At 32.5% G+C, this 134,734-nt stretch overlaps 2 protein-coding genes and 2 long non-coding RNA genes across 4 annotated transcripts; 1 reads left to right on the forward strand and 3 right to left on the reverse strand.

The window, feature by feature from the left end:
* Positions 1-17,391: 17,391 nt before the first annotated feature.
* Positions 17,392-88,233, reverse strand: LOC143054410 (DENN domain-containing protein 3-like). Its single transcript, XM_076227423.1, has 26 exons — positions 88,109-88,233; positions 83,502-83,630; positions 77,216-77,588; positions 75,963-76,087; positions 73,986-74,128; positions 73,151-73,259; positions 72,624-72,821; positions 67,397-67,537; positions 66,812-67,005; positions 58,959-59,069; positions 49,009-49,105; positions 41,629-41,762; positions 41,090-41,240; positions 40,261-40,397; positions 39,638-39,810; positions 39,038-39,142; positions 37,808-37,982; positions 32,357-32,487; positions 31,709-31,871; positions 27,504-27,700; positions 26,360-26,478; positions 25,524-25,672; positions 24,561-24,694; positions 24,029-24,165; positions 22,671-22,796; positions 17,392-21,694 (listed from the first exon to the last, which is right to left on the reverse strand). Exons 2-26 carry the CDS (start codon positions 83,619-83,621, stop codon positions 21,476-21,478), a joined length of 3,861 nt encoding a protein of 1,286 aa, XP_076083538.1. The 5' UTR covers positions 83,622-83,630; positions 88,109-88,233; the 3' UTR covers positions 17,392-21,475.
* On the reverse strand, positions 81,298-83,335 carry LOC143054411 (uncharacterized). The gene is made up of 2 exons (XR_012971661.1): positions 82,362-83,335; positions 81,298-81,719 (listed from the first exon to the last, which is right to left on the reverse strand). It is a non-coding gene; the product is annotated as an uncharacterized LOC143054411 (long non-coding RNA).
* A 7,165-nt stretch (positions 88,234-95,398) lies between the features above and the next one.
* On the forward strand, positions 95,399-98,667 carry LOC143054412 (uncharacterized). The gene is made up of 3 exons (XR_012971662.1): positions 95,399-95,426; positions 96,023-96,199; positions 98,315-98,667. It is a non-coding gene; the product is annotated as an uncharacterized LOC143054412 (long non-coding RNA).
* A 4,186-nt stretch (positions 98,668-102,853) lies between these two features.
* Positions 102,854-106,321, reverse strand: LOC143054791 (uncharacterized). The gene is made up of 4 exons (XM_076227846.1): positions 106,307-106,321; positions 105,582-105,646; positions 104,099-104,293; positions 102,854-103,155 (listed from the first exon to the last, which is right to left on the reverse strand). Exons 2-4 carry the CDS (start codon positions 105,634-105,636, stop codon positions 102,881-102,883), a joined length of 525 nt encoding a protein of 174 aa, XP_076083961.1. The 5' UTR covers positions 105,637-105,646; positions 106,307-106,321; the 3' UTR covers positions 102,854-102,880.
* Positions 106,322-134,734: the final 28,413 nt, after the last annotated feature.

Below are 134,734 nucleotides of genomic sequence, written 5' to 3' on the forward strand. Positions count from 1 at the left end.
ACAATGTAAAAAGAACAGAATATAAACATACAAGACCCTCATCAATTTGATACCGTTATAATCACTTCTAGTATACATAACAGGAGCACCCAGATGTCGGCACCAGTTTTAAATCTCGACCCATGCAAGACTTGTTTTGAAGTATGTCATATAGAACTATTCTATCATTAAACTGAGCCTGATAGTTCTACTGTGAAAGAATTATTGACAGTTTTACTGAAGAACAGATTCAACCAGTTATATCGTGGAACAGCTTAAGGCTAAAGTTGTTTAAAGTAAGAGCAGTTCAAGAACAGTTATACGATAGAATATTCTAACAATGTTAAAGAGATTTCATAACCTATCTCAGCTGTAATATGGGTATCCCTTCGATAATCGGCACAGTAATAAGACGATAGTTTGATCAAAAGTCATGACACTCGTATGTAATATTTTAATCTGTTGAAGAACAGTAACACGTTTGTCAGTTTGTTGCTCCAAATTTAGGACATATTGACTGTCAAATGTAATGCAATGCATTGTATTTGAATAAGGTAATTTATTTACTTTAAACATTACGCTGTTGTTGTATATAGATGAAAAATATCTATGGAGGCCATCAATAGTTGATGGAACTTACTAAATAAGATCTGCGTCACAGATGGTCAACGACATGTTTGAATTGTCGAACCATAGTTCCGTTCTCTTTTCCTTATTATTAACTGCACAGGTGGAGACCTATCAATCAATATATACAAAATACAAGCAACATGACGGATGCCAGTAGTACATCAAAATCTGCCCACACTTCCAAAACACCTGATATCTTACCAATCAAGGGGCTTGTATTAATAAGACTTTCTTTTTGTTATGTGTTTTATTTTTGGTCATTTTTCGTCGTCTGTCGTTTATTGTCATCACGTTGTATATTTTCTTTGACTTAACAGTTTTCGTTGTCCTTTTGTTAACTTCCACATTGTTCTTCCTCTCCTCTTGATGTTACGACCGATAACAGTTATTATATATAACCTAACGCTTGATTTTAAAACAAATACAATTAATTTTATTAGACTCGATGGTACGGGGCACCGAATTGGACTCTTGTGCGTTTGTACTCGAAATTCAATTTTGTGTTTATTTTTGTGTAGACAAAATTTACTTTTATGACACAAAAGTCAATTTTGTGTTAAATTTTAAATTCTGTCTAACAAAACTGAATTGAGTCTACACAAATATAATTTTAATTACAAAATCACAGGATGCTAATTCAATCAACATGTTAATTGCGTACAAATTCAATTTTGTGTTTTAATTTCCATATCAAGTAACAAAAGTCAATTTTGTATGCAAATAAGTTTATATTTTGATACCTATTTGACAATTTCTAATTTTGTCTACAAGAATGAATTTTGTGTACAAAAATGAATTTTGTGTACAAAAATGAATTTTGTGTACAAAAATGAATTTTGTGTACAAAAATGAATTTTGTGTACAAAAATGAATTTTGTGTACTAAAATGAATTTTGTGTACTAAAATGAATTTTGTCATTACAAAGTTGAAGTTCTCATAAAACAAGTCTGTGTCACATAGTTTTGTAACATTTTGTGTAGACCATTTGAATGCTTCAAAACATGTCATAAAACAATTAAGAAACTTATATCTTAACTGTTTATCTATTAATATGTTGTGTAGAGTTATTAAATAAACTCATCATAGAAACCAGGACTAAATTTTATATATACGCCAAACGCGCGTTTCGTCTACAAAAAACTCATCAGTGACACTTGAATCCAAAAAAGTAAAAACAAAGCCAAAACAAATACGAAGTTGGAGAGCATTGAGATAAAAAAAAATCCTATAAGTATTGCCAATTACAGCTAAGGTAATCTATGCCTTATGTAGAAAAGCCTTAGTACTTCAAAATATTTAGCGATACAATAAATTTCGAATATGAATATCTTTCTGTTACGATTTGACTAATACCACTATCTCTATATTTATAAAATATTTGCCACTGAATGATAAGTAGCCAATAATTGACCAATCACTCCAGTTTATGATTTAAAAGAAACTATCACTTTCACTTAGGAAATTAGTAGAGCTGATGCTCCCCGAAATTGTATTCCATGACCTCAGTTACTTTTAGAGTTTAAAAATCATTACGATTTCTTTTTTAAAGCTTCATCGTGGCTTTTGGTAGCTTAAATGGTGAATCTTTTGCCTATTGAAGAAACACGATACAGATGTTCCTTTTTTCTTGCGCATGTTGCTTGTATCGTGATATTAACAGAGAAATTGTTTAACTAATATCACACGTCTTACATAAATCATTTCTCTGTGAAGAAAGTTGGAATTAACAATTGAACGCTTTAAGTAAATTCATCTATGTGTAATACCACCATTGATTTTCCCCTATTAGTCTTTGTTAAATTGGCACTTTTAAAAAAAATGTACAGCATTTACCTATATTTTCAAGAAATACTTTGCATGTATAAAGTTTAATCCTTTCCAGTGCTACAGTGAAAATTTCACACTACATTTCATTGCATATAAGAAAGTAACCATCATCGGAAGTAAACAACCCAATTTTTACACTGTTATTTACTGGTTACCTGCTTTGGTAACTATGAAACCTTAACTTTCCAAAATATTTTATAAGACCATCAAATCAAAAAGGAATGACGCTTTCAGACACCCAACATACATGTTTATGACTCATGAAATGCAGGGTTAATTTTCTACAACTGTCAAATTCAAGGGAATATTTTTTTAGACCTACTTTCGTATACAATCGGGTGTGACGTACCATGATTTGGTGGTATTTCACCTCTAAATCAGAATATAGATAGTTTTAAAACTAAATTCATTTAAAACAGGGACGAAAGATACCAGAGGTATAAACAAACTCATACATTGAAAATAAACTGACAACGCCATGGCTTAAAATAAAAAGACAAACAAACAAATAATAGTACAGAAGACAAAACATAGAAAACTATAAATAGAAAACACGAATCACACCAAAAAACTGGGGGTGATCTCAGGTGCTCCGGACGAGTAAGCAGATCCTGCTCCACATGTGGCATCTGTCGTGTTGCTTATGTTATTACAAATACGGTAAAAGTCGTCGTATGCGGTAGGTCACAATCTACCCAAAAGGGAAGGATATTGTAGTTGCAACATAAGAAACATATCCGATATCATATGTGCAACTGTTATTCCAAAACGGTCAACCAACTAGTGATGGCGTCCGTAAAATTAACGATTGAGTGATTTCAACTTCACCATTTGGAACACTTGGTTTAACAACTTCCTTGTGATCAGCCATCCTCTATCAAAAAAATCATAATTGGAAGTACAAGCCCGGGAATATCGTATCAATTGGGAGATATATACTCCGTTGGCAGGCGCTGCTCGAATGTTGCTACATAGAAATGGAAAGTTCACAATTGGGAAGCTGAAATCATCTCTTTGGTCGTATTTTTTTTTCAACCGACCCTCATTGTCAATTTCTAGATGTAAATCAAGATATGAGGCAGACTTCACTTTTTCTGTAGTATCCTTAATCTCTAGTTTGATGGGATAGACTCGTTCTACATAGTCACCAAATTTTGTATAATGTAGTGAGAGAACATCATCTATATAGCGGAAGTTACAAGAAGTTGCTAGCTTCTTATCTTTATTCCTCAGAAGTTCCTGTATGAAGCCAGCTTTATAATAACAAAGAAGCAAGTTTGCAAGAAGAGGGGCACAATTGATTTCCATTGGAATTTTGAAAGTTTGTTGAATAACACGTCCTCCAATCGTAACAAATATGTTGTCAATCAAGAAAGCAAGCGTCTTGTTAATGACAGTTTCAGAAAAAATTGTTGAATCAGAGTGATTCTTTACAAAATAGAATTTATCCCTCCTCAAGACAAGGAACTTGTATCTACGTTCGCCATTCCTTTTAAATGAAACAAAGTAATACAATCTTTTTCTATTGGTCTTTTAGTTTGAATAGGGAATACTTGTGTGAAGTGTAGAAAAGTCAAATGTTTTGATAATATTGCTATTAAATTCTGTTTCGATTTCCCTTTATTACAGTATTAAATATACACATGGAAAAAAGTATTGCAACACCAAATTGAAATTGAAATTAAAAAAACACTTTTTATTTTTTTGTGATATAATTTGGTAAAATAGAACTACTTAAACATTATTTAAGTATCACCTGAGTTTAATCAATAAATATCGACTCGGTAAGTTTTTATCTGCACATGCAGCTACTGTACCCGTAAACAGCAAAACAGGTGTTTTCATCCTCATTGTTTTCAACACTTTAAATAACCAAAATTTTAAAGTTATGTGATTGACACCTTGTAATGGGTCATCGACAACTCTTAACTGCAGCAAGATGACAGATTATCAGCATGAGTGAAGCAGGAGGTCGCTGTAATAACTGCACGTATTGTTGGTCATCACCATTCCACTAGAAGTCGTTTTGAGAATTAAAAATGGCACTAAACGATGTTAAAGACCTTCCGAAATAAAGAAGACCCTCTATACCATTTGCTAGGGAAAATCAAGCATAAAAAAGGTTGGTCAGAAGGAAACCCCTTGCATACAATACAATCCAAAAAAGAGAGTGTTTGGCATACAGGGACCTTTTAACAAGAACTGTTCGAGATTGACTCATCGCTACTGGTTATCGTGCGATAAGACCATTTCGGAAACCTTTGTTCACGAACAGACACACAGTTTTCCGTATCCAATGTAGTGCAGAGCTCGCTAAAATTGAAAATTAGCATCATGGAGGAAGATTCATTGTTCCAATGGAATTCGGGTCATCTTCCGTGGACGGATCGTAGCCCAGATTTGAACCATATCGAGCATATATGGAACACTATTGGGCGGGAAGTGCGCGAAAGGACACCCCAGTTCAAACACATCATGAAATAAACAATGCCCTTCATCAGAAATGGTTGCTGCTACCTTAGCAACAAATTAGTCGATTTTTGGCAGGAATCAGAAGACGTTAAGATGCGGTTATCCGTTTGAATGGAGGATGCGCACAAAGTACTAATTCTTTGGCGTGTAACGATCAACCATGATGTGAACAGTCATCTGAAGATTAATTTTGAAATGTCTGACATTGTAAAGTTCGACTACAGTCAAAGTTGTAAAATGCATTTTTTTGTACAAAAAACGCTTCATTTTGTTATTAAAATTGTGGTTATATAAATCATTTTTTTTTAAACATTTTTTGTTCGTTTCAATGCCAATGTTATCATAAACTATATTTCAATAATATTATACAAATATCTTATTATATATCATCAAAAAAAAGAGGCTGATTTTTCAATTTTTGAAAAATCAAGGTGTTGCAATACTTTTTTCCATGTGTATATATTATTAGTATCTAACTATCTCTTTGTTTTCCAACAAACAATAGAAGATATGATCGATCTAGACAAGTACTTTGTAGTTTGTTAACCAGAAATTTATGTGTCTCCTTTTGTTTCGACTTCCTTAAACGACAGTTTGAAGTAATTCAAGTGATAATGACGTACTCAGCAAACAAATGGTTATCCTTGATCTAAAATGACAGTATGTTCAGTTGTATATCTTTGCTGTACAATGCAGAATATGTTGTTGGGATGTACAAGTACCCGGCCACGTCTACTTGGTCTGTTTTTTCATCCGATGAGTTAAGCCTTTTTCAACTGATTTGGATAGTTCATTATTATGTTGTACTGTTATACCACTGTCCCAGGTTAGGGGAGGTTTGGGATCCCGCTAACATGTTTAACCCCTCCACATAATGTATGTATGTGCCTGTCCCGAGTCAGGAGTCTGTAATTCAGTGGATGTCGTTTGTTTATGTGTTACATATGTGATTTTCGTTAATTGTTTTAACATACATAAGGCCGTAAGTTTTCTCGTTTGAATTGTTTTACATTGTCTTTTCGGGGCCTTTTATAGCTGATAATGCGGTATGGAATTTGCTAATTATTGAAGGCCTAACGGTGACCTGTAGTTGTTAATTTCTGTGTTATTTTGGTCTCTTGTGGAGAGTTGTCTTATTGGCAATCATACCACATCTTCTTTTTCATGGAAGTCTGCATTCTGTTTAATATACCATTGATTGAGATTAACAAAATGTGCATCATAACTTGGCAATTTTATTTTTGTATCATAAAGGCAACAGTACTATACCAGTGTTGAAAAGTCATAAATCGTTTGAGAGAAAACAAATCTGGGTAACAAACATACCCAGAGGAAATACATCACTTATAACATGTATAAGAGGAAAACAAAGGAACAATAGAACACTTAATTGAAACCAACATAAACGCCAACAAACAAAGAAACGAACTATTTGAAATAACTACAATATTCCTCACTTGGTTCAGGATATTTGAAAAAAATTGGTGAGTTGAACATGGTTTAATGACATGCCATTCCTCCCGCTTAACCATTAAATCATCGTTGGGACTACTACTAAGCGTAAGCAACATTTGAACATGAAAAAAGTTAAATTATAAAAAATAAAATATATTGTATCACAAAAAACTTGAAATATATGTGGGAAGAGAAAAACGCAAAATAAAACAAAATGTAAGATGCTTCTATATATACCTTTATATCCTAACACGCTCAACATGTCAGTTCTAACAATGTTCTTGGAAAACTTGTCTCAATCCAGATACCTGTGTGCATATGAATGTTGTTCGTTGGTGTAGTTCGTATTTGTTTTTCGATAATGTAGTATAAACCGATTGTTGGTTTTAATTTCAGGACATTTCAGATAGCATTTAGTAAAATCGAGACCGCTGTAATCATCTACGACATCAATATCTCAATGAGGCTTGTTATTTCCTCGAAAAAAATGTTTATCTTTTTTTACAATTGTTTTCAATAATTCTCAAGTCATATTGATACATTTTTGGAACGAATGTATTAGTACAAATGTAGGTACCAGTAAACTAAGAAGGTAAAATAAAACGAATATGATCTACTGGGCACCCTACCAAAATGATTTCAGTTTACAGAATATCACAATTTTTGCAATGCTGTATCATAAATCATTGGAAAGAAAATAACAAACCTTATCGACAGATTGATGTCGTAGTTGTCTACAGTGGCCACGATTAATAAAACAATCCTGCATCTAAGACTTAACTTTTATTTATCCGGAAATTTAAGTGTATGATAAATAGCTTGACAAAACACAAAATAAAAAAAAGAGAAATTTTATATATGTTCTAAAAAATCGTTTTCATTTAAATTTTGAATAAAGTGCTTAGGAAGTTATGAATAATTCTTATTTTACCCATTCCATTCCCTTATTGTGCAGTTAATAATGTGACTCGATCTCATGATAAGTAAATGAATAGATAAAGATTTTTTTTCAGGAAAAATATTGTAAATTTCCTTCAGGAAGTGTTTCTGTTTTCATTTTAACTCATTTTGATACAGAGATGTAAAATCACCTCATCAATTAAATGTTGAAGTTCGCCCCCCCCCCTTCCCCACCACCACATACAACCCCCCCCCCAACCCCCCCCCCCCCCAACCCCCAGCCTAACCCCGAATACTTGAGATAAGTGTTTTTTTATTGTCTTCTAATGCGTTATCATGCATTTTCTTAAATTTTTTTTCATTGTTATGTATCTTGAGGTTTACATTGGGCTATTTGCTGTTTCATAATCTAAGAGGTTTAGGTGGTAAGTTATGTTCATGGTTCATATTTTGGTTCTGTTAGATCAACATTTCCCAATCCTTTTCAATTATCATCAAGAATTCATTGCGCTGTACATTGTTGCTTTTATTAAAAAGAATGCAAATACATATGGTGGTGAAAGTCGTCTTTTTAATTCACAGTCAACATATTTGGATATCTTATTTAGTCCTTTTCAATAATCATAAGTATAGCAGAGAAGTCTTGTATTTTTTATTCGTCTTCCGTTTTATTCCATTGTCATGACGCATGATCTATTCATTGTTTTTGACTTATCACAGAGGTGTCTATCGAACACGCTAAGTTGCATTTATTGAATTGTAAATTAATGTCGATAACTCTTCCAGTCCGTTTTGATGGAGATGAAGTATCCATGCAGGCGCAATTTATTGCTATATCAAATATTATTGATGACTATTGTTCTTTATGAAAGGGTCTCTAGTATAAGTCTTTTATTGTGTTGCTGATGCCTTTTGAATATTCATGAAACAGATCATGGCATATTGTTTTCGTTTGTACTTTTTCACAGTAGCCGATTGCATGTGGTACGCTCCGTTCTTTGTCAAGTCAAATGTTTTTGATGATTTTGTATTTGCCTTTCTAATATACATAAAGTATACTTTTGACTATTCAAAGCTGATGAAATTACAATCCTACTTATCATTCGATGAGAGCCATGTTGACTTTAACGTGTACTTGGATTAATGATAAACGTCAGAGTCAAAATCAAAGATTTTATTGATATAAATCTAAAATTTGAATTTTCATCATTTTAAATTTTGTCATTTGTCATTCCCCCTTTTCCCCTTCTATCTAATTGACTAAGGAGGTACAGTTTTAGATACCTTGTAAGACAATTTAAATAATCTTTATAATACAAAATAATTTAAGTTAGTAAACGTCTGAACTTGTACTGTTCATTAATACTGTTATGCAATATTTACTGACATAATAATCATTACTTTGAAATATGAGATGGAATATTTCAATGTCTGAAATATTATTAAAAGACGATAAAATATTTGAAGTATTCAGGTAAAAATGTATTCCTGAAATCATCGAGTTTGTACATTTCATGCTAAAGTGTAATTCATCTTCAAATTTAATTAATATAAGAGGCATAACCTGTTGTCTAAATCATTCTTTCTATGTCTGCTTTTTTCAATCATAAGGATTCTTATCCTAATTCTTACAAAGTTTGAATTATCAGATCTGTCTATATATAATTCTAAAATGTTTAACATGTCAAATTTCTTCTTCAAATCCTTAAAGGTTCTTAATTTTTACCTTTTTTCATCCATAACTTTTTTTGAAATAGAATTGTACCAACATTTTATGAGATCAGTTTTTTTTAGGTTTTTATATATATATAGAATAAGTTAAACATTTTTATTGACTGAATATTGATTTCCCCAGACATGTTTAAATCCTAGTAGTTGATTTTATAAAAATACGGTTATCAAAGTTATTATTTGTAATTGAACCACCCACGAAGCAATCATATATTGATTACGTTATTGTTGATTTTGAATCGTTCATATGTTATGTCGATTAGATAGTTTAACTATAATCATAATCATTACAGTACAAACCATAATAACAGGCTCTATAGAGACCAATACTAATTACAGTACAAACTACAAAAGCAAGAAGTAGTACTTGCACATCATGATTTCCTTGAAAGAGGTGTGCTAATCAGCAGGAAGCTATTAAACCAAGAGTTCAAAGTAATGACGTACCTGTTTCACAGATAATAACGGATATGTCTTTTATTTTGTTACTACAACCCCGTCTCTTTTTTCCTTATGTGACATATCGAAATAGGCTTATAACGTAATTTATACAAATATCAGCACCACGACGATACCTCATATAGAGCAGGATGTGCTTTCCCATCATGTCTACTTGAGATCACCTCCAGTTTTGGCGATGTTCGTGTTGCTCTCTATTTACTTAGAATAGAAACAGATATTTAGTGACCGGTCACGTATTACTTTATTTTGTGTATGCCGTTACAAATTATATGAATATTAATAACGGAACAGATAATCAAGGAGCAATATCTCTGAAGACAGGATAGACCACAAGACTAGTAATAATTGCTTGGCGGAATTGATGGTCAGACCAATAAGATATTCAATGTTGTGGTTAGACGAATGGACAAGCTGACAACAAATGAGGAAGCAGACACAGTTCAATTTAAAAGTGCATTTGAACAGCAGGGTATCTTCCAACAACTGGCATCTGTTGTAAATGAATTGGTGAACAATCGAAATAAAGAAGTTAAAATTCCTGCAATGGACACATCTTCTAAGCAAAAATTTGACTATGCCAGTACAACGCAAGTTTACCAAAAGTACACAACAAAATCAATGCCTTGGGTCTTTCCCCAATTGTAGTTCGCATCAACCATCAACCGCGCCAACTTTGTTGAAGGTGTCTTCACCTTAAGCCAAAAGTGCTATGTCAGGGCCCTTGGCCCTGCATGAGACAGCTCAAATTATTCAACAACAATCTCCATTAAAGAACATACTATAAACCTCTAGTACTAATCAAGGATACCAGCAAAAGGCTTATGTGTCGTCTTACGCACACTTACTATGAGTCAATAATATTTGGTTCAGATCAGCACACCATTACAGAAACAATTGGCTGCAAGTGGATTCTGTCAAGTTTCTCCAATGCTGAATGCAATGCCTACTTACGGTATCATCCCCGTCGAGTCAATGGGAAATCCCACATTTATCACTCCGATTATGACAACCTCGTCATCTCCTGGAACTCTAACAGACTTCCAATAACAGCAGACTGACTCCATTGAGAGAGAATATACCCGATGGCAAGAAAATCTTTGTGCAAGGGACCGGAGCCGAAGCCCACAGCTCCAAAAATTGCAAAAACTCAATTTAAAAGGATCCATGACTTGGAGGCGTTCATTTACCAATTTGAACGAACTGCCGGTAGATGACAATGGGAAAACAGGAAAAATGTGTGTAGGCCCCAGATTGCCAGGCCGATGTTGGCTTTGAGTACGCCTGCAAGGTAAACACAGATGATGATTGAAAGGCCTTAAAAAATCATTCATTTGGAGCAGCGCTTCAGCAAGAAAGACGATTCAAACCAGATTGTAACCGAATCATTCCGTCGAGGATGTAGAGACAAAGATCCATCAAGGCATGTAATAGAGAGGAACCAAGAAACTTCAATAAGGCGATAAAACAATTGAAAACCTCAATAGCAAACCAAATGGCGATATATGGATCAAAAAGTGCCAATTATGACCATCGACAAGTCTACTTTGCTGATGGCGCAGTATTACCGACCGATAAAGGAAATATGAGCAGTCCTTTGGATAATAAGGTGCATAATCTCACACAAATTGTCACAAAACTAGCTGATGTTATGCTTTCAACAAATCAGCATAACCGTGGATTGACCGATCAATATAACCTCGGTTCTTCTGATCAAATATTCATGGAAGATCACCAGTTCAATGGAAGATCACCTGATCAATATACACGTGGAAGATCTCCTGAGCAATACAATCGCGGTAGATCGCCAGATAGATATACACCCAAGCTTAATGCCTATCGATCAGCAACACCCCACTAAGCTAGAGATCATATAGTCCCTAAAGACAACGGTTAGCATCTCCACGGACAAACTCCAGAAATACCGGTGATTTCAGACAACGGTCACCTTCACCAGGATACGGAGCAAATCAAAATGCAACCCCAACAATGGAGTCACTGTCTTTAAACAACAAAAGGTCGGGCCAGTAGGCCAACGTACGATTCCAAAGTTTATTGGCTATGAAACATCTCCTCATCACAAAATACTGTTTTTCCGCCATTTTGAAATGAAAGAGACAACGACTATTTATTATAGAAGATATGATCCACGATGCAGGTGTTCCTTATACTTCAAAATTATTCAGTGGGAGTTTATCCGAAGGAATGGATTTACCAGGCAGTGACATAGATATAATGTACGTATTTAGTGAGATCCAAGTTATACAGAATGTAAACAATGTAAAACACCCAGTCCATCGTGATATCTAGACGTTAACACTTTTCACGATTTTTGTATTGGAGTAATGACAGGTTCGGTATTTTTACACGGTCCATGTCTATCAAACCAAAACCAAACGATAGATATGGCATTCCGCATACGGAGTAAATATTTACCTCACAACGCAATTCAATGGGCATCCCGTCAACGACACCAATATCCGCCTAATTCAATAATTGACAAGATTATAAATTATGGATGCTTGATAGTACCTATTGGACCCAAGAATATGTCAGATAGTAACTTATTATGAAGATTATCGTTTTCTGTGGCAGAAAAAAGACTTGTGCATTCGTTTAACTTCACTCAATTATTATGTTACGGTTTACTTAAATTAACCTTAAAGTGTATTGTTAACACAAATAATGATGTCAAAGAGTTGCTGTGTTCCTACTTCCTGAAAACGGCTTTATTGTGGGTAGACTCAGATGAGTTGGATATTAACACATTTCAATTATCTCAATTGTATTATTGTTTTTCTCTTTGTCTTCATAAGATAATATCATGGGTGAAAATTTCATATTGTCCGAATTACTTTATACACGAACACAATATGTTCCTAGGAAAGATCAATCAGAGTAACAATAAGATTCTTTTAGTTGTACTTGAGAGTATCACGTTAGGAGAAATTGATGGGTTGATAACTGGTTTATTTAAACCTGACAATGAAAATCACCGTTTATTAAGTACACATAGTGAATCATCGTCCATTATGTTAGACTTCCTATTTTACAGAATTATTGAGGAATTGTATAAGGAGCGTTTAAAGGACCTTTCAAGTTGGTATAAAAGACTTGCATTTGCTAAATCTTTACTAACGTCAGAATCGTGTACATTTATGATTGATGTATGCAAACATCATTATGCCGAAATCAGTCAATATGTAGCACAACTACTACCACCGACGAACACATTAGGTAACACGTACAAAATACAGAAATGTTATCATAAACATTTACAAAACGGTATCAAGACAGATGCTGTATCGGGTTGGTTGTTATACGCGTCGTTTCATTATGTCACGGGACAATACAATGTAACGCTCAAACTCCTGGATTATGTTATGTCGAGATGTTCACCTGATATGATATTTAGATGTAGTGAACCCAGTTGTGGGCAAAGAATTATATACAAAAAAAATATACATTCTTCAATGACTTTAAATGACAGGATGAAAATGGCTATACTAAGAAATGTCAGGTACTGTACGAATTCATCATTAATACCAGAAGAACTACAGTTGGAGGTTGAAACACAAGAAATAGACATACCGCCTGTTGTAATGTCACACTGTCTAAGATTTCTATGCTATCATCATCTTGGTGATACGTTAAATAGAGAAAAGTCTTTACGAGATTTATATTTAACAGTTAAACATAAATGTTTTATTGATTTAAAAGACTTATCTAATTCAATAACAATTTTTGGATTATGCTATGAGATATCAGGTGCTCAAACCACAGCCTATCAGCGCTACAAAGAAGCTTTGCAATGTGATAATGGAGTATTTAGTACAGCACAAATAAGGAAGTCTAAATTAGATGGCAGCTATTGTTGAATTTGATTGTTTTAAAGTCATAACTGGGTTAACTATTTCTAGAATCTTTCTTATAAATTGTAACATGTTGATGATACTAACAACAAACAGACGGCATATCATTGTGTAGATCGATTAGACAATTATATTTATTTTATGACAGTGAATGCATTATTGATTTATTGGCATACTTAGTGTATCATATGATATATATTTCGACAAGGACTCAGGTTGTCAGGGTAACGTGAAATATCTTGACATTTAATAAACACATGTCTATGCAATTTTGAAGGCCTGTTGAATTTGATTGTCTCCTAATAAAGATATTCTGTTACAGTACTTATTTGTGTAATTATCTATTTAACTACAATTGTAACATGTTTGAAATACACGGTTGATTATCTATATAACTAAACTTAACAATGCATCATATGAAAGAAGTTTCAACGGTGTACAGTGTTATTTCTATAATCATGCTGATGGAGACCTACTCAATACAAAGATTTGTTCACCCCCAATCAGATAACTTTTAACAAATGTAATTCCTCTCATCATTCTTTAAATTTTATAAATGAAGTACCAAAAAAAAAAAAAGAAGAAAGATAAATCTTTCAAACTGTGAAAATTTCATTATGACATAATTATTACATAATTAATTGTTAAGTAATTATTTGCCTAAATGTGATGTCCACACTTGAATGAATTAAGCTTCTTTGTTATTCATAGCATTCCAAAATATTTTATAGATTTTTATACAACATAGTTTGACCTCAAAACGTGTGTGTAAGATTTTTCCTATTGTATTTCATTCTCTCATAAATCTCCAGTGAAGTTTGCAACATCAACTCATAAGAGATCATTAAATTTAACTGAGTAAAATATTAGTTCTATAAATGTTTTTGGAAATCTGAGACTCGGATTTGGAGGTGAAGCTGTGTGGTACAAGAATAAATTAATTCAAGGGTAGACATACTTTATAGTAAATATTTAAAAAATAAATTCACAGCTAATTATCTCCAGACAATATCACATTTCTTTATACATAATTCAAAAGCAGTGTAAAGGAAGTAATCACAATGTTGTTTGGATTACCTCCCTTACACTGCTTTTTAATTATCTTAATTTTCCATTTACTAGTAAACCCTTGTTTTACCCCCTTTTTACCTATATTCTTAAACCGTTTGAGCAATACTCCCTCAAAGCCAAACTTAACCATCTCTTTGTGGGATGGAAACTTGTGGTATAATTGCAGAGAGATCCATACACAATTTCACAAATTATAGTCTGGAAACTCGAAAAACACTTATATGGGCTCCTTTTTGGCCCCTAATAACTAAACTGTTTGGATAATAAAACCCCAAAATCAATCCCAACCTTCATTTTGTGGTTATAAACTTTGTGTTCAAATTGGATCAGTTAACTTCTGGTGATGTTTATTATTAATGTTAGGTGAAGTTTTCACTGAATAATAGCTGGACAGGAAAAAAGGGATTCTTTTTAGATAATTTCTGCACTTACATTTTTTAGAAAAAGTCTTCTTTAACAATGACTCATAGGGGATTTCCAAATGTGGTATCACCAATTAAAACTTCTTACCATTTTCTAACAAGCTAAATTTGTTGTAAGTCTGTACATTAAACCATAACAACAATGATTGAGTTTAACTTTTATTTTATTAACATTTATATAATATACTACAAATATGAACTGAATCATTTCAATGTATTAAGTAACATTGTGTTCCTAATGGAATTTACCTTAAAATGGATCATAAGTTTGTTGTTAAATACATATAAAAAAGATGTGGTATGATTGCCAATGAAAGAACTGTCCACAAGAGATCAAAATGACACAGAAATTCACAAATATAATAGTCACCGTACTGCTTTCAATCATAAGCAAAGCCCATACCGCATATTCAGCTATAAAAGGCCCTGAAATGACAATTTTAATTCAATCGAGAAAACTAACGGCCTTATTTATATAAAATGTTCATGTAAGCCTTATAAATGCCTAATTGATCTTCTCTAAAAAAAAATAACATCAAACAAAAGTACATCATTACAATAATCTAAGTATGCTTGAAATTAATTTCCAAATAGAGACTTTTTACAATGAAATAAAGAAGAATAAGAAATGAACAGATATTTGATCTCCTCTTTTGAGACTGATATCCATATCAGATGATGAATATTTCCAAGCTGTTAGTTTAATACCAATAGAAATGTGAAAAAAAATTAAGTATTAAATTTTTTAAATTAGGACTTTTTCAAATACAAATCATAGGAACACATTTTTTAAAACAGTTTGTTTTTCCATATATCATGCATACATAACATCCCTTTATAGAATAACTGTAAAGAATGTTTCAATAGATAAGTGAGAATTTTTTTTTTAATTTAGACATTTTTAAATACAAACCAATGAAAACATTTTTTTTTTAAAATAAAATCACAAAAATACAGAACTCTGAGGAAAATTCAATGGGAAAATCCCTAATCACATGGCAAAATCAAATGACAATACACATCAAACGAATGGACAACAACTGTCATACTCCTGACTTGGTACAGGCATTTTCAAATGTAGAACAAATTTCAAATTTAAAACAGTTTGTTTGGTGTAAAAATTTAAATACTTTTCCATATGCATAACATCCCTATATAAAATAACTATAAAAAACGTTTATATTTATAAAACCCCTTTTCTTTAAGTAAAAAAGTAAAAATAAGTCTTTACCTTAAAATATACAAGTAAAAACTCATATAAGAAATGTATTATTCAGATAATTTGTTAAAAGGTACCAGTACCTACATGATATGTTACAAATAGAAATATTAATAATGCAAAATATTCTTAAAATTAAAACAAATATTAGGCCAGGATTTTTTAATTTGTTGGTTTACGGATCCGCCGACCCGATTTTGCCGATTCCTAGAATAAAAATAAAATTGACTTTTCATGCTTTTTTATTCCCGCCGACCCAAACAAATACATTATCCCTGAAAAATAATTAAATGATTCTTTTTTTATGAAATGAAATGCATGAATCACTAACAAAATTGATAACACTCTCTGTTGTGAAAAAATAAAACTTCCAGTTTACGTTTCTAAAAATAGACAAATCAATTATAACTGTACTTGAAATGTAGTTTACGCAAATAATTTTGCGGAACGAAATCTATGGTTAAAACCCATTACACAATAAGTTCGTTTCCCTTCTTTGTCATCAGTCTGTAAGATGCATAATCTCATAGAAATAGACTTGTCCAAATGTGGACAGGTGGAAAGCACCTTGGAAGTAAAAGTTTTGAATATCAACAAGTCATTTAGAATTTTCTTGTTTCATGGATAATAAAAAAAAAATATCGTCCATTTGGATAAAAAACGGGAATGCATGACACTAGATTATAAACCCGATATTCTCGTTTTTTCCGTGGACGAGTCTATTACGTTTTTGACACGTGTGTTGAAACTTATTTTCGTACGACGTTTTTTACATTTTTTTCTTTATCAGTTTTCGTTTTTGAAGATCATTACTCACCAAGTTTTCTGGAATTGATTAAGAGATACACGAATTTGTTTTTCTTGTTCGTGAAAAGACGATTTAATTTCGTCTTTGTCTGTGAACACCCCCTTTTTTACGGCAAATCATTAGACAATGTCATGCGATATTTATGACAGCTGAGCAAGAATATTTCATCCAACTAAAATTTGAAATGATGACAAAATAGCATAAAAAACATTTTAAGCTTTTCAATGATCAAAATTCGTGTTAGTCAAACTGATATTTATTCAACCATTTTTTTCCGATAACGTGTCTGGTTCAAATTTCATGAATTTTTATATTTTAGTCAAAGGGTCAATGTAAAGGTTTTGTCAAAAGTTTATGAAAATTAAACGAGCCAAATTACTTTTAGTCAAGGTGTTAGGTACCACCCTAAAATGAAGCCATATAACAAATAATGAATTGTTGTTAAAGAGAAAAATGAGAGATAAGAAAGACTAATGGACAGAGCAGGGGTATAAACATAAAATTTATCTAGTAAACAACAATACCCAATGTATATGGAATTCATATTTTTGACACATTATTTAATACCAATTTAAAACAAATATGTAATGTTGGCTTTCCATAAATAACAGATTATTACAAATCAATGTGAAATCCAAGGAAATATACATGTAACAAGTGTAAAGTCTTATCAAAACAACAATATTAAATTTATATTAAATTAGTAACAAATTTGAATAAAATTGCATAGGTTAGTAATAAATTTGCATAGATTAAAAACAAGTTTACATAAATTAGCAATAAATTTGCATTAACATGATTAATAATAAGTAACAGATTCAAAAAAAAAAATTATATCCATTTACATCATTAAAAATCATTAACAAACTATATTTTCTAAATATAACATAATTACATAGATTTACAACAAAACAAATTACATATTCTTAAGTCAAACAAAAATCTAAAATTTACTCTTATGATATGATGCAACATTTTCATGTGTAAACAAAATAGAGAGAAGAAATAATCAACAACTAAATTCTTACATAATATCATAGGAAATGTGTTAATATAAGCTAACAGCTTGGTTCTGGATCCTATAAATTATTCACTTGTATTAATGCTTATTTGTGTACATTATTACTTAACCTGGATTTAACTATTAAAATATGATTAAATTAACATATAAATGTGTCTATTTTTTTCTGTATTTTATTACCTAAGGCAGTGGCGGATCCAGAACTTTTTATAAGGGGGCCATTGACTGACCTAAGCTCCATTTTTGCTCCATTGATTCCCTATATACAGTCAGGGGCATTACTTAAACAAGTAACTTTTAAAATTACCTATATAAGTAATGTTGAAAACGAGGCTATTTTAAAAATTACTTATATAAGTAACTTTTCTAAATATTATTTTTATAGGTGACTAATTATACAAATTTTACTAGTTTTAACAATTGTTTACAGACCTCTGGTTATTTTTCCCATGAAATATAAAATTTAATACTTCTGAAACACTAATTGCTTTTCTGACGCACTTATCTTTGATATCGAGGCTTCTTGGGACTATTAAAATATCGTTTTCCTACAAAATCTTGAAGGTAGACATATATAAATAGATAGAAACATATGAATTAATTAAGACTTGAAGTTATTTATAATTTGAAACCCAAAACAATTACATATGTTCCTAAAATAAGTGTTATTACTAATTCTTTCAAAGATGTACAATATAACTTATTCATTGACAAGTAACTTTTTTGTCATTATTTTTAAAGTAACTCCTTATGTCTATTCTCCTCTCAAATCTTACAAATTCTTAAATTTGTGATATAAAATGATGTAAAAATTCATGAAAACTACATTTAGTCCCTGCTTTTATTGAAATTTAAAATAACTCTATTGAGTAATTTTATATTTTTTAAAAACAAAAATTACCTATATAAGTAACTAAAAAAAGTTACTTGTTTAAGTAACGCCCCTGACTGATATAAGCAAAATTTGTTTTCCCTTAAAAGGAGGGAGCCCATGGTCCTTATGTTTTAGGGTTAAGGTTCATTTATGGTTATGATTAGGTTGGAGGATGTTCTATGTTAGAGTTAATGCTTGTGTTAGGGCAAGGTACATTATATGAGTTACTGTAAGATTCAGGGATAAGGAAAGTTTAGAATTGGTTTATAAGGGTTTGGACAAAGTATTATATTACATATAAAAGAAATTATATTAACCATATGAACTGATAATTTTATTGTCCGGTCAAATATTTGCAATTCTAAATGGAATGTTAAAAATAGAATTTGCTATATACTTTAAATGATTGCTATTAGTATCTTCTTTGTTGAATAATGAACACACATGTGAGTTAAATATTTCTAATTTCAGGAAATAATGGAAAACACCATTTTATCAAAATATAAAATGCGAGTTTTATCTTTTTATTCATCAATTGTGTTGCAATTTTTGCAATAATAAACCATCAAATAATTTCTGAATTTAAAGGTTATTTGGCAATATGTGTTTTTTTTAGTGATTTACTAAGATTTCTGAGACACAATTTTTTTTTTCTAAGATAAACATGGATGACGAAACCATGTTACTTTGACCTCTGTAAAAGCTTCAATGTACAGAAACCAGACAATAGTTTATGTTATTGAGGCTGGAACCATCTAGTAGGTTACAAATTTTAAAAATTGAAATATTTAATTTTTAAAACACAATCATCAAAATTTGAAGTTAAGGGTTTATACTGAAATTTTCATATTTTATTTGCAAATATCAAGGGAATACTTAGGCCTGGAATATGACTGACATAAATTTGCAGTGTTTTATATTTATTTTCATATTTTTTACTCTGGTACGTTCCCTTTAAAAACTAGACTTAACAAAAAACATTAATATATGCTACCAACAATGTAAGCAAATGTTCAATTAAAAATAACAAAATGAAAAAAGATGTAAAATAATCTTTTAAATGTAAAATCTGATAATCTAGATTATTACTATCATCTTGGTGGGGAGTATTATCTTGTTGAAGCTAAAGATTTAACAGTATATCTAATATATATATATATAAAATGACTGAATAATAGCCAACGAAAAATCTTATGGGGTAATGGATCATATAATTATGATACAGTACACTACAAAATATAATTTATAACCAGTCTTAAAGAGAACAACATCACCCCAAAAATAACAATAAAATGAACAAATGTTAAATATTTCAGATAACAGATATATTTCATCAATATGATCACGATGTCTATATATATATATGTTCCTGAACAGAACTTACCTTAGTCTATAGTGTGAAAGGTTGAAAAAATATTTTTGAATTCACACTGAAAACATGCCGTATCATTTCTCCATGTAAACATTATATTTGACAATTAAACAGTCCCAATAACTTTTTCCTACTGCATTGTTACTTATATAATGAAAACTTTACTGACCTCAACAGACTTTTTACTGGCCTGATCCATAAGCCTAGGGCAAGTGTTGACTCAAGAAGACTGTCAAAATAGACTCACATTTGTTTGAGTATGTTCATGTATATTGAAATGTATAGCACCTTAAAAGAACACATTTCACATAATATATCATTCTATTGTATATAAATATTGAATGCAAAATCAACATTTCATTGGTTGAGGCTATCCCATGTGACATTGACCAAAACATAATAATTCACTTCCACTATCATATTCTCCTGAATACAGACACATTGGATGATACAAATGGTAAATGTACATATTTTCCAGTTGTGTCATCATCATATTCAAAATTATTTTATACATAAAACTAAAAACTCGTCATAAAAAAAAATCATAAACTTTGACTTATGCTGTTTATCAACTTTTATTTTATGTTGAGTTATAAAAGTAACCGATAAGAAAAATTACATGTTAATTTATTGCTTTGTTAAAAAAGTAAAGGCAGTGGAGTTTAAAATTTTTCCATTGGTTCAGGTTGATATGAAGAATTTTTTCACCATCCAAAAATCATATTTCCCTTGGGTGAACATATTTCACCGCCTATATGCCTATATTGTTGAGTGCTTTCAAATATTCCTTAGTCACATGGTATAAGATACCCAATAAGCAGCTGAAATAAAATATAAGCTCAGCAATAAACTGGTATAATATAGATTTTGATTATAGCTTTTTCATTATGACCTTATGTTAATTAATAGAATCCTGGTACTACCATCGTTGTTGTCCTATCTAATCATAGATTTGAAAACAAAGACAGAAAAACATAATTTCACTCTCAATTTGCACCTGAGTTACAATATTTCTACAATTTGATTGTTGTATTAAAATTCTAATATGCACCCTATTAAAAGCTTACATGTTGAAAATCTAACATTAATATAGCAGTTGACCTCATTCGAGTGCATGTATGAAATGTACATTGTAAGGAACATTTCAATACAAAATAAAAAATGAATTTTGGTTTGATAGGGTTCTTCTATTAACTTCATTTCCATCGAGTAACAGATTTTGCATAAAGATTTTTTCAAACAGAAATACATGTTGGTTCACAGATGTATTGATATTCTTTGGGTTAAGTTTGATTTCTAACAGACACAGCTCATTTCTTGACTAGATAATATTATGTTATAAATGAAGGAAGAAATATGTATTTATTCATCGAGTATAAATTTTCCTGAAGCTGTCTTCGTGTCTGTAGAACTCCACATTGCTATGCGCCCATCCCGACTTCCTGCGCCACTAATAATGTATCTGTTTTGTGCACAACACAAAGCCCTGACTGCATCATCGTGAGCCTGAAGACGTTTGACCACTTTTCTGGTTTCTGTGTTGATAATATGTATGATGCCATCTTTGCTCCCAACCCAAACCTATGAGGAAAAATACATTTGTTACTGATACTCATATTTTTCAATGTTTTGTATAGTTTTAACACATTGTCTTCATCTGCATATAAGTACATGAAATATTACTGTAAATTCAGAAAAAATTGTGAGACTTTTTATAAATGCTAACTATACACCTGTGTGGGTATCCCAACAGTAAGAACTATGTATGCAGATTTTTCTGATAACACAATAAATAATCTTGGATTTTTGTCCATTTGTCAAAAATCACAATAAAAAAAAGCAGGCAATAATTTGTGAATTTACAATGACTTGTTTTGGTAATTATTCCTTTCATTTTAAAATCTACATTGACTCTGAATGCATTTATTATTTTGTTATTAAATATACTGTTCAAAATTAAAGTATATGTTTTTATACCTGCTGTTTATTTTGTTCATGAAGAATATACACTGCTTTCAATTTGACTTATGAACTTTACTGATGATAACAAGAGATGACCCTGTATGTTCTTACCCAATGTTTTTAGTGTTTTCTTCTGAACCCCTATTTACCATAATTAAGTCAGGACTGACAAAATGAAAATGCACATAAATTTAACACTCAAAAAAAAAAAATTAACACTGCTTTATGAATGTTCCTTATTTTTTTGGCACCAAAGGTCTGTTTTAAATATCAGTTTTCAATAACTTAATTGTTTTATGTTCATGATGTTTGAAGATGAAATTTAAATTTAAAGGTTTCTCTTTCCCACAGGCATAAGCCAAACACAACATTTAGAAAATATTGGGATTTAAATGTTTTTCATCTTTTTAGTTGATTTTGAAATTCTTCTGCTTTGATTCTAGTACTAGTATTAACGAGTGTTATGAAGACAGAACAGTTTTCTTAACATACTTTGAAGTAAACACCTTGTGCTGTTGATGTGTTACATAAGATCTGTATGAAGTTATGAAATAAAGGATCTTTTCCCTAAAGTACATTTAGCCTTCTAACAAACCTTTTGTTCCTGTTGTACAATAGAACTAATTCCTTCACATTTGGGTATATCTATTATTTCTTTTAGTGTCCCCTGTGTACTGTCCCATATCAATATAATACCAGACCGTCTATAGCCAGCCCATATCTAAAATCACAGAAGGATTTTCAATTGAGTTGGTACTAAAACATTAATGAACAAGAATTTGTCCATAGTACACTGATGCCCTATCCGCACTATCATTTTCTATGTTCAGTTGACCCTGAAAGGAAATGGGGTAAAATCTCTAATTTGGCATTTAAATTAGAATCATATCATAGGGAACATGTGTACTAAGTTTCAAGTTGATTGGACTTCAACTTCATCAATAACTACCACGACCGAAAACTTTAACGTGAACAGACGCACAGACCAGAAAACATAATGCCCATAAATGGGGCATCAAAATTATATTGAAGTACAGCAAGGTACAAAATAATGTAAATATTACCTTTCCCAATCTAATCATTTGCTTCTTCATACATATATATAAGTTCAGTTTGAACAGTGTTTCCCTGTATACAATATATACCATACTAAATTTGTTATAACATTGTACAAAGAGACATTTGACAAAGAATTCTGAAGGTCATCTCCAGTTTAGGTCCAGTAATAAAAATCAAAAACATCAAGAATTACGAGTTAACAAAACTAAGAATGGAAATGGGGAAAATGTCAGAAACCAACCAAAGGCCACCAATTGGTTTTCAATGCAAAGAGAAAATCCTACACAAGGAGATGGGCCTCAGCTGACCCCAAAATTAAAAATGTACTAGTTCATGGACTTCATACTAAACTCCAAAACATATAAATGAACTAAAATTTAAAAAAAAAATTGTTTTTACAGAAGATTAATTCACATTTTGGAACTAAAAATCTGATTTTAACTTTGACACCAAGGATCAAATATATATCAGACTAATACACATTCGGGAACTTGACAGTCCTTAGCATAAAAGAAAAAGAGAAAATTATTAACATACAATACTGGCCTGTGATTTTATATGTCCACTAATTTACATTTTGTAAATGTTAATAACTGATTCATTGGACAAACAAAAGAACAAGAATTGATGATAAGAATTTTGTTAAGAATTTGGTGGATGGCATTACTGAAAAAAACATTTGATTACGGTAGCAAAAAGTAAAATCAAAAAAATATCTAACACAGAGGCAAATTTCAAAATGGAAAGTCCCTATTCAAATGATTTATCTGAGTGCAAAAGTTTTGAAAAATTTCAAATTGTGAACAAACACCAAGGGGATGTTATAACCAACTTGCATTTGACCTCAGGTCATATAATCTCACCTAATAAATCTTGGCTATAAGTTAAAATTACCTCTCCACTTTCACTTATATGGAAACTATCAATTTCTGGAGATACTTCACTAGAATTGACAGCTTTACTCTGAATAAGTGGATATTTCTGTAACAAATTCCCACTCAAGTCAATCCTGTACACAGCAACCTTGGTTCCTAAAATCATAATATTAATCACTATTTATCTTTCAAACAGAATATATCTACAGGAATCTGTGTAGTTTTTCACAGCAAAGGACTTGGCAACCTTATTTCCTAATCATGATGACAGGATATTGCTTAGATATCAACAATTTTAATACATCTTTTGAACAGAAATTTTGAGAACATGATGTTCGATTTTTTTGCACCTTAATACAAGTTATAGTATTTTAAATTACAAGCTAAAAAGGAGAATCAGCTAATATCAAGTGTCATCTTGTTGTTTTTTTTATACCTAGATATCACATTTTCATTTGCTTTTCTAAAACTGCAATAACGAATACACACAGTAATCTTGTAATTTACAGTATACTCCATTCATTTCAATTCATTAATGATAAACCACATACCACACCATAAGAAACCATTATAGAATTTGAGCCTTCTCAGATCTTTGATTTTCTCCCTACATTTATCTACGACTGTAATTGTCTGAACGTCCCACTTCAGGATGTCACCATCGGCACTGGCTGTGTAAACATATCTAAAAACGTATAAATGTCAGAATAATACCCAACCATAAATCTTATGAGGCAATAAATCAGTGTCAGATAGAAATCGACCTGAATGTGTACATGTCCATGGCCATATATCAGACTTTTATTGATTTTCAAACATTTAAGGTGGCACCCAACACTTTCACTAAAATTGATTTGGCTCGTTTAATTTTCATAAAATTTTGACAAAGTGTTTACTTTTACCCTTTAACAAAAATATAAAAAATTTCAAAAATTTTGAACCAACCGTTTTGTCAGAAAAATTACACTGGTTATATAGCAGTTTGACAAACACCAATTTTGATCATTGAGAAGCTTAATATTCCCTTTACAACACAACATAATTAAAACGTTAAGCTGACTTTACAGAGTTATCTCCCTGTAGTGTTAGGTACCACCTTAAATACAAAATAAAAGACTAATTTAGGTCAGTTTTGTAGAGTTCTTATAACAATTCAATTTTCAAATAGTAACAGACTTTGCATAAAGATATTTTCTATTCAACATTTATTTACAGATTTTATTTTTATTGATATTCTCTGTACTTTTGTGAGACAAGCAAAATCATCAGATTTTTCAAATCATGCAAGTAGTAATATATGTAACCTCCAAAGGTAAATAACTTAAAATTAAAACACAACAAAAGCATAGTTATGTTCTTTCACCAAACTTAAAATAACATAAGAATCCCCAAAATAATAATCTGAGTTACTTCCCTTTTCATTTCATCATCAACAATAAAAAAGCAAACAACTTAATCAGTACAGATTTTCAGATATACTTATAAATAAATGATAGAAAGTTACTTCCCCTTACCTGCCATCATTAACAACAACAATACTGACGACCGAGTCAGCATGGTCAGTCAGTGGAGCTCTGTTACATCTGAGAGTTTGTACATCAATGATGTATATATAATAAGACCCTGCCCAAATCTGTCTCCCACCAACATCAGCAAGACACATCTACAATAGAATAATAAGTTTTACTTAGAGCTGTTCAAAAATTAGTTGCATGGGGGTGAGAGTGATGGTTGACACTTTTTTAAGACTTAGACAACCTAAATAAAATAAACAATAAATCCTTTAATTTAAAGTTTACTTAATTTCTTAGGAAAATGCAACAAGGGCCTTTTATAGCTTTTTATGCTCTACAGGTTTTGTTCATTTTTTGAACGTTGTACATTGACCTATAAATGTTTATTGTTTATCTATTTCTATTGAAAGTAATGAAAAAGCTAGAGAATTATGAACATGGCTTATTCCAGGTCAAACGCTGGATATTCTATACTCCCTCCCAGGAGTCAACCAGTAATTGGTAGATTTCCAGAATTTCTTTGTTTGAGAGGGAGATTCCCACTTAAAATGGGTGGGTTAGCAGGTATGCCTTAATTGTTGATTTCTATGTTGTTTGGTCTCTGGTGGACAATTCACCTTATTGTTAATCCCTGCTGATCCCTGAATTATTCTCACTCGAAATTTTTACATCATACAACAATCACTTTTTCATTCTGGCATCAGATATTTTGTATTATGACATAAAACAATTACAGGAACCTGTGTGTTGTCCAGGAATCGCAGACAATAGTGATAAGGTGTATTGTCTTATTAGCAATCATATCACTCCTTATGATATTTGACATAGGTATTTACCACAGCAGTTTTAGTCTGTATAAAGTGTGATTCTAAGTTCCATGCCATTGCATCAAATATTTTGATTTTTCCATCTCCCATACCACACCAGAGTCTTGGTAAAACATGCTGTTGGGGATCTGAAGAATAATGTAAGACATCAGTTAAAAACTCATCAAAGATACCAGGCTTAAAATTTTGTACACAAGACATGCATTTTGTCTACATGAGACTCATCAGTATGATCACTGAAGTTAGAATTTAGGTTTGCTTAAAATGCTGTAGTTTCAGAGATATCAGCCATTAACTGCATTTTACCCCCATATTCTTTTTTAAGCCATGCCTGCTATCTAAGTTGATAGACAGGGTCCTCGGATACATTTTTGAAATAAGTTACCCTAAATATGATTTAGGCCAATGATTTTTGTAAAAGTAAACAGGATGGAGGACGGATGCCAAGTGATGAGACAAACTCACGAGGCAATTTGGGACAAGTGAGCTAATAATTGGTATCTCAGGAAATAAATGAATCATTGTAAATGACATTCAGTCTTTTCAGATTTGAGCCACATACAAACAATTACAGACCTTTATGATGGGCTTGTAGCAGTTGCTTTTAGTCATTGGAGTGAAATGTTGTTTTCACACCCTTTCTCCAGAGCAAGGTTATATCCTATTGACTAATAAGTACCGATTATCAGGGTCTGCATAATGATATAGTAAAATATCAGCTGGGAGTCACAATATGTAGCTGTTTGTCGAGTGAGCCCAGAGAACGAGATCAAAAAGCCTTCTTACATATTAGCAGCTGATATTTCATAATATCTATTTGCAGATAACCTGATAATAGATTTGTCTAGCTGTATTTGCGTCTTTTGGAAGTGTTTTCTTTGCCTCATCTGCAAAACCAGAAGTTAAGGCTAAACTTATAAACGTTATTTCAAACATTATCACCCTTGTGATATGTCTGGGTCATTATAGTTATCAATGTATTTGACGTCACAAAGCTGTGATATGCAATTTTATAAAGAGCTGAGCAAAGTGATAAAGACAGTGTGATGACCAATAATACTTTTTTACTTACCTCCAGGAGTGTACAATAATGATTGGACAGTTTGTCTGAGACTTTCTTCAGAACAAGGGTCAATCCTATCGTGTAACTTACCACCAGGAGTGTACAATAATGATTGGACAGTTTGTCTGAGGCTTTCTCCAGAACAAGGGTCAATCCTATTGACCAATGTCTCAAGTGTTTCTCGTGGAAGTTCATGTCTTTTCTCCTTCATGTAACGTGTGTAAAAACAGAGTTCTGTCACAGCCTGCATAGGGTTGTCATGATGAGTTGTATCTTGGTCCTGAGAACTGAAACAAAAATAATTTTTTTAACACTCATATTTGTTTTTCTTTCTTTTGAATTTCTAAACATTTTTTTAAAAAGTGCAACACTCCTATTAGTTCCCATTATGACTGTGTAACCAACCTACTTACAGTACGCCCAGAGAGTTTGTAATCGCGAACTCTAATCACCGATTTCCGAGTGTAGCGGTGTGACACCGCGAATCACGGATTATACTCCCAATTTCCTCCAAAGATTCTCTCCCAACACCGCGTGGCTGTTAATTGGTTTATTGCCCATCGGATGTACTGAAAATTAATGACGCGTGACAACATAATCGGATTAGCCAGATTTATTACCTTTGTACATTTAATCGATCTTGATTGCACCTGTGTGCTTTAAAATACGTTATTTAAATGTCCTTTCTTTGTCAGATAAAAGTGTGACATTTTCATTTAAAATAAGATAATTATTCTTGTATGTATATGCCCATGTCATTGTCATATGAAATAAAACGTACAAACGTATAAAAATACGAATAAAACACTTATTTTGTATTTTCATTATAGTCCGATCAGGTCATATTTTTTTGTTTTTTCAACAAAGGCGATTTTACCACAATTAGAACCTTTTATGACATAACTCAGTGAGCAATTTCCAGTTCATTAATTGTTCAATATTATATAATTAATATCAACTGGCTTAAAATGAAATGCTGTTTGTTACGATAATTTGTTCAATCTAAACCCAAGAGTTAATTTATCGGATCAACAAGTGAACTCAGTTACTTTCAATTTATTTTGAAATGTAAAATATTATGTTTCACTACCTTGGTAGATTACCGACTTGAAATATTTGAATTTAAAAAAGAAACTGTAAAGTGACAAATCGTTTTGTATGCAATGTGGCAGCCCTATATTCATAAATACTAAGAGACATTCCCCGCCAAGACACAACACAATAATCACAACCTTATTTAATTATATGAAGAAAAAAATCATGTGTTGTGTATCTGTTATGACCTGTTATTGATCTTTTATTATTTAAAATACAAGAGGCTGTCACAACGACAGCAAACCGGATTTATTAACATTTATTTGTGTCCTGGTAATATCACAAGAACCATAACAGATGAACAGTGAAAGTGAAAATCGTCAATATCAAATTTGACCTCCATTTTGTCATCAGTATCAACATATTAAAATTTGAAAGAGCTTAGGTCTAATGGTTCATGAGTAAATGCAACAACATGAATGGAAACACCATTTTTTTATCTTTCAAGAACCATAACTCCTGAAAGGTAAAAGTCAAAATCGACATTATTGAACTTGACCTCCATTTTGTCATCAGTAACAACATATTAAAATTTGAAAAGCTTTGGTTGAACAGTTCACGAGTAAATGCACGAACACGACTGGAAACGCCATTTTTCAATCTTTCAAGAGCCATAACTCCTGAACGGTAAAAGTCAAAATCGTCATTCTTGAACTTGACCTCCATTTTGTCATCAGTAACAACATATTAAAATTTAGGAAGCTTTGGTTGAACAGTTCATGCGTAAATGCACGGACACGACTGGAAACGCCATTTTTCAATCTTTCAAGAACCATAACTCCTGAATGGTAAAAGTCAAAATCGTCATTCTTAAACTTGACCTTCATTTTGTCATCAGTAACAACATATTATAATTTGGGAAGCTTTGGTTGAACAGTTCATGAGTAAATGCACGGACACGACTGGAAACGATATTTTTCAATCTTTCAAGAACCATAACTCCTGAACGGTAAAAGTCAAAATCGTCATTCTTTAACTTGACCTTCATTTTATTGTCAGTAACAACATATAAAAATTTTAAAAGCTTGGGATGAACGGTTCATGAGTAAATGCACGGACAACATTTGATTGCCGCCCGCCCGACCGACCGCCCGCCGTACATCCCCAAAACAATAATCGACATTTTTGTCACAAAAATCTGGTTAAAAATTGAATTGGCGCAATCCTTATTTTACTGCTCGTTAAAAGTCCTCGGCGAAATAAAAAAAAGAAGTATTTCAACAATTGATACTATAGAATATTAAAATGAAATTATATCGTGTTCTACAAGAAAGAAATAATTATGTAAAAAAAAAAATGTGGATCGGATTTTTATGATCAACAAATTTTCACAGAGGGTCTCTACCAATGCCCATCAGTAACTGAACGATATGCATCCTGTTTTCATCTACCATTAATGTATAGTGTTGACTATTGACGTATAAATAATGTTCAGGTTTATGTCCTTTGTTGACTGAGAAACGTAAAAATAAATGGCTGGTGTTTGTTTATTCAGAAAAGGATTATATTTGAGATTCCGGTTAATCAATTGTAAAAGGACCTTCTAGAGCCTCAATCTTAACGCACACAAATGTCAATCATTACAAAGCAAGTTTAAACCTTGAATGAATTTTCCCACGGTTATCCAGAAAGGTCACATGAGTTTACTGTTACGTGATACTATTTCCCGCCAAATAAAAATCTCATGGGCAAAATTGATGTCACTATTTTTAGCATTCAATATTGTGAGCGAAGTCAAGTTCAAGTTCAACCATGCACTGTTGATCACTGAGATGCGTATCGTCTTCCCACGGCAATTAATTGCTTTAAAAATATTCAAAGTAGCCGAACTGTATTATTGATCCTAAAGTAATGCTAACAAATCGTGAAGAGAAAATGCCGTAGACTTATTAAGCATAACGAATGGTGAAAAGTATTTTCTTTTTTACTTGCATAAACAAGTTTTAAGACACATATTTTTTTTAAAACTCATTGGTCACATTTTATATTCAGCATTAGTTTCTGTTTATTTTCATGCAAGTATGTCTCTTTTCGTAAGTTATATAAATAACCGATAAAAAACCGGGGTCATAATCAAGTATATTTTTTTTTTTATATAAAACTTTAATGCAATTGAAAGAATTAACAACAACCTTTTGCTTTTTAAAACTTTTGTTTCAAGCAATTATGTAATCATAAAATGGAAATGGCGTGTAGACTTATTAGCATAACAGAAAGTGAATAATATTTTCTTTTTTACTTGTATAAAAAACTTTGAGACGTGTAATTTTTCTTTAAACTGCCCTCATTTATTTAGCGAAAGTCTCCGTTTATTGTTACACAATTATACCTCTTTTAGTAAATTAAATATTTATTTACTGATAAAAAAACGAAAGTTAAAATAAATTATAGTTGTTTTTTAAAACTTGATTTAAATGTTCATTGTAATTGAAAGAATAAACAACAACGTTTTGCTTTTTATTTTAATCTTTCATTTGTTTCAAGCAATCAGATATTACCTGATAATCAATAGACAGGAAATACAATTGTTTAATTACATTAGAAATCTCGCATACCTCGACTGTCGCTTGCCGGTATAGATCAGAAGGATTAGGGCAATTAATTACCTGGTGTGACACCGCGTCACACCAGACTGGTAGAGATGTCGCCAATACAATAAACAAAAGGTAGCGAATTTACGCGGAAGTCGGAGAGAATACTCCCAAATTTCTCCGAGGATTTAGGGAGTGATGTCGGAGTTTCCTGGTGTCACACCAGGAAAAAACTTGGTGTTTGGAGTTTGGGATGGCTTTCCCGAAAATCGTACTGTATACGCCATGATTGATTGATTGTTGTTGTCTTAATGCCAATTTTAAAGGTCAATTTTGGTCTATTTTGTGGCAACCAGTTTTTATTGGAGGAGAAAGCAGGGGTGCCCCAAGAAAACCACAGACCTTCTATAGGAAAACTGACAATTCTAGTCTAAGTCAATTAAGATTGGGGTCTAGTGCAACTACACATGCTGGGTTCAAACTCATAACCTCCCTGTTGACTGGCAACTACACATGCTGGGTTCAAACTCACAACCTCCCTGTTGACTGGCAACTACACATGCTGGGTTCAAACTCACAACCTCCCTGTTGACTGGCTAGTGATTACAGTAGTAGAAATTAGGCCATGATTATTAGCATATATCAACTTCAATCTTATATAGAACATACCTTTTCAGAAAAGCATCAACAAGTTGCACATTATTGGCAGCTTTGTTGGCAGCCATGATGTCCTTGGTTCCCATAGAAACAACCTTGCCAGCCCATAATTCTTGTAACAGTATAAACCAATGATCCCTCTCATCCTTCAACCAGGCGGTGAACTTTGCATCATCTTGAAAACAAATTTTCACTTAAGTTGAAACATAAAGCATTGGTTGGGATCCTGGTAACGTGTTTAACTCGCCACATACTATATGCCTGTCCTAAGTAAGGAGCCAGTAATTCAGTGGTTGTTGTTTGTTGATGTGTTACATATTTATTTTCTCGTTCATTCTTTTGTACATGAATTAGGCCATTTGTTTTTTCATTTGAATTGTTTTACATTTGTCATTTCGGGGCCTTTTATAGCTGACTATGTGGTATGGGCTGTGTTCATTGTTGAAGGCTGTACAGTAACCTTTAGTTGTTAATGTCTGTGTCATTTGGTCTCTTGTGGAGAGTTGTCTCATTGCATTGGCTATAATTCCACATCGTCTTTTTTACATTAAATGTAACAATCGATTTTTTTTTACTTGAATCTTTCATTCTTGTTCTGATTTTATTTTGTTTAACATTCTTTATTTTCATCTTTTGAATAGTGTAAAACAAACAACAAACCTTTTTTGTGAATTCTCAGTACATCAATTGTTTTAAAGAAAGACTTAAGTTGTTTCTGCTCAATCAGGACAATATCTCTAATCTTTGTTACTTCTGTGCACTCCATTGAACCATCCTTCATAAACAATAACCTGAAAATAATAACAATGTAATTGGTGCCATTAATGTGGAGTGCAGGGTTTAGAAATGGCAATAAAATCTATAATGGAAATTCAGGAATATGCCAAACAGACAACAACCCGACCAAAGAGCAGATAACAACCAAAGGTCACCATTCAATGGGTCTTCAATCCAGGATGAAAATCACACACCCCAGGTGGGCCTCAGCTGTCCCCTCAATAAAAATGTGTACTAGTTCAGTGAAAATGACCGTTATACTTTACTCCAAAACATATAAATGAACTAAATGAACTAAAAGTGTTTAACATCTATCCCCTTTTTTTATTGATTTTGTATTTACATTGAGTCATAGATCAAATTTGTTTCTTCAGGGTATGTTCATTTGTGTTAATTTGTCTTTTGATTGAGTGAAGACATTTCAATTGATATTTTATAGTGTGTCTTTCTATGTTGTGATGTTTCACTATTGTTTCAGATAAGGGTGAAGTAAAACTCAGTTTAAAAGAGTTTTGGGCAAATATATATTAAGGCTATTGAAAATACAGGTGAATGGATGAATATGGTTCTAAAATGGGCTTTAATGTCTGCACTCAAAATATCCCCTAGTAGTTTTAAATATTTGCACCCATAAATACACAAAATGAATATTTCTTCAGTATATAATTATAGCACAAAATGAATATTTCTTCAGTATATAATTATAGATTATCTTAGATCATATCAAAGAGATTGATTTTCCGGCTTGAACCGGTATGGCGAAAGTGAGAAAAGCAATTGAGTTGAGATGACCAATGATAATCTAGATCTGTTCATTGTAATTTTGCCTATGATGACTGATGTTTACATGGAAAACAGCATGTACACCCTTTTTTTATAGCGTTAATTTTGTTAACTCTACTGTGCTCAGAAAGGATTTTTTTTTTAAGAAAGATAAGAAAAATTAAAAACCAATTGTTCAGAGAACAATTGAAGGTCTTTCCACCAGTTAATATATATTTTGATATTAAAATATTAATCAAAGCGCTGTAAGCACTGAAGGCAGTTAACCAAAAACCAGGCAAACGTAATTATGTGCAGTGGCGGATCCAGAAATTTTCATAAGTGGGGGCCCACTGCCTGCCTAACAGGGGACCTGCTCCAGTCATGCTTCAGTGATTCCCTATATAATCAACCAAATTTTTTCTCAAAAATGGAAAGGGGGGGCCACTGAAAAACCCTCTAAATCCGCCTCTGATGTGGCATTAAACATTCATATATTGTACATTTATGTTTATCTAATGAATTAATTATTACGGCAAATAATTTATATGTTATCAAGGTTTCAATAGCAATGAATATATAAATGTATATTTTTTATGGTGAGTCTGCAGTGGTACAAGTTCGCAATGATTGTAGTTGTTCTAGTTGGTAGTTAACGTTGGTTTTAGTTGACTGTTAGTAGTACGTGTTGACTTAGTATGAACATGTAATAGTATGAATGGACTGGTTTCCCTGTAAAGAAAACTGAGTATGTGTTCTATAGTACAATAGTTATGCGACACAAATCAGACAAATGTTCACTACTACAAGCATCAAAGGTGAGGTCTGACTGCATACCTGTCAACTGACCCGTATTCTGCGGGTGTGACCCGAGATTTTCACAATTCTGAGGGATCACCCGGAACACCCGCCGGGTCATTGAAATAACCCGGGAATTCCGAAAATGACCCGATTTCACCCGTATTTCTTAGCCTTGAGATTGGTTTCATAAGTAATATTCCTTTGAAATACCGGCAAATTCGTAATTCTTCCATGAACAGGAAGTTCATCTAGCTATGTAAACTGTCAAATTAAGTGACCCATTAAGTGCATGGCTTCACTTGACAGCTTTGGTGTCAAACACACTGTTAATTAACACCAATTACCTTAGCTTTAGGTCGTAAATAAATTGCACCATCGGTTACAAACTGAACTAGAGTTACTTCCCCTTATTTGTCACCATTCAAAATTATTCCTTATATTAACGTTTTATGGGTGAAAAAGATTAAATCATTCAAAATATAAAATTCAAATACATATTGAAAAATAACTATTCATTATTTTTATACCTTTATACAATTTTTAAAAAAAAGTTGAAAATTATTTTTTACATTTATACTTCCTTTAACTGTATTACTATATTTTATCATACTCTAATTTCCTTGTTGTTTAAAAGATATCATGGTTAAAGGCTACGTAGTGAATAGTATTGTATTATTATATTTTCTCAAAAAGTAAAGCACATAAGACTGAGTTACACAAATTTATAAAAATCTTTAAAAGTGCAATGAAATAATATTTAATAAGATTTAAAATGACTTAACAAAGTGAACATGCATTGATGTTTTGGTATCTTTGATATACATTATAAGAAAATGTACCATAAATACTGAAATTCAGCTCGAAAAAGTTCGTACGCGTTATGACCTGAGATTTGATTCTTCAATGCAGGTCATGACCTGCATTTTCATCGTCACAGGTTGACAGGTATGTGACTGACCTGCCCATAGTAAATGTAAATGATTTGTTATATTGTCCCATACATGAATATATATGGTTTAGGGGTGGGGATCTCGAGGGTTTTCAAGTTCTCAAACAGGAAGGGGTAGGGTGACCCTAGGGACTTCCCCTATATTTCATTTGATTTGTTATATTGTTGCATACATGAATATATATGGTTTAGGGGTGGGGATCTTGAGGGTTTTCAAGTTCTCAAACAGGAAGGGGTAGGATGACCCCAGGGACTTCCCCTATATTTCATTTGATTTGATATATTGTCCCATACATGAATATATATAGTTTAGGGGTGGGGATCTCATCGGTTTCCAAGTTCTCAAACAGGAGGGGGTAGGGGGACTCCCCCTATATTTCATTTAATTAGTTATATTGACCCATACATGAATATATATTGTTTAGGGGTGGGGATCTCGACCGTTTCGTAAGTTCCCAAACAGGAGGGGGTGGGTCACCCCATGGACTCCCCTTATATTTCATTTGATTAGTTATATATATAGTCCCATACATGAATGAATATGGTTGAGAGGTCATCCGATTCAAAGTTATCAAACAGGAGGGGGTAGAGTGGCCCAAAGGACGACACCTATATATCATATGATTTGCCTACATTCAGGTAGTTATTTGTGAAAATAAAGTAAGAATCTTCCAGCTACTTTAACTGATCCTTCAAAATTGAGAAAAAAAAATACCCCTTCAAAATTGCAGTAATATGTTTACACTTTAAAAGCATCTTACATGCATTATTAACATTTATCACTGATAAAGAAAATTTAAACTGTGACCAGGAACATATTTATTGTTAGATATACTGTTCCCAGCTGTCATATTGTATTGGATTTTGACATTAAAATTTGTCAAAAGTAATTTTGAGTTTCTGTTTAAAATATTTTCTGCTTTTTCTTTCTTTTACATATATCTTTTGGTTTTCAATTCTAGTGTTTATATTCATTTACCATGCATAGATGTATTTTGTCACCTGCCTGGATTCGCCAAAAACCCGGAATTACCCTTATCCGCTTCCGGAATCGGATCCAAAATTGTAATTGTCTTTTCACGGCAGCCATTGTCATTGTGTTCCAATGTTGTTTTTGTCAGTCAGATACGATTTTACTCGTATTAACACATTTTTTGTCGGCGATTTTCTGTATATAGCTAGCGATTGAACAAAATTGACATCGCTGTCATGAATAATAATGATTAAAATAAGTTTTGAGATCGTTGATTTGGAGACTTTGGCGAAAAGGTTTGCAAAGCTATTTTTTATTTTCTTTCAAGTGGAACTGAGACTACTATAACTGTGATATAGTTGTCTCAAAGTGGAAGACCCGTCGGACGTGGCTAGTAACCAATTCAAAAGTTGGAGGTCGCGGACCTCGGACCACCGCTAATTTGAACCCCTGCCTCCAAATTGAAAAGATACGAATTTCGTCTTCTAATTTGAAATTGCCGCCAACAGCATGAACAGTTGAACTTATTATATAATAGACTACTGACGTAGTTGTACTACGTATTGACGACAAACAATATTCCTACGACTTTTGCCATTTGGGAAATTTTAACTACTTGTCTTAAAAGATTTTCGGCGATTAAATATTTCGTACAATTGTTTTTTGACATCTTAGCCAAAAGCACAGGCGATAATAAACTACATAAGAATTCCTAATGAGCACTACTTCCTATGTGCAACTTCAAAACTTTTGGGAAAATCGACGACCATTTAAAGTTTTTATGGTAATATTTTTTATATTCTAGAATAAAAAGTATTAAAAAAGTGTTCAATTAGTTATATATAACATAGTAGCCAGCTAGATAATAACAATGACAAGTATTTCAGCTTTTTTGGGTAGACCACAAATCTAGGGTGCTCGCATAATGCAGATTAACTGCATAAAAATCAGTCTAAAATGTCAGTTAATATGGCTTTATGATGCATAGACATGAATTTAAAGCAAAGGTCAAAATCTAGAACGTCAAATTAACCTATGACCTTGACCTCAATTTCAAGGTCACAAAATGAGGATCTCAAATCAAAAGACCCTAGGTCTCTAATATGTATGGTTAATAAGTTACATTTTTGTATATCACTTTACACATAATTTTAGATATGATAGGGGCAAACACTCCCATTCATTGTCTACGCACCTTTTCAACTAAAATTATTAAGTTACGACATGTCGCAACTAATAATTTAGTCAAAATAATTTGTCGATATCTTATACAGTTTCTGGAATGAGTGGAAATAAGCCTAATTCAAAATTAGAATATGACCTTGACCTTTAACCTTGACCTAATTTTCATTTTTTTGGACCAAGGACCTATAATCAAAAGATCCAAGGTCTCTATCACTTATGGTTTACAAGATAGAAATGCATATCACTTATATCAAATGCATAAGGGGAAATAACTCTCATATGGAGCATTCATATCGCTTCGGTCAAAATATGACAAATCATGAGAAGGATATAACGAGCAATTTTATAAAATAAATTTGTCATAATCTTTTACGGTTGTGAAGGAGTCGTGGACACAAGGAAAACAGTGTTTGGGGAGATAACTCCTACAAAGAAAAGTATTCGGTTACGCAGGGTAAATTTCAAAAGTGCATAAACTGTTCGATATCATATACCAAATATCTAAGCGACATATTGAGAAACAAATGTTTATCGCAAGAACAAAATTTGGCGGAAGAAAAAAAAAAAAAAAATAATCAGAAGAAAAACAATAGGTCTTTCCACAGAAAAGTGGAAAGACCTAATAATTCAAAAAATATTGATAACATGGAATAATTTTTATTACCTTTTATTGGTAAGTACAATTCTACCAGACCCCACATCAGTCTTACAGAGTAAAGACAACTTCAGTACATATTCTTCATGATCTAAGATTGATTCCTCCACCCTCAGACAGTGCTCCAGATTCTCTTGATAACAATGATTAAATGTCTCAAATGTTCCAATGTCCACTTTATCATCTAAAATTATATAATAAATGACAACATGAATGTTTGGGCTATCTTCATTTTTCTAGCAGCTACACACATTGTAGGTTACTTGTTTAAATCCTGAAACCAAATTTCAGAAATTCGTATACCAGTACTGTAGTTCCTGAGAAAGATGAGACGAAAAATATTCTTGGGACAGATAGATGGACTGGCCAACAGATGGCAAACCAACAAACAGAGGTAAAATAGTATACCCCACAATTTTAAAGAATGTACATGAAATAGTGATAAGATGTGTTAGGAGTGCCAATAAGACAACTCTCTATCACAATCACAATTTGTAAATGTAAACAATTAACGCTTTCACCACTTGATGCTCAGACAGAAGCTATGCTGAGACGATGGCTTCTCTGCAGGTTACTATTACTGAAGTGGGAGATCTTCATAATAAATGTCAATAAAAACTTGTTTGTAGTTATTTGTGTCTTTATTTCATTCACTAACACCATGTTCACAGTTTTGTTCATGTTTTGATAATTTTTTCTTTATAAAATATTCAAATTTGCAAATTTTCTGCATTATCTAGGTGAAATTCTCAAAATTCTGCTCTCTGACCCCAAATTGTAATTTTTTTACCCAAAACGGCAAAATTTGGAAAAATTTAATGAGGCTGTACAAATTCCTTACACTGAACGATGTCCATTCCAAGTGTTTTGTACATGAACGACGTTTTATGTCAAGTAAGTATACTAGTTTGGCTTCAATTCTTCCATATTCTTTCAAAAAAATGTATTCAACAAAGAAAGATAACTCATGTTTGCACTGTTTTTAGCGGGGAAATATAAAACAGGTATTCAAATCCCGGCAAAACGGGGCTCATTGTCAGCTGTCTGAAGCATGAATCCCGGTAAACCGGGATTTATCGGCGAAAGGGTTAATGGTCAAAGTAGTCTTCAACACAGAGCCTTGGCTCACAACAAACAGTAAGCTATAAAGGGCCCCAAAAAAGGAATAGTGTAAAACCATTCAAAAGTGAAAACCACTTGAAATCTGTATGACAGGAATAATGGTTTGTTTATACTTACATCCATTATGTTGGTTAAGTTCTAAAGCTTGGAAGAGTCTCATCACAGTCTCCATATCTTGTGTCATCTCCAACATAGTCACAAATCGTCTAAATTCTTCAAAATCTAAAAAAATACAATTCTGTCTCATTGATATATATATATATATATCATACAAACAAATAATAGAAATTATATTTTGTCTCATAATTACATAAGTTATAGAAGGCTCCTTTAAAATCAAAACAATTTACAATAAACTAACAATATGATAGCAAAAAATTGTTAAAAGTCTAAACATTATTATGAATCAGAAAATCATTTAAAATCTAATCATATACACAAACTATGAAAATTCTTCAAAAATAAATATGAAAAATCAGATCAGGAAAAAATCTTCAAAATACTTTCATAATGTTAAACCTATGACTGATCTATCAAAATTAAATATAGTTTACTGTAATCATATTGAAGTGAAGAAATTTCAACTTTATCTTGAAATTTTTTTGTAGCTTTTTTATTTTATTTTTCCTACCTAAGCAATTCGTATATATATATATTCACAAACATTTTTTCATAACACTTTCTATCATATTTCTCTAAATGCTACAAACTACTAACTGAGGTCATGATCAGGAAGTTTGACTGGTTCCTCAAACTTATGATGTACTTTTGGTGACTGGTTCCCATCACTCTCCAGATGTAACAGTTCAGAGAGATGCTGTATCCCTGGTCTCATTAAAATCTCATACTTTTCATCCTCAGGTATCTTCTGGTAGGCTTGCTTTACCATTCTGAAATTAATTTAATTTTAGATGAAACAAGTCTTCTGATTGGCTGACGTGTTTTGTTTATCAGCTCATAGACATAATTTTGTCATGTGTTCATGACATCATCTTTTTCATGATTTATTTTGGTTTAAAATGAAATTTAGTCATATTTTCCTGTCTATTTGAAATTATGTCCATAGTTCACAGATGCTCGACTCGTACAATCTTTTTTATTTCAGTGGACAGTGGACCATAATATTGGGGTCAAAACTTTATATATGGCAGTAAAACTAAAAATATCATATCATAGGACAAAATGTGCACGAGGTTTCAGGTTAATTGGATCTCAACTTCATCAAAAAGTACCTTGACCAAAATCTTTAGCCTGAAGCGGGACAGATGGACAAACCATTGGATCTACAGGTCAAAAACATAATTTTTTATAACCACCAAATTTGACTGAATACAACTTACAATTCTGGTACTAATGATATATCTATTTCTGCCAGTCTGGTCAAATCACCTAGAGCCTCTACAGCCTTATGATCAGCTAAGTAAAACGCTCCTCGTAAATACAGGTAAGAGGCACGATCTTGAAGGTCATTACTTTTCTGAAACAATTATTTTGAAGGTCATTACTTTTCAGAAACAATTATTTTGAAGGTCATTACTTTTCAGAAACAATTATTTTCAAACACTGTAAATTAAGAAATGTATGCATTCATTACTTCCATTTTTTTTAAAATGAACAAACAGTATCTCAATGATTGCAATTTCTGAAAATGATACATATAAATAAGGCTATCAAAACTAGAGGCTCTAAAGAGTGTGTGTTGTTCACTTAGGTCTGTGTACTTCTAAGTTAATGGATACTTTCCTAAGTTAAAGACTACAATAGAGAAAGGAAATGGGGAATGTGTCAAAGCAACAACAACCCGACCATAGATCAGATAACAGCCGAAGACCACCAATGGGTCTTCAATGTAGTGAGAAACTCCCACACCCAGAGGTGTCCTTCAGCTGGCCCCTTAAAAAATATGTATACTAGTACAGTGATAATGGACGTCATACTAAACTCCAAAATTATACACAAGAAACTAAAATTAAAAATCATACAAGACTAACAAAGGCCAGAGGCTCCAAAACTACAATAGAATACTCCCTGACAAAAATCTCTTTTTTATGTTGATTTGAATGGCTGATATTTTTATCTGTATACAGTTTCTCTCTATCTTCTTTATTCTTTGCCCAAAACACAAAAAAAAGGTAAAAAAATGTGTATATCTGATCTTTAGTTATTTACCTGCCAACAATCAGATAGCTGATCTATTGTATTGATTATGTATGTTCTTAAGCTGCGTTGTATCCGTGGTAACTTGAAGATCTTTGTTTCTTTCCTTGTTAGTAAACCTGGTAAGAACGTGACTGATACCTGTTTCTTTAGCTGAGCTCTCCTATAATGAATAATAAGGTGTATTCAATAATTAGTCATACTATAGGAATATGTAACACTGTGCATTGAATTATTGTTAATGGTATACCAGTTTTTGTGTATTTCGTGGGTAAAGGTAAATTTCTCACGAATTTAAAAGTATAAATTTTCAATAGGCATGTATACAGAAAACAAATATTTGAAATAAAACAGACTGTATGATGCAAGCATTCTGTTGTCTTCTGGTGTTTATTTTTTTATGGGTTGTTGGTTTATTGATGATCATCCCCACATGTCCTTTAATCATAAGAAACTGATATTATTGTATTTATGCTATGATCAGTACCACCATTTATAAGATCATTTATACAGACTTTTTTAACCTGCTGACTATCAGATGATTGTTTTACCTGTTAGCCAGTTTATCTGTTCCCCCGGCTTTTTTAACTTGTGGTCTAGTTAACACTTCCAGCTGTGACCAGTAGTCCTGTTTCTGCGACATTCTATCTTTCAGGAAAATCTTAAACATGTCTGTATTCAAAGCCTAAAAAGACAATAGAAATGTATAAATGGAAAAAAACAATTTATAAATTTCATGCGTCTGAAGTCATGTTCTTGACTTATCTTCATCTTCAATGTTTTATGGAACTTTACTTTGGCATAAATAATATAACTACTCTTCAAGTTAATAAAGTTCTATTTTTCAAACACATGTACATCTTTGGTAACAATATATTGAGAGAACAAATAAAACAAATATACAATTCAATTACAAAATGCAATCTGCATAACCCAAAGACTGGTTAAAGAGAGATAACTCTCTTTAAAGTATGCTAACTTAACCAAACGTCTTGACCATACCAAACCAACATATAAAAAAAGTTCAAACCTAGAAATATGAAGCAAGAAATGTTTAAAAGCTTAAAAGTTTAGGAGTTGTTTTTTTTTAAATTGGGTCTTAAAATATTCAAATCAAAATATGGTAAAATTTCTTTTTTTTTTTAATAATTTTTAATTTCTTATTCTTTGAACAGGGAATTTTTGAATATTAGTTTATAAATCATGTCAGTACCCATTACTTTTTTTCTTAGATATTGAGGGAAATTCTGTATCTAATAACACCTTATATAATATGTTTAAGAATGCTGGATTTTGATTGGTTGCATTGGAAGCCAGTGTATTTTTCACATATTCTAATCTTTTTTCCTCATTTCAAACAATTTTGCAAGTTTTTCAGCACTGCTGGTGAAATTGCCTCAAATTCCCCTTTATGCCGTGGTATTTGCCATTTTGGATATTTTTGTTTACTCTCGCAAGCCTCTTTCTGCCATTAAATTATTTGAATATGACATAACATAAAGACAGCTCTAATGGGTATAAGTACATGTATAATTCCTGCAGTATTATGACAATCTCTATTTTTCCTCAAAGTTATGCATTCCCTTCACCACATGAACTAGCCAGTAGAGAGAGTTTCAATAAAAATCTATTCAGTGTAATTAAACAGATATCATATTATGGAGTGGTAGTCAACAAAAAGTCAAGAGGTTTTCACCTAGTGGCTCAGGAAATTTTTTTTTTATTCCCATCTATAGCATGATATAACTGTTCACATAAGACAGAAAATATTATACCTTATATCATACTTAAAGGGGTATTTTTTGCAAATATCCAAAAGTAAGCATATCATATTTGTTTATTCGACTGAATGCTTTTTTTATCCATCTCAACGAAAATGTCGAGAGGTTTTTTCGAAAGTTGTGTTATTTCAGACATGGTATTTCCCATCTGCTGTGGTTTTTGCTAGCAAATACCCTAGTACATTGAAATCCCTAATGCCAAATACACTGAAAGAGAAAAGAAAATCTCAATATCTAGAAAATCCTTGAAAAAGTTTTTTTTTTTTCTCATTCAATCAAAATACAGCATTTTTTTACATACTGTAAGCATTTAAAGGTGGAATTAACCAGGAAATTTCCTGAAGGAAGTAGGAAATATTAACTAAATATTTTCAACAAATGTTTTATCAAACTAGCATAGCATTCAAGAGTATGTCAAGTTATATAAAAGAACCAATTATCAAATTGCATGTTAATACTGGCCCTTTAACCTGCCAGAGGTATTTATCTCTTTAATGAATAAAACATACCAGGAAATTTCCTAAACAAATAGGAAATATTAACTGAATATTTTGAAAAAGTAGGGTTTCTATCTAGTATAACATTCATGAAAAGTTTGTCAAGTTCTATATAAAAGCTGATTATCAAATTTAATTTTTATACTATTCCTTAAACCAGACAGAGGGCTTTATCTCCTGTGCTGATTAATATAGAGGGTTATTACAAGGAACTTAGATAAAGGACTTGCCAAATACCCCCTCCTGACAGAGGTAATGGTAATTATTGACTTTTGCATGCTGATATTTTAAACTCTAATGATCTATTTCAATTTTTGGAGGACTGAACAACAACAATAAGGAATGGATATTAAGTATTGACAAACTTTAAAATGTTTAAGGAGACATTGCTCTCTTTGTCTTACTGACCTGTGTATTGTAGGGGCATATTATCTTAAACTGATTGTTATTATAATTGGGGTTTATAAAATTCATTACTGAAAATAAGTGTGAATCGATTATTATTATTGTAGATCGATATTTATTATAAAACAAATCAAAGAAAAGAAATATTCACTATTTTACTATGATAACTATTTACACCACTGGGGCAATGCCACTGTTGGTTTTTAAAGAACCAAAAATTTCCAAGAGATCTTATCTTAATTAATGGTCTCTATTATAAATTATTATAAGGCAGGCATTACCTGTGAATGGGGACGAAGTCTGTATTTTTTTTTTTTTAATTCAAACATGTTGATAAAAGAAACAGAAACAGAAATACCGTAATGTTTCCGATATTGGTTCTGTTGTAAGGGATTTAGTTGTGAAGTCATTTAAGTTAATTTATGACGTCATATTCAATGTAAACAAAGAAATGCTGTTATCCAGGTAACGTCTTTTTCATATCAAACAATTATTAAAAATGATTGGGTGTTAAATTCCTTCCTATATATATATATTCGTTGATATGTTGATAAATATACATTTTATTCAAAGTCTCAGACAAACAAGACCGGAAACTGAAGAAGACATGAAATGGAAGTAGATCTGAAAAAAAAAGTTAACGATTTTGAGTTCATTAGTAGAATGAAAAATTCGGGAAATTTTCCCGATTTTAAAATATTTTTTTTTATTGATTTGATTTTTCTACCGTAGTTGGGGACTCCGTCCCCATATAAAAATTTTAAAAATTTTGAACCAACTGTTTTGTTAGAAAAAATACACTGGTTATATAGCAATTTGACAGCCACCAATTTTGATCATTGAGAAGCTTAATATTCCTTTTACAACACAATGTAATTAAAACGTTTAGCTGACTTTACAGAATTATCTCCCTGTAGTGTTAGGTACCACCTTAACTTAATATTTCATTTATTGTTTTTCTAAGAAATTGAGGAAAATTTTAATTAAATAAATGAAATATACCTGGAAATTTCTTAAAGGATGTAGGAAATATTTTTACCAAAAACATCTTTAACAATTTATTTTTAATATTTCATTTACTGTTTTTCTAAATTGGACCTCGTTATTTTAGTATAATAGATAGTGCATGTCAATACTAATTATTTAAGTGTAGTTAAGACATGATACTTTACTGAAACTATGGTACTTTTCTGATTCCTTAATTATTTCTTCCTTAAGAGAAAAAATCATCAATACTTAGAGACAATTTTGTTTGGAAATCACCCTGTAAGTAGAACCTTAGTAGAATGCCTTCAAATAAAATAAAGTATAAATTTCTAATAATACTTTTCTCACTTCAAATTACCAGTATTCTAAAAAATATCATGATATGAAAAATAAAACATAACAAATATTAATCAAAATTGCAACAGAGAGAAATTGTTTGTGATTTGACAGCCAGTTTTTTTATGCGTGTTTGTGTTCTACAGCTTCCCTTACTAAAGGCACAACCTCACACTTGAAACTTTGTCAGATCCAGTAGATATAATAATAATATTAATATAATAAAACAAAATGCCAACCCAACTATGAAGTTTGATAGTAAAAGGAACAAGGCATCATATACCCTCATATTTTAATTTCCTATATCTTTTTTAATTATCCAAAACTTTTAACAAAAGATCTACACAGTCCTTAAACTTTTATTTGATACAAAAAATAAACATATATTTTACTGATTGAAAAAGCTACAGCTATACATCATGTACATAGGAACTACTTCGTTAACAATATACTACTTTTCTTGTACTATTTGCTTTCTGACCAGGCCCACATTGGTGGTTCAATACTAATAAATGAAATATACAAGTGTTTATTTATTCAAGGAAAAATCAACATGAACATTTGGAAGGATAAAAGACTAGATGATAAAACAGAACCATTAACCAGACAATAATAGATAAAATACCACCTGGCCAATAATATAGTAAAGTCCAGAAACCTTAACAAGAATAGAGGATAAGGAATTCCTACAAAATCGACAATTATGTCTCACAGTAAAATAAAATCATTACATTTTTATAAATATTTGTGTCAGATGATTGGAACAGAAGATGTAGTGAAAGCTAGACGGCTGAAATTTTTAAGTGAAGACTTCAGTTGTGTCAACAAACTCATATTACAAATAAGCAGTGGAAGTAAGGCAGAGGGACTCAATCTTAATGGTAGTGATCTTGATGTTATGTACATAATGCAATTTTATGCAGTATACGAATCAGAACACAATTGTGTCAGGAATGGGAGGATAGTGTTCGTCATGGATACTGATGACACACCTCCTTGTTTTACACATCTACGCTTTCGTGACAATTATGCTACTACACCATATCTAATTAAACTGGTTCTAATTAAACCAAATCTACAACCTTACAGAGGAGAGAACCTACTGTCAAGTGAACTATTTAAATTAAATAACATGAATTTAGTAGGTTCTGTTCCGGGAGTACACACTAAAATTCATGGTCCCTGCATCTCACTCTTTGATGACAAATTTGATGTGGCATTATGCCTTAAAGCTGATCAGTGGGTCTCTCAAGCACAACCATGGATCTCTAGATCACGTTCATTATGGCCGACACCTGAACTTATTTCTAAAATAACTTCATGTGGCGTTTTATTTGTTCCTGTAGGCTACAAGGGATCTATAAATGAGAATCTTCAGTGGCGAATATCATTTTCCATAGCAGAAAAAGTGCTCATATATTCTTTTAGTCATACCCAGTTACTATGCTATGCTTTATTAAAAATACTATTGAAAGAAATAATCGATCTAAATGAAGATATAAAAGGTTTATTGTGTTCATACTTTCTGAAGACCCTTATGTTTTGGATTTCAGAAGAAACTGAAACCTCAGTATGGAGACCAGACAATATAATACCCTGTTTTATGGCCTGTTTACAACGGTTACTATACTGTTTAGAATATTCAACATTGTTACATTATTTTATTCCTGAAAATAACTTGTTCTATCAAAGGTTCAACAAAAATAACAGGAACATATTAATCAACCTCTTAAAAAATTCCTATCAAGTAGGAGTTCAGATTTTCTCATCATCCCAGACTTTGCATAATTACAAAAGATTTCCATGTAAAATGACAAGATCAGTTGGTGAAATTAATTCAATAATGAGATTGATAAATGAGAAAGCTGACATTGCTGTGCATATGCCTTTTTCAAGCATTCTAAGCATTTTCAATACTTTGCTACATTCTTGTAAAACAGAATTATCTAGATATATCTTTGGAAAGTCAATCACAACTACATTTCAATCAATACCTATTGCACAATCACATATAAATAACCCAAACAATAAAATGCAATACAAAAACTACAAATATGAGCTCAGCCAGTTGTTGGTTGGTGTAAATTCAGATGCAATATCAGGGTGGCTAAAATTGGCATTTTTCTTCTATGGTCATAAAAAATATTTAGTATCAATAGATATGATAAATTACAGTTTGTCAAAATGTGCAGGTGAGTCATTTTATTCAAAAATTACACTGAAACAGACACAGAAACTGAAGTATTTTTCATTGTCGAAGACATTGCCATCTCAATTTTTAAAATTTAGGGACATGTTTTTAAGTTCAATAGACATCCCAAAGGAATTTCAGTTCTGTAATACCAATAGGGGACTATTTTGCTGCAGTATTTTACATAATTCCATGTCATTTGCACATTTTGTCCATTTTCTATGTTGTTACCATCTACAGGACTATAGATCATGTCTAGATTGTGTAAATAAGTTATCAGAAACAAAAGAAATAGATCATTTTTTATTGCATTATAATCATTTAATTTCACTGGGAATAGCTTTTCAGATGTTAGGCGAGAAAGAAAGAGCAAGACATTATTTTTATCTTGCTGCACAGAGAGATATGTATAATTTATCAATTGCTGCATGCAAACTGTCTGAACTCTGATAAGGTTGTCTGACTTGTTGAGTATTTTGTTAACACTGGTTGCCACATAGAAGAATAGCCATTGGATACAAATTTATAATAAATGTATTGATAATTTGTAAATTTTCACTTCAATATGCTGGTAAATCCCCTGTAGTCATATTTAATAAAAGTGGAGGAATAATGAGTGTGATTATCTGGCCTTTGAAATTCTAAAAATAGTTAACCTATAAATCATCTTTCAAAATTATGTTAATTATATTAAAAACTAAACATTACTTTATTTTTAAAAAATATAGTGAAGAAAGGTCACACATAATGTCACTATAATTTTATATGGTATATTTCTCATATTTCTATATTTTTTAATTGACGCGGCCAAAAAGTGGCCTGATCAAACCTCCTTCATTCATATTATTGTTGTTGTATTATATCTTGTCATTTTGTTATAATTAAACAGGTATGTACATTTCATTTTACAGAATATAATTAAATAAATTATTTTTGTATAGTTTTAGAACTAATAAATATTTTACTTCATTTTTACTGAAAGATTTTAACTGGGACAATATCCCTAATGCGCCTTGAAATGAGGAACTCAAAAGTCATGTGTAAACAAAAATTCTCTGTGTAGTGATATTTGACACTTTTCTATGATAAACAAGTGAATGAGCCTAACCATTTGAGTTAATTTAGAAAGTAAGAGAACACAGAATAAATGTGTAAAATCTATGGAGCTATTAAATGTGTTCAAAGTATTAAATTTTCAAAGAACTTATTGTGTTAAAAATGGGTTTTTTTACCATTAGGAGCCACATCACAAAAGGATACTCGAAGTTTTCTAATTTACTGAAAAAGTAATCTCACTTCGTACCCCGAAAATTTAACCACATATGTCAAAATGTCTCAGCTTCGAAACGAGCCATCACACATATCTAAGTTAACGATATGGACTGAGCAACAGAAGAAAACGTTACCATTACCGCCTATGGAGAAACTATTATGCATCTATACCCAACTATTAAAAATGTGGTTTGATTGCCAATTAGATATCTATTGAACAAAGTTCAAGTTTAGTCTAAACATAACTTATTTGCTGAATTAAACCAAAATGGAGTACACACAAGTAAATCATACTTATAAAGTCTTCTCCATACTTTAATCTAGCATTTTAATCCATTTTTCAACAATTGCAACAATAAATTCATCCAAGAATTGAGAAATTTACAGTATCATATGCACCCAAAATTTGTTAAAAATGTGGATTCTTTTTACACCTATACCAACTAACAGTAAGTTACTTACTCTTTCATAAAACTTTTTATCTAGGCCCTGTATGCTGTCAAGGAATGCTTGCTTGTTAAATCTCTGATGTTCTAATCGGATTTCTGACATAACACCTCTACAAAAGAGAAAAAAAAAGTATGGTCATAAATAATACAAGAGACTCTCAAGAGCCTGAATCTCTCACCTGATAAACAATGCCTTCGGTCATGTTTTTTGACGAAATAGAAAATAAAACACAAACTTTATTTTATACACCCTACTGATCATTCAAATGAAGTTTGGTTGAATTTGGTTGAGTAGTTTTAGAGGAGAAGATTTTTTAAAGTTAGCAAATATGATGAACAAATTGTGAAAAATTGTCATTAAAGGACAATAACCCCTTAAGGGGTCAATTGACAATTTTGGTCATATTAACTTATTTGTAGACCTTACTTTGCTGATCATTTTTGCTGTTTACAGTTTATCTTTATCTATAATAATATTCAAGATAATGACCAAAAACTGCAAAATTTCCTTAAAATTACCAATTAAGTGGCAGCAACCCATGGCCAACAATGGGTTGTTTGATTCATCTGAAAATTTCAGGGCTGATAGATCTTGACCTTATGAACATTTTTCACCATGTCAGATTTGCTTTAAATGCTTTAGTTTTTGAGATATAAGCCCAAAACTGCATTTGACCCCTATGTTCTATTTTAAGTAATGGCGGCCATGTTTTTGGCGGATCAAAAATCGAAGCACAATCTTTGTGCAGGATAATCTAAGGAGCAATCATGCTAAGTTTCATCCAGATCCATTCAGTAGTTTCATAGGAGAAGATGTTTGAAAAATTGTTAACGATGACAGACGACGACAACGGACGCCAAGTGATGAGAAAAGCTCACATTTCCTTTTAGGAAAGGTGAGCTAAAAACTGCAAAATTTCCTTAAAATTACCAATTCAGGGGCAGCAACCTAGCAACATGTCGTCCGATCCATCTGAATATTTCAGGGCAGATAGATTTTGACCTGATAAACAATTCAACCACAGTCAGATTTGATCTTAATGCTTTGGTTTTTGACATTTGGATGGCCAGGTCACCGGACACATTTTTTAAACTAGATACCAAAAAGATAATTGTGGCCAAGTTTGGATTAATTTGGCCTAGTAGTTTCAGAGGAGAAGATTTTTGTAAAAGATTACTAAGATTTACGAAAAATGGTTAAAAATTGACTATAAAGGGCAATAACTCCTAAAGGGGTCAACTGACCATTTCGGTCATGTGACTTATTTGTAAATCTAACTTTGGTGAACATTATTGCTGTTTACAGTTTATCTCTATCTATAATAATATTCAAGATAATAACCAAAACAGCAAAATTTCCTTAAAATTACCAATTCAGGGGCAGCAACCCAACAATGGGTTGTCCAATTAATCTGAAAATTTCAGGGCAGATAGATCTTGACCTGATAAACAATTTAAACCCCAGTCAGATTTGCTCTAAATGCTTTGGTTTTTGAGTTATAAGCCAAAAACTGCATTTTACCCCTATGTTCTATTTTTAGCCATGGCCGCCATTTTGGTTGGTTGGCTAGGTCACCGGACACAATTTTCAAACTAAATACCCCAATGATGGTTGTGGCCAAGTTTAGTTCAATTTGGCCCAGTAGTTTCAGAGGAGAAGATTTTTGTAAAAGATAACTAAGATTTATGAAAAATGGTTAAAAATTGACTATAAAGGGCAATAACTCATAAAGGGGTCAACTGACCATTTCAGTCATGTTGACTTATTTTTAGATCTTACTTTGCTGAACATTTTTGCTGTTTACAGTTTATCTCTACCTATAATAAAATTCATGATAATAACCAAAAACAGCAAAATTTCCTTAAAATTTCCAATTCAGGGGCAGCAACCCAACAACAGGTTGTCCGATTCATCTGAAAATTTCAGGGCAGATAGATCTTGACCTGATAATCAATTTTACCGTCAAATTTGCTCTAAATGCTTCGGTTTTTGAGTTATAATCCAAAAACTGCATTTGACCCCTATGTTCTATTTTTAGCAATGGAGACCATGTTTGTTCATAGATCAAAACTTTGGATACAATTTAGAAACTAGATACCCTAAGGAACATTCAGTTAAAGTTTGGAAGTATTTGGCCTAGTAGTTTCAGAGGAGAAGATTCTTGAAAAATTTTACGACAGACGACGACGGACGCCAAGTGATGGCATAAGCTCACTTGGCCCTTCGGGCCATGTGAGCTAAAAACTGCTTCCTTTCAATATTCATAAATTGTTACTTATGTAAATCAAAGAGCTGATAGCTCTGAGGTGGAAGAAGGTGAATAAAAGGTAACTTGAATTACCATAAAAGCAGCCCCACTAACCCAGCCTGCTTTGTTCCATTATCGTTATGACGTATTTTTTTTTCTTCAAACAAGAATGTGTCATAAGTACATGGATTTCCCATCCATACAATCATTTTCTATGTTCAGTGGACTGTGAAAATTAGGTAAAATCTTTAATTTGGCAGTGAAATTAGAAAAATCATATCATAAGGAACACATGTGTACTAAGTTTCAAGTTAATTGGATTTCAACTTCATCAAAAACTACCTCGACCATAAACTTTAACCTGAAGCAGGACTGACAGAAAAACCAGAAAACATAATGCCCATAAATGGGGCATAAAAATAGTAAGACTTGTTACATTCCCGCCAACTTTTGAAAGTTCCCATGGGGGTGTTTAGTGCGCGACAACAATTTTAAAGGTGACAATTTTTAGCGAAGTATTTTCCACAATCTGGATTGTCTAGAAAAAGTGTCATATTTGTATGATGAACTTACATGCCTTTTTCTTAAGTCTGTTTGCATGATTCTAGTTATTGAATCGGTAGAAAAGATGAACATGTAGCTAGCAGACCAGGGTTTATTTTCTTGTGTAAGAATATTAGATGCTTGTTGAAATTTCCAATTTTGAATTATGCACAAAGATGGACCTATAACAGGTTTGACACAACACTCCAAATGAGGCGTAACCCTCATTGGAAGAACATTACAACCCACTGTAAAAAATGAGCACCTTTATATTCATATTATTTGATGAAACTTTTCCCCAAGATCTATGCATTTATCAAGTATTAAATGGTAAAAACATGTCAAAAGAATTTTGTGATGTTTCTAAACTTATATTTTCTTTATAAATTTGACACCTCATTTAGAAAAGTTGCTCCAAATATAATGAATTTTCCCACTTTTGAGTTAAAAATCTTAAAAATTTTCTTTCTTTTTTTTTAATAGAAAAATGACCCCTTATTTTAGGGACAGTCCCACATTTAAGGGACACCACTCATAATGAGGGGGGGGGGGGGGGTCCCAACCTGTTTGTTTGTCTTTTTGAAATAAGAATAGTACATTGTCCTTTAAATGATTTAATTGAATACAAAAATAAAATATGTTACAACAACTGAACAAGTATTATGTCAATAAATAAGTGAAAACAAGAGTGCACACGCTGAAATGTCTCGCCTTCTATACTAATCATTGATATTATGTTGATAGTCCTAAGTATAAAGCTTAGTTTTATTACAACTGTCTCATAAACTTAACATTAACCAAGATAACTAAACAAAGACCAATGAACCTTGAAAATGAGGTCAAGGTCAGATGAACCATGCCAGGCAGACATGTACAGCTAACAATGCTTCTATACAACATATATAGTTGACCCATTACTTATAGTTTAAGAAAAATAGACCAAAACACAAAAACTTAACACTTTGCAATGAACCGTGAAAATGAGGTCACCGTCAAATAAAACCTGCGCGACTGACATAAAGATCATAAAATATTTCCATACACCAAATATAGTTGACCTATATGGCATACAGTATTAGATAAAAAGACCAAAACTCAAAAACTTAACTTTGACCACTGCACCATGAAAATGAGGTCAAGGTCACATGACATCTGCCCGCTAGACATGTACACCTTACCATCATTCCATACAACAAATAATGTAGACCTATTGCATATAGTATGAGAAAAACAGACCAAAACACAAAAATTTAACTATAACCACTGAACCATGAAAATGAGGTCAAGGTCAGATGACACCTGCCAGTTGGACATGTACACCTTACAGTCCTTCCATACACCGAATATACTAGCCCTATTGCTTATAGTGTCTGAGATATGGACTTGACCACCAAAACTTAACCTTGATCACTGATCCATGAAATGAGGTCGAGGTCAAGTGAAAACTGTCTGACAGACATGAGGACCTTGCAAGGTACGCACATACCAAATATAGTTATCCTATTACTTATAATAAGAGAGGATTCAACATTACAAAAATTCTGAACTTTTTTTTCAAGTGGTCACTGAACCATGAAAATGAGGTCAAGGACATTGGACATGTGACTGACAGAAAGTTTGTAACATGAGGCATCTATATACAAAGTATGAAGCATCCAGGTCTTCCACCTTCTGAAATATAAAGCTTTTAAGAAGTGAGCTAACACCGCCGCCGCCGCCGTAGCCGCCGCCGTAGCCGCCGCCGGATCACTATCCCTATGTCGAACTTTCTGCAACAAAAGTTGCAGGCTCGACAAAAATCCTATTTATTATCCTTATGTTAGTACTGCATCATTGAATTTTGTCAATCAGCCATGCTTTTATCCTAAAAGCTGTGTAAGAACGATTGCAGATAATAAATTCACATTTTACAACTAGATGAAAACAACACAAGTTCAAAATCTAGCATGTTAGAATAATCTTCAGAGAAAATGTTTTTGATTGGCTTATTAATTGATCATGAGAAACACAGAATTTGATTGGCTGAACACGATTGTCTTAACTTGGGAACAAAATAAGGAACAGATGATTTTCACGAAATCATGTTTTAGAGTTTTTTAACATGTTTAACGATACCCTTAATATTAATAATTTAAAAAAAATGCAAGGACGTATTATAAAATGTCCTTGATAAGAGTAAAGACAATAAACACAGGACGAACGTACTATACGGGCGACAGAACTCAGGACAAACAGACCAAGAGCGAACTTCTTCTTCTTGGTATAAGCCTCCTTTAATTAGGAGCACCTCCAAATATATATGGAGTTTTCCCTTAACTTAAAATTTTTTAAAATGATAAAACAAAATTTCCAACATATGTACAGCACATATAAATAAACAATAAACAATAGAAATGTCATGCAAGGCATATTTACATGGACCTTTTTATAACAAACCATACAAGTATATTCACTTAAGTATGTGACTTAGTTTTATTTATATTTAAAATTATGTTTCATTTGAATTTGCTTTTTAATATGCATAAAATGTACATTAAAAGGAGGTTTCATTTAATAAGATCTATGTATTAAAATAATAATAGTTTAAGATGTAAGAATTTAATAAAATCTAAAAAGGCAGATTTTCTCAGTGGAATGTTATATGTACTTCATGATCAATTGTATATTAAAATTTTTAAAAAGTTATTAAAACTTGTTTTGTCACCATCAATAGATTTTAAAAGGTTATATAAATGATAAGCACCATATAATAGATGTATAAGGCTGTTGAGGATAGGAGTGATCTTTAAATATTTAAGATTCTTACAATTATTATTAAATTAAATGACAGACTCTGTGTTGGTACTATATATATTTTACTTATGATAATCATTGTTCTCATTTGGTTGTCAGTTCTTCCACTTTATGATATATGTATCTTTATATAACTATATATATATATATATGCACATTATGTGTTTCTATTTGTTGTCTAAAATTTTCAGTCTCTCTATGTGCATTTGAAATAGCATGTTTCTAGTTTTGTTTTCAATGTTTTCCATGAATTTTTCACAGCTATCAAACACCTCCTTGTATTTTGAACAGTCTATTAGCAATTGTACTATTGCAGTTTTGCTCATGAAGGTGCAGTTCCATTTTGCTGGAGTGATTTTATCGGTGATCTCTTTTCTTATATCAAGGAAATATTTTTCTCTCATAGTACTGAGTATGGGACATGTTGTCAGGAAATGAGTTATGTCTTCATTGGCAGTTTTACATAATTGGCAAGTTGGATCTACTGTATATGGAGTGAATTTATGTTGATCTGCCTGAAGTATGTATGTTCCAGTTATCATTCTAGTCTTGATTATTGCTTTTCTAAGTTCAAAACGAGGCAAATGCTTTATTTTCCAGACTTGGTGATGTTTATTGATCTCGAAGTTTTCCGTATTCATGAATTTTAAGCTAGATTTTCTTTCAGATTCTATTAAGGTCTTGTCCTTCCAAAATTTGTCTACTTTCAGTTTGATAGTTCTTTTCCATTGTTCTTTCTTTGGAACATTGCTTTTAAGTTGTATAATGGTTGGAAGTTCATACAGATCTAAGATATCCATAACTCTAGAAAAGAAGCTATTTTTGTTATCAAAATTTGTTGTTATTTGTCTTTCTATAAGCTGATGTATTTTTTCATTTTCACATGTTAGTAGCGCAAGTAGGAGAGACAATACTCTTTTATGAATTTCTGCTTCTATTGGTAGTGCTCCTAACAGTAGTAACACTGCAGAATTGGCAGTTCTTTCTGGAAGAGATTGTAACTGGCGAAGATTTTTTCTATGAAATCTTTCCAACTGTTCAATATCAGATCTGGTTAGAGGTAACACTTCCAATCCATAAATTAACCTTGGAATGACATAAGTTTTGTAGATTTGAAATGAGGTTGGGGGGGTCTAGACCATTTGTACCATGACACCCTGATCCCATAAGAGCATATTTAGTTCTTCTTGCTAATTTTATTCTCTCTTGTACATTTATATGACTTTCGTTGTTTTCAGCTCTTGTTAATCCAAGGTGTACCCCTGATTTAGCAATTGTTACATCATTTCCATCAAGTGTCCATTTGTAATCACTTTTTGTTTTTGAACAATCTATGATTTGGGTTTTTGTTGGATGTATGCTGTAGTGGTGTTCATTTGCATATCTTCCAAGCACATTTAGCATTAGTTGTAGTTCATGCTTGTCATTCGATATAAAGGCTATATCGTCGGCGCAAGTTGGTGATCCTACATATATATTTCCTAATTGGTATCCTATTGAATTTTGTTCTAATTCTACTAGGAGATCTTGGACAAAGATTTTGTATAGATGGGTTGATAATATTCCTCCCTGTCTTACACCTTGTTTAATTTGGAAGGGTTTACTTATACCATCAAGCCATTTAACTTTTGTAGTTAGATCAGAATATAATTCTGTTAATATTTTCCAATATATTGGATGGATTTCTTGATTGAGCATTTTATCCATCAGTATAGTGTGTTGGACTACATCAAATGCTGATTTTACATCCAGAATATTTATATAAAAATTGTCATTCCCCTTTTTCTTCTCATATCTAGCTTCTGAAATAATTAAGCTTGCCATGATTGGCGATAGACCTTTGATGAATCCAAATTGGAGGTCTGTTTTTGGCTCTATCATCAGTTTGTTTAGAAATGAGTATTCAAAGGTTTTCCCAGTTATTGGTGTTACTGTTATGCCTCTATAGTTACTGGTCTCTGTTGGGTCTTTTTCTTTCTTAAGTACTGGTGTGAGTATACCAGATTTGAAAAATAATGGTACCTTTCTGTGTATCAGAATGTTGTTAAATATTGTCTTCATCGCTGGTGCTATTGTGCTCTTGGCATATTTAAGATGCTCAGCTGTAAGTCCAAATTCATCCGGACTTTTTTTGGTGTTGAGACAATCTATTGCTTTCTCTATGTCTGTGTCTGTAAAGAGTTCAGGATTGTGTTCGTACTCTTCTAAGGCCTCTTGTACATAGTTTTGTCGAATTTTGCATAGATTTAGGTATGAATTGTCATATATTTCTTCTTTTGGGACACTGAGGTCTTCATAATATTGTGCAAATCTTTTCCTTTGATCTTCATGACAAAATATATACTCTCCATCTATTTTCAGACAATTGGTTGTAGTTCGGCTGTTGCTTCTGCCTCTATTTATCAGTCTGTAAAAAAGCTGAGTATTAGGGTTATCCATTATTTGTTGGTAAAATGTTTGTCTATCTATTGCATGTTCTGCTCTTTGCTTACTTCTTAATTTCTTTTTCTCATTTCTTAATTCAATTGCTAGGTGGTGTTCTTTTGGTTTCCCTATGTCTTGCTATTTCTTATATATTTCCCTACATGATTTCAGAATTATAAGTACTTCTGGCGAGGCTTTCCATTTTGGTCCCTTGGTTTGTAATAGCTTAGTTGGAACTGATCTTTTTCCTGCCTTATTTAGTGTTTCCATTAATACTTTTAATTGAATATTGACGTCTTTTTCCTGTTCAATTAAATTGATATCCTGCTGTATAGCGTTGTTATAGCTTTCTTTGTCTATTTGCCCCCAAAGCATTTTGAATTTTGCTTTATTGTTTTTCTTACTAGAATATCTGGTATTTGTCATCTGGCAGGTTATTTCCATCTTTACAATTGTATGTGCGGATGTATTTGCACTTGATTTGTCCTCAATTTTATACTCTGCAACTAAGTTTTTGTCTTGTACAAGTATATAATCTATTTGTGAGGATGAATTTCCAGCATGATGAAAAAAGGTATGGGTATTTTCTATTTCAACACCAGTAGTTAAGTTTACATCTCCAGTAAATTGTCTTAGTATTTTATCATGCTTGTTTGCTCTGGAAGTTTGTAATGTACCGTTCAGGTCTCCTGCTAGCACTATTTTGTGTGTATTTTCATACTTTTGTATTATGTCAGAAATAATGTCCAGACACTCCATATATTCATGTTGTGAATTCGTCGTATGAGTTGGCATATAAGCATTGATAAGGCATATATCATTGGTTGCTGTAATATTAACTGCAACAACCCTTTCATTTCCATCTTTTAGTTTTTTAATTTTGCTGGACCATTTTGCTGGACCATTTTGATGGCCAGAGTATTGATACCCCTCCGAACATGTTAACAGGGCAAGTTGTCCCCATACCAAATTCATGCATGCGTACTACAAATATCTACAGTAAAAACATCTGGTTACAAGTAAACAAATAACATTCATGTAGATGAGATGAAATCTAATAATTTACATAAATATAAGGGTACATATTTACGATAGTGATTGTTTTTCAAACCTAGTTTACAAATTAAATGATTCTGATGCTTAGTCATGTGTAAAAATCGGTGTCAGGAATCAGAAGTTGTTATGAAATTGTAATACACAGAAACGAATGCGGTATATGGATGCTCAATGATTTTAAAGTCAGCACTATAGGCCTTCAGAAGACTTTAAGTCTTCTTCCACCAAAAAATATGTAATCAACACTACCTCCCCCTCTTTCCCCACCATTGTCTAGGCCATCATTAAAAAGATATTGGTTATTGTTGCCTGTCCATGCCTTGCAGGGGTCAATAGGTAGGTTATGTTTTTTTAACCAACAACACACATATATATGCATGTAGATCAATTAACTAATTAAAGTGTTTACTTCTTGTAAATATATGGACAAATTTTTTTGCTGTGCATGTACTGATTTTGTGTCATCGATCGATAGCCTGTAGTTCTTGCCCGTCTATTATATGGTATTTCCAACAATAGTTACCTATATAAATTAACCATGAGTTCCAAACATCCAGCAGTGATACTTGAGTTCAGCTGTTGTACTAACAATAGTTACCTATATAAATTAACCATGAGTTCCAAACATCCAGCAGTGATACTTGAGTTCAGCTGTTGTACTAACAATAGTTACCTATATAAATTAACCATGAGTTCCAAACATCCAGTAGTGATACTTGAGTTCAGCTGTTGTACTAACAATAGTTACCTATATAAATTAACCATGAGTTCCAAACATCCAGCAGTGATACTTGAGTTCAGCTGTTGTACTAACAATAGTTACCTATATAAATTAACCATGAGTTCCAAACATCCAGCAGTGATACTTGAGTTCAGCTGTTGTACTAACAATAGTTACCTATATAAATTAACCATGAGTTCCAAACATCCAGCAGTGATACTTGAGTTCAGCTGTTGTACTTTCAGTTTCTCCATCTTTCTTCTTTTTCTGATGTCAAAGCACACTGGCCTGTTTAGAAGTAAAATAAAGTTCTTAAAATGAAAATACTTCTGATGTCAGCATACAATGACACAGGCTGTTATTCAAGTTACATTTGACATTGTCTGATTAGTGACAGTATTTATCTCTGATTTTTATATGCCTTGTTCTGTGTGTTCCATTCATTTATTGTAATGATTGAGACATGGTTTCTGCTAATGGGTGGCCATTATTGCATTTTGTAAAAAATAAAATTTTGGCAAAAATAAAATTCATTATTGGAAAAGAAATTATTTCATTCGACATCATTAATCTTGCCTTTTCTTTTCAGGCTTCTCAGAATTTTTCTCTTATCAGTCAACACATGACTTTTAAACCTTGAACTTTCTCACATTTTAATTTTTCTTTAACCATGAAGAAATTGAAAATGTATCAAAATTTAAATCCAAGGAGACATATAGGTATGAATATGATTGTGGGCTGTATGTATGTTCATATATATAGCTTAAAATGCAGATTTTTTTTTTAAACTGCCATTTTCTACTCATTTGGCAAATCTGGAGATGTTTAATACAACAAAACATGAATTAAATCAGTCAAAGTTGACAAAACTATTGAATTTACAAAAATATAGGTTTCAGACTTTATAAATTATTATCAATTATGGACTTTTGACGAGGTCAATACACTAAATATGGACATGCTCAGATTATATTGAACGAAGACAAAGTCAGAGTGTCAATATAATCTTACAGGTCAAAATTTTTATATAACGTATTGACTGAGTGAAAGTCCTTAATTTATATATTACATAAATATGTAATTAATGTATTAGGAAAATGGTGTTCAATGTTCTCTCTGTGTATTTTCAAATTGTATTTTGAGAAAGAGTTTTAACATGTTAATGACATAGCTTGTTGTTTTAGCTTTTTAGCTCACCTGGCCCAAAGGACCAAGTGAGCTTTTCTCATCACTTTGCGTCCGGCATCGTCTGGCGTCGTCGTCTGACGTCATTAACTTTTACAAAAATCTTCTCCTCTGAAACTACTGGGCTAAATTAAAGCAAACTTGGCCACAATCATCATTGGGGTATCTAGTTAAAAATTGTGTCTGGTGACCTGGTCAACCAACCAAGATGGCCTCCATGGCTAAAAATAGAACATAGGGGTAAAATGCAGTTTTTGGCTTATAACTCAAAAATTAAAGCATTTAGAGCAAATCTGACATGGGGTTAAATTGTTTATCAGGTCAAAATCTATCTGCCCTGAAAATTTCAGATGAATCGAACAACCAGTTATTGGGTTTCTGCCCCTGAATTGGTAACTTTAAGGAAATTTTGCTGTTTTTGGTTATTATCTTGAATAATATTATAGATAGAGATAAACAGTAAACAGCAATAATGTTCAGCAAAGTAAGAATTACAAATAAGTCAATGCGACAGATATGGTCAGTTAACCCCTTTAGGAGTTATTGCCCTTTATAGTCAATTTTTAACATTTTTCATAAATTTTTGTAGATTTTAAGAAAATATTTTCCACTGTAATTACTGGGCCAAGTTTATTATAGATAGAGATAATTGTAGCAACAAGAATGTTCAGTAAAGTAAGATCTACAAACACATCACCCTCATCAAAACACAATTTTGTTATGAATTTATGTGTCCATTGTTTAATATGCATAAGACCAAGGTGAGCGACACAGGCTCTTGAGAGCCTCTAGTTTGTATTTTTAGCGTCTGCATTTAACATAAAATTCTTGAAATCTCCTGATAAACTTGCAAATTTTCTTTTTGTCTGCTAGGGGGGCTTCCTCCTTGGTTTTTATGTGTGACGTCATAAATCAAAATTTAACAAGATTTTTTTATATTGACCGTCAATATACATGTAGGACTCTAAAGTGCGATGGTCACGCTGAAGTGTGATGGTCTACGCTAAAGTACAATGGTGTCTCACGTTACATTGTGACGGTTGTCTGTTCGCTTAAGTACGATGGTATATCAAGCTAAAATGCGATGGACCAAAGGGCTAAGATTCGTGAGATTAAAACATAAAGTTTAAAAAATAGTCTATTTGCAAAAGCTAGTATGCTAATATAGTTTACCGGTATGCTTAATTGACTGGTTCTAAATTTAGAAGACCCACCACATAATAATTGCTAAAAAGGTAATTTATGTGTCGCAAAATATCATATTTTATGTAAAATGATTTTTTAACAATACGGAGCGATTCGATATTTGGATAATTGGTGTAGATTGCCATTCACCCTAATTTTCCAGCCTCCCTTACAGTTGTCATTGAAAAATCAAAAATACAAAATTCGTTCATTGTCGGATTATGCAACATCTATTTGTATAAGTTTTAATTTTAGATGCGAGAGAAGGCAATGTTCGCCGAGCTTTTTTATAGCGAGTACAAATACATGTTTTATTTTCCTACAATGTACAGTATGAACTAATGTTTTAGCAGACAATTTATCATTCACGCATGAAAATATGTATCTCTATTTTATCGACGTTACTTTTCACTAAAGTCGACAGCATTTAAATGGGGATCGCAAAGTAAACTGCCACATAAACAATGATTGGAGTGTATCCGTTTGCTTCAAATAGAAACAGGATAAGTTTACGTATACTATTTTGTATTCATATAGTAAAATGGTTGACAGTAGTCCTTCTTCCAGCACTAAAAAAAAATAAAACATTGTGCTTAAGCTGACAAAAAACGGTTAAGTTTAAATCAATTACTAGTAAGTCATAGTTGTTAATCAAATATTTCTAATCTATCTTCTGGCATGTTCATTTTTGGTGTGCATAAATGACTGTTAATGTCATTATCAAACTACGTTTCTAACGTCTATATTTTCGTGGACCATCTGACTTTAGCGTATGAAAGCATGGCACTTTAGCGTAGACCATCACACCTTAGTGTGACCATCGTATTTTAGCGTACCCATCACACTTTAGCGTCCTACATATAAATAGAAACATAGCATCAGTATACTTAAAAATAGAAACACAGCTTCGAATAAGTAAAATAACCTTTGAAACATGTGATCGTAATATCCAATGAAAACAGTAGAATCGTACACCATTTGTAATATAGTAATATAATTTATGGCACATGGTCTTTAATTTGACCAAAAATTGGGACCATTCTCTGATACTTATTACACCTTGACCTTTGGACCAATTGTAAGCTTGATTTTCCTTCTTTTAGTTGCCCTTACTTGACTGAGTACCAGAATACCCTACCAGAGAGTAGGTAACCTGTCAAAGAATCATACACTCTATTCATTACTGTAGTCAAAATGCGGTAAAAATAGTCTATTGAATCTGTTGCCTCAGCGTAGACGACTGTTATTAAGGTTAAGGTAAGGAATCTGCTGCCTCAGCTTAGACGACTGTTATTAAGGTTAAGGTAAGGAATCTGTTGCCTCAGCTTAGACGACTGTTATTAAGGTTAAGGTAAGGAATTTGTTGCCTCAACATAGACGACTGTTATTAAGGTTAAGGTAAGGAATCTGTTGCCTCAGCGTAGACGACTGTTATTAAGGTTAAGGTAAGGAATCTGTTGCCTCAGCGTAGACGACTGTTATTAAGGTTAAGGTAAGGAATCTGTTGCCTCAGCGTAGACGACTGTTATTAACGTTGAGGTAATGAATATGTTGCTTAGCCTGGACGACTGTTATTAAGGTTAAGGTAAGGAATCTGTTGCTTTGTAGTTTTTGTTTACTGACTATAACTGGTGATTCTCCCTAATTATCTTTGTAAAAACAAGAGGCTCTCAAGAGCCTGAATCGCTCACCTTGAGTTTTTAGCATTTATCTTTGGTTTAAGAGTTTAAGTGTCTAATTTCATCATAGTTTGGTTTTTTGGTTAGATTCAGCATATCAAAGAACCTTAAGAATTAAATTTTTGATGAAATCAAACAAACTGTATTTTAATTTTTGAGATCGTATTTTGCTGAAAATTTTTGTTGTTTACAGTTTATCTTTATCATTAATAATATTCAAGATGATAAACCTAAAACTGCAAAATTTCCTTAAAATTATCAACTTAGTGGCAGCACCCCAACAATGGGTTGTTAGATTCATCTGACAATTTCAGGGCTGATAGAACTTGAACTAATGAACACTTATATCCCATGTCAGATTTGCTCTAAATGCTTTGGTTTTTGAGATATAAGCCAAAAACTGCATTTTACCCCTATGTTATATTTTTAGCCATGGCAGCCATGCTTTTATAAGAAGCAGAAAATAAAAAACAAACTTTATTCTAGATACCCTAAGGATCATTCAGCTTAAATCTGGTTGGAATTGGTTCAAAAGTTTTAGTGGAGAAGATTTTTTAAAGTTAGAAAACATGATTAACATATTGTGTAAAGTTGTCCTTAAAGGGCAATAACTCTTTAAGGGGTCAATTGACAATTTTGGTCATATGAATTCATATGTAGATCTTACTTTGCTGAACATATATGCTGTTTACAGCTTATCTTTATCATAAATATTCAAGATAATAAACAAAAACTGCCAAATTTCCGTAAAACTACCAATTTAGTGGCAGCAACCTAACTAGAGGCTCTCAAGAGCCTGTGTCGCTCACCTGTTAATGTGTTTACTGATGTCGGCCATCTTCGTTGGTAGGCGGGGTCATTAGACACTTTTTTTTTAAATAGATACCCTAGTACAATGTATTATGATTGTAGCCAAGATTGGTTAAATTTGGCAAAGTAGTTTTGGAGAAGAAAATTTTTAGAAAAGTTACAAAAAATGACGAAAAGTTGTTAAAAATTTACTATAAAGGGCAATAACTCCTTAAGGGGTCAACTGACAATTTTGGTCATGCTGACTTATTTGTAGATCTTTGCTGAACATTATTGCTGTTTACAGTTTATCTCTATCTATAATAGTATTCAAGATAATAACCAAAAACTGCAAAATATCCTTAAAATCACAAATTTTAGGGCAGCAACCCAACAACCGGTTGTCCGATTCAACTCAAAATTTGTGAGGGGATATATCTTATTCTGATGGACATTTAAATGTTGAAAGATTTGCCCTAAATGTCTTAGTTTCAAAGATATAAAGCAAAAACTGCATTTTACCACTATGTTCTAATTTTAGCCATGTCGGCCATTTTGTTTAGTAGGCTGGGTAATCAGACACATTTTTTAAACTATAAACCACAATGATAATTGTGGCCAAGATTGGTTAAATTTGGCAAAGTAGTTTTGGAGAAGAAAATTTTTAGAAAAGTTACAAAAAATGACGAAAAGTTGTTAAAAATTTACTATAAAGGGCAATAACTCCTTAAGGGGTCAACTGACAATTTTGGTCATGTTGACTTATTTGTAGGTCTTACCTTGCTGAACATTATTGCTGTTTACAGTTTATCTCTATCTATAATAATATTCAAGATAATAACCAAAAACAGCAAACTTTTCCTAAAATTACCAATTCAGGGGCAGCAATCCGACAATGGGTTGTCCGATTCATCTGAAAATTTCAAGGCAGATAGATCTTGACCTGATAAACAATTTTACCCCATGTCAGATTTGCTCTAAATGCTTTGGTTTTTGAGTTATAAGCCAAAAACTGCATTTTACCCCTATGTTCTATTTTTAGCCATGGCGGCCATCTTGGTTGGTTGGCCGGGTCACGCCACACATTTTTTAAACTAGATATCCCAATGATGATTGTGGCCAAGTTTGGTTTAGTTTGGCATGGTAGTTTCAGAGGAGAAGATTTTTGTAAAAGATTACTAAGATTTACGAAAAATGGTTAAAAATTGACTATAAAGGCCAATAACTCCTAAAGGGGTCAACTGACCATTTTAAATATGTTGACTTATTTGTAGATCTTACTTTGCTGAACATTATTGCTGTTTACAGTTTATCTCTATCTATAATAATATTCAAGATAATAACCAAAAACAGCAAAATTGCCCTAAAATTACCAATTCAGGGGCAGCAACCCAACAACCGGTTGTCAGATTCATCTGAAAATTTCAGGGCAGATAGATCTTGACCTGATAAACAATTTTACCCCATGTCAGATTTGCTCTAAATGCTTTGGTTTTTGAGTTATAAGCCAAAAACTGCATTTTACCCCTATGTTCTATTTTTAGCCATGGCGGCCATCTTGGTTGGTTGGCCGGGTCACGCCACACATTTTTTAAACTAGATATCCCAATGATGATTGTGGCCAAGTTTGGTTTAGTTTGGCATGGGAGTTTCAGAGGAGAAGATTTTTGTAAAAGATTACTAAGATTTACGAAAAATGGTTAAAAATTGACTATAAAGGCCAATAACTCCTAAAGGGGTCAACTGACCATTTTAAATATGTTGACTTATTTGTAGATCTTACTTTGCTGAACATTATTGCTGTTTACAGTTTATCTCTATCTATAATAATATTCAAGATAATAACCAAAAACAGCAAAATTTTCCTAAAATTACCAATTCAGGGGCAGCAACCCGACAATGGGTTGTCCGATTCATCTGAAAATTTCAGGGCAGATAGATCTTGACCTGATAAACAATTTTACCCCATGACAGATTTGCTCTAAATGCTTTGGTTTTTGAGTTATAAGCCAAAAACTGCATTTTACCCCTATGTTCTATTTTTAGCCATGGCGGCCATCTTGGTTGGTTGGCCGGGTCACGCCACACATTTTTTAAACTAGATATCCCAATGATGATTGTGGCCAAGTTTGGTTTAGTTTGGCATGGTAGTTTCAGAGGAGAAGATTTTTGTAAAAGATTACTAAGATTTACGAAAAATGGTTAAAAATTGACTATAAAGGCCAATAACTCCTAAAGGGGTCAACTGACCATTTTAAATATGTTGACTTATTTGTAGATCTTACTTTGCTGAACATTATTGCTGTTTACAGTTTATCTCTATCTATAATAATATTCAAGATAATAACCAAAAACAGCAAAATTGCCCTAAAATTACCAATTCAGGGGCAGCAACCCAACAACCGGTTGTCAGATTCATCTGAAAATTTCAGGGCAGATAGATCTTGACCTGATAAACAATTTTACCCCATGTCAGATTTGCTCTAAATGCTTTGGTTTTTGAGTTATAAGCCAAAAACTGCATTTTACCCCTATGTTCTATTTTTAGCCATGGCGGCCATCTTGGTTGGTTTGACGGGTCACGCCACACATTTTTTAAACTAGATACCCCAAGGATGATTGTGGCCAAGTTTGGTAGAATTTGGCCCAGTAGTTTCAGAGGAGAAGATTTTTGTAAAAGTTTACGGACGACGGACGACGGACGACAGACGACGGACGCAGGACGACGGACGACGGACGCCAAGTGATGAGAAAAGCTCACTTGACCTTTCAGGTCAGGTGAGCTAACAATGGGTTATTAGATTCATCTGAAAATTTCAGGGCTGATAGAACTTTACCTTATGAACACTTGTCAGATTTGCTCTTACTGCTTTGGTTTTTGAAATATAAGCCAAAAACTGAATATTACCCCTATGTTCTATTTTTAACCATGGCGGCCATGTTTTTTCACGAAACAGAAAATAAAACACAAACTTTATTTTAGCTACCCTTAGGATCATTCATCTTAAGTTGGGTTGAAATTGGTTCAGTAGTTTCAGAGGAGAAGATGTTTGAAATAGTTTACACCAGACAGACGACAACGGACGCCAAATGGTGGCTAAAGCTCACTGTTCCTTCGGAACGGTGAGCTAAAAATGTAGCTCTTCTGAGTCGTGCTGATACAGCGCCCACTAACAGAACTTAGAAAATTACCTTTGTAACTCTACTAAGTCATGCTGATACAGAGCCCTCTTACAGACTTTAGAAAATAACTTGGCAGCCTCATCTGGTATTTCAGGTATGTCAATTAAACTTTCTATACTATCGGACTGGTTTGTGGTCATTTCTATAACAGGGTTAACAGCCACTGATCCTTCATCTATATCTACCACAACAACACCCTCTATCTGAAAATACATATACAAAAGTTAAACTGAGGGTTATTATGTTATAACGGACATGGGAGGTTTTAACTTCCAAAAGGTCTCTGCAACTAAAATACTTTTTTCAGAAAATTTGCAAACTGTGTGTTCATTTATTTTTGTGGGTACCAATTTTTGTGGATTAGGGAAAACTAGCATGTTCGTAGATATTCCAGAGTAAAGTGTTTTCTAATCATTGGACTGACCATTCTTTAAGTGTGAGTCTTATCTACTTTTCAAAATAAAAAAAATATATATAACATTGAGATATATCAAATGTCAAACTCTAGAAAAGAGAAGAATTTTCAACCTGTTTTGTAGAAAATCATTTGCCTAAAAAAAAATGACCATTTTTAAATATTTATACTGATCAAACCTGTTCCACTTCTTTTCTGTGTATTTTATGGCATCCCATCATAAACGTCCCTGGTGCTTCTAACAATTCCAATGCTTCTATGGTCAGGATAGGGACAAAGGAATATCTCCATTCAAAGGGTAGAATAAAGTATAGAAAACTCTGAAATGGCAATTCATATTGTAAGTATTTTATTAATTAATAAGAAATTTATAAGACAGCATTCTGACCACACAAGATAACTAATTAACAGTTTCACCAGAATTAGAAATATTCTAAGGTATATAAATATTGCCTAATATCATGAATACACAGCTACTTTTGCATAGGTACTATTTCTGTACTAAAAATCTGTAGTACTGGAAATTTACTTTTAATATTCAGTACTATCTCTTTACTTTAAAATTATTGTAATATTTAGGTACTTGTATTTTACAGTACTTGATTTGTACTAAATATTTTTGTACAGAAATAATACAATATTCCATGTTTGAAAATCATGATTTTAAGAGATTTGAAATAGAAACACTTTCAAAATGCTGAAAATGTAACGGTAGTAACCTAAATATTACAAAATTTTAAAGTAACAAAATAGTACTGAATATTAAAAGCAGATTTCCAGTACTACAGATTTTTAGTACAGAAATAGTACTTATGCAAAAGTAGCTGTGTATTATATTAATAAAAGTCCCATAACTCTATCTGGAATGACAGATAAATTACAATTCATAATGTAAAGGAAGTTCTCTTTTAAATTGTGCTTTAAAATAAATTCAAGTTAAGTGTGTACTGTGAAAAATGCCCTAAATCTGACATATAAAGTCCTGCAACTCTGAAATGATGAACCAATAAACTTTCAAATTCAAAAGTAAGTGTTTTCTGTCAATCCTTATATTCTGCTAAAATTTTAGTGAGAATCTGTTTAAGCAAATTTGAGTAATCAAATGACTTATTGACATAATTATACAGACGGATGTATAAAATAGAACATATCACAGTATTTGTAAAATTAAAGGGAAACTTCGCAAAAAAATCAAAAATTGATATTATGTCCATTCTGTATAAAAATTCTCAAATTTATAGATATTAAAGTTTTATTCCGCTAGATAAGAGATCACCATCGATTTTAAATTTTGAGTATCAATTCTCTGCGTTCCGCCATTTTGTCATCGTCTACGATTAAAAATCACGATATGTCTATAAACCACAAAGGACCAAAACTACAGTAACCGATGTAGTCGTAATTGCGTGTCGATATCTTGTCAATCGTACGGTTGTTTTATCTGACTAACTAACTTGATACGGAAAATGTTCTTATTTTTGTTTAAATAATCATAGTCTGTTATTTTTAAACTGTTAATATTGGAATTAGTTTTAAAAGTCAAAGTTCAAATCTTAAATAAATGTTCCGTGAAAATTGTTTTCGAAAATCTAATTCGTTCATAATTCTTTAAAGTAATAAACTTTATTCATACAAATTCGGATCTTCCCTCATCTGATCACCATCATGGCTAAAGGTATTACTCCCAAAGGTATTGTGAGGGGTGTGAGGTGACACGTCCAGGTATTCAAGCGATTTCCTGTCGGGCATGCAAGTTCATGTATCGTTTCACTTCTGTAGGTATTGATCAGTGTACACGGCCGATAACTTATAACTTTCCATTTTGAACTATCAGGTGTATAATATACATCTCTGTCTTGCGTGTCCGAAAGTAGTCATTACTTAACTCATACGCTTGTTTAAAAATAACATTTCTGGTGTTAAGAATATTATTTATAAAAATATAAATAATACCCCCCAAAAAAAAAGATTTCAAGAAATAAAAATCTATTTACATATTTTTCCAAGGGTTAATTTGGGAAAATGTAATATATATACTCGTTGTCAATAGTAAAGGACAGATTGTATACATTGAACATAACACTTTCTAGATTTATATGTCCAACAACGACCCACTGCTCTACATGTGTTACTAATAGCCTAAGATAGCAATTATTTTGTTAGGTCAATTCTCTTTCGTACAATACCAGAAAACATGTAAAATAAGTTCTTTAAATTTTGACTCTGGAATTAATACCGTTTTCGCGTGCGAGAAACTTTATTTCTGGCGATGAGCAGACATGGGCGGGAAACAATAAAAAGATAGGTTTAATTTTTGTTCATTCATTTAACATGTATATCTTGTGACGGAAATGCTTCCCTAATAATGTTAACAACACAAGATGGAATAGTCACTCTGTTTCTCTTGCCAAGTTGTTGCCCTTTTCTGACCCAACAAACAAACTAACGATAAGCCATTAGTCGGCTTTGGCTGTCAGTTAGTACGTCTGGAGCTCACCCTCTATGGCGCTTGTACCTAAAAAAAACTTATATAGCTGCCTTTTGTCCAATCCCTTTGTTTAAATGTACATTTGATACTTGAAACAATAAAATATTTTGAATTGAATATAGCTGGTTTCAAGAATAACCGGGTTCAGACAAACTGTGAAATCGATATTGTCAATAATGCATTCACCCAATTCAATATTACCATCACAGAGAGTAAATTCGTGGCAACAAAGACATTCTGTCAATAACGGCATAACTATGCATTTAGCACACGAAAACCAATCTGTGTTAAACTGGCGAGGGTTGCTAAGGATATCTTGATTTCGGGAACTTTCTGCAGCTTCCATTTCATGGAGCTCTTCTTCGGTATACTCTGGCTCTAGTGCGTACCCATACTCGTCAAAATCTGCCTCTCTTGACGGACTGGAACCACTGTTAGTACTATCATTCTCCGAACAAGACATTTTTAGTTATGATTTTATGATTAATTTTTGGACCATATATACACTGTCCTATAGAAACAAGCTCGCACAAATCATAAAAGAAAAATATGTGAGTAAAAGTTAATTGAATTATCAAAATTAATATCCTTTGGTCTCGAATGTATGTTAACTAATTAATGTGTTTTTATAGGCTAGCTCAAATCCTCATCCAAATAATATAATCTATAGGCAACACTCCTTTTGCGCCAATTACTGTTTTTCAGGGGTTTCATTTGCGCCAAATTTTGTTTTCCAAATGTATCCATTGCGCCAATATTCGGAACTCATTTGCGCCACTTTACCTGTACACATGTATATCATAATTATTAATGATTAATATTTATTCTTATGTTTGGCTTAAAAAGTATCATATGTTCGGAGATATATTCACCATGAAGATGAGCATTTGGAGAGAAATGACTTGAAGTGCATTAGACAGTCCATGTACAGAGAGAGAAGAAACATTATTGCTTTGCTGAATATTTAATACAAGATATGCCAAAAAGAGAAGAAAATAGAAGCTTTTGCTGATTATTTTTTAGCCACATATGTTGATGACACAGTGCTGTGTTCCCACCATCCGTTTGGGCTGAAACTATATCTATCAGTAATAGAACAGAAGTATTCCACAGGAATTATTATGAACTGTTTTATGCATTTCATCTTTAAATGTTTTTCTTTTTGGACAATAAAGTGAAGTTACAAGCTACTACATACATTAAATTTGGAAGTAGTAAGGCGGTAAGAAGAAAGTATGTTTCAGAAAAGGAAATATTTGCCGTGTAAACTGCCGGTTCGATGTCTGAATAAAGGAGGAGGAAAGTGATTTTTCTTCTAATTGGTGCAATCGTATGTTTTATTTTTGGCGCAAATGATACCATGTAATTTTAAAACGGGTGGCGCAAACGTAGCATTGGACAAAAAAAGTTGTGGCGCAAAAGGACGCATTTTTGGCGCAAACGGATCTCTCCCAATCTATATGTAATAATCGTTTCCTACCACACGGCATTTGATGCCAAGCGGTAGACATATTTTGATACTAATTAAGTAATTAAATGAACAATAGATACAAATGTAACAATAATTAATCATAAATGTGCAAAGATTTAAAAACAAAAGTATTTTTTCTTTATTCGTACATATTATATTCTGCTGCGGTAGAGTTATCTTCAGATATTAATTAATACATGGGTTTCAAAAGTCTAAATGTAAGTGTTCTCGTACATTTTTTTTGCCTAATAAACACAATCAAAATGCTTTGGTAAAGCTATTTCTAATTTCTAAGTTTCCCTTTTTTATGAGACATAAATCAAGGACAAGAGGTGTATATCATTTCATTCTAACACATGAATTAAGTTTCCCGTCTTTAACCGAAAATTGTTTATTTCTTAGTAAATTAATTTATTTGAATTCAAATAAATAATAGCACCAAATCTAATTGAATAATTCCACGGCGATCTATTTTCATTTGTCACCAACTTGAATATGTATTTTAAATGTGTGTATTAAATGCTCCCTTGTTTTATAATCCACTGATCCGAATAGACAGTCACACCTGGCAAGGTGTGCCCTAGAGGCGTGGTTAAATACCGAAGTGCAAATAACAATTTACCTTTCAACAAGCCATCTACGAGTATTGCCACAGAACCGTGAATACACACATCGTATAAACCTAGTCATAGCAGAGACAGTAAAAGGTCAATAAGAGTACACCAACATATTGTCTTTACAGATTATTGTACTTTAATTTGTTCACCTTATCAGTCCAAAATGAATTAATTAAAAATGAATTTATAACTTTTGTGTTGTCTAAAAAAATTATTCGAATATATACGTTTAACATAAAAAAATTATCTCATGAATGTGTACAATTGCACGTCTGTGCGTTTTATCTTCTTATTATCGGCTGGTTATTAGATAAAGCATAAGTCATCGGCGCGCTTACAATTACGTTAAAATATGATTAAAAACCAAGACTTTTAATGATTGTATTTTAAATCCCGGCATGCAAAAACCAGGAGAAAACGTCACGACCTACAGGAAGTTGTTAATATTTTTTCATTAATTATTGAATTTCTCCTTTATTACTGCACATATAGCGATAAAACATTGTGAATATATATATTATGTCATAATGAACATATTTAAACCATAAGTAAAAAATCGTGAATTTTCCCTTTAAACTTTAGCAGTCTCTTAATTATAGAGAAAAGTAATTGTGAAACCATTTTTGTATTTAATATATACTTTTATTTTAAATCTGATTAATTTTGGGGTCAAAATTCACCATAAAAGCTCTTGAGGAAATCTGAGAGAATTCATTTCTACTATTTTTTTAAGTCATGATGAGACTTCTCATTGCTAAAGGTTGGCAACTATGAATCAAATTAAAGTAATTCTACTTTTAAACCAAGACGTTTGTTTTTTTTAAATTTACCTGCATAATGGTGGTCAGCAGAGCATAACTTGATGAAATGAACACAATCCTCTCCTCCAATAAAATGGCAGAAAGAATTTTCAAAATCTCGTTGCTATTGAAACACAGGAAGACTAAATGAAGAGGTATATCTATCACAGGTTTATCGGGTTTCTCTGGTGGGTACAAAAATAAAGATTCTCCTTCAATCTCAACTTCCTACAAAAAAAGTATTCAAATTCTGAAGCAAAAAAGATTTGTAAATTCATGAACCACTGTATCAAATATCAATAGACTTTTTCAGGAAGAAAACATTGAAAAATGTCCATGCAAATACAATTATTGCATGTATTTATTATAATTGTGATTTTGTCATTTGGAACTAAAATGAGATTTAAAATTTTTGCGATATTGAAAAAAGTCCTGTTTAATTCATAAAAAAAATGTCTAAAAGTGAGTATCAATTATTGCGATTTTAACCTTATTGCAGTTTTGCAATAAAAAAAACATCGCAATAATATCTGATTTAACAGTAGCTAAAACAATACCAATGCCAATCTTCCAGCAAGTGGAATAGGAGTCATAGTCAGTGTATGGGTAATATCTTTTATATGGCTGTACATTTCTTCTGGATCAGCCTCCATCCGAGATACCATGCTACAAATCAAGAGAAAAGAGTCATGACTTAAGGGTGTACTTGTGTAAGGTTTAGGAATTGGTGTCAGATGTTCCGACTCCTATAACTATGATCTTATTTCCCTACGATACAGGGTAAAATATTTTGCCCCATAACACCCATTTTTCTTTTCATGAAAGACTTCAATTGCTAATAAAAGTCATTTACCATGTTTACCAAAATTTAAGATTCTAGACTTCTTTTCTTTGAGACCCAAACAATACCAATCCAAATATAAGGTCAAAAGTCAGAGTCAGCCTTTTCCCACCATCTTTTAAAACTCAAATATCTTGGAAAGAAGCACTATAACCATGATAACCTATCAATATTTTTAGCTTATTTTGTTCCTTAACTAATACTCTTTTCATTTTAAACTTTTAAATAAATATGGAGTCATTTGTTCAGTAGGTTCTGTGAAAAATGTGACGAAAAGGTTGAAGTTCATTCCTTTGTAAAATGAAAAACTGTTAAATGAGAATACCCTCTAGAGTTCCTAATCACCTTTCAATATGTTTACTGTAAATGTATGAAGTTTGAATGGTTTTACACTAGTCATTTTGGTGCCCTTTATATCATGCTGTTCGTTGTGAGCCAAGGTTTCTTGTTGAAGGCCATACTTTGACCAATATTTTTTTGACTTTTTATACATTGTGACTTGGATGGAGAGTTGTCTCTCATACCACATCTTCTAATCTATATATACTCACTATGATAATGCATCTTTCATTACAGTAAAATATGGAAACTTTGATATGAGTACACAGCAGTGTGGTATATAACATCGAACTTGTTGTTTCTCAAGGTCATCTGAACTGGTGTCAAGGTTCATCCATATCTTGGACTTTTCTCCCTACAAAATTGTAAATCAAAGAAATAGTTCTATCAGTTGATCAAAGTTTACAAGTGCAGCATAATATAACAAAGTAATATTCAAACTCATAACATAAGTTGAAAATAAACTGACAACACCATGGCAAAGACAGAAATTATTGCCATTTTTTTTTTAATATGAATAATGTGAATGAATGTTATACCTGCTGCATTTAACTGTATGCAGATTTTCTTGAAATCGCATTAAATAATCTATTCTACAAAATTCGCAATAATTGATGCATGCAATAATTTCTGAATTTACAGTAATTTATGTAAGTTATGCGAAACATTCAAAGTCAAACCATGAATTAAGGTACATGGGCCAAACAATTTCCATGAAAATAAGATGTGCCAATGTTAATACAACTACATATCAAATATAATTGACCTTTAAATATATATAGATTCTTATGTTGATGCTAGTGGATTATCAGACTTATCCAATCGAGATAGTTAAATTATCAATTTTAAAGTCCGAGCCTGGGCAAGGACTTTAAAATTTATATTTAACTATCCCGATTGAATAAATTCGATAATCCATGAGTAACTATGTAAGAATCTGTTTCTCTAATGATTAAAAAATAAATTTTCTCTTTTTGTAAAACGAAAATCCCCTTGAGTGCCTTTCACATTCAACGAAGCTGTCAATTTGCATTAACACATGGGTTGAGTTCAATATGTTAGCAGCTACGTAGTGTCTAGGTAGCTGCTAAGATAAGATATTGAACTCAACCCTGCTAGCATATTTTGATTCATCCAGTTAGCTAAAAAGGTTTTGACCCTTAAATTATCCAATGATATTTTGAGATCACCTGCAATCACACGTTGATTAAATTTTTTTATGCTATGGTTTTGGAAAGGGATAAATTTCCATAGAATTAGAGAAATATATATAGCTATAGCTACCACTAGTGATTCCCCATAAACTATAAAAAAAATCAAAAACTAATACATGTACAGTAAGCAAAAGTTTTAAAGTCAATAGACCATGACTGAGTGGAGAGCTAAATAACCTCCAGACAAAATGAGATGTGCCAATGCTAATTAAACTGCATACCATATATCATTGCCCTACCACTGGTGATTCCCCTTAAACTGTTCTTATCACAAACTAATACACTGCTAACACTGGCTGCACCACATACCTAAGTCTGGCTATTTGACTCTGTCATGGCAAGACAAAGTCATTACACCATTTTCTTGCATAGTTACATTCTTCAAGGTTTATTCTATACTTGATAAAGTTCTGGCAGATAAAGTGCACCACGATAAGATAGATAGTCTCTCCTTACACTCATCTTTTTAAACAAAAAATCACCAGCAAAATCATGAAACCTTAGTTACTGACCTACATTTTTTTTCTTGAGGTGGAAACTCAAGACATAGAAAGACATTTTTGTTCTGCCATACATTAAATTTCAGTTAGTAACTTTTGTATAGATTTTGAACAAAAATCTTTTTTTTAAAAACAGTTTTGATAATTAAATCATAAAAAAAATGTACAATAAAAGAAGAATTTATGCAAAGACGCATTAAATGCCCCTGCTCAAGCTTTGCAATTTTCAAAGTTAAATATGGGCCTAACTCAAGTCAAGGATGGTAAGTAACTCACTGCCCAAATTTGAACTCATCTTTTCCAAGGCTTGTTCCCTGCCAGATATATATTTTTTGTATTTAACTGAAAATTTCTAAATTGCCACAGCTAGCACCAAACAGAAATAAATAAAGGCTTTCTTATATCCCAACATTTGTATTTAGAACTGCACTTAGACAAATATTAGTTATATGGACCCAAGTCTGACATTACAAACCTTTTCTATGATAAATCTTCTGTTAAAAGTCAGACATGTGGCATAGGTCTTATTCCCCATTATATCTGTCAAAACAAGGAAATGGACAAAATTCTCTCGTTTCTCTGGAAACACCTTCATACCATCTACAATACAAATAAGATGTATTGTTTATTCAGCAATGGGTGCATTTTTTTGTTGGCTATTGTTGATCAAAAGATGAAAATTGTTTAATATTTTGAAACCTTGATGAGGGTGATCATGAGTGAGACATGTGAGTGAATTTGAACTTGTCATACATACATGTACAAAACTATAGTTAATAACTTCTGAAGCAGGAAATACTAACTTTCCAAAATTACTTGAGACCCCTCCCCCTTGTTTTTGTTGAGGTGTGTTACTCCTTAAGTCATCTATGCAATGTTTTGTAGATTGTGGTTTCAATTTTTATTAAACACAAATAGTGATCAAGAAAGGAGAAGGTCCAGTAAGACCCCTTTTTGGCCCCAAAATATAGCAGTTTTACAAAATTGTTAAAATGTAAACTTTTAGTTATTTATTGGACAGTAGAATGCTTCTGCCACATAAATATGAGCTGTTTTTGACAATACAATGCACACATACCGGGTACTAGCACCATTAAGTCATGCTAAATTACTGAAATCTTCACAATTCTATCATTTTAGTTAAATTTTAGACAACAAAAGTGGCCGCATTCGTGTTCATCCTTAATATTGAAATGTCAGTTGTATTTTATCATAATACATAACATATATAAAGGTTTAGGATGAACACGGATGCGGCCACTTTCATTTTTGACAAAAACCATCTGAAAAATGACATTTTTCTGCATATTTGGTAGATTTTTCATATTTGAGCCTGAATCGGGTTGTTTTTAATGACTAAATCAGTTAAAATCTTTCACATAAACTAATTGATTCAAATGAAATAGACACTTAAGTGTTTAAAAAGTGGTCAAAATCTTTCGTCAGATGAACCTGAAATTTTAGGCCAAAATCTGTCCTTACCGGACCTACTCCTTAACATACAACTTTTAATTGTAGCCAAACCTAAGTACTCCATCAAAATTTTGACTTTTACTAAAAATAAGTTTTGCTTATAGTATTCCTATTGCGTGTTATATACAGGTCAATTAATCCTTCCTCCAATGTGAAAAGAACAAAAGTTTGTAGAATTCAGTATTAAACACTTATAACCATAGTAACAGTAAACTAGCTAAATAAAATCGTAATATCTTAAGGGTAAAAAATTACCTGGATAACAAAATGTTGTTATACTTTTAATGACTTCCTCTGAAACAGGGAATTCTGGGACAGAAGTGGTCATCTTGTTTTTCTTTATAGTCGTGCCTCTGATAGACATGTGACGACTTACACTAACTGGAGCAGTGTGTCTTGACACGTTCACGGTCTTATGAAATCTAGATTGTGTTAAATTATCTATGCTCCTCAATGCAGTGCGTTTATATATGTAGTCATCTTTTGGCTGCCGTCTTATTCTTGGATAGTCTAAATCTTGTCGTGCATGAGGGAAGAAATGCATCATAACTTTTGAGGAAGCTGCGGATAGAACTTGTGGTTCATATTGTATGAGGAATAAATCTTCCAATGTAATACTTTCTTCTTCCTAAAGCAGAAACATAATATTATACAATGTCATGACTGTGTATGTCATTTTCATAGTCTTTTACAATACTATTTATAGATATTAACTCATTTATTTATGCATTTTTAGTGTTGTTCAGTTGCTATAATGTCAACAATTATCCAAAATCTTTCTTTTTTTTTCATATACCGATACATGTACATAAAAACTAATAAAAAATCAAAGATTTCAATCCATAAACTATATTAACTTCCAATTGCAAACGTGGTCTTTTTTCTTCTTCATATTGAATTAAAAACATATTGAACAAGAATGTGTCCAAAGTACACGGATGCCCCACTCGCACTATCATTTTTCATGTTCAATGGACCGTGAAATTGGGTAAAAAATCTAATTTGGCATTAAAATTATAAAGATCATATCATATGGAACATGTGTACTAAGTTTCAAGTTGATTGGACTTCAACTTCATCAAAAACTACCTTGACCAAAAACTTAAACCTGAAACTCTCACTTTCATTTATTATGTTCAGTGGACCGTGAAATTGGGGTCAAAAGACTAATTTGGCTTTAAAATTAAAAAGATCATATCATAAGCAACAAGTGTACTAAGTTTCAAGTTGATTGGACTTCAGCTTCATCAAAAACTACCTCGACCAAAAACTTTAACCTGAAACTCCCACTTTCATTTTCTATGTTCAGTGGACCGTGAAATTGGGGTCAAAAGTCTAATTTGGCTTTAAAATTAGAAAGATCATATCATAAGCAACAAGTGTACTAAGTTTCAAGTTGATTTGACTTCAGCTTCATCAATCAAAGCGCGAAAGCGCTGTAAAGGCAGTTAATTACAGGTTGTGTGTATTTCTAGTCCAGTTATATCATTATCTTCCATAGAACAGAGGTGGTTTGTAGAATTTAAGATTTAGAGTTCTTTTGTACCTAGTTCACCTATATCTATAGTCTACTGTTTACAGTATATTTTCTGTGCCTCGCCATGAATTAATTATTCTACTGTTTACAGTATATTTTCTGTGCCTCGCCATGAAATGCATTTTTAGCCATGGCCTTGTCAGTTTGCTTTAAATTTATGAGTTTGACTGTCCCTTATGTGTCTTTCGTCCCTCTTCTTTAGACATATAAGAACTTTTCCTTTTCAATATAAATAAACTATTTTTAATTATTGATTGTATACGCATATTCTATGACTCCCATAAAAAGAAGTTCACAAAGATTGACTAGTCTCTGTACTGTGTGTATAGCAAGAACATCAAGTAACATAATGGTGAATGTACATAGTAACACATCAACTTTTTTGATGACCATACCTGCCAACTGTCAGTATTTGCAGAGTATTTCCCCCATCGAGCTCGAGGCTCCCAAATGGAAATTTTGTAAGAGCAATTTTGTCGACTATTTTAAAGAAAACAATTAATTCAACAATGGCAATGAGCTTGTGTATGCACGAAGAAGCCAAAAACCACATTAGAATATATTTGAAGGGAATCCATGACAAATCGCCCCATTAGCAAATAGCCCCACTTTTTCACTAACTCGCCCCACTTTAAAAAAAAACTGCCCCAACCTGGATAACCAAATCGCCCCACTTGTGAAATGTGTTATATCCCTTAATATTACTCCTGCCAACTTGCCCCAACTTATAGAAAACGATAATATCTAGATAAATATATTATTAACCAGGAAGAATTTACTAATGCCAACTCGCCCCACTCATGTAAAAAGATGTTATCCCGTTGTATATAAGTTAAATTCCGTTAATATTACTCCTGCTAACTGGTCCCACCTAATGGAAATCAGTGAAATCTAGATAAATATATTATTAACCAGGATGAATTTAGTAATGCCAAATAAAGGCAACAGTAGTATACCGCTGTTCAAAACTCATAAATCCAGGGACAAAAAACAAAATCGGGGTAACAAACTAAAACCGAGGGAAACGCATTAAATATAAGAGGAGAACAACGACATAACACCGAAACGTAACACACACAGAAACGGACCAAGCATCAGACAAAACACCACGAGAATAACAAATATAACATGAAAACCAAATACATGAATTAGGGATAGACAAGTACCGTGCCACGTCTGATCTCAATATCTCAAAAATAAGAGAAAACACAAACGACTCAACGTTAAAATGCAACACACACAGAAACGAACAATAATATAACAATGGCCATCTTCCTGACTTGGTACAGGACACTTTTAAAGGGAATAAAAGTGGTGGGTTGAACCTGGTTTTGTGGCATGCCAAACCTCGCACTTTAATGGCAAAGTTAAATATAACATTGAAATGACAACATATTACAGGACTACAATACAAATAAATAGGAGAACATATTAGACAAAGAAAAACATGATTAATAGATAACAAAAAGCATCAGGTTTAAAATTCAATACGCCAAAAACACACAGGACTTACAAGTGACGCCCAGATATAAAAGATCGAAAGAGAAAAAAGTACAAAGTTGTACAGCACTGGAGATAAAAAGTTGAAAAGGTTTCGCCAAATACGGCATTGTTTTTATGCCCGGGATAAGAACATTCTTATTATATAGAACAATTCATGCTATTGCAAACAGTAAATTTTATCAAATGAATATGAAAGAGATATACATAAAGAAACTGAAGTATTAACTAATTACAGAAAACTAAACCCGAATACATAACGCCCAGATATAAAAGATCGAAAGTGAAAAAGGCACAAAGCCGCACAGCACCGAAGACCAAAAGCTGAAAAGGTCTTGCCACTCTCCCCACTTATGGAAAAAGATGTTATCCCGTTGAATATAAGTTAAATTCCTTATATTGCATTATGATACAATTAACAGGTTTCTTTTCAATTGTTATGCAAATAACTAAGCTTCAAAACTTAGTTATTCTTCAACAATACATTTTTTTTTAGAATTATAATTTCAGTATATCAATAATAGTAATTAAATAAATTTTCGGTTTGTTTGTATTCTGTGTAGATTAGTTTTCATTAAAGTGGTGCAAGTTTTTATTTTTAATTATATATATATATATTAATCTAAATATTAACGTTTTTTTATAAGTACGGCGGGTCGGCAGGAGTAATATTTAACATGATTTAACCAATTTCACATGTGGGGCGATTTGATAAATCAGTTTGTGGCGTTTTTTTTAAAAGTGGGCGATTAGCCAGTGGGGCGACTTGTCCTGCTTCCATTTGAAGGCCCCCTTGAAGGTTTTGTATGACTATATGAACCATCTTTCACGTAAAACCCCCATGTGCATTTTGAAAAGTTGGCAGATATGTTTCTAACTCCAGGCAAAATCTACCGGTATGAATGAAAAAGAAGTTTTCAATTAAGGCTCTGTGGCCATAACAGCTGTCTCATTAGCATTTTAACCACTTCCCATATTTGCAATTAAAACAATAGAAGAAAATTATTCAACGCAAAAACAAAACTTACTTGTAAATATGAAATTCTCTTTACGGTATGAGTTTTTCTCATTGTTTGAGATTGTACAGTAGTACCTGTAACTGCTTATACCTATTTCTTATTCACTTTTGCTTGATAAACTCACTAAATATCATGTATATACATTGTACCACATCTCCTTATTTTTATATGCATTCCAATAACATGTACAATTGTAATTCAATTCTATATACCAAAGCAAAATGAACTGCACCACTTTCATTCACTAGTATGCATCTTTTGGCAAAATACAAGTTCTTAAATGACACAAGATATATTTATTGATAAAAAAAATAAAATTTAGTATACAACTCTTTAACAGGTATAAAAAAAAAAGCACAGCTGTGTCATAACTTGTGAAATCTGTGCTGAAAACATAGACATTGATGGTATTTGAGTAATTCCATATGTGAAGCTCAACATTAGCTCGTCAGTTGGTGGTGGACAGTTACATAGTTCCTTTCTGCAGGCTAGGATGAATGACTTTTCAGGAAAACCAATTTCACAAATCAAAACTTTCCTCTAGATTTCTCCTACAATATTCATCCAGTTTAGTTCTTTTGGTTTAATTGGACACCGTCCTGATTTTTAATTTTGCAAACCATTCAGTCTCTTGCTTGCAAATGGTGCATGAAAATAGGATTGGTATGGCAGTAGACAAGTCTCTTTAAAGTGGGTTTGTGCCCTGAAAAAAAGTTTTATAACTTAAGTTTTTTTGAAACTTGTGCAACACACATACCTAAATAACTATAACATAGAAGAGAGCATCATTCGTGTCAATGTTTTGTTCCTGTTTACATTGTCATTGATATTTTTTCAGAAAGCCTGAGGCATAGCTCATGAATTCCTGTCATTACATCCTAAATTAACATAATTACAGCTAGAATAATTATCAGTATGATATACGTACACTATCATTGTACAGCCCAAGTCTTCAGTATATATCATTGTTGCATTCATTCACTCCTGTGTTCAGTCGTTCAAAAATATTTAAACATCAACAAATGAACTTTAATAAGGACAAGAAAACACTAGAAAAGATACGTACATACAACCCGTGTTTAAGTGTATTTGAAAGAGAAATATATCTGGTTAAACGATGTATAAAGGAGGAAAAAATTGCAGATATTGCATTACGATGCTTTCTACCTAATAGCACGTGGATATGTTTACATATTTAGACTTGACCCAGTATGACCCGTACCTTGTAGGTCACCGCCGTCGTTTAAACACTAGACTACAGTCGTGTATAAGACAATAAAATGCTTAAGCCTGTACTATTTGTGTGAAGTAAATGTGTTTTTTCTGTACATTTAAATTGTTTTACCTGATAGCAAGGACGTATATCTATCCGTTTCCTTCTCAATTCACTTTGTCAATTTCTTCGAGCTCCTTCAAAACATACATATTACTGCGCCCGGAAGTGAAAAAAATATTAAAAATCCTCGTAAAATAATGCTATTTTCAATTTTGTGGAATCCATTTTGTTATATTTATTATATAAAGATAAAAAAAGTTACGATTAATTATGAATTTGCATATCATTATACGGAACGCTTATGGACTATTTTTCCATAGCTGTAAGTCGGTCATTTTGGCGGGAAATCATGTACACATACACACGTAGATTGGCTGGTACCTGATCGTAATGTTACACATCAGATATATCAAATAGCTAATACCCGGAACGTAGTACCGGGAACCAGGATAATACGTAGACAACATACATAACTAATACCGAAATTGAAAACGCTTTACGGTTTCTCGTTTATAAACTGAATTCCGCTTTGAATTATAGAAGATGCAATATTAATCATGTTCAGTCGACTTTTCATTGTTATATCAACGTCTGAACTAATTAAAAAATCTTTAGATCTCAGATAACACTCGAAATTGACCCGACCTCTTTCCACACGGAATACAAATAATGATAGTTTGTAGTCAGGTTGACTGCTTATAATGCAAAATACACATTAATAACAAGTTCTATAAAACGAACAATACACACTGATCGTTTCTTTAGTCCCCAATGTAAATGAAAGAAACAAAAACCATATCATACCATAAAAAGAAGAGGAGAAATTCGAACATTTCCGGATCTTTTTCTGGCCAAAAGACCCCCTGCATAGATTGCGTATGAAAAGATTAACCTCATGACTTGAAAGTCAGGCCTTAAAGCACTGCCTTTAAAAACTACCTTGACCAAAAACTTTAACCTGAATGGACGGACGGACGCACAGACGAACAGAGGCACAGACCAGAAAACATAATGCCCCTCTACTATCGTAGGTGGGGCATAAAAATTATAAACATTAGCAAACATGACATACTGGCAAACTTAGTCATAATTTCAAAACAGAAAAGATAAATGTGACAAATTTAAGCTAAGGAACTCAGGAGGATTTTATATTTTCAATATTATAGAATATCTTCCCCTTGTTAGATGTTAATAACATGAATAAGTTACCTTCCCGTCATATGGGATAAGACCAGAATTGTCATCAAGACCAATAACCAACAGCAGGTCAACAAAACTGTTCAAAAAGTGTATGCCATCGTCATCTTCCACTAATTTTCTTCCAGACATATCTGCTTTCTGAAATTAATCAATGTGATTTGCAATGAAAAATAATCGAAAATGTTATTGGGAGAATTATGTTATTGTTTCTACTAAATCAATTCACTACTTGATAAATGATATAGAGCCTCATAAATAAGCAATACAAAATGGTGGCCCAATGCATGTCAATTATGGGTTCATGGTAATGTTAGCCAACAAATTTGATTTATGGAATATATTTTTTTAAATAATCTCTTTACATGAAGTATACCTTAAGGTTCAATGTAACTGTGACGTGATGTTAACCATGAATACAAAGGAGGCTATTAAAGTCAATCAGAATTTGTCAGAGTAAACTTTTTTAATTTCACAAATATCATTTATAACTTACTAAAACGTCTTAATATCTGTACAGTAATAAAAGTTAATAATCCACATTTGTCCAGAGTTATTAACTAAACACCTTTTCCTTACATAAGTCTACCTTGTGTGTGTGTTATACAAATCTTTTTTGTTTGTTGTTTTTGTTTATTATCAGATTATCAATTGTATGCATTGAGGAAGTAGCTCTAGGATCTAACTAAATACTTTTACATGTTGTATACTGTTACACAGTGTTTTATTTACTAGTTACTTATACCTTAAAATACATTTTTATCTTATCTCATTAAGAAACTTATGACATGTAATCCAGCTGATAATATTTAAAAGATGTGGGAGTATATTTGTCAATGAATCAAAAAATGAAAGACATTGACATTATTAAAATTAAAAGAGCATAGGCTGACCAAGGGGGTGTGGCTGACAGGGGTGTCCCCGCCCCCCTCCCCCTTTTTGTGGGAAAAATAAGAAAATATAGGTAATCACTGAATCATGACTGGATCCCCCTTTTTAGGTGAGTCAGTTGTCCCCCCCCCCCCCTTTTTTAAGAAAAATTCTTGATCTGCTACTGAAGACATGTAAATACAGGTCAACAACAATTGCAACAATATTAACCAGTCAAAATAATTGAAATAAATAAAATAAAAAAAGAATACACAATGCTTCTTTTTAATCAACTGATTATCATCATGATCATGATAATGTAATATAAAGTACATATAATAGTCAGAACTGAGTATTCATGCATACCTGAAGCCTGCACTTCAGGGATTTTCTTGCTTTGTTGAAGGTCCAATGTGGTGCCTTGGACTGTTTTCTTTCTGTTTTTTTGGTGGGGTTATTAACTAATTAACAACACCTTTTCCTTACATGAATTCAAAATTGGGCATAACATCAGAAGTCGTATACAAATTATTGAAAATGTAAATCAATCCAAAGTAGTGGGACCAGACGGAATACCAAACACTGTCCTTAAAACATGTGCAGAAGAACTCGCACCTAGTACATGTATCCGCGGAGATCTTTCAAAAATCAATTGACACAGGCACTCTCCTGGAAAGCGTAAAATCTCAAGTTCGTTTATTTGCAGACGACTGCCTACTCTATCGAGAGATTAACAACACAAAAGACCATCAAACATTCCAAGAAGATCTAAAAGCTATGGAAGTATGGGCACCTAATTGGGGAATGAGATTTAAAGCAAAAAAATGTAATGAGCTTCAAACAAAAATCAACACACTTCTACCAACTAGACGACCACATACTAAAACAGGCACAAACAAATCCTTACATCATTGTACATGGGTCTTAATATATCTGATGACCTAAAATGGACCAGCCACATAGGGAAAACAACAAGCAAGGCAAGTTGTGCACTAGGGTTCCTGAGAAGAAACTTACACCAGTGCCCCCAAGAGTGCAAAAAACTTGCCTACTTAGCCATGGTAAGATCCATACTAGAATATGGTGCTGCCATCTGGGACCCATTCATCATCAGGGAAATAGAAAAAATAGAAAGAACACAGAAAAGAGGAGCACGTTTCATCCTGCACGATTATAAATCCAGAGACACCGGGTGTGTCACAATATGCTTTCTAAGCTGAAACTACCACCTCTCCAAGAACGAGGGAAACATCAGAGGCTGACTATGTTCTACAAAGTAGTTGAGGGATTGGTGCTGGCTATTGACCCAACTATATTTGTAATTACCTGCAAGAGATCAGAAACAAACGCCAAGTCAAGGCAAAAAACTTTAGTGACTTTCATTACATAAACATTGTAGAAAGACAAGAAACCAAAAATAGTAGATCGTACAAATTGATAGACTGCAAAACAGACATTCGAAAGAACGCTTTTTTTCAAAAACAACTAGAACACACCCACGAAATCGCAGGCATTTAGAGCTTGGTTACAGGTATGTAAACTGTTGTAGGGAGAATTTGTGTAAAAGATTTCCTGTCTGGAGAATTTCATAAAAATATGAAAAAAAAAGGTATCAAAATTCATAGGTACTAAATTGGAAACAGTTGAAGCCCTCTCCCTTGCTTCTAAAGTCTGTTATTATTTTTTCTGTTAAATTCCCTTATTTTCGCGTATTTGTATACTATGAACACACATATACTATGAATAAAGTGTTTTTGCTATTAACTATCAAATTCAAGTTTCTTCTCCTAGGCGAGCACTGCTATATTACACAGAGAGTCTCTATCAACGCGATAATTATTGTCCTGTCCCCCGAGTACTCTTATGAAATTTATGTGCAAGTTTGAAACCGGTCCTGTTTGACTTAAAAGCGAAATCGCCTGGCATTTTACACTTGGTTGAAAGTATGTTAATTATTTAGAATGAATTTTTGTAATGATATCAAAAGTCATATAGGACATTACATTTACATCGAGACAGGACAATATGTTTAAGCCCTCTCCCTTTTTTTCAAAGTCCGTTATTATTTTGTTTTCTGTTATATTCTGTTATATTCCATTATTTTCGCGTTTCTGTATACTATGAACATACGTATCTATATTTATTATAAATATTAACATGTATTAAATATATTAATTATCAGTTTCTTCTCCATGGCAATCACTGCTATATTATAAAGAGAGTCTCTACTCTATACATTAAACATTGTTAAAGTAGTATATTAATGATAGTATACATGCAGATAAATGCAAAAATAATTGTCCTGTCCCCGTCCGAGTACTTATGAAAATTATGTGTAGGTTTAAACCGAGGTATAATAGTAGTGGTTCTTACGATCTAAAAACCACGATATGGACAACGCCCTGATTGGCTTATCTATTTTTTTTATCTATCATACAATTTATTCTCAATGTCAAAAACGGAAGTCATGTCTGACTTAAAAGTCGGATTGATGACAGACGCCATTATTTTCGTTTTTCCCCAAAAATAACTTAAACTGAATAGTCATGAGAATGGATGACACATGCGACCATGTATGGTGCCTAGCAGGCGCAGATCCAGCCATTTTTAAAAGGGGGGTTCCAACTACATGTCCCAATTCAAATGCATTGATCGGCCAAAAAAAAGGGGGGTTCCAACCCCAAGAACCCCCCCCCCCCCCTGGATCCGCCACTGCCTAGAGGACACAGAGGCATGATGATTGATTTCTTGTAGGAGGAAGAGAAGTGACACACAAAATGAGGTCCTCTTGTTTAATAGTATAGATAGTGGAGTGGAACCATCTGGACGAGGAAATTGCATGTCAAAAGACAGTTGAGGGTTTCACAGCTGCCCTTCAACAGTTAGAATAACCAACCCGCTCTCCTTCCAGTGCACATATATCTGCAAATGGATCCTGCACTATGTAACATACAGATACAGATACAGGTTGTAATAATTGTTGACTATTGTCTCTTTGACACATTTCCCATTTGAAATTATATTTGAATATTCTCAATTATATTTCAAGTATTATAAATAAGGACTAAGGTGACATAAAAATTGCTTAAAATGTTTAAATGTCTGTTAAGTGGTATAAGTATATTGGGCAATAACATAAAGGCAGTTCAAAGTATCCTCATACTATACTATACAGCTATTTAGCTACAATTTCCATCCCTGTTCATAAACACAATTCAATGATTTAGGGAGCTACCATTTGATTTTTATGGGGGGGCTAGGATGAAATTTGAAAAAAATAGGCAGGACAGGAGTTTTGAGTAAAAAAAAAAGGCAGGATGAGACATTTACAAAAAAAAAAAGTCAGGACGACAATTTAGGTAAAATAAAGTCAGGAAAAACTAAAAAAAAAAAAGGCAGGACCGAACAGAGTGAAAAATAAAAAGGCAGGACAGAGATTACAGCTAAAAAAAAATGCAGGACAAAATTTTTCATCCTAGCCCCCCCATAAAAAACAAATGGTAGCTCCCTTATCTCGGTAGAAACAATAATTATTTCATTTCAAGTTGTTGTTAATTTCCCCAGGGACTTTCTATAGTTATTATCAAATCACGAAAGTTCAAGATAACAGAAATTTCCCATATAAAAGAACGTGATAAAAATATTTAAAAACAGAAATGAAAGTAGATCTACAATCAAAATCCGGCTATCAAAATGTTTGTTGGAGCTATTTTACACTGTTGCAGAGTCTTTTATCCTCGAGCTTTTACCTTTTATGAAATGACTACCATGTTTTATGTAGTTTCTGACTTTTCACGTGGACTTCCAGGTTGACGATTCCAACAACTGTTTGTTATCATAATCTACAATACAAAAGCACATGATCGGATGTCAACTTTCACTTTATAAAATTACCTCCCCTTTCCAATAAAAATTTGGCGGGAATAATCAAATTTACATTTCTATTGTTCTTCCATTCCCAGAAATTATATTTTTACATTAATTACACCTTATGTAAGAATCCTGGATTTTGATTGGTTGATAGCCAGTGTATTTTTCACCAATTTACAGTTATCAAATGAATTTCGTTCATTTTTTAACGCCGCCGGGGTATATGCAAAAAGCTAGATATACATATATCACTGACATATATATATATCTATAATACTAAAATTACGAGGTCCAATTTATCAGCCGTCATCACGTAAAAACGACGAATCAAAGAATTCAAATTTATATACAACTAATATAGTACAAAGGTGTAGATTAAAAATTACACCACTCCAGGCCCTTTTGTTTTCCACGTAATTAATATTGCCAATAATTAGGAAGTTCCGGGTCGAGTCCGATACCGATACCAATAGTATAATCACCTGTTACCTATTACCTTATCTGTACGTTCCCCATCTGACAGGCGCACCACCAAACGGTGTATTCAGGATAAATATGCTATATACACGGGTCATAATCACAGGGCTGACACTACTAAATTGTCAAATTGTTACAGGTCTATTGTAGTATTTTAATCCGTAATACTTTCTAAGATAACAATACGAATACTAAAAATCTGGACTAAAAATAAGTTTCAATTTGTTAGCGGGCATGACGTAAAACAGCGAATCAAAGAATTCAACTTTATTTATAACTAATATAGGACAATGCTGTTGATTAAAAAAATACTCCATTCCAGGACCTTTTGTTTTCCAAATAATTAATATTACCAATAACTGTTAAGTTCCAGTTCGACGGGTTCAAACAGAAAGATTTGAAAGCAGAGAAAATTGTGTATCTTATAATCGGCATGACTTTATCAGATGACAGTACTAATACTAAAATAAGGCGTGCGCATAGTTATATACTTTAATTCAGTCACGGACCCGCGATATCACGGGTGTGTTCTAGTATATATATATATATATACCTTTTTTACCCTCTCTGCCGTGGTATTTGTAACGTCAAGATCATCATTGCGTTTTTGAACGTTAACATTCGGTGTAATTAAACAGATATCAGGCGCGGATCCAGAGGGGGGGTTCCGGGGGTTGGAACGTTCCCCCCTTTTTTTTGGCCGATCAATGCATTTGAATGGAAGCATATAGCTGGAAACCGCCCCCCCCCCCCTTTTACTCTGGGTTGGGAACCCCCTCTTTTTAAAATGGCTGGATCCGCCCCTGGATATATAGCATGTTCTTGAAGGGTAAAAATACCAGTCTTGAGAACAAATTTCCCTCGCCTTACGGCTCGCGAAATTTAACATTCTCTCGATTGGTATTTTTCGCAAATACCCCTCCTTAACATGAAATATCTGTTCAGTAACCTTTCATTACAAACATATGCATCATATATAATAAACCGTCTTTTTTTGATCTCTAACAGTAACTAATGCCGGCTGAGCATATTTTAGCATCTTAGTATAAATCTTTCTAATCCAGACTCGGAACATATAGTTAATTAGCCTATCAGAGACAGAGACATATATGTCTCTGGTTATCTTAGATATACCGATATACTGTTCCCAGTCCAAACAGATCACTGGAAAAGTACTTGTTTGTCTGTTAACCCCTCCAGGGCCCTAGAATATATATTTCATGAATTTTGTGTGTGATTTTTCAGATATGTCTCAGTTTTGATTTTTTTTTTATAAAACCTTTTGTAAAATGAAATCGTTCTTCTTCTTACATGCAACTAAGGTGGTTGAAATTATATGATGATAAGATAAGACAAGGAATAACAGACTCACAACGTAGGACAGACACACAGAGAATGTAACAGCACAACATACTTCGGAAAAACTATGAAAATCGGCTGAAAACGCTTCCCTCATTAGGACAACACAAAACACATGAAAACACAAAAATACCAAAAGACTTTTAAGACAAAAAACATCCATCTGAGAGTAGACCTACTCTAATTTACTGAAAAATTACATCTTATTAGCGCCCGCGTTGATAACAGTTTCCGTCCGCCCGTCTGTCACTTCCCGATTTTTGACTGAAAAGCAAAAACTCCAAAATTATATAAAGGAACCCAATTGTTTTTTACACACGCAGTTGTTGTGCACCTAATATATGTATACATCTATATATATATATGCATATTAAATTCTAGTGTGAAAATTGGCTCATTAATTTTTAAAAAAAATGTACAGTTGGTGTGCATAATTTGAATATGTGCAAACAAATTCAAGTTGAAAATAGATCAATTTCCTTATTAACTTTGGTAGAGAAAAGAATTATAGTTTTATTTGTAAAACAATTTAAGAAAATAAAGAAACAACTGTGTGTGCACTCAGTGCAAATATTATAATGACTGATTTGATGGCAAAATTCTTTAATCCAAACTGCATAAGTCATGGTGTCAAAAAATCGAATTATGCGGTGAAAGTTTGTCCGGAAATTGCTGTTAGACCTTATAATTTTTTAACGAATCACTGGCGTTTTCCTTTACTAGTTTTGCAATGAAATTTGATGTAAAGATATATTATGCTATTTCTAATTCATTCCCACATCGCCAGTGTCCAATTAGAAAAAAAGTAATTTATTTTTCAAATCTAAGATTAGGAAAACTTGTCTTTGTGCTAGGATTTCAATGAAAACTACTATATTCGTAATGTCACCGGATATATATCTATTTTGTTTCATTATTAAGCATTTTATGTTAGTTGTGTTTTCAGTGTTATATGTTTCACATTCATATCATATTCATATTTCATATTCATGTTTCTTGACGTTTGACGACAATAGTTTTGCGCTGCGTATTTTGAAATAATCTATATATACATAGCTGAATATTTTTCTTCCCCGGGCGCTTTTGCGCTATTTCTTTTCCCGGGCGCTTTTGAGTAGGACCGGAATATTTCAGTTAGTACAATAGAAAGTTAAAGCTATTCTTAATAATTATCTAAATGATATATATTTATATTCAAATGGCATGAGTTATGCATGAACTCAAAGCGCAGCAATATTAACCATATATATATATACTAATATAACTTGACTATTCGAGTTAGTCACTGGTGAATATTACACTCAGGAGGGCGGAAGACTAAAGTCACCGCTGCAGATTTATATAATAAAGTATATTAAAATTGGACGACTCGACTCAGTTAATGCAGAAATGGCCCACACATAATGCCACGACTAGTCTTTGTGCTTTATGGTGACTTATTCTTCACCCAAGTCGACGATATATTGGTGTCCCATTTTTCCTGCGACAGTAAAGATGTTATTCCAAATTGACTCCCTATGTAAAAAATCATCTTTCATCACCATATCTGGCATAGTTTTCAGGATACAGTCAGTGTATGTGACGTTTGAGTTTAGTTTTAGTTCAGATAATTTCATCGAGAGCAAATAGAAACTATTGACCGGTCAAATAGATTAACGCAACTTGAAAAATAGTGAAAACATTGTTTATGATATGATTTAATGTACCTGTTATTTTTACAACGATGCGTGAACAAAACAGACATAATCCGTTAAAAAAGTCAAAATATGGTTACAACAATCATCACTGTGTTACAATCTCAAAACAAACAAACATTTACAAAAAAAGCACAAAAAGCATCTATCAAATTAAAAAACACATTCTTTGTTTCGCGTGTTTGGCGTCAGAAAATGTTAACGTCACATAGGAAGAAATTTTGTCGGTCAAGTATCTTCAAAACAAGGTGTGGTGTATACTTCAACGAGACAGCAATAAAAGAAGGTCTGGAGTATACGTCAACGAGACGGCAATAAAAGAAGGTGCGGTGGATACGTCAACGAGACGGCAATACAAGAAGGTGTGGTGTATACGTCAACGAGACAGCAATAAAAGAAGGTGAGGTGTATATGTCAACGAGACAGCAATAAAAGAAGGTGTGATATATATGTCAACGAGACAGCAATAAAAGAAGGTGTGGTGTATATGTCAACGAGACAGCAATAAAAGAAGGTGTGATATATATGTTAACGAGACAGCAATAAAAGAAGGTGTGGTGTATATGTCAAACAGAAAGCAACCAAAGCAGATGAGGGGTATACGTCAACGAGAAGCAATCAAATGAGATTTGATAAATACGTCAACGAGGAAGTAATGAATGAGATGTGGTATGTACGTAAATGAGACAGCAATCAAATGAGATTGGGTGTATAAGTCAACGAGAAAGCAATCAAAAGAGAGTTGGTGTATATGTCAACGAAAAAGCAATCAAATGAGAGTTGGTGTTTACGTCAATGAGACAACAATCAAATGAGATTTGGTGTAAACGCCAACAAGACAGCAATCAAATGAGAGTCGGTGAATACATAAACAAGAAAGCAATCAAATGAGATTAGGTGTATACGTCAACAAGAAAGCAATCAAATGAGAGTCGGGGAATACATCAACGAGTAAGCAATCAAATGAGATTTGGTGTATACGTCAACGAGAAAGCAATCAAATGAGATTTGGTGTATACATCAAAGAGATAGCAATCAAATGAGATTTGATGTATACGTCAACAATTCAACAATCAAATGAGATTTGATGTAAACGCCAACAAGACAGCAATCAAACGAGATTTGGTGTAAACGTCAACGAGACAGCAATCAAATGAGAGTTGGTTTATACTTCGACGAGGAAGCAATTACATGATATTTGGTGTATACGTCAACAAGACAGCAATCAAATGAGATTTGGTTTATACATCAAAGAGATAGCAATCAAATGGGGTTTGATGTATACGTCAACAATTCAACAATCAAATAGGATTTGGTGTAAACGCCAACAAAACAGCAATCAAACGAGATTTGATGTAAACGTCAACGAGACTGCAAATCAAATGAGAGTGGGTGCATACGTCAACGAGAAAGCAATCAAATTGTTTGTGCAAACGTCATCAAGAAAGCAATCGAATGAGGTTTGTTAACTTGTGTATGTCATCGAAAAAGCAATCAAATGAGATGTGTTGTATATGTCATCAAGAAAGCAATCGAATGAGGTTTGTTGTGTATGTCATCGAAAAAGCAATCAAATGAGATGTGTTGTATATGTCATCAAGAAAGCAATCGAATGAGGTTTGTTGTGTATGTCATCGAAAAAGCAATCAAATGAGATGTGTTGTATATGTCATCAAGAAAGCAATCGAATGAGGTTTGTTGTGTATGTCATCGAAAAAGCAATCAAATGAGATGTGTTGTATATGTCATCAAGAAAGCAATCGAATGAGGTTTGTTGTGTATGTCATCGAAAAAGCAATCAAAAGAGATGTGGCGTATACTTCAGCAAGACAGTAGTAAATGTAGAAGCGAAATACATATATACGTCATAAAAAATCAATTGAAAATAACGAAAAGACATAGTGTTTAACAATAGACATTTGTTTATACAATAGGTCGGGGTCTTACTCGTCCCTAATCTATAAATAAAAAATATGTGGGTTACATGTGACCCTCTCGTAACCTTGGACAGTAATTACAATATGTTTCATGAATTTATGAAAATTTTAATCATATTGACAGGGTCATTTAGCATGTTGAACCAGGCTCTTTTCGTATTTGATAAATTGAATTCATATGCTACAGTGATGATATGAATTTCCTAAAGGCATGTACCTTATACATGTATGAAAAATAAGTCACCTCCTAAGTTACATAAATTTATGCACTGGATCATCGTATACGTAAATAAAGTTTGTTTTTTTAAACATTTTTATTGATAGTGAATTGGGAAACACGTTATTACAACTTATATCAATCCCTTTCCACTTTGCTGGTGCGACTAATGCTGTCTTATAGCGGCATTATAGCCTGCACCTGTTCCGAATTCTACATGCTGGGTGTCTTTTACATGTACTTGCAAGAGACATTGCCCTCTCTTAACACGGGTCAGCCATTTACCGTCCCCTTCCGATGGACTATCATCAATACCATAGTCAATATAATACTTCCATGGTTAAAACAAGTAGAAATTGTATGCATATGTAAATTCAGATATCAATCTAATTAAAATATAATTGATCTCTGATTACGTTATACTACATACTACGATTGTCCAATATAAAACATTTTTCTAATAAGAAATGTTCTTTTCTCTGATTTAAAAGATAAAAATAGTGAGAGATGTATTTTTCTAACAATGTCTTAAAATAGTCTAGTACTAAATTAAGTTTAAATTTGAAGAATGAACAATGTGAAATTTCTTCTTTTATAGATACTAAATCTTGTTATACCAAATACGCCACTCTTAACCAATTACCATACTAGCGTATTTAATACTCTATTTCATATTATTGGGAAAAAACCGCTGAAGGGAGTTTTCCATTGCACAAGATATAAACAGCTGCAAGTGACACCAGATTACATTTTATTTGTTGACAATCTAATGACAATCGGATACCAATATACAATGTATATATATAGACAGCTAGTATAGATCATACAACAAGCAAATAACCAGGTATGCATATATATGGTGAATATTGCATGTAGGTAATTGTTATAATTTTTATTACACGTATTTATATCATTTTTATTAGTAATAACTTTGGTTTTGTTTAAATATATCGAATACCTACACACGGGTACATACAAAAACATGTTGGTACTTATTTGGTACAGAAGAAATAAGTGTCAATGATATTTTTAATAATTAGTATGTACACACTTAAATTCAATCGGACACTTTGAGCCTTCCGTACACCGTGAAAGAAAAAAGAAAAAATACAAAAAAGGGTCAACAATAAAAAAAGAAGAAAAAAAAAGAGAAAAAACGAATCTGCACAGTAAATTGAAAGTTGAACAATACTATCCCCACAAAAATCTGGAACTAAAACTCAGAAGCTTTCCGAAGGGTCAACAGCTTCTGTTTTACTAGTGATACCAGTTGTGTCGACCAAATAACTTGCTATTCATATTTTACCATTTTTATACATATATTTCATATTATGTACTTTTTTTTAATTTACCTTACATTATGTTTTAAAATTATATTGTAATTATTCTGCTCATTTTGGGCGCCGTGATTGGCAAATAAAATATTTGTTTGTTTGTTTGTTTGTTTTTATTTAGATTTTACAGACGAAAGACTATGAATCTTCAGTCTTTCTATATGCGGGATTGCTATATGGTAAGTCGTATTTGTTAAAATAGTTTTATCATTTAAATGTGCGAATGTAGTACACTTTTTGGGTTCTGGGTTTTCACTACAAAAGATTCGTTTAAAAAACTGCCAACATATGGCGTCACACAAACTTTGGCTCACCAGAGAATTTCTACACCAATAGCCAACACCCTTTTTGCACTATTTCATTTTATTTTATTAACACGGTATCATAAATAAATGAATATATTACTATCCTGGATGTTAAGGCTAGGTGGTGCAAATCCTTTAAACCGATTGTTTTATTCACTTTTAAGATAGTATATATATTGTAAGCAATGCCAAATTGATTTGTGAAGTTGATAGCTTAATTTCGACCTCTTACAGCCAATTAAAACACATAACAAAAACTTGTGTAAGATAACTTATTATCAAAAGACAATGAATGTTAATTTTTATTTATAAAATTGAACATATTTTAGATTTTTTTTTAAAGCAATTACAAAACTCGTGTTTTGTTAATTTAGTAAGTTTTTTTTTTGTTTAGTTATGACTGAATAAAATGCTCTAACTAAAGCATCATATAAAACATGGATGAATAATAAACTATGTCATCTTTTCAGTGGAGGTATACGCCAAGAGTCCTTGTCATTTTTACGATGTAGTTGAGTATTCCTCTTCTCGCGACACATGGGAAAAAGCCCGAGAGTACTGTCAATCAAATGGCGGTGACTTGGTCATGATAGACAACCCAAGAGAGGATCATCGTATCCAAAAGTTTCTGGAGGATGTGAAAAACAGTAAGGAGGCAATTATTTTTTCTCTAACTGAAGATCATTTTCTATCTGGTTAAAAAACAGACCACGTGTTCGAGCTTTGCTTACAATGATATGACAACACTCCGTTTTACTTTTTATTCTGGTTATTATTACATCAGCCAATGAAATTTCAGCTTTCAATTTTTGAAAGTGTGTATCAATTCAACAAAACAAGACAATCCCGGATGGTTATTTAAAACAGAAAGTTGAATGGCCGGAGCGTTCTCAGATACTCGTAAGAAAAGCTTGGACACATGATAAGTATTTTAATCAGATTTGACCCTTTTTTAAACTAACAAAATAAAGTGTATAATTCTATCTTACTTCGTCATTTCAGTAGTACTGGCATGAAAATACGGATTTTTTTGTGTTATTCAAATTTGCAAAATGTTAGAAATTATTTTTTCACGAATTTGGCTTTACTTTTTGGATCTTTTGGATTGTAGCTCTTCATATTTTATATAAGCTTCGGATTTCAAATATTTTGGCCACGAGTATCACTGAAGAGACATGTATTGTCGAAATGCGCATCTGGTGCGGGAAAATTGGTACCGTTAATGTTATTACCGTCGATATGCATCTTTAGACTTTCAATGACACTTTGTCATTTGTTTTATGTGTCTCAATAACAAATCAATTTAAACAAAAATCAACATGACATTAATTATATACCAGCCAAAATCATAATTTTTTTTAACAGTAGACGCAAAGTCAGATATTGCTACCATTTAGTGTAACAGAAAAATGACGTTAAATTGGAAACGCGCACTATCTAATTCTTCCTGCTTTCCTTTTTGGGTAAATGCAAAGTATAACACACAAGTATAAATGCCGTGAGAATCCAATCCAATATGATTTTATAATTAACATAGGATATTCAATTTACTGCTAGTAATTATGTGTTTTTGGAGGAATATTGCTGCATTATATATTCAACCCGAGTATGATTTTATTCAAGCAATGACATAGTTATGATACTGAAGTTTTCTTACCTTTTGATTGTCTTATAGATGTGTATTTTTGTAATGTGTGCATCATTTCGTTTGGTTGAAAGCTGGACATTTATATTTAGTGGAGGAAGGAACACGCGAATGCAGTTCATGCCGTCCCTAGCATATTACGCTTGCGACGACGTCAAATTATGATAACGGACAAACTTGCCATACATTTTCATTAATCCGTATTTTTCATAGATAATATTGTAATCTTAATACTATTTGGTGTATCAACTTCAACTTTAAAAGTACTTTTTATTGGTATAGTTACCAAAGCCGAAAAATAATCTTCACAAAATCAAATCTCTGTTTTTTTGGCCGTAAAAGTTTTGTGAAGGCATAAAAGTTCAACTCGGACATTTCCGCAAGACACTGCAAATCTATTGTTTTGGATTGAATATGTAGCTCAATTTATTTTTCAATTCGAATTTTGGGAGCTTACACTTAGTACAAAACAATCGTGCTTACAATTTAGTGAATTATCTGTCAAAATTTTATTTTTGAACTTAAATGTTTCAAGTTTCCCTAGCATGAATTCTTTACGTTAAATGGGTTAAAACAAGATGAATAAATTAACTTCTAAGAGCTTACAAAAATTAAGGAATTTGTGAAATGGAATTTCAGACCAACTTAAAGTTTATAAAATATATACAAATACATTGCGTATGTGCCTATTCCAGGTCAGGAACCTTTAATTCAGTGGTGTTCGTGTGTTGCTGTATATATTATTTGTAATTCTCTCATTGTATGTTTGTCACATAAATCAGACCGTTAGTTTTGTCGTTTGAATTGTTTTACATTTGTTATTTCGGGGTCATTTATAGCTAAGTATGCGATTTCGGTTTTACTCATTGTTGAAGGCAGTACGGTGACCTATAGTTGATAACTTCTATGGTCTCTGGTTGAGTGTTTGCTCATTGGCAATCATACCAAATCTTCTCTTTTATATTAAAAAAATAAGAAGATGTGGTATGATTGCCAATGAGACAACTCTGCATAATAGACCAAATGACACAGAAATAAACAAATATCGGTCACTTGCAGCCTTCAACAATGAGCAAAGCCCATACCACACAGTCACTATTTAAACTTTTTATTTTAGAGAAGACTGGAGATGGGTGGTACATAGGAGCAAAATATGTTGACGGAGAATGGGGAATGGTAGACGGATCTCCAATGTGGTATACCAACTTTCCTAAATATCATGTTCTAACTGAATCCGTAGAAATGCAGAGCCTCGACACGCCAAATGTACAACGAATAACCAACTACGCTGCTATATTTTATGACGTCAGTGCGCATGGGTATGAAACCTATAACTGGGGTTATATGTCACCACGAGACAGAAGCAAGCTTGGTTCAATTTGCGAATTAACACTATGCTGACAATGAATTCAATCTTCATATAATTTAAAATCAATTTAATGTAATTCTATTCTACAATCAAGTTATACAAATAAAGATACAAAACATATTTAATTTGACAGTGAACAATAAATTCGTTTGTTGCTATATATATTATTTGTAATTGTATTTTATTAACCAACTAAGTGCATTATTGCCAAAAGTGACTGTTTATTATAAATTACATATTATCTGTAATGGCCCTGTTTTTCTGTAATGGCCCTGTTTTTTCTGTAATAGCCCTGTTTTTCTGTAATGGCCCTGTATTAATGCCCAGTTTGTCTGTATTAAGCCATATTAGGGTTTTTAATAAAGTTATTAAAACTAAGTTGTAAAGAGTATAATACCTTTTTGTATTTTATTTAATTTAGTAACCAGCAACCAACATTAAAGAACCATATATTAAAGGGATCACTTTTCGTCCTGTTTTTTAACACATATCTCTTTCAACTTAATATCTTGGATATTTGGTATATTTAAAGCTTTATAATGGTGAAGTACAAATTATTTTGTTCAAACTAAACTGTCATTAAAAGAGTAAGACAGTACATCAAGTTAGCAGCAACACATACACTTTTGTTCAGTTGGTTAATAAATGTATTAAGAAATGTTTTTTTTTATAATGGCCCTGCTATATGTCCTCGGTCAGTAATGTAATAATGGCCTCGGATGTCATTACAGACTTCCTCGACCATTATTACAGACCTTGGACATATAACAGGGCCATTATAAAAACACCCAATCATTAATACTATATTCTTTCATTGTATGTTTGTCACATAAATTAGACCGTTAGTTTTCTCGTTTGAATTGTATATGACATTTCAGCTTTCACTCATTCATGGTAGGGATCCGGCTTATTCTATTCATTTTTAAAAAAAATGTAAATGTTGCCTTTTAAAAAATTCTTTATTATTTTGATGATTCGTTTTTTAATGTTGACTGGAAAATAGAAACAATGCACCCTTTGCTATACCCGACATTATGTATATGTTTGCAAGAGACATCAGGGCCGCGTTCAATATCGTAGCAGCTACGTAGTGCTACGTAGATTTTAACTATTGAACGTGTAGCTATAAACTAGTTGCTACATAGATATTGATAGCAGCTACGTAGCCGCTAAGTAGCTGCTACGATATTGAACTCAACCCAGCTCAGCAAAAAAAAAACCAGCAACATTGGAATAGTAATGTTAAATCTGATTTCTCCTTCTGGAAAAAATATCAAGCAATGCAAGAGTTAACAGTTCTCTGTGTAAGGGTCCACATGGGGCGGATCCAGCCATTTTCAAAAGAGGGTTCCAAACCCATGATAAAAGGGGTTTTTAATCATATATCTCCTTTCAAATGCATTGGTTGTCAAAAATAATGGAGTTCCAACGATGAACCCCCGCGCCCTGGTTCCGCCACTGCTGCAAGACTAAATATCTGCCACAATCCAAAAATAACCAACTTTCTAGTTGCAATCAGCCGAGACCTCTGTTCGTCACATTAGACCAACCTTTTTTAAATCTGCTTCTCAGATACATGTATGTTCATTTGTTAATATTATTAACATACAAAACATATTTAGGTTAAATTGACGAGAAACAAACTTTTCATGAATTAAGACTCCATAATAGTAGTCAAAGTTTTTATCTACGGATATATCATGTTCCCTAATGTGACTTTTCTGACCGTCTTTATTTACAGGACAGGTGCGCACGCGAAGTATGTTAAGCTTATCCAACTGACCCACTTGGTGTAGCTACTTTAGGAATACATTGTGAATGAAAATCGGGAATTAATCAAAGAGACAACAACCCGAACAATGATCAGAAACAGTCCAAATTCACGTGATTCTGTTCGAAAGTTTTTCTCTTTCTGTATACTCCAATTGAATTAACGAAGATCAGTCTAATTTTCATTAAATTGATAAATTTAACAACTCTAACCGTTACCTTGACAATATGTTTGCTTTAAAAAGTCCAGAATTCTCTAATTTCAATGTGGCAATATATCCAAAGGTATTTAAGTTATAGTACACATAGATCTAAAATAAAATGTTTTCAGTTTCACACAGGAAAACCTATGTTTCAAGAATTTCGACAAAAACTACGATCTGTCTTTCCTTACTGTTTTTTTAATTTTATTTTTGGATGGTTTGACGCTTTCTTACGGGGATGTAGATTTCCTAAACCTTTCTTCATTTTTTATAATAAACCATTGTAATATAGACAATACAAAAGAAAAACATCTAAAACATGAAATATGAACTGATTTAAAATGAACGTAAATCTTAACTTCCAAACATAATTTGCTACTTAAACGCGTGTTTTGCGGATGTCCTATGTACACATACCTTCAATGAAGATAACGGACATCAATGTACTCTTTTCTTGGACAGGCACAACCAGAATGTGACGGGGGCTAAACTAGTTTGAAGGCTCGCCAACCTTCCAACAGCCTGGGACATGAATGTAACAGTACAGCATAAAAACACAATATGAAAATCAGTTGAAACGGGCTTTACTCATCAGACCGAAACAAAGTAGAAATACATCTAACAAAAACACAGAGTGGACATTGCAGGGTACTTATACATTGCCACAACAACAAAAACACTTGGCGCAGATCTCGCGGTCACTGACAGTTAGTTCTTAGCCAATAATAACAAATACCAAAAATCCTTGACCATGACCTTGTGCAACGTAAGACCTTTTCAGATTGGTGGAGTAATAATTCAGATTAGTTTCAAAGGCAAATATTAGGATCAAGTACAAATATGTAGAGTATATGTTTAAGATTTCCATTGAAGTCAAGCAATATCGAGTAAAATTCAGGCCAAATGAGGCTGCCCGAGTAAAAATCAGTACAGTCGAGTACATATATGATAGTGCTTTTCAAACGTTTAATGATTTTCAATTTGCTTTTATTTACCTCATGTCAATACTTCTTCTGAGAGAAAAGTCTACACAATGTCTGATAGTTTTGCCAGCGCAGGAAAACGCTATTTTGTAAAAGTTAGATATCCAATCCAATATAATCTTAGAGATAAATCAGTATGAAATCTAGATAGATCCCACTGTAATTTTCCTTGGGATTGGATAAAAAAACTGTGGAAAACTTAGACTTAAAGACCAACTTAATCAAGCATTGTCGCCTGAATTTGTTATTCTAGTAGAATATTTAAGACCGGGTTCTTTTGTGCATCACCAATTGCTTCTATTCCCATATTTTATGTATTTGTTATGTATTAGTAAATTAAAATTGTGACTTTCACTGTCAGTCCATCGGGCAGATGGCATAGAATTCACTTAAAATTGTGACTTTCACTGTCAGTCCATCGGGCAGATGGCATAGAATTCACTTAAAATTGTGACTTTCACTGTCAGTACATCGGACAGATGGCATAGAATTCATTTAAAATTGTGACTTTCACTGTCAGCCCATCGGACAGATGGCATAGAATTCATTTAAAATTGTGACTTTCACTGTCAGCCCATCGGACAGATGGCATAGAATTCATTTAAAATTGTGACTTTCACTGTCAGCCCATCGGACAGATGGCATAGAATTCACTTAAAATTGTGACTTTCACTGTCAGCCCATCGGACAGATGGCATAGAATTCATTTAAAATTGTGACTTTCACTGTCAGCTCATAGGGCAGATGGCATAGAATTCATTTAAAATTGTGACTTCCACTGTCAGCCCATCGGGCATATGCCATAGAATTTATAGAAAATAAATTAAAGAACCCGAAGTGTTATGTATGAGACCTAAATGAAATAGGTGATGAGTACTGTATAACATTCTAGTTTGTAACTTTTTTGTTCAATGGGCACATGCATGCTGCTGTTAATGGCCAATCTGATACATTACCTTTCCATTACTTTTTAAAATAGAGGCAAAAGATACCAAAGGCATATTGAAACTTTTAAGTCGAAAATAAACTGACAATGACATGGCTAAAAATTGAAAAAAAGAGACACAGAAAACTAAAGACTGAGCAACACGAACACTGGGGTGATCTCTGGTGTTCCAGAAGGGTTAGAGGCAGATCCTGCTCCACACGAGGCACCGTTGTGTTGCTAATGTTAGTTACAAACCCGGTAATCAGCTTAATTCGATAGGACATAAAAAAAAAATGATCCTGATCGAATGGACATGCATAACATTTTTATTTGGTTCGATGAGCAATGCAAGATGCTAGACGGTCTTTTTAAAAGAATAAGATAAGAACTATAAGCATAAAGATTACTTTTGATAATCTTTATTTCATATTTAACATTTCTTTATTTCACAGATTGTTCCTAATTTACTTCTGTCCCTAGGTGAAACGTAACCCCAGTTGTACGTTTCATAACCATTCGCTGTGACGTCATAAAATATGGCAGCGAAATTTGTAATACGTGATGTGTCAGATGGAGAGTCTGACATTATAAATGCTTCTTGGACATATTTAGGGAAATTAGTGTACCACATTGGAGATCCATCTGCCATTCGCCATTCTCCGTTTACATATTTGGCTCCAATGTACCATCCATCGCCATTTCCTTCTGAAAATAGATAATGAATGTACATCCAAGTTTTGCTATTAAAGATGTTCGCTAGCCTACTCTTTTTCAAAATAATAAGGTTTTTAAAGGAATGTTATAAATTGATAGTAGAAAAAGGTACTAAAAACGCTGAAAAAACTGAAGATCTGTGTGCTTACTTTCGAGATATATAAGCCACTGAAAATTTGGCGGGAAATAATTCTCTCTACACTTTTCATACATTTAACACTGGCACACTTTTCTTTGAAAATAATATGAAAAAACAAGGATATTATAGCAATTTAAAATATAACTTTTTTAAGCAATGTTATAAAATTATAAAAAGAAGTTGTTAATTCAGATTTCTTTTAATGGCAATCCATCGATAAAACACTAAGATTCCGAAAATCTGGAAAAAATTCAAAATTAAGAGGAGTGAACATTCTTCACTGTTCAATCGAATCGTGTTCACAATTTTCTTTCATGAAGCATCTTCTGTATTATGTTGAAGACATATGACGTGTAATGTATTCAGATCACCAAATAAAGGTTATTAATGGTATTTTTTTTTATGCAGAAGACAATATGTACGGATCTTTACCAATAGACTGGACACGAAGCACAGGCACTTGTTTCTATCCATAGCAAGGTCGACTATCCATATTCACAAGTACCTGTGACACGGAGTAGTAAATAAAATGAAATAAGTCCCAAGTAGAGGTATTTATAACCATGTCATATTACTGTGATATAAATCTTAAATTAAATGATTCGATTAAATAGCAGAACCTGGATGTTATTTCAACAGCTTCAAGCTCAAATCGTTTAAGATAGTACCAGAACAATGTATGAGGTTGTGGATGGGGTTCCGTCGTTTCTGTATTTCACTTAATTTGTTTAGCAATTTATTCTCTATATTCCAAGTCCATTGTTATAATAAATAGCAAGGTAAATAATACGTTACTGTTTATGACGTTTTCCAGCATTTTGTTGACACGGTAATCTTCATTAGGGCTACTAATCTGTACCAAATCTCCCCCTTTTCTTTGACAATGTTTCCTGGCTTTCTCCCATGTGTTACGTGACGGAGCATACTCGTCTACATCGTAGTAATGACAAAACCTTTGTCCGTGTTTTTTACCTGATCGACCAGCTTCAACTTAAATAATATATATATCATGAATTACGAAGACAATATACAGCTTCAACTTAAATAATATATAAATCATGTATTACAGAGAGCACCTCTGTTCGTCATTTTTAGCTGACCGAACATACTCAACTTAAATAATATATACATTATGAATTACGAAGATCGAACAGCTTCAACTTAAATAATATATACATTATGAATTACCAAGATCGAACATCTTCAACTTAAATAATATATACATTATGAATTACGAAGATCAAACAGCTTCAACTTAAATAATATATAAATCATGATTACGAAGTGCACGATACCTCTGTTTGTCATCTTTAGCTGACTGACTAGCTCCAACTGAAATAATATAACGAAGAGCACCTGTCATATCGGGATTTTTCATATCTTACCATGAGGTATTGGTTTGTCGAAGGCCGCATGGTGACATATAAATATTAATTACCTCCATTTGACTCTGCTGGAGAGTTTACGGTAATATACCATTTATTTATATTTTTAATTTTTTTTTATTTGCATTCATCAATGTACCTTTTGTGTATTGGTATTTACAACTTGCATTTCCAATAATTAAATTATTTTGACCAGCTCACAATTTTACAATAGTACGAAGATACTCCAGCTACTCCTTTCCATTTTATATCTCCATTTAGTTTAAACATATTTATTTATAGTGGATTGGGAAAGAAGTTTTGCAAATTATATTTATCCCTTTTTACTTTGCGGGTGCGAGTGCTGCCTTGTAGCGGCATTAGCCTAGTACTCTTTCCGAAATCTAGAAGTGAGTCTTTAACGTGCAAGAGATATGGCTCTCTTTTAACACGAGTCTGCAATTTATCGTCCCCTTCCGGCGGACTATCATCGTTTTCTCAAGACCATACTCGCATTTTATGAATTGATTGATTGATTGAGTGTTGTTTAATGCCACTATTAACACTTTTGGTTGTATCGTGGCAGCACATTTGTTTTGACAGAAGAAGCTGGAGTGTTAACACTTTTGGTTGTATCATGGCAGCACATTTTTATTGACAGAAGAAGCTGAAGTGCCAAGAAAGAACTACAGACTTTCGGCAGGAAAAAGTACACTCCTGGTCAATTAAGATTACAGTCGATCGCTGCACCTGCATATGCAGTGTTCAAACTCTCAACCTTAAAATCATTTGTCATATTCTTAACAAATCACGTACGTTTATGATACTTAATTTCGTTCAGCAACGAATCGTCAATATCAATTAGAACTGTATGGTACAAAAATTATTTGTAAAGTATATAAAATTTATCTTACCATGTGCTGCATATACCGCAAACACTAACACACACACTGTTAACTTAAGACCCATGGTGGTTTGCCTATAACATAACGCAACGAACAAGAATAAACGTATTCAAATAACAAAAAAACATAAATAAATCAGAGAGTTTTCTCAATGCCACTCAAATCACATCTTCTTATATCTATAAACCAAACATAGAAAGTAAATAATGGCGAAACATATACCATATATAGTAGTTATTTTCATTTTACAAACACATGAACAAAAACACCTTACCAAAAACGCATAGTGTAAGTCGATCACTAATTAAAATGTCTTTGATACACGGTACTACATACGTTACTGAATGAACAAAACATTGTGTGAAGATATCATGATGGTTCTTGAAATCATGCTTAAGTTATTCTGAAACATACGTTTGACGAGTTTTAGATGAATAATCTGAAATGGTCAAAATTTTGAACAGCTTATCTTGATCAATCAGTTAATCGCCACAACCTTATTTCAGACATCAATTGAAAACTTTGTCAAAAATACATTAGATATACGTCTCTCCTATAAATTAGATAGCATCCAGCGAAAAGATTCGAAAATTGGTTTTCCATTTTACCGTTATTGACTGAGAAATAAATTTATGTTTTGCAGTCAATATCTTCAAGACAGCAAAGATAGCATTTTAAATATTTTCTCTCCTTTTGTACGGAAATAAAGTATTTATAAATTAAATCTTACATACCTTGTATATGAAGAAGCAACCCTAAACAATTGATAGGAACAAGAACAATTTATGCATTATATATTTATTTTTAAAACCAGATGTTACAGATGACCAGTAGCAACTAAAACGAGGGTCTGGATGAGGTTTACAGAATACGTAGAAATGACGAAAACATGCAGCAAAAAATGTTAAAAATAAATAATAGACATAAAAAGACAAACAAACTTTAAATGAAAGAAAACAATGTGTTGCTGACATATAAAGTAAAGAGCATAATGTACAAAATATATAAAGAAAAGAGTATAATGTACAAAATATATAAAGTAAAGAGCATAATGTACAAAATATATAAAGAAAAGAGCATAATGCACAAAATATATAAAGAAAAGAGTATAATGTACAAAATATATAAAGTAAAGAGCATAATGTACAAAATATATAAAGAAAAGAGCATAATGCACAAAATATATAAAGAAAAGAGCATAATGTACAAAATATATAAAGAAAAAATTTATAAAGAAAAGAGCATAATGTACAAAATATATAAAGAAAAATTTACAAAATATTTAAAGAAAAGAGCATAATGTACAAAATATATAAAGAAAAAATATATAAAGAAAAGAGCATAATGTACAAAATATATAAAGAAAAGTGCATAATGTACAAAATATATAAGGAAAGGACATAATGTACAAAATATATAAAGTAAAGAGCATAATGTACAAAATATATAAAGTAAAGAGCATAATGTACAAAATATATAAAGAAAAGAGCATAATGTACAAAATATATAAAGAAAAGAGCATAATGTACAAAATATATATGAAGTAAAGAGCATAATGTACAAAATATATAAAGTAAAGAGCATAATGTACAAAATATATATATAAAGAAAAGAGCATAATGTACAAAATATATAAAGTAAAGAGCATAATGTACAAAATATATAAAGTAAAGAGCATAATGTACAAAATATATAAAGTAAAGAGCATAATGTACAAAATATATATATAAAGAAAAGAGCATAATGTACAATATATATATATATATATATATATATATATATATATATATATATATATATATATATATAGAAACGAGCATAATGTACAAAATATATATAAAGAAAACAGCATAATTTACAAAATATATAAAGTAAAGAACATAATGTACAAAATATATAAAGAAAGATCGAGAATGATTTACAAAATAATGAGAAAAAAGGTATAAAAATGAAAGAAAAAAATTAAGGATCCCGTACCAGACCATCTCCTATATTATTAATTGTTTGTTAAAGTTAATTATGTATATGTATGGCATATCACAGCTGCAGCCCATTGTAATTAATTGTATTAATTGATAATATTCTATATTTACGTGTTCACTGAAGGCATGATGCGACTGATTGATGATACTAACAATTTTTGTTTGAAATGAAAGAGACAGAAGCAAAATATACCAAAGGATAATCAATCTCTTATAGATCAAATACGAACTGAAAGTATAGCAAGAGACGAACTGACCAAACGACACACCACAATATAGAGGGGTAAATTCAGTAAAAAATCTCCTATTGACTTTAATGCAAATCCATGTCTTGAAATACCTTTTTTAGCTTTAGAAATCGGAAGCTTTCACATATCATTCATTAAAGTACAAACGAAACCCCATTTTTAGGATCAACAAAAACATAGGGTAATGCGGCATTTTGGAGAATCCACATTGCTTTGTTTACAAACTCTATAGATTAGCACTTTTAAATTCCTATACTGAACCTATTACGTTTCAACCATGTAGTTAGAAAAAGAGCTTTCAGCATTCATTTTTTATTTTTGTAAACTTTAGCTTTGATTTATCTATCAAACAATATTTATAACAAACATGACCTTCCAATCAGAGAAGCACAGGACTTCAGTGTTATAGAAAGTCTCCCCCCTAAAAAAATGGGCGTTCCCTGATGACGTGTATCTATCTTAATTAAATTATCCCTTAAATACGTCATAGAAAAACTGAACACTCAGCAACACGAACCGTACAAAAAAACTGGGATAAGGCCGTGTGTTTGAGAAGGGTAAGAAGGTCCTGCTCCCCACTTGGCACCCATCGTGTTGTTAATTTAATGTCGAGACCAACCTAATTTTAACATTCAAATCATATTTAAAGTAGACATATTATGAGAGTTCAAGCATAAGGGTCTCATTCTTTTATTATTATTCACCCAGTATAAACTTTCACTGACAATGACTCATTTCTTTTGCATTATTTATTCACATAACATTGAATAAAAAAATAGCACAATTGCTATTTTTAATCGTATTGTAATATTGTGTATTATAATATTGTATCCTGTCTTTTGCACATACAGGTATTAATTTTCAAAATTCTACAACACTAGTACACTACTCCAACTTTCGACAATTAAATGGTGGTCTCCTAACAGACAAAATGATTAATTTGAAATATGCCATACATTCTTGCCGTATGTCACTCGGATAAATAGTATCGGTAAACTGGTAGCAATAGCATATGCTATATCAAACATGGACAAAATCATGTATACATGAAATCATCTTGAAATTTCTCAGAAAAAAAAAATCACAAGGTATAAGTGTGTGACTAATTGGTTGTAAAGCCAACATAACACGACGTTTAATCGTAGCAAATATATGCAAATGAAGGCAGAGAAAATTTATAACAGGTAGCTATATACAAATGATATACATGTATTAAACTTGAGGTACGTTTTTCAAAGTTTGCATTCCACTATTGATGATTTCCTTGATAGAGGTTTGCTACACACATATGACATCCGTTATTTTGCTCACTAAAGTACAATCCCGGTATAAGTTTAATTCGAAGAAAAGACAATCGGATTGTTGTTGTGATAATTGAAGTATATCTGTCGCCATCTGTGAAACAGATATCATAACGTGACATTTTCAAAAGGGTGACTTCAATTTCACAACGTCTAATTCTTGTTTTGAAAGCTTCATTGTAAGCAGCAAACCTATATCAGAAAAATCATATGAGTGAAAGTACAAACTTTTAAATACCATTAGAATTAAATACTCCATATGCTGTTGGAATTTTGCTCCATAGAAATGAAAAGATCAAAATTGGGAAGCTGAAATCCTATCTTATGTCGTAATGTTTCGTTCTGAAGCGACACTCATTGTCAATTTCCATGATGTGATAAAATTGAGAATGGAAATGTAAGCCACGATAATAATAGTCTTCGCTGTATCTTTGGTATCCTTTATTTCAAGATAAATCGGTAACTGATTGGGTGAATGGAAAATCTTAATGCAACATTGAATAAAAACTTTAGTTGGAACATCATTGTTTTTTTTTTTATAAATGAAATCTTGTTTTAACTATGAGCCAACTACTTGTGAATCAAAATTATAGCTGCATAAGCTGTAAAATTCATGTGTACCGATTTGACCCAGTTTCCCATATTTGATTTATTACATACTAAAAAGTGTATCTTAAGTATTAAAAAACTAAAATAAACATTTTACAATGCATTGGCTTGATAACATGTATCAGCATTTCGTGTGTTTTTCAGTCTACACGCTATCTAATTAGATATCGAGGTGACCCCGGAAGACTGCCATCGTTCATTCAACAAGATAACAATATAAATAAAGATTAGGATAAAGAATGATTTTCATGATATAAATACTGCAATACAAATACAAATCTTTTATTGACAACATAATTTATATAATATATGAATCAAACTTTATAAGTGCATTACATAGGGAATAAATAAAGCACTCTGATAAAATAAGTAATATGGAGCACCATGGGCACTGTATGTATAATAAAGGGAAATAGTATATTTTATATGTATTTCAAAAGTCACAAAACATTATATTTAAAAAGTCACTAATTACAATACTTCACGATGGGATGCTATGTCAGAATAGTGTAATATGTCCTTGTCGGTATCTGTCTTTCAGTAGTTGGAATCTGGTGTCTATTACTCTGTATCTTCTTTTTGGTGGGCGGGCTCCTCCTGCTATATACTCTGGATAATATTTTTTTCTATTAGTGTCTGGTACTTCTTCATTAAACATGTTAAACCATTGATCTCGTAGGATGGGCATGTTGGAGTCTCATCATCATTTTGATGTTCCATAGAAAGCGATATACTTCAACCCATAATTCTGCCACATAATCAGTAAATAATGTTGTAGCAAGTATGTTGTCAGCTTTACCAATGTCTTCTAAACTTTTATGCAAAACGTCTTCAACTAGTTGGGGTGGAACAAGAGGTAATACTGCTGCTCGTCTTTTAAATCAAGTGATGTCTTAAGTTTCTTTATAATGCGACTGTAGTCAACATTTCTGTGCCTTTCGACAAATACACTAAATAAAGTTGGGAACACTGTAATCTGTGCTGCGTTGTTGGTTACTGTCTCATAATTTTTTTCTGAATATAGTTGCTACTGAAGTTGTTGAACGATGTGTCCTTACTTAGCTGCTGATTTTTTTTTAAATAAGAAAATGCTACAATTAAGTTTAGATACAGATTTACTGTTCAAATTATGCATTTGTTAAGCTACAGTTGCATTTTTATTCTATTTGTTACGACTAATTGGATATTTTTAGCTCACCTGACCTAAAAGGCCAAGTGAGCTTTTCTCATCACTTGGCGTCCGGCGTCCGTCGTCGTCCGTCGTTGCGTCCTGCGTTAACTTTTACAAAAATCTTCTCCTCTGAAACTACTGGGCCAAATTTAACCTAACTTGGCCACAATCATCATTGGGGTATCTAGTTAAAAAAATGTGTCCGGTGACCCGGCCAACCAACCAAGATGGCCGCCATGGCTAAAAATAGAACAAAGGGGTAAAATGCAGTTTTTGGCTTATAACTCAAAAACCAAAGCATTTAGAGCAAATCTGACAGGAAGTAAAATTGTTTATCAGGTCAAGATCTATCTGCCCTGAAATTTTCAGATGAATCCGACAACCCGTTGTTGGGTTGCTGCCCCTGATTTGGTAATTTTAAGGAATTTTTGCTGTTTTTGGTTATGATCTTGAATATTATTATAGATAGAGATAAACTGTAAACAGCAATAATGTTCAGCAAAGTAAGATTTACAAATAAGTCAACATGACCGAAATGGTCAGTTGACCCCTTTAGAAGTTATTGCCCTTTATAGTCAATTTTTAACCATTTTTCGTAAATCTTAGTAATCTTTTACAAAAATCTTCTCCTCTGAAACTACTGGGCCAAATTAAACCACACTTGGCCACAATCATCATTGGGGGCATCTAGTTTGAAAAATGTGTGGCGCGACCCGGCCAACCAACCAAGATGGCCGCCACAGCTAAAAATAGAACATAGGGGTAAAATGCAGTTTTTGGCTTATAACTCAAAAACCAAAGCATTTAGAGCAAATCTGGCACAGTAAAATTGCTTATCAGGTCAAGATCTATCTGCCCTGAAATTTTCAGATGAATCGGACAACCCGTTGTTGGGTTGCTGCCCCTGAATTGGTAATTTTAAGGAAATTTTGCTGTTTTTGGTTATTGTCTTGAATATTATTATAGATACAGATAAACTGTAAACAGCAATAATGTTCAGCAAAGTAAGATTTACAAATAAGTCGACATGACCGAAATGGTCAATTGACCCCCTAAGGAGTTATTGTCCTTTATAGTCAATTTTCAATAATTTTTATAAAATTTATAAATTTTTACTAACATTTTCCACTGAAACTACTGGGCCAAGTTCATTATAGATAGAGATAATTGTAAGCAGCAAGGATGTTCAGTAAAGTAAGATGTACAAACACATCACCATCACCAAAATACAATTTTGTCATGAATCCATCTGCTTCCTTTGTTTAATAGTCACATAGACCAAGGTGAGCGACACAGGCTCTTTAGAGCCTCTTGTTTATATTAATTATAGAAAAGTGTATTTATTCAAATGAAAAAAATATATATATTAATCTTTAATTCATTATTTTTCAGAAGGCAACAACAATTAAGACTTTTTGTTGATAAGTTGTAAAAGGATTTTACATTTTTGTCTATTTATATTTGTCAATTTCTATACATTTTCCTACGAAATCTATATATAATTAAAAATATCTTTGCACATTTTTCTTGAGTTAATAGCAGAATATAGTATCTTTAATTAAAAAAAATACAGGTAAAATAAGAGGTATATTGTCAAATTCTACACATTTTCCGGCTCAAAATATTAAAATAAAAAATATTTTTACACATTTTCATTGATTTTATAGCAGAATATCGTATCATTTATAAAAAAATACAGGTAAAATAAAAGTTAAAAATTATGACTTTTATTCAGAAATAAACTATTATTGTTAAAACAACAATTACCCCTATGTTTACATATGCATATAATCAAAAGTGGGCAAACCAGGATGACACCGGAGACAATTCAATATTGTTATTTAAAAATACACTAGAGACAAAACACATATAATATTTGATATATAATTACTTTGTGTAGTATTTAATATATTTGGTATGTAGGTATGTAACGCAAATAAATTTTCGAATTATGTGCTGTTGCTTTTTTATGTTGCATTTGCTGAGAGATGAACTTAAATCATTAAAAAAGAAACATTCCGAAGAAAATGGTGGATTAAGGTTTTATAACTCGATTAACCTCCAATTTTTATGACAGTTGTTTAAAATTCCGTTTTACATGCAAAAGTGGTAAAGCAACTAAAAGCAGACATAATAAGCTAGTATGACAATAGCATAATCCACCAATCAACACTGTGTAAACCTATATATATCTCAAATAACTAAAAAAAATCAGACATACAATGTCATATACTAGTAATATATATATACTAGTAAATTTTTTTAACAAAGACCCCGATAAAAATGTGTGAAGTTGATAGTACATACCCTAAATAAGTATGCATTTACTCAAGTAAGAATTATGTAAAATATAAATTCAATGGTAAACACAATGGTAATAACACTGACAAAAAGCATATTCCGTTCGAATCGCATGACAGGACCAACTGCACCTTGAACGCCCAAAGTCAAAAACCTGATATCGGATTGCATAAAAAAATGAAAAATGTAATGTTATTAAAGAGTTAAACGATTTCAGCACTTAGAATCTTAAAACCGTCTTGTATTTTTTTGTGTAGTAGACAATGAATATTCATAGATAAAAGAAGGACGAAAGATACCAGAGGGACAGTCAAACTCATAAATCGGCAATAAACTGACAACGCCATGGCTAAATATGAAAAGGACACACAGACAAACAATAGTACACATAACACAACATAGAAAACTAAAGAATAAACAGCGCGAAACCCCACCAAAAACAAGGGGTGATCTCAGGTGCTCCGGAAGGGTAAGCAGATCTTGCTCCACATGTGGTACCCGTCGTGTTGCTTATGTTATAACAAATCCGGTAAGTAGTCCAATTCGGTAGGTCACATTAATGCAAGGGAAGGGTACTGCAGTTACGACGTAAGGAACATATCCGATATCATTTGTGAAACGGTTATTCCATAACGGTCAACCAACTTGTGATGGCGTCCGTAAAATTTACGAAGAGATTATTTCAACTTCACCATTTGGAACTCTTGATTTAATAGCTTCCTTGTGAGCAACAACCCTCTATCGAGAAAATCATGATAGGAAATGCAAGCACGAGAATATCGTATCAATTGGGAGATATATACACCGTATGCAGGTGCTGCTGGAATGTTGCCACTTAGAAATGGAAAGTTCACAATTGGAAAGCTGAAATCATCTCTTTTGTCGTAAAGTTTTGTTTTCAATCGACCCTAATTGTCAATTTCTAGATGTAAGTCAAGATATGAGGCCAACTTAACTGTACCTATTGTATCCTTTATCTCTAGTTCAATGGGATAGATGCATTCGACATAGTCACCAAATTTTGAATTATTTACTGAAAGAACATCATCTATATAGCGGAAAGTAGAGTTAAAGGATATTGCTAACTCCTTATTTTTCTTCCTGTATGAAGTCAGCCTCATAATAATAAAGAACCAAATCGGCAAGAATAGGGGCACAATTCGTTCCCATTGGAATGACGATAGTCTTTTGAAAAACACGTCCTCCGAACGTAACAAATATGTTGTTAATCAAGAAATCAAGCATCTTGATAACGTCAGTTTCAGAGAATTTTTTGTTTGCCTTAATCCATTCAGAAAGAGTGTCTACGTCTTCCTTCTCACGCTTAGCACATTGCCTGGAATAATTCCCGACTGAATCCATCAAAATTTTGAAATTGTATTTCCAATTGATGGATTTCGGCTCACGATATTTTGGACCTTTCGATTACACATTTCGTAGGGAAGTGTTATTAACAATGTTGAAGTCACCGGTAATAGTGTGATCAGTAGGATTATATGTCAATTGGGCAATCACTAGCAATCACAGTGCAATCAGGAGGCTAAGATTTGAAGTCGTCAAAACTGAGATCCTGCAAAACGTGTTTGCAATTGGAAATTGTAGTTGCCATAGGTTTGGTATAGGTATAAGAAATGATTGGTACAGACTGGTCTTTGAAATAAATTAATACACTATTAACTTTTATGTTTAGAGTGTGTAAATGACACTGTTGAGCTGTTTGTTCTAAAATAAAAATAAAAATATATGCGTATGAAGAATTTTTCCGCATTAACCTTCATCAGATATGCTCAAAACCAAATATTTGAAAGCCAAGGATAAATAAGTATCGAAAAAGTTGGCGAGAGATATTACAAAAAAAGGACCTGAAAATAAAAGCCAAATCTAACTTACGTCACTGTGCCGTAGGGAGTTGAACATTTAGTTTCCTAATAAATTGTCGGAAGACAATTTTAGAATGGTTTATCATAAATCATTTCAATACCGAAATTCCGACTACTCAGCTGATAAGACCCACGGCAACACTTGCTAAATTTCTTTCCTGCAAAGCGCTTCCTTAGATTGAGTTCGTTAAAAACGCGTATAGGTTAACATTTGAAAGCCAATGACCGAAACAATCAAACAGCTTGCTATATAAACAAAAATTACGACAAAATAATAGGTAAGTCCATATAAGGTCAACACTGATAAGTTATGATAATAAGTCATTAGCCGTTTAGTGTTGTTTTTTTCTTGAGATCGTTTTTATTGATTAAATTTGTTGGCGAAATATACTGTTTTAGTTTAGGAGATGTGTGTCTCATCAATCGTTTGCTCACGTACAAATAACGAGAATACATGGTTTGATATTTGAATTTAAAAACAAGCAACTAACAATGAGAAAAAGGTAATCTGATTAATATTGAACATGATTATTTATCTTGAGAAACTAATAGTTCAAATAGTATTCTTTTAAATTCCATAAATTAAATGGATTTTCAGTAAAGTAAAGCACGAGTTGGAATGCTTAGTCCGGAACCTGTATTTACTGACCATTAAAAAAATGCATCTATAATCACAACCAATAATTGTTGCACGTGATTTGTTATCTATTTACTACATAACAGATTAGTTATTGAGTCTTATTCTTTTGAAGACACTTTCAGAAAGACCCAACAAATGTTATAAGTATCAAAGTAGGATGATTAAACTGTTGAACATCGGTAAACTACTATCGCTTTAAATTATACAAAATAAAACAAAATTATAAGACTGCTTACATAAAACGATGTTCCGATATTATATAAAGAATGAACTTGTTATTTTCAAAAAGAAGGGATGGTTTAACCTGCTTAAGACAAAACCGCATGTCGAAACATTAATTGGTTGGTAATTGCTTTACGCAGCATCAACACAAAAAGGCTAGATCACGGCGAGCAAATGTAATAATAAAACGTAACACTATGCTTGGTTTCTTGACCTTTTACCGTCATTCCTGTATACATGATTATAAGCAAATGGGATAAATTATTATTATATAGATCAACTGTCAGAATTTTGTCAAAACTAGGTGATAATTTTTTTTTCTTATCTTTTATAATTACAAATTCTAGTTTTCATAATATGATGTGGATACATATAAAGAGAGACAACTCTTATCTTCCTAAATATCCATGTTCAACCCTTACATTATCAAACAAAAGCTATTAAGTTACTTTCATTCTTATTTTCTCATCTAATTATTAAACACAACTGATATATTGAAACTACATTGTATCAAATAAGAATTAAGCCTCAGATATAAAATTGATTAATAGATTTGAAATTTATTCATCTAATTATTCGTACATAAATCACAGTGCATCATAAGCCTCTAAAGGTTGGTTGGTATAATTATACATGTTATACATGTTTATTGAATGTTTATGTTTAAAACTGCAATCTATTGTGTTTCATGTATATGTACCAAGTTGTACTTTAATAATAAAAGTATCTATCTATCTATAAGACGGGTAAAGAATTACACCAATGTCTATTAGCGCTTTATCTCGTGTGCGACTATAATTGCTTTGTAATTAAAAAAAAGGTGCCCTACGTACCCAATTATTTCCGTAACATAATTGATAATCATCACTTCGAATCTTGTTTCAAGCAGCTAAATATATTTATCCGATGACAAAATGACCTAATTATTTTCTTAAAGAATGCTACATTATAAACTTTTTGAGGAATTTTTATGTTAAGTGTTAAAAACTAATACTCCTATTAAAAGAAGTAAAACAAAAACAAAACATCTAGTACTGCTCCGACTTTACATGAATAAAACAAGTTCTATGTGTTAAAACGTCAATCAGACAGCATTAAAAAACATAAAATGTATGAGGGGCTAATGTAAGTTCATAAGACAATAATTCGTGCACTTTTTAAAACTTTAAATTGACTATACTTCATCCACTTTTTGAAGATATTTGAATACTTGTTATAAAACAATCAACGATTTTAACGTATACAAAAGTCTTTATATCGCATAAAATCCCAAGATTGAGGTAAATAGGCATCCTCTGATAAAAGTTTTGACTTGAAAATTGCTGCATAAACATATGCTAGTGTTGAAGTAGATTTTGCAATTTATTCTATCCCTTTTACCCTTATCATGATTAAATGATTACAAAAATAGAATAGAAAATTATTTCGGTAAACTAGTGCTGCAACAAGTTTGCTGCTTAGAAATTTTAATCATTTGATATGTATAATAGATATTTCTATATTCGAAAAACGATACATTTGATAAAAAGGGAAATGTGATTCCATAACTGATATTTTTCGCAATTGCTTTCCATAAGATGATATATCTATTTAATTACACCAAACATATTATGATGGAAACTCTGAATAATTGAAAGGATTTTTTTTTTCGCTATCCATAAACATATTAAAGAGAAGATGTGGTATGATTGCCAATGAGACAACTCTGCAAAAGAGACCAAAATGACACAGAAATTAAAAATTGAAGGTCACCGTAACAATGAGCAAAGCCAAAATCGCATAGTCAACTATAACAGGCCCCGAAATGACAATGTAAAACAATTCACAGAAAACTAACGGCATGATTTATGTAAAAAAAATGAACGAAACACAATTTAGTAACACATAAACAAACCACTGAATAACAGGCTCCTGAATTGGGACAAACACATATATAGAGAATATGGCGGGGTTAATCATATTTGCGGGATCCCAACCCTCAGAAGGTGGTATAACAGTACAACATAAGAACGAACTATAAAAATTAATTGAAAAAGGCTTAACTCAGCAGATGGATAAACATACAAATACTACAAATACAATGTTTATGCATAATTTGAGGATGAGTAGATACCATCAAAGTAACGCGAGAATTATGCATGTACAAACACTCGTTTGTGCTGTCTTTACGTTAAGTCATATCGAATAATTTTGGCGGGAAGAGGCTCGTAAGGGGAAAAAAAGGATATTCAAAATTTCAAATACCACTGCATAGAAGGGAATATTAGGCATATTTACCATTGTTTACCGGCATATGTTGAAATTAATGCCAAATTACATTAACTCTCTATCTAAGTGCAACTATTGATACTTAATTATTAAAGATTGTTATATTAACCCAAAAGACGGTATGATATAACTCATAATTATCACTTTATCTCTTGTGTCAATTTATGATCACGATGAACGACGTCTATCAACTCAATTAACGATCTAAAAATCACCTATATGATCGAAATACGTCATAAATGCTTAGAAACTTTTATAGGTTACTATAAGTTGCACTTTGTAAATACAGCTGTTTCTCAAAACACGCCTCTTTTGGGGAGATCTTTATATTTATAGAACATAAACTTTGTTTACATACTGGTTACCAGTTATGCTCTCTGTGTTCCATCTCACAGAGATATAACTTGAGACTGTTACCAGTAAATAAACATGTGCATATTGTTTACATTGAAATCTGTGGTAACCTTTCATTCGAGGTAGGGGTAGTTAAGAAAATTATTTTTAGTTTAAATCTGAGAAGTTCATGGCATATAAACGTTGAAAATATGCCGCACAGCCCTATACTTTGACCTTTGAAAAAAATTGCGGTGCATATGAACTTTCAATTCTAGGATAAGATTTTTTTCAAAACTTCACAGTAAAAGTTGTACAGTTTTAGCCGTAAAAGGAGTTTCTATGGGAAATTGCATTGTCAATATTTACAGAAATGCAACCTATAGTGAAACAAATTATCTTGAAATAATGAATAAAAATGCCTTCTTAATTCTAAGCAAACTTACGGGGTTATAATACCAAATAACGTTTGGTTTTGACTTCAAATGAATAAAACGAAATTAAAAGACAATAAGACAAAACAAAATTCACAATGTTTTTTGTTCCTCATGTCAAAATGTATGTAAAAGTCTTAATTCAATATGGCAATCTCTTAATCTGATACATACACATTGTGAAAAGGATTTGCAACAATTATTCAGTGACGGATTTTAATGGAGTAGGATCTGCATTCTATTCCGGATTCAATTATTCAGTGACGGATTCTAATCGAGTAGGATCTGCATTCTATTCCGGATTACCTGAGATCACCCCCAGTTTGTGGTGGGATTCGTGTTGCTTAGTCTTTTGTTTCTATGTTGTGTCGTGTGTACTATTACATGTCTGCTGTCTTTTTCGTTTTTTTAGCCTGTTTATTTTCAGTCTATGAGTTTGACAGTCATTCTGGTACCCGTCGTCCCTCTATTTCATTTTTCCAGAAGATTTTCTATATACAGTTACACTAATCATTAAGGTCTTATTTATCGAATTAAAACCTTGTTAGGTTACTAAAGTTGTAACATGTATGGGTTTGAAAAAACTAAATCAATGGTCACTCCTGTTATCAGTTTAGTTTTGTCTGCTCCAGAATGATATTATTATGTATAAGTCTGACTGCAAGTAGTGTTGAATTAAAACTTTGATATCTCAATCTGGTATAAAACAAATACTTTGTCGGCCTCGCTTTAATCATGTATACGTGTTTGGCATTAGATAATGTAGAGTAATACGAATGATCAGATGATTTGCCCTTTTGGATAATTTTTAACTGACTGTTGTTACTTTTTGATTCTTTTTAGTATAGCTTTTAATGTCAGTATGAATGTCAACCTTTGCATCTTAAGTGATTAATTTCATCGACAGGTGGCGTGTACATCCTTAAATGTTTTAATAATTAGATCAACGTGTAATGCCCTACTTTTTTTAGTATATAAGAAAAAACGAAACCAAGATAAAATTAAAGATTGCGCGAGCTTTCATGAATTGGTAGTGTTTTCTATTGTTTTTACCTTGTCACCGCGATCATGGATAGATGTTTGATAAACGCTCTTCATTCAGGAAAGTTTAAGCTGGCGAATATTTTAATACAAGGAGGCCAGAACGTAAATATCTGCAACTCTAAAGGCGCAACACCATTGATGTTGGCTAGCAAACTTAAGGTTGATATTGAAGATATGCCAAAGAAAATCCAGCTAATGGAATCTCTACTGAATCATGATGCAACACTAGCGTCTGTTGATAGAAATGGACGAACTGCGCTTATGTATGCATTACACTCAGAATGTATCGAAGCCATACAGTTGTTAAAAAGTCATGGACTATTCAACACAGTAAGTTCCCAAACGAAATTTGAAAGAACACGATCGATAGAACTATCATTTTTCAGCAGTTTTGAAAGTGATGAATAAATCAAAAGATTGAGATTACTTGATTTTGAATACTTTGAAATATTTTGAATTATCAAATATATTGTTTTTCAAATTTGTGTATATTTTACTATTGTATAAAATGTATACCATGTATAAATAAATTAAATGAAATATTAAAAACGAATGTTAATCTTTCTACTGCAATAATCTGATGGAACCCTAGTAAAGGGAACTGTTGCGGACATGTTTTCCGGTCTTGCTTGTAATAATTCTGGAATGTAAAGTTCTTTTACCGTCACATAGCTTTTGCAGAGGTGTTATTTACCTCGTCCCATATCTGTCATGCAAACAATTTTACAAATAGATTCAAAGAAATCATATTTTATTCCGAACTGTCCAATGTAACTGCTACTAGTACCTTTGTAAGATATTCTTGTAAAGTAGGGGCGAAAGAGCAACATGAACCCAAGCAAAAACTTAGGGTGATATCAGGTGCTACTTAAAGGTAAGCAGATCCTACTCCACGCGTGGCACTCGTCGTGTTGCTCATATCATCACGAGTTGGTTGATCGTTATGGAATAACCGTTTCACAAATGATATCGGATATATTCCTTACGTCGTAACTACTATCATCTTTCCTTTCATGAATGTGACCTACCGAATGAGACTATTTACCGGATTTGTTATAACATAAGCAACACGACGGGTGCCACATGTGGAGCAGGATCTGCTCACCCTTCCGGAGCACCTGAGATAATCCCCTAATTTTTGGTTGTTGTTTATTCTTTAGTGTTCAAAGTTGTGTCATGTATACTATTGTTTGTCTGATTGTCTTTTTCATTTTTTGCCGTTTATTTTCGATTTATGAGTTCGACTGTCCCTCTGGTACCTTTCGTCCCTCTTTTATCACAAAGCCGGCAAATAATCTAATTTGGTAAGTCACATTCGTGAAAAGGAAACGGGTTTGTAGTTACCTTATAAGGAAAATATCCGATATCATTTGTGAAACGAATATTCTATAACGATCAACCAACTCGTGACGGCGTCCGTAAAATGTACGAGGTGATGATTTCAACTATATATATATTTGCTACACAGAAATGGAAAGTTCCCAATTGGGAAACTGAAATCCTTTCTGTTGTCGTAAGGTTTTGTTTGTAATTGAACCTCAATGTCAATTTCTAGATGTAAGTCAAGATTTGTGCTGGTTCAAGTTAAGCGTGAAAAAACTTTTACTAGATGTTAAACAAAGAATGAAAACTTTTGTTTTAATGTAGTAAATGAGTAGTTCCGAAACAAATAATGCAAGTTGAGTTTTCCCCTTGAAATGACAGCTTATGCCTCGAAATTGTGATAATTTGCTTTCTTTGGTGTCAAATTCATAGATCGAAAATAAATTGACAACGCCATCACTAAAAAAGATGACAAACAGACAAATAATAGCACACACGACCCAACATAGAAAACAAAAGATTGAGCAAAAAAAAAGTAGTTTCTTAAATCTCAAAACAAACAAGGAAAAAACTTTAAAACTTACGATTAGATTTGTGAAGTTTACCTCATTGCAGACTAAAAAAATGACATTTAAATTTTAAGATATAACCGTCCGTGAATTCTGTGTTTACACATTAACTGTTTGTTTAAACAATTATTTGTTTTTATAATAATTAAGATCACATTATAGTGTTGACTGCTCTAACGCAATTTTGATGTTTTTACCTATGATGTCTTTGTTTTGCTCACACGTTAGTGACAGGATAATGCAATTCAATCCAACTGTCACAGAGGTGAGATATTTCGCTAGCTATAAAACAAAGTTTAATTCCTTAATTTTCCGTAAGGAAATAACTGTACAAAATAAGGACTAGGACAGCTGTTTCCATTTGTAAGATGTGTTTAAAATTTAATGCCATTTAATAAAGAATTCCATTAGAGTTCGGTATTATGGTTATTCTACATTTTGTTCAATTAAAGAGTAGATGCAGGCAACATAAGTTTACTGCAGTTCAAAGGTCATAGAATCGATTGAAAGAAAACAAATCCAATATTTAGAAACTAATACATAGGTAAACACATCAACTATAAGAGGATGTATTTATGATTGTATTTGTTAAGGTACTAATAGTTTTAGAATTTACACCTTAATTTAATAAGACGTTTAATGTATTAGTAAAATATATTTACAGCTACTAAATACTAAGCTAAATGTAAACACAGTTTATGTCAAATAATGTTTCAACATGCAGAATCTCTTTAGCAAATATCACATTGTGATGATATTTAAAAGAAGGACGAAAGATACCAAAGGGACAGTCAAACTCATAAATCTAAAACAAACCGACAACGCCATGGCTAAAAATGAAAAGGACAAACAAACAACAGCACACACGACACAACATAGAAAACTAAAAAATAAACAACACGAACCCTACCAAAAAACTAGGGGTGATCTCAGGTGCTCCGGAAGGGTAAGCAGATCCTGCTCCACATGTGGCACCCGTCGTGTTGCTTATGTGATAACAAATCCGGTAAATAGTCTTATTCGGTAGGTCACATTTATGAAAGGGAAGGGGATTGCAGTTACGACGTAAGGAACATATCCGATATCATTTGTGAAACGGTTATTTCATAACGGTAAACCAACTCGTGATGGCGTCCGTAAAATTTACGAAGGGATGATATCAACTTCACCATTTGGAACCCTTGGTTTGATAGCTTCCTTGTGAGCAGCAACCCTCTATCTATTAAATTTCACAAAAAAATGAAAAATACCCCCCCCCCCTTTTCCTAAAATAAATAAAGAGAATTGCTTAAATCACTATGATAGATTGTTTCAACCTCGCCTGAACTTAGAGGAAAATTAATTCGGAAAGTCCATAATCACATGACAAAATCAAATTACAAAATTACCCCTGGGGACAACATTTAAAAGACCTTCAAAATGCAAAATTTTCTTACATGCTTCAGATATGACAAAATCAAATCAGTAAGGGAGAATTTTTATATATAATCTATCAGATGTGTGAAAATCGGAAGGCTGTTTTCTTAACTTAGATATTCTTTGAACATGATTTTTGGGGAGTTGACCATTTAAATTATAATATTTTATTAGAAGAAATATTAAAAAGAGTGTTAAATTGGGTGCAATTAGTGCATTATATACTGTAGTTAATACTGAAACTTAAAATTTTCCAAAAAGATGCCTGAATAAAAAAACAATTGCCGGTGAAAGGCGGTACATAGAAATTAGACCTTTTCAGATATTGTCTCATATATAGATACTTAAAGGAAGATATGAGGAATTATATATCAATGCATAGTGGAAAATCTGATACTTTTGTACTATTGCTTTGAATGTTCTTGAATGAATCAATTTTCAACCCTAGCATCTTCAATGATGCAGCCTTAATTGACAGCTGATGTTTAATATAAGCAACAATAATATATCGCTGTTCAAAAGTTATCAATAGATTGAGAGAAAAAAAATACTGTTTACAAACTAAAAATCTAGGGAAACACATGAACTATGAGGGGCAAAAGAGGGGCGGAATAGATACCAGAGGGAAAGTCAAACAAACAACAGGTAAACAACGAAATAACAGAACACAGACGTGCAACAAAAAAGCCCCAGCAATTAAACAAAGAAACGAACAATTAGATATCAAAACTGAGGATGTTTTTGTTTTAACATAAAATGACTAATAAGTAATGCATTATATTTCTATTACACGTATATTAGAAAACGAGACAAAGGTGGAATAAGACCGAACCAAAGAGTGTACGACATTTGTTTGTACGATTGCTCTTAATGTCAATATCAATTCAACCTTTGCATCTTCTATGTCGCAGCATAGGATAGTGACATATGATATTGTCGACAATTTTATCTCATAAAATGACTACATGTGATGCATTATATTTCTACGAAACGTACATTAGAAAACGATATAATGGGCAAACGATACCAAACAAAATATTGTACGATCCTTTTGACATTTGTTTGTACAATTGGTTTAGAATGTTAATATCAATTTCAACATACGCATACTCCATGATGCAGCCTATAACGACAGGTGATGGTAGACTCCTTCGAAGATTTTTTTATTAAATGATCAACATGTGATGCATTAGATTTATACAACAAATATATAATAAAAAACGAGACAAAGGTTAAAAAAAAATATCAAACCAAAGATTGTACGATCTCTTTGACAATTGTTTGCCCAATTGCTTAAGCCTCGGTCACATTAACGGATAACTCGAACAGATGCCTAAAGGCTCGGTCACACCTGACCGGAGAGCACGAACGGACGCCTGACGGATGATAATAACAAATGTCCGTTGACAAAATTGTTATCCATTGGGAGTCCGTTGATGTACTGATCAAACAAAACGGACGCGTAAAGAATGCATAACGGACACACACCGGATATGTAACGTACGAGACACGGAAACGTACCGGACAGAACGGATGTCAAACGTACATCCAACAGATGAGAACCGCTTAAAACGGACACTTAACAGAAGCGTACCGGATAAAACGGATGAACAAGGTATCTCCTACGTTGCATATCGGGTGTGTGTCCGTTATGCATCCGTAACGTGTCCATTTGATTTGGTCAGTACATCAACGGACTCCGAACAGATAACTTTTGTTAACGGAAAAATTTTATTTTCAACTGTTAGACGTCCGTCTGTGCTATCCCATAAGGTATGAATGAGGCTTTAGAATGTTAATATCGATTTCAATCTATGCATAATCCATGATATAGTTTTTAATGGCAGGTGATGCTAGAATCCTACGAAAATTATTTTATAAGATACTTACGTGTGATGCAACATATTTCTATTTAAGTTAATGAGAAATTAAAATAACGTTTTTTTTTGGTTAGACCACATATTGTTTGAACATTTTGACATTTGTTAGTTTTATTTCTTTGAAGATTAATATCAATTGTTCATTTGCATTATGGATGTTGCACCATTGGAATGTAGTGGCGTCACTGATGAGTCTTATGTAGACGAAACGCGCTTCTGGCGTATTAAATAATAATTCTGGTAGCTTTGATAATTATCTACACCACTAGGTCGATGTCATTGGTGGCAGACGTTTCGTACCCGAGTGTATCACCAGCCAAGTAGTCAACACCTCGGTGTTGACATGAATATCAATTATATAGCTATTTTTAACTTCAACTATGTACATGTTTGGCTTAATAACTGTTTTGATTTGAGTACCACTATATCAACGAAACGCGCGTCTGGTGTATTGAATTATAATCCTGGTACCTTTGACAACTATAACGACCGAAGTGCGTTGTTTTATCAATTCTATTGTATCAAAAAATGAGACAAAGAATATAAGCAATATATATAACCATACATATCTTGTGAAAGTCGGTAGGACGTTCAACTGCTGTTAAGCGTCAAGAATTATGATTAAATACACTATACCGTTCATCAAGTTAAAACATGTTTAACAACTATTTCCTGATTGTAATCTTTAAATATAAAGATGGTCTCATGCAATGATGACCTCAGACATTTTTAGCTTTTCCTTTTCTCATTATAATCACAACATAATACAAATAATAACAAAACAAAGACATTCATATGTTAAAACGAGACATTTCTTTATAGACAATCGTCTTCGAATAGGCCAATCTCTACCGGTAATGCTTGGCACAAACATATATCTGTACCTGGATAATAAAATGTGAGAATTTCAAAAAGTCAGAATTTTGTTATCTGTTAATAGGCTATTGGTTATGATCTTCTCATATATGTTATGATCGTATGATACTAAACCCCTAACGGGAAGGATTGTGCCTGATGTTCATATGATGAAATCATAATCTTTCAGTCAGTTTAATTGAAGTCTGGAGCTGGCATGTCAGTTAACTGCTAGTAGTCTGTTGTTATTTATATATTATTGTCATTTTGTTTATTTTCTTTGGTTACATCTTCTGACATCAGACTCGGACTTCTCTTGAACTGAATTTTAATGTGCGTATTGTTATGCGTTTACTTTTCTACATTGGCTAGAGGTATAGGGGGAGGGTTGAGATCTCACAAACATGTTTAACCCCGCCGCATTTTTGCGCCTGTCCCAAGTCAGGAGCCTCTGGCCTTTGTTAGTCTTGTATTATTTTTAATTTTAGTTTCTTGTGTACAATTTGGAAATTAGTATGACGTTCATTATCACTAAACTAGCTTATATTTGTTTAAGGGGCCAGCTGAAGGACGCCTCCGGGTGCGGGAATTTCTCGCTACATTGAAGACCTGTTGGTGACCTTCTGCTGTTGTTGTTTTTTTCTATGGTCGGGTTGTTGTCTCTTTGGAATATTCCCCATTTCCATTCTCAATTTTATTTGCCAATTCCTGTTTTTGACCCTGTAATTAATGCCATTTTTTTTTGGTTGTCTCCCTAATGAGGGACATTAATTTTTATTTACAATGAAGAGCTAGCAGAAAGAGCAAATTTACCTATGCGTAATGTGAGTAAACTTCAAGGTTTACAAATCTGTTAATTTTATTAATTTGTTGCTAAGCCTAATACTTTTGACATCTGAAATTATTTTGCACGAAAGATTAGTTAAACCGCCGAAACATCCCTTTCAATTCATTGGGGAAGGATCTTTTTGTTCGGTATGAAACCAGTGTACGATTGATAAAGGGAAGTAATTTGTTTAAAAAGTGTGTAATAACAGAATCAAATCGGTAATTGGCAAATGGACTATTGATAAAGATGACTAATGTCAATCAAGTATTACGTTATAGGTCTTAATTCATATATGTATGGTTTTGCTCATATGATTAAAAAGTTGGTTACAACTGAAATAAAAACATATAATTTGATTGGGTAGCTCGTTGTATAATCCAAACCTTTACATTTTTAAATTATTATATGCATAGCTTATCTATGAGTTTGACTGTCACTGATCTGGTATATTTTGTCCTCTGTTATAAAGTTATTTCACAACAAAGCTACTTTACATTTTTAAATTATTATATGCATAGCTTATCTATGAGTTTGACTGTCACTCTGGTATATTTTGCTCCTCTTTCATAAAGTCATTTTATTATATGCATAGCTTATCTATGAGTTTGACTGTCACTCTCGTATATTTCGCTCCTCTTTTATAAAGTTATTTCACAAGTTATATCACAAGTTGACAGTGATTTAAAAAAAAAAAGGCGTGGACATAATTGAGTTGCTCATGCAATTGTTATATTAGTTTGCCCTTGCGTTGTCAAGCACTCTAAAATTGTATCGCCTTTTTGTGTCTTGAACATAATGTAAGTGTTTTCCGCGGTTCTATGAAAAAATGTGTATTTAGAATTTATACCGTTTACGATATTTTAGAGTTACACATTGCAAAACTCACAAATCAAAGCAGAATAGTCATAGCGGCATTGTTGTTCAATGACAAATGTGTATGAAAAAGAACGGGAAATATATTTATTAAACTATTGACCGGAAAAACATCTGTGGAGTAAAATAGCGCAAATCTTGAAATCTTTTTTTCAACAGAAAAAAAATTATTGAGGTATAATAAAATAAACCTTTATTAAGATATAACACAAACATATTAGTTTTCCTCTACATGTGTCACGCCAATTAGAGTAAAACTAAGCCATCTATGTGTTTGACATGGATTCAAAATCACTGACCTACAATTTGGTCCGACATCCTTAAAACGACTGGGGGAAGTTTTCCGAAGTTATCAATTCTCTTTCCGTGTTTCTGTTATAATCACACTAAAATAAAATGGACAAAAGTATTGCGACACCAAATTGAAATTCAAATAAAAAAAAAAAAACACTCTATTTATTTGTGTTATAATGTGTTGAAATAGAACAAGCTAAACATTATTTAAATATCTCCCGAGCTTAATCAATAGATATTGACTCGATAAGTTCTTATCTGCACATGCAGCTACTGTACTAGTAAACAATAAAACAGATGTTTTTATCCTCATTGTTTTCAACACTTTAAATAACCAGGTTTATAAAGTTATGTAGTTGGTCATCCACAACTCATAACTGCAGCAAGATGACAGATAATCAGCATGAGAGAAGCAGTTATGTCGCTGGGACAATTGCACGTATTGTTGATCCTCACCATTCCACTATATGTCGTTTTGAGAATAAAAATCACGCAAGAAACGATTTTAAAAACCTTCAGAGAGATCAAGAGGAACCCTATAACATCTGCTAGAGAAAATCAAGCATAATGAAGGTTGGCCAGAAGGAAACCCATTGCAAACAATACAATCCTAAAAAGAGAGGGATGCCCATATAGGAGCCTTTAAACAAGAACTGTTCGAGTACTGGTTATCGTGCAGTAAGACCATTTCGGGGACCTTTGCTTTCATACAGACGCACAGTTGCCCATATCCAATATAGTGACGACCATTCCAAAGTTGAAAATTATCATCGAGGAGGAAGATCCATTGTTCCAATGGAATTCAGTTTATCTTTCTTGGTTCGATCGTAGCCAAAATTTGATCCATATCGAGCATATATGCGACACTATTGGGCGTAAAGTGCACGAAAGGACACCCCAGTTCAAACACGTCATGTAATAAACAACACCCTTCGTCAGGAATGGTTGCTGCTACCTTAGCAACTACTTAATCGACTTATGGCAGGAATCAGAAGACGTTAAGATGCAGTTATCCGTTTGAGTATATGCTGCGCACAAAGTACTAATTATTTGGCGTATAACGATCAACCATGATGTGAACAGTCATCTTAAGATTAATTTTGAAATATCTGACAACAGTAATAATTCGACTACAGTAAAAGTTGTAAAACGCATTTTTTTTGTACATAAAACACTTTTTGTTATAAACATTTTGGTTAGAGAAAACATTTTTTTTTATACATTTTTTGTTCGTTTTAATGCTAATGTTATCATTAACTACGTTTCAATTTTATTTTACAAATATTTTATCATATTCCACCTAAAATAAGAGACAGATTTTTAAAGTTTTTTCCATGTGTATAGATCATTTGGAAGGTCGTGCGATCCCCTCAGTTTTTTAATGCTATCTGCATCTGTCTCTCCTTAATGGTTGTTTTTATATTTTGTTTTCTATTGCTTTGAATGTCACGCATATGTCACGCTAATTAGCGTAAAACTAACTAAGGCATCGTGACGTCAATGTGTCTGACATGGATTCAAAATCTCTGATCTAAAATTTGTGCGACATCCTAATTAAACAGACTGGGGAAAGTTTTCCGAAATTATCAATTCGACTTCTGTTATGCTGGTAAAACCATTTCTTTTTTTCTAATAAGTTCTATTATAATCACACTTAAATAAAATCGTAGCAATAAGTTGTTGGATTTTATCATAAAAATAACTTGACGAATGTACAATATGAGCTTAACACAATATAAGGACACCCTTTGGCTCGATGATTATATTTAACGAGCCAAAATTCTGGAAACATGATCATCTGTACTTTCATATTAAATCAGTTTTTGAAATGCTGCCTGCATCTGTCTCTTCTTAATCAATATATCAGATTTTAACATTTGTAAAACAGACTTGATTGTTTTTACAATTGCCTGAGATGATAATATGTTGATATTAGTTTTAACATATGAATAATATGATGCAGCCTTCAATTTTGATTTTATGTTTGAAAACGTCGATTTTTTTTATAAACTGACCAACGTGGGATGCATTATGTTTCAAGTATTCTGTTGACAAATCTGATGAACACACTTCACAAACTATATACAGATATTATCATTATTTTTACCTTTAGTTTTTTGTTTAAAGTTCACATACTTGTATTTTAGTTATTTGCTTACCTTCATGAGTGTATATTGAATGTTTAAAACGATACATTGAATGACATTTTCAATGGGTTTCATTTTCGCGATTTTATAGCTGCTGCAAACAAAGCGATAATTGCAAATACGCGAAATAAAAGCCCGATATACGGTGTTCTTCTAGCGATTCTACGTCAGAGTCAATGTTTATCTAACCATGTGTCTGTCATGGTAAGGATTCGGTCTCAGAGTTCATAGTATTTCAATTCTTATGGGTGGATTTTGCAATCGTCTTTTAATTATGATGAAGATGATAACACAATGTTGACTTCTGCACCTATTTTTGACATTTTTACCTATTCTGTCTGTTTGTTTTGTTCACGCATCGTTGTGCTAGATAAACTAAGTTAAATCCCCTCTTTTCTACATACGAAAATGTCAGTACAAAGTCAGGATCATGACAGTTATTATCCATTCGTTTGATGTGTTAGGGCTTTTACTTTTGCCATTTGATAAGGGACGTTCCTTTTCGATTTGTCATAGTCCAGAATTGTAAGATTTATATTTTGACATTTGTTTGCATATCAATATAAATTTACAACTTTTGCATACTATTTGATGCAGTCTGAATTGCCAGGATGTTAGAATCCTTTGAAGATTATTTTCTTAAAATGAATAACGTGTGATGCATTATATGTCTACTTCATGCATATTAGAAAACAAGATGAACCTGAAATGAAATCAGACTAAAGACTGTACGATCTTTTTGACTTTTTTAACAAGTGCTTAATATTGTAATATGATAATAATATAGTTATTAGTTTTATTTACCAATGTTCACATTTTTGTATTTTCATGGTTTACTTATCTTCATGAACGTATATTAAATGTTCAAAGAGAGACAACTCTTATCTAGTGAGGAAAATGTTCCATTGGGTTATTTTTTGTAATTCTATAACTGCGAAAACAAACAGAACATTAAACACATGCTAAAAAACCCGCTATGCGGTATATAAAAGAAAACAGGACATGAGATTGTAAGACCATTTTGACATTTGATTACATTTTAATATAAATTTTCAACCTTTGAATCTTCGTTAATGCAGTCTTCATTGGCAGGTGATGTTTGATACCGTCGAAGATTTTTTTCAATAAAAAGGCTAACCTGTGATGCATTACATTTCTACTAAACGCATATCAAAAACGAGACAAAGTTGAAACTTTTGTCATTAAACGATCGTTAAAAAAAGGTTACATATGTATACCGCTGTTCAAAAGTCATAAATTGATTGCAATACTGAGGTGAACCAAAAACAAAGGCCAACAAATAAAGAAACAAACTATTTGATAAAAACTATTACAAACATTAAGACACAATATACCAAAGGAAAATTCAAGTTCATAAGTCGACTAATCACACTAGTCAAAGCATTTGCTAAATTCCAACATTGGTACATAAAAATCCTTCATGAATATTTACCAACATGTAGATAAAAGGAAACAAATCGACGAAATGACAAAATTATTCTACAAAAGACGAAACATAATATGAACGACTGAGCAACACTTTTTTTTTATCTCCTTAACTGCCATGTTTTATCTTATATTATTTATATTTGGAATATTCGGTCATCAATGCTCGTCAACTTTTTACTTGTTTGGCTTCTAACTATTTTAATCTGAGCGTGCAGATAAGTCTTATGTAAACGAAATTTACATCTGAATTTTTCACTAAATATCCGTCATTGTTGTCTGTCGTCTTTTAATCGTCAAACATTTAATAAATGATGTATTCTGAAATTACTCTATATCGAAACTAAACACATCGCCATATTAGTTTAAACATATTTATTTATAGTGGATTGGGAAACAAGTTTTGCAACTTATATTAATCCCTTTCCACTTTGCAGGTGCGAGTGCTGCCTTGTAACTACATTAGTCTGCTCTTTGTCAAAATCTACACGGGCGTCTTTCACGTTCAAGAGATATATCGCCATATTTAATCTTCATAGAAGGAAAAGTATGACCACCAGAACCAATGATCGATGAAACTATTTCATAAAATTAGAAAATATTGTATTCATTAAGAGTGATGTAAGCGCACTATTTAGGAACTATAGAACATTGATTTATACGGAGACTCTATACAACCCATTTAAGACCTGTGTTACCAGCAACATCTCAAAAGTCGATATTTGTAACTTCAGTACCTGATAAAGGGTCACTCGAGGTGGTCTAGACTAAATTGAGTTTCTTGTTGTCTTTATGTATGTTTGTATAGAAATGATTCATACACATGTACAGGCAATTGATATTTATAATAAAAGAAGGGATAACTTAATCAGTAATGCATTGGCGTTAATCTACCAGTATTTTGGTAAAAGATCTTGTGTAACCAAACTGTCCGTTTTCAGCTCGCCCCGTAACAAAAATTCATTGAAAATGGACATAGTCATTTTGGGGCCCTTTATAGCTTGCTGTTTGATGTGAGGCAATGCTTTGTTTTGGTGACCGTATTTTTGTTTATTTTTACAAATTGTAACTCGGATGGAAATTTGATCTATAACGCAATGTTAGTCACATTTATATTTCGTAAAGAAGAATATATGACATATCCTAGACCAATGTTAACTTAAGGCGGCTATGTGAAAAATTGTGCACATCATACTACAAGCATGACATTTTGCATAGACCTTTCTCAACTACTACTCTTTGATTTCAGATAGGGAGGCATTTGAATAAAAATGTCTCTATTCCGGTGAAATTTAAAATGGCGGACATCATACTTAAATCAGCCCAGATCGGAGGCTAGTATGTGAATAGATGTAATTATCATGCTACTATCATAATATTTAGTACAAACTAAAACTGAGTAATTTTATTTTGTATTAATCAATTCATCCAAAACTGTACATCGAAGATATGGATTGAGGACTTACCTTTGAAATTTCCGCCATATTTTTTACCGGAAGTGTAACTTTGTATTTAAACATTTACAACAGAATAGAATTAGTGGTTTTGGGGAATAACTTAAAGCAAAAACTTTAATGACCACCATAAAAAACAACATTTTCTTAACATGTTGAGAAAAGTTGAATATTCAAATAATAAATTGATATTTCTATATCCTATTGTTTTGATATTACCGAAAGTAAGGATTTTAAAGATATACGTCTTATACATTGCTTCAAAGAGAAGCACCAAAGAAAGGTTCCTGCACAATGTAATGATAGTAGTAATACGTTAAAACACACTATAATTACCCACCCTAAAAATAAGCTTATTTTAGTACAATGTCCGCAATGTTTGATTTTACCGGAAGTAGGGGTTTTGAAGACATCTAATCTATATAATATATCCAAGTAGTAACAAACAAAGGTTTGTACTAAATATTATGACAGTAGCATGATAATAACACCTATTATCGCCGGCTTAGTATATATCGAGGATTTTGATTGGTTTACGCACGTCGTTAAAAAATCCATAGCCCCTGGGTGTTGCTAACCCAAATCCCCGGACGTTGCTAACCATTATCCCGGGGCACTTCACGCAATTTTTCCTTAGTTCCATGAATGCTCCTTGTGAAATATTGAATTCTGTAGATTATCCATCATGTTTCGTAATTAAATATTTAAAAAAAACTATTGTGTCCCTCAATCCAGTTTTTCTGTCTCCGTTTTAAAATCGTCTTATATTTGACTACCTGTATGGTTCTACCAAAGGTAGTACCCTTCACCCCGTAAAAAATTTCAATAAAACTTTTTTAGATAATGAAAAACCATTGTTTTCACGTTACACTTTGTACCCGAATTTCCATAAAACTCGTCCGATTCGGGGATAAATTCGTTATCTACGTTAATATCCGTAGACATGGATATTTCAACACCCTTCAGGACCCTGTACACGCTTCGGCTACGCCTCAAGGTGTACTGGGGTACTTCAGGGTGTCAAAATATCCATATCTACTGACATGAACATAGATAACTTATAATATCCCGTATGAATAAATCCCATCCTGCATGAATATATCACAACGTAGATAACTTATATTCACATACTACATGTACTAGTCTTCGATATTTGGCTGATTTAAGTATGATTTCTGCCATTTTGAATTTTACCGGAAGTGAGACATTTTTTGCAAATGCCTCCCTATCTAATATCAAAGAGAAATAATTAAGGAAGGTCTATGCCAAATTTCATGCTTGTAGCAGGATGTGCAAAATTCGTCTGAAATATGCTTGTAGCCTCCGGACTATATGATAACATTTGTTGTATAGTTTTTGTACTATATTTTTGACGTGTATTTATTCTAAGTGTTAATAATGTACTTTTACAATATCTTTGTTATTTCTTAAATTGATCTAGTTTTCCCATCACAGTTACGTGCTAGAATGCATGGTTTTGTTTTACATCTAAACAAAAACCGAACTCATTATCATTTTCATGCCAATGAATTGGTTTGAAAATACAAATAGTGTCAACCAAAAAGAATAGAGAAGGGCCTGTATTATCAACACGTATACCAAAGCTATTCTGATAGGAATACGAAAAAAAATCGGAATAATGG

Source organism: Mytilus galloprovincialis, chromosome 12 (assembly GCF_965363235.1).
Source record: "Mytilus galloprovincialis chromosome 12, xbMytGall1.hap1.1, whole genome shotgun sequence".
Classification (NCBI taxonomy): Eukaryota; Metazoa; Mollusca; class Bivalvia; order Mytilida; family Mytilidae; genus Mytilus; species Mytilus galloprovincialis.

What these genes read in the sequence shown, in the direction of transcription:
- LOC143054410 (XM_076227423.1), bottom strand. Translation starts at nt 83,621, where the DNA reads ATGTCTGGAAGAAAATTAGTGGAAGATGACGATGGCATACACTTTTTG. An exon ending in ACAGATAAACTGGCTAACAG is followed by an intron (nt 41,241 to 41,628) that starts GTAAAACAATCA and finishes TATTCATTATAG; the next exon opens with GAGAGCTCAGCTAAAGAAAC. An exon ending in AGCTATCTGATTGTTGGCAG is followed by an intron (nt 40,398 to 41,089) that starts GTAAATAACTAA and finishes TAATTGTTTCAG; the next exon opens with AAAAGTAATGACCTTCAAGA.
- LOC143054791 (XM_076227846.1), bottom strand. Translation starts at nt 105,636, where the DNA reads ATGGGTCTTAAGTTAACAGTGTGTGTGTTAGTGTTTGCGGTATATGCA. An exon ending in TGCGGTATATGCAGCACATG is followed by an intron (nt 104,294 to 105,581) that starts GTAAGATAAATT and finishes ATATTATTTAAG; the next exon opens with TTGAAGCTGGTCGATCAGGT. An exon ending in GCTGGAAAACGTCATAAACA is followed by an intron (nt 103,156 to 104,098) that starts GTAACGTATTAT and finishes ATCTATTTTCAG; the next exon opens with AAGGAAATGGCGATGGATGG.